The sequence below is a fragment of the Podarcis melisellensis genome, assembly GCF_964234715.1.
Source record: "Podarcis melisellensis genome assembly, chromosome: 8".
In the NCBI taxonomy this organism is placed as follows: domain Eukaryota; kingdom Metazoa; phylum Chordata; class Lepidosauria; order Squamata; family Lacertidae; genus Podarcis; species Podarcis melisellensis.
In genome coordinates, this window is record NC_138540.1 from 61,967,618 (window position 1) to 62,110,265 (window position 142,648).

A 142,648-nucleotide genomic window follows, 5' to 3' on the forward strand; every position below is an offset into this window, starting at 1 on the left:
GCAGGGATTCTTCCAGCTTGTTATTGGGCACCTTGGAAGCTGCTCAAGTGGGCTTGGTCTTTTGGCCAAGCTGCATATATGGCATCAAATGTGGAGCAGGTTTGGGGAAAACAGCCCTGCAGATCAAACGATCCTGTGCCAGGCCAAATTTGGCTTGCAGGCTAAACACTCCCCATGCCTGGTCTAGGAGCAAACTGGTAGGGGCTTGCCAAGATTTTGGACAGTCGTCTTTCCCAGCTGAATCCACGAGACTGAAGATTGAATGTGGGACCCACCACTGAGCCCTTCCCCATAGCTTGGAATACCTGCCAGTTTTTGAGTACCTCCAGGGGCGCCGACTTATAAAAAATATTGGGGGGGGCCCAAGACCTCCAAACCGCTGCTGCTGGGGGAACGAAAGGGGCGAGCCCCGGGCTGCCCCGACCTTAAGTGAACCTGTGAGGGCCCGCCCTTTGCGGCAGCCGTTTGGCTGCCGCCGTGGGCGGTGAATATTAATGATGTATCATTTTTGTGCTTCATGCTGTGGCCACAGACATGTGATCTGATGGTGAATTTGGGGTGACCCAATGCAAAAATCCTGAGAATCCCTGTGGATCCATGCTTTGTAACCACGTTTTTGCACCATTGCAGCCCCAGGCAACAGTGGGTGTGTGATTTTTGGGGGGCAGGCTGTAGCCATGGACATGCTATGTGCTCTGATGGTGAATTTGGAGTGACCCAATGCAAAGATCCTGAGGATCCCTGTGGATCCATGTTTTGTAACCACGTTTTTGCACCATTGCAGCCCCAGGCAACAGTGGGTGGGTGATTTTCGGGGGGCAGGCTGTAGCCATGGACATGCTATGTGATCTGTTGGTGAATTTGGGGTGACCCAATGCAAAGATCCTGAGGATCCATGTGGATCCATGCTTTTAAACCACATTTTAAGTGGGGAGGGAAGGAAAAACACAGAACGGACAAGGAGCACGAGAGGGGTGTGCAGAGAAGCAGCTGGCTAAGAATGCAGGGGAGGGGTATAACGGCAGGGAGGAAAGGAAGGCAAAAGTTTTCCCTCACCTACCCACCCAAGCCAGCCAGCTCGCACGCGCTCTCTCTCTCTCTCCCTCCTGCCTGCTTGCCTGGAGGGGAGGGGCTTTCCCTGCTCTTTGTTCCGTTTGAGCAAACACAGCAAGGAAACAGAGGAGGGGGGGGCAGTAAGACCCTGAGTCAGAATGCAGGAAAGCAGCCGCTTCCTCTTTTTGAGGGAAAAATACGGTAATAATTTTCTTAAATTATTGGGGGGGCAGAGCCCCCCCAAACGAATTTTTGAGGGGGCTCAGGCCCCCTCAAGTCGGCGCCTATGAGTACCTCACACACGAAGGAGGGGGCTGAGTGATATTCCCCACAGGACCAACACAGTACACATGGACAAACCACAGAGTAGATAGGAGGATGCCGTGACCCTCCAGAGGCTGTTGGGACCCAACTCTCAACAGCTCCATCCAGCATGGCAATTAGACAGGAATGCTGGGCATTGAAGTCTAGCACCATCTGCAGGGCTACAGTTGGCTCCCCGTCCCTGTGATAAAGCAAGTAATCATAGAGAAGGGTTTGGGGAGGTGGAGAATAGAAACTCTCCCTGACCCACTCAAGCCACAAAATAAAAATTACAAGGGTGGGCAGCAAAATCCGTAAAAGGAAGCATCTGCCACATTTTTAGCTGGAGGAAGGAATTTAAAAAGGAGAACTCACTTTGTTTCTTCACAGTCTTGAATCTTTCTAATCTTCCAGGTGCGGCAAAATTTAGTAGTCCCCAAGGGGGCGCTGGACACATGCACAAGGCAGCATTAAGTGTACAAGCACCAACCACCCCTTGGAGATGCCAGCATCTACCTCAAGAAAGTAACTCAAAGCAAGCCTAGAAAGGATAAGTTAATTACAAATCAAGAGATAGGACTTTTCAGCGGCCTCTCACTTCAGTGACCTGGATAAGGATGCAAGAACCAAAATGGATTGAGTCAGGATGCCTAATCTGTGGCCTTCCCATTACTCTTGAAAAGAACTGGCCCTACTGGCTGGGATTTATGAGAGGAACCATCTCTGCATTTCACACTAGAACCTTGCTCCAGAATACATTTGCTCCCAAGTAAGTCACACTGGTTTCCAATTCATGTTTAGGATTATTCTTTTAAGGTTGCTGTCTCCAGCTGCTACTCAAAATGCAAACCCTTTTTTACCCACTTGGAAAACAGACAGAAGCTCATTTCATCCAGATGTTGAACCCAAACTTGTAGAAGTGTTACCATTGCAGCTTTTCTCCAAAGCACGGAAACTACTTGGGCATTTCCAGGTATCACTTAGATCTCAAGGTCTAAAACCACCGGGGAGGGAGAGGAGGTGAGAGCTCATTTGAAGAGCTCAGCTGGTGCTCCAAACAAGCAATGCAGAGAAATGGGAACGTCCAGAACCATCAGTGCTGAAACCATCTCCCATTCAGCACTCCATAAGAGTTTCAGCCGGCAGGCAATGCAAACAAGATGTGGCCTGTTGGGGAAATTGCGTCCCTCGCCCTGACTAGGGGTAAAAAAAAGGGGGGGAGGGGAAAAGTATCTTTGAAACCATCCTCTTTGCTTCTCTAACAGTAACAAGAACCTTGCAAACTGAGCTCCAAAGAAAGCCAGCTCACAAGGCCGTTTGTAGGACTAAAATCAGGATTCCAGCTCCCCCCCGCAACATCTCCCGCCTGCAGATGCTCTCTGCTCTGCACTAGCGCAGGAAAGGTCTATTAAGTAGGGTTGACATATGTCTGCAATTTCCTGGACATAGAGGGATTTGGCCATCGAAAACAGTGCCCGGGTGGAAAATCGCTAAAATGTCCAGGAAAATTCGGACGTATGGCAACCCATGTCAGAAGTGTAGATTTTTGGCAAATTTCCTAAAAATAGCTCAAAACCGTAATTTGTTTTTTGATATTTTGGCAGCCCTATATTAAGAAGTTCCCAGGAGGAGATGGCAGGGCCATCAACAGACAGCAGGCTCTGCCAATTGCAACAGGTGTGGGAGGGGGGCTCTCCCCAACACCCACACTGCATGCACACAATTCCCACCCCCCACCCCATTTCAGCCACTTGGGCTTCTCAGGTTTTGATTCCTCCGGAAGGTGTGGAGGAAAAGGTGAAACTTCAGCGGCTTCTTCTCTTTAGGTATTTCTTTGTAGGGATCCCACTGGCTCTCTGCCAGGCTCTCGGGCAAGTGGCAGCTCCCCCCCCCTCCTCTAGCAAGCTTCTGATGGGTTTTTAGTCCGTTGGTGGTTGTCTGGGTTTTCTTGTGCTGCTTATTGTTAGGTTTGTGGTTCGTGTGTCTAATGCAATTTATTTACTGTACGTTGCCTTATGCTTGAGAAAGTAGGCATTGCTCTCTCTCCCCTGCCCCCATGATGCTCCTGGCAGTGGAGGAACCATTGTCCTCCAGTGCACTGCATTATTATACATTGCTCCACAGGAATTAATGTCAGCTGTTCAGTTATAGAAGAGAAAATAAGGTGTGCAGATGGGGTTGCTTGCTGGTCAGCCCAGTCATTGAGAGATTTCTTCTGCATAGCACCACCCCAGACTCAGATTCTTGACCAAAGTTTGGAGGAGACAAGACTAGTATCTTTTTGTATTTTTAGTACTCCCTGCCCCCACAGAAAACTCCAGAGAAGTTCCACTTCCTTCTCCTCTTCATACTGAAGTGGTACTGTTCAGGAAAAGTCACTTGGTTCTGGTAACTGTCTAAACTGACCACCAGAGCATCAAAATTACTAAGGCTGTGCGCCTACTATTCCCCATCTGCTTCTCTCTACCTGTCTCCAGGGTCTGTATTGCTCCATCCCAGTGCCCTGGGAAGGAGAACATGGCTACTGCCCCATAGCTCCAAACCACTGTAAACTGTAGGAGGAAACTGTCCTGGAGGTGGCGTGAGGTTGCTTACTGTCCCAGTCCTTACAGCAGGTAAACCCAGCACAGCCTGTAAACATTCAGCCCAAAGAAGAGATGTCACCTGCCATTTCTCCATTTTATTGTCCACAAAAGGTTGTTCAGATGCATAATACTGTCACAATGACTCTGAGCGAAACACAGCCCCAGCCATCGCACGCACGAAACACATACACACACAGAAACAGCAGCACCCAAGAAAAGCACAGTGTGTAGGACAACGGCAGTTGTTGAGTGGCTAATGGTGCGCACACGCGCACGCGCACGCGCACACACACACACACACACACACACACTCCTGCAGGTATTCTGGCTGGGACCAATAGTGAGAGTTTAAATTAGAAATCTAGACGCTTTCCATTGGCTGTAACAGGCAGACACACACACACATACTCACACTCTTGCACACAGACCCCAACCGTGTACAAGGGATCCAATCTCCCCTGCCATGACTCAGCCCACATTTAAAAAAAGTAACCCACCAAAGGCATCTCCCATGAATACATGTTTTGGGGCAGCGATACCACAGAGGTAACTGCTTGCGTAATCCCATGCTAACACTGAAGTTTATGTACATTATTAACATCCTTTGTACCCAGCCAGTTAAATAACTATGTGATTATATCGTCTGGGATGAGCTATGGGTTGAGGGTCAGTCTGATAAGGTGCATATTAAAAAATAATCATAATCATAAAATGAAAACAGTAAGAGAAAAGAGAAGAGTCCGTGGGGCTGGGCCACCCCCAGCCTGGCTCCTGACACCTCCTCGATCCTTGCAGGTTGGGGAGCCTTGGGCTGATCTTCTGGTTAGAGCTAGCCTGGAGTTGGCACCTTGTTTGCACCCATCCTTTGGGGTGGGGGAGGGTGGTGTCGCTGCTTTACAGAACCTCTGCAGGAGAGAAAGAAGTTAAAAAGGGATCAGAGACACTTGGAAGAGCTACAGAGGATCTTCTAGCCTGCCTCCTGCCTCCAAAAAAGAATCTGCCAAAACCAGCTGCTTAGCTCCTGCCATTTAGAAACTGATTATGGTTTTTCACAAGCACCAAGAAGCCTTGGCTTCTGGAATCAGTGTAACGGGCAATGCTGCGTTAGGTGGACCATGTTTACCACATAACTTCAATGGTTATGTGCTAATTCACAAAGCCCTGAACAACTTGGGCCCATGGGACCGTTTGATCCCAATAAAAGTTCACATCCTCTGCACTGACTTCCAGACCATTTGCCTGCCTGCCACTGCCTCTATTCAGGGCATTTGTTGGGCCAGTTTTTTTGCATATGAAGCATGCCCTTTAACTTGCTTAAAGCTCCTGAACTTTGCAGGACAAAGAAGGGGCAGCCCCTCACCTGTGATCTGTGGGGGCTTTGCTACTGCCTTGCTGAGGAAGGGCTCCTTGTTGGCAAAAGGCAGGATGGGCTCGCCAGCCATGCTCAGCCCGGGGCTCACGGGGTGCTCCCGCCCGCTGGGCTCCTTGGGGGAGGAAAAGCCGTTCTCGTGCTTGCTGGGCTGCAGGCCGTTCACCAGGGACAGGGCAGGAGCCACAGGACAGCTGCAACCAAAAGAGAAGAGAGGGTGTCAGATGGAGATGTGGCCTGTCTCAAAGAGGGAAGAAGAACGCAAGGTGGGCGGGTGGCAGTGTACAACAAAAAAAGAAGAAAATCCTGTACCACAGAGAGTGGAAAACTGCAATCTAAATCAAGCCCTCCTCAAGTTGCATACACTGCACAATGTGCTCTGCTCCTGGTAAGACACACACACACACACTCCATCTGGGTTCTGAGATTACACCAAGCACTGTCCACTTATTTTTTGGCCTATCTGCAACCATAAGGACTAGTAACCTGCTTTTTTTTAAAGGAAAGTATTCAGAATTGTGTATTCTGAATAAAGTATTCAGTAATGGGCAGAATATGCAGGCACTGCACCATGGGAAAAGCACAACAACTCGTACAAATGCTTTTGTCCCCACTGGAATCCCCTAGGCACGACCATGTGAGAGCATCTAGTCTTAAAGCTAGTTACCCCAGATAAAGGTTCTGGTGATCTTAAAGCTAGTTACCCCAGATAAAGGTTCTGGTGATCCAAGAAACATTGGGCTTGGTGTCTGTGTTACAATAAACCACCCTTTCCCAACCTAGTGCCCTCCAGTTGTTTTGGATTGCAATTCCCATCAGCCTGCTGATGAGAATTGTAGCCCAAAACATCTTGGGCATGGCTATAATAAACCATCTCCTGGCAATGTGTTTAAAATCCCTCTCTGTCATTTGGTTTATTCTGCTTCCCACAAACTCCACAGGTCACACAACCATGAGGAAGAAGGACAGGAAGCCCTGGGGAAGAGAAGAGTAGCACTACAGATGCTTCTCCTGCCCCTGGTGGTCCTTCACACACAAGATCCCCTCTCCCCCTGGCCTGCCATGTACACATTCCTTCATTTTGGTGTAGGAAGGATCTCAGGGAAGTAGCAACTATGCTGCTCCTGTAACAGAGGAACTGGCACCAACTTGAGCTAAGAACTGCTGTAGGTGGCACCTGTGCTGGGTCCCCTCAGGGGCTGGCCCCTTGCGACCGGCTGGACTTGACGCCTGCATCTCGGGCAGCTCCTCTTCCTTGGGAAGGCTTCCAGGGCGTTTTTCTCCATCTGGGAATGCAAGGAAAGAGATTGTTAAGGGCCACAAGAGGCCTTTGAATCCAGGGACAGAGACCTCAGCCATGCAACCCACTGAGGCAGCCTCAGGCTTCAACTCGTTTGCTACAAACTTTTTCAATTGCTTGGAAGTGCTACAAAGACTTCCTTGGTCAAGTTATGCCCTCTTCCTGGTCAAGCCCATCTCACTGTCTGTGTCCAGATTCTTGCAAGTCAGGTCTTTGCTACCTGTGATTGCAGCTCCCTCTCCTCCCTGTCCCTGACTGTTTGTTATGGACACAGCCTGGACAAAAGTATAGCTGACTAGAGAGTGGGCAATATCCTGGAGTTAGAACCTGGATTCAGAACTGCAGGGGGCCAGATTCCACAGCCAGCCTGTGATCCTGCCCTTTCATAATTAGCAGAGCATCTAGTACAAGGGGTGGTTCTCACCTGTGTCTGCCTCGCCCTCTTGTTTCCCTTCCTTCCCATTCACAAGTTTCTTGTTGTCTTTCTTCTGCAAAAACAAATGCCAACTGTTAAATTTGCCCGATTCTCCAGGTAGTAAGAGGGAGAAAATCTGTTACTGTATTTGTTCATGGATAAATACACTACATATAAGGTTCCTATGTTGTTTTAGCAGCTCAAAGGATCAGCTGTAATTTCACTGTACAACATGGAGCAGGGGGATCCTGCGTGCTGGAGACCAACAATGCTAAAATGTACTTCTAGTGAAATGTAAAGGTAAAGGGACCCCTGACCATTAGGTCTAGTTATGACCGACTCTGGGGTTGTGGCGCTCATCTTGCTTTATTGGCCGAGGGAGCCGGCGTACAGCTTCCCGGTCATGTGGCCAGCATGACTAAGCCGCTTCTGGCGAACCAGAGCAGTGCACGGAAATGCCGTTTACCTTCCCGCCGGAGTGGTACCTATTTATCTACTTGCACTTTGACATGCTTTTGAACTGTTAGGTTGGCAGGAGCAACGGGAGCTCACCCCGTCGCGGGGATTCGAACCACCGACCTTCTGATCGGCAAGTCCTAGGCTCTGTGGTTTAACCCACAGCGCCACCCACGTCCCCTAGTGAAATGTACTTCTAACAAAATTTAACTCTATGAAATAAATGGACCCTATGAAATAAATGGAACTACGTTAGTCATGTCCAATAGATTACAGCCCACACTGGCTTTGTATTTTTGTGATGAACAAGTAAATCTTACTGACTGACTACTGTACTGCCATCCTGTCTCAGAGGCCACGGAGAGAGCAGGTCTGGAACAAGCACACTGGAAAAGTTAAGCTTGGCCCGTTTTGTTTCCTGGGGTAGAAGTAGGCCCGCCTTGCCTTCCAGGAGGTCCTGCAAAGGTCCCTGGGATGAAGAGCTCAAGGGCCCAGAGAGTGTCTGACCATGAGATGGCATATTATGGGTTGCACTGAGGTCAGATCTGAAAAGCCCTCCTGCAAAAGTATCATAGAAACACACAGAGGTGTTGTGCAAGAGCAGTTGGTGTATCATTAATAATGAGGGCTGCCAACTGCATGTTCTGCTTCAGGTACCAAAGTCCCTTGGCCCAGCAAACAGTGGCTCACCACCTGCTTAAGGGCAAGCCAGCCCTAGGGCTTGGGGTATGAAGGCACCTGAAGCTTTGCTGAAGTTAAGCAGGTCAAGGTCTGGTCAGTGCTTGGATGGGGGACCTTGTGAGAGCCACACGTATGCAGCCTTGGGGGTCCATGATGGAAGAACAGAAAGACAAAAATTAAATAAAAAGATGTCATCCCTGACCCGTTTTCTGGAGAATGACTCACCTTGGCATCAGCTCCATCTGCTTTTCGTGTCCTCTTCATGATCTCCTCCAACCGCTGCAGACAGAAAGAGGAGGAAGAAGGTTGTCAGACATTATCCCTGTTCACAGACAAACTTTTGCCACTTTCTCAATCATGGGTGCCAAGTGGGAGTGGGAGGAAGCAGTGCAAGCCTTTGCTTGTGGTGTACAAGTGATCACTTTGCATTTTGCAATTGTGCAGGACCGGCCCTACCATTGGGCAAAGTGAGACAGCTGCCTTCTCTCTTTCTTCCACCTAGCCAGACAATCTGGGCTTTTCAGTCACCCCCCCACACCCCTGTAGAGAAAGGCACACCCACCTTCTTCCGCTCCAGCCGCTCTTGTTCTTCCCGCTGGAAATGCTTTTCACGCTCCACCCGCTGGCGCTCGGCCTCCTCGCGTGCACGGGCCTCTGCTTCCTCCCTCTGCAGCCAACAGGAGAAGTTCATACATTTGGGTGAAGTCAAAACAAATCATGCAACCTGAATTTGCTGGTTAAATCACAGCAAGTGTGTACACTTTAATCATGCCTATCCTAATTTGCTTGCCAGGGACATGGGGCTCAACACGGTAATCAAAGAGAGAAATTGCAGGGCCCCACTCCCCTAAATTCATAGGGAATCAAAACGTAATTTCCACCCTAGAAAATGTAACCAGTTGCTACCACTAGATGGCAGTGCTTCTCCATCCTGTCTGGTTCCCTAAAATGCCCCCAAGTGCCTGAAAGCACCCTCTCCCTTGAAAAGCACACCAGCCCTGCATTACAGCCCCAGTCCAAGACATTCTGTCATCTGAGGCAAAAATGTCCACACACTCACACAATTTCATGTACCAAGTATCACCAGACTGGCACTTGAGTCTTAGGGTGCCTTTAGCATGGTATTATTTTGCTGGAGGGATTCAAGCAAAGACCATAAAATTTAGGTTTACACAATCAAAGTGCCCCATAGCAGTCTGTGGCCTAGCATAGGAGGTGCAGCACAGGCTGCATGATGCCTTGCTCTCCAACATCTTGCCAACCCCTGCCTGCCCTCCAGCGTTTGCCACCTGAGGCGGCCATCTCAGTTTTCCCAATGATAGGGCCACCCCTACTCTACTGTAGACCGGACCATTGGTCCATTTAGCTTAGTACTGTATACACTGACAGGCAGTGGCTCTCCAGGACTTCAGACAGGGTCTCTCCCATCCCTACCTAGAGGTAATTTTTAAACTGGAAGTTTTTAAAACTGTTTAAAACTTTTATATTGTTTCTTGCAGTCGCTGAGAAGCAGCAAATAAAAACCCCAGCAAACCCACTTGTTTCTGCAGCCGTTCTTGCTCTTCCTGCTCAGCTCGGGCCCGATCCTGGGCCTCGCGCTCCTCCTGCTGGGCCCGCTCTTCCTCCTGCTGCCGCCGCTCCTCCTCCAACCTGGCGAGCTCAGCCTGTTGCTGTAGCCGATCTTTGGCATCCTGCTGAGCCCGCTCCTCTGCTAGGCGCCTAAGGGTACCAAACACCACCATTACAACAGCTGCTTCGGGCCCATCCACCCTCCCACTTCCATGGGGAGAACATAGGAAGTTGCCTTATATGGAGTCTGGCCACTGGTCCACTTAGCTTAGTATATTGTTTACACCAGGGCTGGCCCAAGACATTTTGACACCTGAGGCAGACCACAAAATGTCACCTTCCTCCCTGCCAGGGGAAAAGGGGTGAGTGAAGATCTACATCAGAAACAAAGGGGGTGGGGGAGAAAGATCTACATTGGTATCTGCTGCCTTTCTGGATCCTGCTGCCTAAGGCAGTTGCTTCGCTTTGCCTCATGGGTGGGCTGGCTCTGGTTTACACTGATGGATGGTGGCTCTCCAGGATTTCAAATGAGGTCTCTCCCAGCCTTACCTAGGGATACTGGATATTGAACCCAAGATCTGTATGAAAAGCAGGTGTTTTGCCCTTCAGCCCTTCCTCTATACTGGGGGGAAAGCACAAAAAATGGGATTTGATATTATGTTAAGACTGGGCTGCCTGGAAGCCACATCCCCTGCTCTGGGAAGATTTTGCCCTAATTCCAGAGATCTGGACAATGATGGAATATACACATGGTCAAATGCACTGCGTTATTATCATTCAAGGGCCTGAAAACAGGTTTGCAAGCTAAACACAAGTGAAACATCTCTCAGGATTCTTAGTGTGCCCCCTTCAAGAGATGGAGGGTGGCAATAAGAGAACAAGCCTTTTCTGTCGAAGCCCCACCCCTTGCCCCGATTATGGATGCTCTCCCCAGGGAGGTTTCCCTGGCACTTATTTATTTAATCACAGGCATCTGGAGAACAATAATGATTTTGGCTTTCAGTAGCTATTTTGTGGTGTTGACATTTGTTTTGAAGAGGTGTGGCTATATTTGCTTTTAATTGGATGGACACTTTTAGTAAATTTGCATTATTTTACAGGATAGATTGCCATTGCTTGTACTTGAATGTTTTACTTCTCTTTCTGCAAGCTGTTTCGGAGCTTTCTTTGGTTGTGGGATGCCGATGAACAAATTTAATAAAGCTAAACCAAGCCCCCACTCAACCTGTTGCATGTGCACAACGTGAATCCAAATTTTCTACTGAAAACCCCTAAATGATTTGCCACCAAGCCCACATCTTGCAGCCTAATGGAGATGCTTGCATTTATTTATTCTGCTTCCCTTTCCCCCTCAAAGGAAACTGAAATCTTTAAACCTGAACTTGGTAGAAAATGAAGAGGCAACAACGTGAAGACCAAAAGACTGGTGGGTTGTGGGGACAACATGCCAGCAAAACATTGCCTCCAAGGGAAGTGGGGGGGTCTTATGCCTCTTCATCTGGGATTCTAGGATTTCACCAGCTTTATGCTCCACCTGCACAATGAACATCATAAGGTCTAGAAACCTGAATGTCTAAATGGCTGATCAACCCAGGGACTCACCGCTTCTGCTCCTCCTGCTCCCTGCGCTCTTGCTCCTCTCGTTCCCGCTGCTCCCGTGCCTGGCGCCGTTTCTCAGCCAAGAGCCGGGCAGCTTCCTCTCGGTCTGTGGTGCCTGCCATGGGTTTGCCTGGAGTTGGAGGAGGAGGAGGAGCTGGCACTGGACTCGCAGCCCCAGAGGGAGCGGCAGCATCTGCAGAGCCCCAAACACATTGTCATTTTCACTGAATTTTAATTTATGTACTGTTCAGTGGCAGAGAAGGCTTCTAGGCAGTTTACAAAGCATGAAAACCAGCTACACAATAACTAAAAACAGAAACATTCATAATTAAAATACACAACGAATAAAACATTGCAATTAATTGTTGGTGGTGCTCCCACTGGGAAGCTGCCTGGCTGGCAGTGAAATGCAACACAGGGCCTTCTTGGTGGTGCTTCCCAGGTGGTCTGCCTCCTTTTAGGAGGAATTTAAAAACATTTCTGTTTACTCAGGCATTGGCTGGCTGAAAGACCTGTCCCTGGCAACGCTGATATTATTAGTTTTGAGAGGAGGTGATGGTTTTTAGGAGTTTTCACCTGGTTTTAGAAGGCTCTTTAAACACTTTTTAGAAGTTTTAATTGTATTGTTTTAGTACTGACATATTTGCCACTCTGGGCTCCTTTGGGGGAAGGGCAGGATATAAATTTTACTTGCTATGAAAACATTTGTAATAAACAATAAAAACACCAGTAGTTAAGATATGCCATAAATCAATCTTATTTAAAACAACACAGCAATTGAAACAGGACTTGTTTAAGGGACCAAGGAAATGCCAGTGTCTTTTCAAATGTCAGCAGAATACCAATATGTGGTTAGAACACTTCCCTAAGAAGAGGAGAAAACCGTCACTCAAAATCCCTCCACAATGGAGACCAAGATATTGCTCCGGAGAACTAAGACATTTTATAGCATGCTAGAGGCCATTGTCCTGGAGACACACAAGGTTTGCACTACACTCCAGCCTGTAAGGCCTCACCTTGTGCTGTTTCGCTGCTTCCCGTGACCTTGGGGGTCTCACTTGGAGCCGGGGAGGCTGACCCTCGTTCCTTCTGCTCATCCTTGCGTTCACGGACCTTTGGCTGCCCGTCGTGCTCCCTGCGAGGCCGCACTTTGGGCGAGGACTGAGCGCTGCGATTCAGGCCTGCCCGATGTGGAGAACCAGGGCCTGTGCTAGGTGAGGCTGGGCGTTGCTTGGCAACAGCTGGAGATGCAGGCCTGGGCTTGGGGCCTGGGCTGCTGGAACACAAATACACACAGTCAGATGGGAAAGGAAAAGCTGCTGCACCTTACCAACCAACCAGCACTGTCCTGCTGACCTGATGCCAGGCTAGGCCCAAATTACCAAGAACCAGTGAGGGCAAATGTAAACTTATTCCTAGTTCACTCAGTATGTGGCCACAGCCTAACAGCAGAACTGGGGAAGCTTTTTTTAGCTTGGGGGCTATATTCCTTCATGCGTTGCCTTCCAGGTGCTTCATGCCAGTGGCAGTGGGACAATGGGTGTGATTCTAGCAGGCCACCCAAAATAGTCAAGAGGTGTCTATACTGTCCATCCATCCATCCAAGCAAGAGCCATTGTTACATGTCAAGAATAAAGTCAAGCCCAGCAGAAGAATGGGAGGGGAGTGTGGACCATGGCTCGTCAGCGGTGTGGCCTGAGGAAGAGGCCGAGTTGGAGAATAGTCTCAAGGGCCGGACAGAGAGGTCTGGAAGGCAGCATTTAGCTCCTGAGCCTGAGGTTCCCCATGCCTAAATAAAGGTGACCATGGCTACTGTCCTGATGTTCCTGAGGATAGGTAGGAAACAGCCCCGCTGCAAAGCCTGATGCAGAGAGCCCTGCTTGGCAGTGCTAAACTAAGATCGGCCAAATTTCAAGTGAAGATGGAGTAGCAGAACCACACCCCCACACCCTAGGAGCTCCTCCTACCTGTTCTCAGGTGTGTGCGGCTGGCGAGGCTGGGATGACGGCATAGACTTGCGTTTGCGAAGCGCTAGGGCGTTTTTCTCTTGGGCGTTTTCCCGATCTTTATCCTTCTTCTCCTTCTTTTTCTGAGGGAATGAGGCAGGGTAGAGGGAGTGGGCCATTGGTAGAAGCACCAACAAAGACAACGACAGTCAGGCTCAAATACAAAATGTTCAAAGAGCATCCTATGTCACGGGCATGGGCCTAGGCGGCTCATCAGTGGTGGGGATGTGGGGGGGGGGGAGAGATAGAGGGAAAGAGCACACAGTCACTCACAGGGGAGGCCTCAGCCTTGCGCCGGGGTGTCACATCAGGGCTGCTGGTTGCTGGCCGCCGTCGCTCTGAACAGCGATGATGCAGGCGCTGGTTGTTGCAGGGGCTGAGGGGGCTGGCAGAGGCTGAGCGGGGGCACACGGGTACTGCTGGAACAAGAGAGAGAGGAGTTGTCAATACGCCAGCTAGAGAGCAGCGCACAAGAAGGCCCAAGAGTATTTTATTTATTTAGAATGATTTATGAACTGCTTAATCACAAAGCGCACTAAGAGAAATACATAATACAATTGTAGATAAAGCACAGCTGATACAAACATATACCCGCACACACACAAAACAAACACAGATATGTAAATTGTATGCCTGGGTAGGGCTGCTGAAATAAAAATAAGTTTTCAGCAGGCATCTAAAACAATAGAACGTGGGCACCTGCCTAGTGTCAATATGCAGGGAGTTCAAAAGCACAGGTGCTGTCCCAGTGAAAGATAAAACTATTTGCAAATAGAAGTCTGTAAATAAAATCTGACAATACAGAGATACTACTTTGTTCCTACTCACAACCTTTACAGACAATGGGTGGATCTAGACCCACGGGGCGGGGGGTGGGGGACACACCCTATAAATAAGTCAGAAATTGTTATAACAAAAGAAAAAAACCTCTCTGGAAAATCACATTTCAAAATTTCCTGCTCTCTGGTGCCATCTGGTGCTGCATGTTTATAGTGCATTCAAATCGCTGTTTCTTTACTAATGTAGCTGAGTCCAATGTTCTGAAAACAGGGCAAGCTAAGCATAATCAATGTTCCTTAATTTTCCTTCTAAAATATCTCATTCTGAAATACGAAGTACTAATACAGCTGCTTTAGAAATGCTGATGAAACATGCTAAATTCACCTGGCTGATTCCCTTCATTACGCTACAGTTTTATCCTTGCTACACTGTAGCACTGATTTTATTTTGTTTTAATTAATGATGTTCTGTTCCTGCTTTCAAATTGTAAGCCACCTAGAGGGGGAGGGTTGGGATACAAGTTTTGTAAATGAATAAAGATGAGAGTTGAGTGAAAACAAATGAAATGCTAGTTATCTTTTATACTCATTTGGTACAATGGTTAGTAGTAAAAGGGTGCCTCTTTCCCCCACCAATTAAATGGGGCAAAGGGGAGGGGTTACATGCTTATAAGAAGAGGGTGGAGGATTCAAAGTGTGGGACTTACGGAGGGGTTTAGCAGAACAGCAAAGGTGCTGCATCAAGGCCAGCTCTACCATTAGGCAGAGTGAGGCGGCTGCCTCAGGCAGCGGATTTTAGGTGTCACAAATATCATTAAATTATGTAATTTATCACTGCTGTTGTTGTTTCTGCCAGTGTTTGAGAGAGAGGCTTGGCTGGTCTTTGGTGTTCAAATCACCTTGACTTGGTTGGTGGGTGGGTGAGTGGTGCCATTGGCTCTTCTACCTCAGGCAGCAAAATGTCTTGGGCCAGCCCTGGCAAAAAAGAATTATCCCCACCCAGTAGCAACAGTGTTGAACCATAGATGGGACAAGTCCTCCCCCTCAATATCATATCAGCTCCCACTTACCCTGGTCTTTGCCGTTGCCGGCAAGTGTCACAGCACTCCGGCTGCGTGCCAAGAAAGACAGTGTTGGCGTCATGAGTCGGTCCACGATGCTGCTCTCCCAGGGGCTGAGCTGCAGGCTACGATCTGGTGGGGGAAAGGGAGACAAAATGCTCCTAGTTAGGCCAAGACCTGCTAGTTCCAGTTTCAACAACTCTGCAAGGCCCAGCTTCAGCCTCCAGCTTTCAGTTGCGGGGAGTCTTGCCACCATTTCGTTGTTTGCTTCCCGGTGACTTCCAAGCAAGGTACAAACCTCAAAAGCAGGCCAGGGACCAAGCCTACCTAATACAAGGCATTTTGTCTCCTAAGCAATATGCAGGGCTGGTTGCAGAGGAACAGTTCAGAAGGGGGAAAGGTGTCTGCCAGATGCAGGGCTTGTACTTAGGTCCACTTGGTTGAGAAATTAACCAAAGCCATCCCACCCCCTCCAAGGAGTAAAAGGACTCTGCAGTGACTCTGCAGTGACTTTCTGCAGTGACAAGTTGACTTTCTGGGCAAGGCAGACGATTTAGCAAACAATATTGACACATATTAAGATTTGGACGAGGAGCACCTGATAAAGTCTTCAGTGTACGGATTGAGCCAGTAGGCAGCAAGTCACAATACTGACAAATGTGATGTTTGCAGTATCAAAGAGGGGGAGGAAGCAAAAGGTATGTAGCTTAAGTATGGGCATGACATATCCCACAATGGGACTCAAGCATATTCCAGAAAGAAATCCTTATTTTCAATGGTCACAGTTGGGCAGATTTTTAATTCACTTTAAATAAAACCACATAATTTTTTTTGTAAGGTATTTCATCTTTGTGTTATCAGATATTGTAGGAATTGCTTCCTGTACCAAGCTTACAGCATAACTTGTTTTTAAAAAAATAAATTATATTAAATCAGATAAAATAGAGACACTTCTCAACAATCACTTGGAACAGAGGAATTTTGGGGTTGGGGTAGAGAGGAGTAACAAATAACACAAATATATTTTTCAAAGCCTTGAATGGGATGCTACTCTTCTCTGGGTAAAGCCCCTTCTCCACGGGTGGGGGGGGGTGGGCACCACCCAACCCTACATTCCACATGGACAATCCTTCTGAGGCTAATGGTTCTCTTTGCAGGTCCCTCTTGACTCAGACACAGGCCTCTCCTCACTCTGCTGTTCACTTAGCCTCTTCCGGAATCTTGTTCAGATGGCCAGGGTATTTTTAATCATCACTAAGCAACTAGGAAACAAAACAACTAGGGGAGAAAATACTACCCTTTGCAGCACAGAGAGAAAGAGAGAGACTTGGGGAAGGGCGTAGAAAGAGCAGTAAGTGGAGCAAGTATATCTCAGCACTGTGTCCAAGATCAGTGGCAAGTCATATCTCTCTCTCTCTCTCTCTCTCTGTGTGTGTGTGTGTGTGTTCAAGAGGCTCTTCTGCAGAGGGCACTGGTGGTCACGTATGCTTGTTTTGCACGGACTCATTCCTGACATCTCCAGCTAAAAGTTCATTGGGGTGGAAAGGCTCAGGTAACTGCCCAACCTCTAGCTGAGACCTTGGGGAGCCAGTGGCACTCACACTTGGAATTACTGAGATAAAATAGACAAGCCTTCTCCAACCCGTTGCCCTCCAGATGTTTTGGACTACAAATTCCATCAGCCCCAGACAGCACTTCTGTGCCACAAGCTAATCAGGCAGGCTATCGAAAAGTCCTAGTTTCTTGACCTCAGGCCAACCCACCTGATCTGAAACATGGGGACAACAATGTCACCCTGCCTCTCAAGTGTCTTGTAAGGACAACTGTGATAGTATGCATGAACCATTTTGAATACTCAGAAAGCACTATATGAAAACCAGCTTTCTTAACTGTTCCCCTTGTCAGCAAGCAAGAATCCGGATGGCTCAATGCCACAGATGTCCCAACACCTGGTTAGCATCTCCACCTCCATCCATATCACCCATCCTCAATTCTGGCTTCTTCCATCTCAACCACTTTCCCCCCAATCTGACCTAGATTGTGTGGCCACCAACCATGATAGCTGGACATCCTACACCTGGAGGGCCACAGGGTCTCCATCCCTGATGCAGAAACACCTAGATTATAGAACACTCTCCCCATGAACACCTGCCTGGCTCTATCCTTGCTTGCCTTTCAAAGGGCAGGATTTAAACTGATTTACTATTATCTAACCAATTGGTTGATTTTGAATACTGCTATGCTTAATTCATTTCTTTTAAGTGCTACCTTTATAGTACTTATTTGTTTTCAATGATTTTGGTATATTTGGTGGTATCTATATCTATTTTTTTATTTAAAAAAAATGGAAGGCAGACAGACAGGCAGGAAGTAAGAATCATTTGGACCAGGGCTGGTTATTTTATCTGCCATCAAACCTAGGATTAGCTAAAGGAAATAGGAAAGGAGCGACTACAGTGGTACCTCGGGTTACATACGCTTCAGGTTACAGACTCCGCTAACCCAGAAATAGTGTTTCAGGTTAAGAACTTTGCTTCAGGATGAGAACAGAAATCATGCTCCGGCGGCGCGGCAGCAGGAGGCCCCATTAGCTAAAGTGGTGCTTCAGGTTAAGAACAGTTTCAGGTTAAGTACGAACCTCCAGAACAAATTAAGTACTTAACCCGAGGTACCACTGTAATATGGCAAGAATATAGCTGAAAAGCAAGTGTTCAAATAGCCTTTACATTGTAGTCCAGTGTTAATATTGCAGTTTGAAGTTAGGCTGAGGTGAAGAGTAAGAACAATTTAGAACCAACCTTGGAGAATAGACCAGTGTTAGTAATGCAGCATAGGGGCTGGGCTATGAAAGTAGCACATTGATATTGCAGGTTAAAAGGTGCAACCTAATGTTGCATAAGAGGTAGAGCTGAGCACGTTGCCTACTCAGACCCTCTCCCAGCCCAAATCCAGCACATGGCTGCCTTGTGCCCCATCGTCTTGCATGGAGCCTGGCAACAAGGCACTTACTCTGGGTTCTCTGGGGAAAGCGAGTTTGTTAAACCACTCTGGGAACTGTAACTCATTGAGAAGAATAGGGATATCCTAACAACTCTCAGCACGCTTAACGAACTACAGTTCCCATGATTATTTGGGGCAGTGGTTTGTTTCCACAGAATCAGAGTTAGTTGCAGGAAGTCCAGAACGAGAGCCTTCCCGGCACATGACTTGGTCCAACCTCTGCTTGAAGACCGCCAGCGAGGGAGAGCCCACCAACTCTATTTTATCTAGACCATTGGTTCCATTGTCAAATGGCTCTTATTACTGTCATCATCTTTCTCCTAATGTTCAGCTACAATCTCTCCTTCTCCTCCTTCTCCACATACATACTGCAGATATGTGGGCACAACAGGGTCTCTGATATCACTGTGCCTTTCACCCAGATCTACCCGTTTACTTTCCCTATAGCATATCCTGCCGTTCAGGATCCATGTTCACAAAAGAGGACTATAAACTTGCATTTAAAAAAGGATTAAAGCTGAGGTCCTTACAATGCTGAATTCTTTGCTGAATACCAAATTCTGTACTTCTGTGCTTGGGCGGAATTGCTACCCAAACTCTTATGGTGTTATAGGTATCTTTAAAAATAATAATAATTGCTTTAAACGTGTTTGCCAGCCCTTGGCCAATGGGATAGGAATGGATACAGGTTTTAAATCAGTATCGCCCCTTGCCCTCCCTCACCCTGGCACTGCTGGGTGCCCCAAGGGGTCTCTTACTTCTACTGGGCGAGTTCCAGAGAGTGGCGGAAGATTTGGAGAGGCGCTTGTTGATTATAGAGTCCACATGTTTGGGGAGATTTACGGCAGAGAGGGAGCACCTGCCCGCACCTACGAGAGGGAAAAGACACACGGGTGTTAAGGGCGGTGGGGGTGGGAAGTGGAGGACATGCTAGCATGCAGCAGCAGAGGGCAAAAGGTCATGCAGTGGAAGGAGCAGGAAAGGAACGGAGACATTTGGTGGAGGGGTTTCGGAGTGTGGTGCTTGGTTCGCCAGCCTGCACCATCTTGTGTCATGTCTGCAAGGGTACAAGACCAGCACCACCTGTTCACGTGTTCAATGACATGTCAAGGCACAGCTCAGCCTAACACAAGGAGGGTTGGCACATTCACTGTCTGATAGTATACAGCTCCAGGAAAGCAGTACATCCTGGGTTTTGTGACACAAAAACGCCCTGTTTGGTAAGATATAAAGAGCCTAGTATCCTTTCCTTCTACACCCAAAGCAGAAAGTGTAGGCACCGATTCATAGCCTACTCCTGCTGCACTTTTATCAAAATCAGGTCCCATCAAGCTGCCATGATTAGTACATATAGGCTGGGACCTTAGTAGCAGATTTTAAATACCAGGTTCCTGGCATCCCTGAACGCTGTTATGAAACATTTCCATTATCACAGTGAATACAAGATGGAGGCCAGACTGTGGTACAGAAAATAGCTGTGCCCAACCACAGGTGTGTCCCTTTTCAGGCTCAGACACCAAACAACAAACTGGGCTGAAAACAATCAAGACGCTTCAAATCAAAATGGCATGATTTGTGGTTTTCCAAGGAAGGAATCTCCATTCTGAAGCAACAATGCTGAGATTTGGGCCTGAATAGGTAACCAAACGCCTCAAAAGATAGCTGGATCTTCTTTCTCAATATTTAGCAGTTGTTGGTACCCCCAACTATTAAGATGTTATAATAGTTCAGTAGATACTGGTAGTTAGTTTTTGACTGGCCTTCCACTCCTGCCATCACCGTCAGAAGCCCACCAGCCCATCTTCGCTGCCATGGCAACCAAGTCACCTGCCACTCAATAGGCCTTTCATTGATTCTGGAGAAGGACAGAACTGATGAAAGCCTGATGCCAAAACATATAGGTTCAGATGCAATGTTAGTCATAGCTGAAATTAATGGATAAGATTTAACTGTGGTCCAACAACTTTTGTTAAAATCTAGTACTTTTTAAAGAGTTCACAGAGAGAGATGGCAAAGCCCTAGAGATGCAGGTGCCCCAGTTGGTTGCATTTTCTGAGGTAAACTGTGGAGGAAATTTTCCCTGAGGCAAATTTCTGACAGACAAAGAGAAATTTCTATAGCATTTGGACAGGCCCTCAGCAATTTGATAGGAGATAGAGGGAAATAAAAGAGTTTTTATCTGGGTATGTGAGATGGTTGTAGCTCATGATAGTAAAATATTAAGTTTGTTGCATAGTTTGCTTGAAGGGACTATGATGCAGCCCCATGAGAGAAAGTTCCACAACGACTTGTTTCCCCCTCTCACTCCTCTGGTAGCAGGGATGGAGAACCTGTGGCCCTCCAGATTTTGCTGAACTACAACTCCCCTCAGCTCCAGCACACATGGCTAGGGATTATGGAAATTATAGTTTAGCAAAATTTAGGGTTCCCCACACCTACCTTAACAGCTAATAATGAGTATCCTGGAGCTGTAAAATGCCTAAGATGCTGACTTCTAGCTCTAGCGGGGGGAAACAGAGGAAGGAAAATATGTGATTTGTCCTCTTTTTGCAAAAGGCAGTCCTCCCCGGTGAGAACAAAGCTCGTATTTCAGACTGGCTGGAGCTCTAGATAGAAGCATTCCTCTAAGATCAGGTTCCCCAACCTTGGATTCTCAAGTCCTCTTGGAAAATATACCAGCCCCAGCCAATGGCAAGGAAGGATGGGAGTTGCAAACTAGCAGCCTGTGGGACCCTAAAGTGGGAAGGTTGTCTCAGAAGGAGGGGATATGCCGCAACATTTTGTTGCAGGTCTCACTTGTCATAACAAACTGCAATTTGGAGAAGGTATGGCCCCTGCCCTGGAGGAAGAGCTGTCCTGTACAGAGTCACAGCACTAGGTGTAGATTACAACTAGGGCACCGTGAGAAGTCATTACAATCCACTGGAAAAGACATGCAGATGATCAAGCTCTTAGCCAGTCACCATGAACTGTAACGGTTGTGGTCTTGGAGTAGGGGAGCTCAGCCACAAAAGTCACAAACAAGCAAATAAATAATGTTAAAAGAGGTACTTTAAACACATATAGAGTGTCCTTCTGCCACCATTGTAACAACCCATCAACCAACCTCAGTCCATCTAGGACTAAGGGTAAGAACATCCAGGTTGAAGGGCAAGTTTCTCTGCAGGCATGAACCATAGTACCTATCATTTCAGAAAGGTATTTAGCTATTTATTTAGACTAGTGACCTTTCCTACCTCAAAACTGAACACAGCTAATAAAATTTGAAATACTCTGTGATATCAAAACTATAAAAAGCAAAGGAAGCCAATTAAATAAATACACTACATTAATCCACATATACATAAAACCTCAAGAGAGACTCATATCCAACCCAATGCCTGCGAAAATATTAGATGGTTTGGGTCTTTCTGAAAAGCCGAAGCGTTTGGGAACTTGAGTTTTCTTACCCGTCACAGAGTGGGTTACAGCAATAAAATATACTATAACATACACACACACACACACACACACACACACACACAATTAACAACTGTAAAACAAGAAATGTATCACATCAGTTAAAAACAGTTCTATATATAAAAAACAAAGCAAACATTTAAGAACAACTCCATGCACATGGTTGCATATGGAATTGTTTTTAAAAGTTTGCATTGTTTGAGGTTCCATTCATGAAAGAAAGATTCTTAGGGGTGCAACCAAACAGAGGAGGCCACAACTGTTGCCCTATAACCAAGTAAAAATATAGGACTTGGGAGGAGGGTCCCCAGTTCCTGATCAGAGGGCTTCTATAGGAAGAGGATCTCTCTTGAGAGGAGAGGAGACTGAGTTGTTTGTCAGGAAGTTCCCAGATTGAATTTTGCCCTTGCAAAAAACTCACTGAGCTGACTTTAGGCAAGCCACTTCCTCTCTCCCAGCTAGGACAGTAACACTGAGCTACATAAGAAAGTAAAGCAAGCCCCACTGGATCAGGCCAAAGGTAATTCAAGTCCAGCATCCTGTTTCCCACAGCGACAAATCAGGTGCCTCCAAGAAGCCCACAAGCAGGCATGAATGTAACAGCCCTCTCCCCTAAGGTTGGTTTCCAGACTCTGGTACTCAGAGGTATACTGCCCCTGATCATGGGGGTTCCATTTAACAGCTGTCATGGCCAACAGACCTACCTTACAAGGCTGCTATGCGGATTCCAAAACCGTAATACATGTAAAGTGCTTCTAACACTCTAAAGTGCTTTTAGTGCTAATTAGGAGGAGGAGGTTTAGTCCCAGCCCACTCAGGACTTCAGAGTTCAAAACCAAACTGAGCACTGCAATAATCCAGAAGTATTACTAGTCCACAAACATTTTCACTTGCTTGCCTGTCCAGATATAGCTATGCTAATCACTCATGGCCCGGAAGAAAAAAACTGATTTTAGCAAAGTTTCACTGTCTGATTGCCTGGAGGGAATCGTTACTCACCACAGGTGACCGGGCAAGCTTTGATTATTGTCTTGTCCGCTGTCTGCAGGGATCCCTGCTAAGCCTGCATAACAAACTGCATACTCTCTCGCAAGCCCTTCTCCACAACCATAAGGGTTCAAAACGCTCTTCGATCACAAATCTCAGCTTCTTGGGATGGAAAATTCCCCTGCAGATACTGAGCCCTTATATGTTTGTGCCCTGAATTACAAAAAAAGCCTTGCACCTAAGCTTGTGTAGCCAGTGCCTGTGGACTAAATCAATTGAGCCAACAGCATCACATGCCTCACTGCCCAGCCCCAAGAAGACCTGCGTTGTGTCACTCTCTTGCAAAACCTGATGTCCAGAAAATGCAAATAAGTGAGGAAACAGATGTGGGAGGTTCGGAATAGCAAGGAAGGGGTGTCACCACACCAGCGCATCCAACACCATAGTTACCATGCCAGAGCATCCACTGGCTAGTGGCCCTACTGAACAGCAAGCTGCAAATACAAGGCCAGCTGCCCCCATGCAAAAAGGGCTGGTTTGCAATCAATCTAATTACAAATCAGCATGCAAAGTGCCCTTCTTGGTCAAGCGCATGCACGTGCAAAAGCACTGAGCCCCACTCCCCCCATGCTACCATTAGTGATCCTACTGAGCTCACTCTCTTCAGCCTACATGCGCTTATTTATTGGCTCCCCCCGCCCCTGTGGATGCATGTCTGTGCCCACACAAAGATGCACATATGCCAGGTGTCTCCACTCACCATCCTTGTGAGCAGGGGAGCCCTGGTGCAGGGCACCAGCCCATGACCATCGGTGCTGCCGGATTTCAGCCCAGGTTTTCTTTGTTGAGCGCTGGATGGCAGCTTCATAACGCTCCTGATGAAGAAAGGGGAAAGGGGAGGAGTCAGAAAGGACAGAGCCTCTGTCTGAATCCCTAGAGAACTGCTGCCAGCCAGCATAGACAGTACTAAGCTAGGTGGACCATTGCTTTGACTGTATAAGGCATCTGCCTATCCTGTAAAAACACGCCTTGTATCATCTATGGGGCAGGGGGTGCTGTTGTGTGCAGAAGGCCCCTCGTTCAATCCCTGGCATCTCCATAGCATCTGACTGGCATCTGAATCCTGGGAAAGCCTCTGCCAGTCAGTGTAGGCCTGTGGGCAATACTGAGTGAGATGGACCAATGGTCTAACTGAAGATAAGGCAGCTTTCTACGTTCTGTGAGAGACACTAAATCTTCAATTGCCATTTCAGAGCCTTGGAGGTAAGGGTTTGGATGGAGTGAATAACAAAGGAGGAGACAAAAAGCCCTTCCCCACGATCTCTAGGTAGATATGAAGTTGCTTGGTTTACCTTTTTGGAAAAGGTATTTCATAAGCAATGTGCCCATCCACTGAAAAGTCCCTCTCCAAACCACAAACCACTAAAAGGCTCTGAAGGTGTCAAAATAATTCAGATCTCTGGAGAATAGAATTATAACAGAGATATTTTGCTGCTTAATGCTGCTGGATTTTATTACATAGAAAACACTGTTTTTCTGTATTATTATCATACTACAGTGGACCCTCCGGATACGAACTTAATTCGTTCCAGGGGTCCATTCGCACCCTTAAAATAACGTAAATAGAGGCGCACTTCTGTGCACGCACGCAGCACGACTGAGCGTTTCTGCACATGCGCAATGCACGATCGAGCACTTCTGCGCATGTGCGCACCAAGAAATCCGGAAGTATACACTTCCAGGTTTGCCGTGGCTGTAACTTGAAGATTCCATATCCAGAGGGATACGTAGGTAGAGGTACGACTGTATTGGTTTTGTATTATTATTATTTTGAAGGGAGCTGTAGTCCAACATGCATTTGCAGAGCACCACAGGTTAATAGCTACCCTTGTCCTATGCAATTCCATTTCCTGCTGCCTGGCAGTTGCACTGCAATCCGCAGCTTGCCTCTTCATGTGCCTTGCTGCCGGCTCTCGTCCCCTCTGCCTGCCTCCCTTCCTGCTCCCAAGCTACCCCAAGCCCACCTTGTTCTTCTCCAGCTTTTGACGCTGGCGTTCCTCCAGCACAGCTCGCCGCTTCTCGGCACGAACCCGCTGCTCCTCCAGCCGCCGCCGCCGCTCCTCCAGTTGCTTTTCACGCAGCACCCGAGCCTTCTCCTCCTTCTCCAGCCACAGGACCCGCTTGGCGGCTACTGGGGCAAAGACCAAGGAATCAAGAGGGAGGAAAGCAGACAGAAGAGATAAAGCAATGAATGTAGTGCATAGCCAGCCCTGTCTGCGCACACACGCACACGCACACACACACACACACACACCCTCACTCCTGGGACATATTACATTACAAGGAAACGGTGTGGTTTTCATTTCATCCAACAAGTCCCTTAGGCAGAGAGAAGGTGAGTTTTTTCTGGAAGTCTTGCAATCTGAATATATATCTGAAACAAACACTCTGCCACCTTCCTGCTTATAGCCAGATCCTTCCAGGAATCTTGCAAACCCAGCATGAAGGCAACAGCCTCCCCCCCATTTGCCCCATAGCACCTGGTATTCAGAGGTAGGCTGCCTCTGCAGCTGGAGGCCCCACTTAGCCATCATGCCTAATAGCCACTAACAGACCTTCTACTCCATATATTTGTCTAAAACGATATGGCCTCTTGTTCAGCTTTTAAAAACTGTTTTAAAGAATGTATATTATTATTGCTTTTAGCTCACCACCTAGGGAACGTATAGCATGCTGGATGTGGAGGGATGGAGATTCTGACACAGAATACAACAAAACAGTTCTTGCCAACCTCCCTCTAGGTTTTTTTGCACTGCAACTCCCATCAACCCCAAGGCAGAAGTGGCCTTGGGGCCAAATGTCACACCCTCGAGGCCTCCTTTTGCCTGATGTTTGGGGCTTTCCCCAGGCCACACCTCTTCCCCAGCCACGTCCTCTCCCCACAGGACATGTGCCCCCCCATTAGCCTGACTGGAAAGAGTCACTAAACTCTGATAATGGCAGAGTATTGTGGGAAATTTAGATGGCGTGTTGCAGATCCAGCCAGCAGGCATGGAGGGCAGATGTTAGCTCTGATGGGCTCTGATGAGCACTAGGATGTCAGATATTGATGCTGGGCCTTCATGCTTACACACGACGGGGATCAAACTTGGGACTTTCTGCACACAATGCATATGCTCTCCAAGAGCTATGGTCCTTCACCAAACAATTAAGCTGCCTTATACTGAGTCAGGCTATTGGTCCATTTAGTTCAATGTGACTGGCAGAGGCTCTCCAGGGTTTCAGACAGGGCTTTCCTGCCCTACCTGGAGATGCCAGAGCTTGCGCCTAGGGCCTTCTCCATTCAAAGCAGATGTTCTGCCACTGGGCTGTGGCCCTTCCCCTTTAACTACAGCCATTACTGCCACCATCATCTTCCTCATCCCCACTGCCTCTGGGTCGTACCCTCGACCTGCACCTCAGGGGCAAGGCCCTGAGTCACTGGGGCTAAGAAGCAGACCAGTGGTTACAACTTTCCCCAGTGCATCACTACACAGCGCTGGACCATTAAAAAATAATAATAAACATTAAAAAGCGGGAGCTGGCACTAGCTACAATAGCCCCTGGCATTTGCTTCTGTGCTGATGCCAGGCCTGGGAACAGTCCAGAAAGAGGCCGACTACCTCATCTGATGCCTTTTCATTAGGGATTTTATTTTATTTTATTGGGGGGGGGGGGAGAAGGTGGGAGGAGATTTGAAGAGGTTGTAGTGTAAAGGAGGAGAATGTCTGCACTTTTAAAGTTAGGTGAGGGGATAGATAGCTGCTTCCACCTGCCTTGTTCCATCCTCCAGCACTGGGAGCCTTCATAAAGCAGCTGCTTCCAGAAGAACTATTGAGAGGGGTTTCTGGTATTTGGGGTTGAGGCATAAACGATGAATGAGAGGAGTTGCTCATTGCTAATGCTTTGGGGCTACTTCTGGATGTGAAGTTATGGGATACTTTTACTTTATCGACTGGTGAACTTTATGCTCACTTTAATTTTGATGGATGTTAAATATACAGTTAATTGTTGATTTGTTTAGTGTTATGTTGTTACCTTATTGCAGTGATAATTCTACTTTTTATTATGCAATTATTACTCTGCTGCATTTAGACTGCTTTAAAAATGCAAACCGCTTTAGAGAACAGTTGTATTTTGTGGGTCGTGGTGTATAAATAAACTGACTGACTTACTCGTTTAATTGTTTTTATCCATTTTGCACGCATAATGCTTTCAAATGCTTGCAAGCTGCCTTGAAGCAAACTTTGAAAGGCAAGGCACAAATATTTTAACTAAATAAAAATAGGACCTATCTGCAATGGAAAGCTGGGTTGGCAGGAGAGTTGGAAGGAATGAAGGAAAATCCTGCAGGAATTCACTCAAACAAGGAGTGGGTTGCAGTAACTGAACCCCTAGCTTCAGGAATGAAGCCCGCAGCTGGTGACAGCAAGCTGGGGGGGGGGAGAGGGGGGGGGAAGACCCTAAACAACAAAGTGGATCAGGATACTAGCAGAGAGGGAGGGAGGGGCAATGCAGTCAACAAAGGGAATGGGAAGCTGGCCTGAAAAACACATTCAGGCCAAACAATGGGGGAATGAGGGTGGAAAGTGATTTAGACTGGAGCGGCAAAAGTATTAGGAGAGGGAGTGATGGTGTGGGCAGTGCGGTGCAGAGGGAAAGCAGGAGAGAGGCCGCAGAACAGAGAGCGGCACCCAGCAAAATTAATGACTAGAGGTCTACTGCATGGGAAAGGAATCTTCTTTGCCAAGACATTACCTACAACACATCTCACAGATGCACATGACGGGGGCAGAAGGGGGATGCATAACTGGCTGAAGTTTGTTTGTTTGTCTAGACTTGCTGGCCCAACAGAACAAATGAAGGAAGGAGTGTGATGATTTCTCTCCCCTCACAATTCAGTACACATGAGAGATGAATTTTCTCAAAATACAAGAGCCGTGCAAAGTCGTGTTCTCCCAGACTCCACACACGCAGAATTACTGTTGCGGGAGGGTGAAAGGATAAAGATCAACAGCCTCACCCCACTACTGCACGTTCCTGTTGCCACTCCTGCAGCCATCCACGTGTTGGGGGCTGAATGTCTGCCACAGGGAGCCTGCCCTGTTCATTCGGAGATGCTCTCTGGGTGATTTAGAGTCCTGGAGGATCAGGGCTCTAAATCACACAAGGAGCCTACATACTGTGCTGCAAAAGGTCAGCTACAAACATGGGGGAATGGGTATAGGATAGGGCTGGGCAGGTGTAAGAGGTTACTGGCCAGGGTTAAGAAGTTTCTGCTTGCTCTGCTGCTTACATGATGGTAATCCTGTGGGAGGTGGGGAACACAACTGATTAGGCAAATTGCATGCAAATAAATGCATGTTAAGGTTTTAACTCACCTAACTAAATCCACAGTAAAGACGGGTGGAGAGAAAGCTATATATTCTGTAAAAATTTAGTTATCTGGCAATTCTTTTTCCGCATTCTCATATGTTTGTACCAGCCTGCTGAGAAGTTAGCAGCCTGCACTTCTGTACTGGCAGAAGAGGAAGGAAAATCCCCTCTTCCAAGGACAGCAAGGAAATCCAGGCTACTAGTCTCTTAGCAGTTAAAAAAAACAACCCCCACTCTGCAGTCTATCAGATGGACTGACTGGCAGAGGAATCACAAAGCAATCTATTGCCCTTTTGGCAGTCTACTTTGTGTGCCAGCTGTGGAAGAAGCGGCTTTCCTTCATGGCCATCACAGAAACTAAGTTGACTGGTAGAGGAGGGACAGAGAGATTGATCCCTTCTTCATCTGCCTTCTCACTCACCTGTATGAGACCTTGGAGACCACTGTCAGTCAGTGTGCAATAGATAGATGGACCAAAGGATCCTGGGCAAGGATCCCAGAAGATCTGCAAGCTTCGTTGCCTGGAGAGGGCCTGAAGCTTCCTCTGCCCCACAAACACAAGCTTGCTTCTTACCTAGATGTTTGGCTCGTTCTTCCCGTCGCTCTCGAGCAAGTTTGTGCCTGGCTTGCGCCTTCTGGGTATCTGGGGAAGAGAAGGAAGAGGTTAAGCCAGTTAGAAAAGTCATGTGCAAGTCCACCCCACCCCCTGCAACCCTGACGTTCATCAAATCCTCTTCATGTCTGCACCAGTCTTTCTAGACTACTGTGTCCCACTTGGATCTGAAGGGGGGTCACACCAGTGGCATCATTGGCAGCAGTATTATTATTATTAATAAAGGAGAGACAAAAACAAACTATCAATGTTTATATTTTTAGAGAAGTAAAACAGCAGGGTGGGGAGGAGGAGGAAGACAAGTAAGGAAGAGTATAATCACACAACAAATTAATATGAACAGGGTGGACTGAGGCTCCAAGTAGGACCAAAAATCTGAAAAGAAGCAAGAGAACTGCTGCAGATGATACTGTGACTCTGCCAGCCCATCATGCGGCCTTCTCTAGCACCAATTCAGGAAGCCAACTCTAGATGCCTTGTGGCGCTATACCCCACGGTGGTGGTGGAGGAGGAGGAGCAGCAGCAGCAGCAGCAGCAGCAGAAGAAGAAGAAGAAGGCTATCAAGCCAGGCACATAAATAACAAAAAAAAACTACTAGCTTGCAAATGTTTGTGCTAGCTATTTCCATGATGGACCCAGGGGAGTGAAGGCCCTCTTCTCCCTGGGCAGCATGGAAACGCAAGCTACTCATCTCTCAGCAGGCCAGAATGAAATGTTGCCTTCTACCAAGTCAAATGGAGGAGAAGAAGAAGAGACAGAGGAATCCATCTCCTGCTCTTCTAGCCTGCAAGCTAGCTACATTTCCAGGCTGGTTGCACAAGAAGCGATTTACGGAAGATTTTCTTTCCTCCATAGCTAGGGCAGAAATGGAGCAACCTGCCTCTCCTCTCCCAGCCAGCTCACACACCTGCACAGAACTTGTGGTGGCCTGCTGCTAAATATGACACTTTCCTCTTTCTCCAGTTTACTAAGAACATATGAGAATAAGAGCTTGCTGGATCAGGCCAGGGGCCCATCTAGCCCAGCATCCTGTTCCCACAGCAGCCAACCAGATGCCCAAGGGAAGCCTGCAAGCAGGACTAGAGCACAAGAGCCCTCTCCCATCCGGTGGTTTACAGCAACTAGCATTCAGAAGCATTATTGCCACTGACCATGAAGGCAGAGCATAACCATCCTGGGTAGTAGCTATTGAATTTATTCATTCCTCTTTTAAAGCCACCCACTTTGGTGGCCATCACTTCCCCCTTGCAGCAGTGACTTCCATAATTTAACTAGGTGCTGCTTGAAAAAGTAATTTCTTGTACTTTCTTTTTTCTGACTTGAATCTTCCAACAATCCTCAGACGTCCACAAGTTTTAGCATTATGAGAGGGAATCCTTTCTCCTGTTGCCTTATTGCATTTTTTACCACAGGTTTTTAAAATTGTTTTATTATATTGCTGTAATTTTTAGTGCAAGCTGTGCAGAAAATTTTGTACTGAAAGGTTAAATGAAAGCATTTTAAATAAAGAATAAAAACACTCACATGGGACAGAGATGGGGAGACTCCAAATGGGGGAGGCCTAGGGTTCCAAATGAAGCCCACAGGACAGAGGTTCTCTATTTCTGCAGACCCCATAATGACAAACCCCTGGCTGCCGTGTGTGTGTGTATGTGTTTCAAACAGAGAAGCTGCACACTTATCTGCTGTCTTTCCACAAAAAACAAACAGTTCAGGAAAATTATGTGGTGACAAAGATTCTCACCCTGCAAATTTCTGATCAGCTTCGAGTTCTGCCCCAAACATACCTTGTTTGGTCCGGGGTCTGGAAGGCCCCTGGGCAAGGGAAGGCTGTTCGCTCTTGGGTGCTGGTTGTTGGGTGATTTCCTGGCGATGTTCTTCTTCTGTGGGAGGCGATGCCTGGGCACCTATCGGCGGGGGGCGGCCATTTTTAGGGGGCAGGGCCTCCACAGCCAGGAGCGTCGTGGCAGGCAGTGGGCCGGCCTGGTTAGTCTGAAGGGAAGGTTTCGTTTCCACAGGGGGCACCTTGGCAGTCTTGACACCCGGGGGACCATTTTGAGCAGGCGGCGTTGCCCCTGTGGGAGCAGCAGCAGGCGGCAGAGGGGCAGCTTCTGGTGGGAGGGGAGGGAGAGGCTGCTCACTTGGGTGTGTTTCTGTCTCCCTCATGAGGGGCGCCGTGGCAGGCGAATGGCTAGTCCGTTCACTGAGGGGGAGTGGGGTTGCTTCCGGGAGGGTACCTTCCGGGGCTGTAAGACAGAAGGAGGGAAAAAGGCTTATGAGGAGATCCCCTCCAAATACTTCTCAGGCAAGCTCTCCAGAGTTAGGCAAGCGATCCCTCCCTCCCCTCACAGCTTGAGGCAGGGGTGCCAGGCACAGCTCATTTAAAGTAAACAGCAATCGCAGCTGGGCACAGTGCCAGCAGGGCACAAAGACCCCTTCTCCCTCAGGCCCGGAAACTGGCATACTCAGATGAAGCAGCAAAGTATCGTTTTATGGGCCCTACATAAAGTTGCCACCTTTAGGGTGGTTGTCCCCCCCCCGCCCCATGGGGTGGTTGTCCCCCCCCTGTACCGCTAATATCTGCACAGCAGGCCAAACACAAAACCCTCTCCTGACACCAAGTGCAGTTCACTTTTTGCTTCTGTAAGATTTCCTGAGGCGGCGGTTTCCAAGCTTCCCTCCTCTGATTGTTAAATGGAGATGAAGGACTTCAAAGGAGCTGTGGGCCCCTATTCTTCTACCCACCCACCCTGCCTGGAGCACAGGCACCCGCAGGAATTTTTCCAGGGTGTCTGTGTGTGCATGCATGTGCAAAAGAAAGAAGCACTGAAAAGTGGGGGCGCAGGATAGTTTCTTGCCAAAAAGAGAGAGAGAGAGAGAGGGAATAATAGTGCCTCCTATCTCAGGTTCTACAAATATTTTACACTTTCTATTAGCTGGTTCATGTAGGGGGAGAAACTCACAGCCACCTTCCGCCCCCAAGTGCCCTCGATCTGGACCAGCCCATGATCTGGACCAGGAAGAGTCAACAATTCACTCCTGCTTCCAGTTACATAATTCACTGCCATCCCCAACATACACACACACACACACCTCCCTCGTAGCAACAGAGTCCTTCGCAGACAACAATTAAGTAATGGAACAAGAATGTCCAGCGTGAGACCTGGCGGAAGCTATAAATGCTTGCCCCGCCTTGTGCTGAAGAAGGCTCCTTGCAGACTCCTGCAGGATGGAAGGCATGAAGAAGAGGCAGGGGAGAGGGTGGGGTGAGGCCAGCCAGCTAGCGGTCAAGATTGAAGGGAGAGAAAAGTCCTGGGGAAGGGAGGGGACACAGTGACAACAAAAAGACCTGGGGTGAGCAACAAGTGGAAACCAAATATCCTGCATCAAGCCATTATTTTTGAATGAGAAAAGTGGGGGTTTGGAAGTGTTCCGACTCAGAGAAGCTCCTCCATCAGATCAAACCCCCTCAAAGCTACGTCATGTAAAAAGCTTAAGGGAAATTGCAAAATAAAGCAGCCTTCTCCAACCTAGGATCCTCCAGCTGTGCTGGCTGGGGCAAATAGCCCAAAACATCTGGAAGGCCCAGCTGGACCGTTAAAAAAAGAGAAAAGAACAGCAGTTAACACAAACTCCTAGCCTTGGATAGTTATTTTCATATTTAGAAGTTATTTGCCATGCTGAGCTCTTGGAATGAGCATTCCCCCAGCCTGGACTCACCGGTGACTAAGTTGTTATGCTGCTGTTTTCTGCCTTCTTCTTGCAGAGCTTCATAGCAAGGATAATTTGCTAAACATGCTTCTCAGCTTGCAGGAATTCCTGATCTGAGTCACCTTTGTCCCATGCACCTCTGTGTCACAACCCTCCATCATCACTCTGGCTGTAAACAGCCTGGAGTGGCTGCCTGCAGAGAATCCTCCTTTAAGGCAAGAGGTTGTCCCATCCTCACATATATTCTCTCTGCTCTTCAATCTGGATGCATCCCTTCTCCCTGAGCAAGTGGAAAGACCTGCTGTTGCACTCGGGTCCTGCTTGCGGGCTTCCCATGGGAGCAGTGTTTCTCAAACTTGGGTCCCCAGCTGTTGTTGGGACTACAGTTCACATCATCCCTGACCACCGGCCCTGCCAACTAGGGATTGTGGGAGTTGTAGTCCAATAACAGCTGGGGACCCAAGTTTGAGAAACACTGCAGATAGGGACATCTGATTGGCCACTGTGAGGACAGGATGCTGAGCTAGACGGGCCTCTGGTCTGATTCAGCAGCCAGGCCCTTCTGAGGTTCACCCCTGCAACTCAACTAACCTCACTTCCTGCAAGCAACTCTGCCCATTCTCCTGTACTTCCCCTTATGCCTGGAACTCTGGGCATTGTTGGCCAATTGGTGTTAAAGAAGGACAGAACTTTTTTTTATGTATGCCACAACAGCAGCAAGAATACTTATTGCAAAGTATTGGAAGACACAAGATCTACCCACTTTGGAAGAATGGCAGACGAAGGTGATGGACTATATGGGACTGGCAGAAATGACTGGCAGAATCCGAGACCAGGGAGAAGAGTCGGTGGAAGAAGATTGGAAGAAATTTAAAGACTACCTACAGAAATATTGTAAAATTAATGAATGTTAGAATGATGTTGGATAGAAATTAAGTGGTTTCCAGCTGTAATGCTTTAAGAGAATACGGGAAAAAAAGGTTATAAACAGGTAAAAATCTAAGGGTAAGGATTTGCTGAACCAACAATTTGAAGTGGAATACAAAAAAGGGAGGTATGAGGAGGTCTGGGAAATAAGTTAAAGGAAAAGTAGTAAATGGAACATCTGTGTGTTTTTAAGTATTTTTATTTTTGTATTTTTGTTATTTTCTTTTTTTTCTTTTTTTCATTTTTATTGTAATATTTTAAAAAATCTTAATAAATATTCTAAAAAAAAAAAAAGGAACTCTGTCCCAGAACACCTTCTGTGGAACATCACTTCCCTTTGTTCCTTTGGACCCCAACACAAAATGCATGTTTCAGTGAAGCCTGTAACGTCAATCTTCAGTCTCTATTCCAAAGTGACATACATCCCAAGTGCATGTAACAGAATTCACACACTTTTTATCCCTGCAGTACAGGCAACTAGGGTGGGAGAAAACGAATGAAAGCAACCCAGCAAGGTGGGGGGGGGAATGTGTTGAAGCCCCCCCCAAATTATTACATGTGTAAAACTGAAACACACGACCACACCCAGCTTTATATCTCAACAGGCCAGATACAGTGGTACCTCGGGTTACAAACTCCGCTAACCCGGCAGTAGTACCTCGGGTTAAGAACTTTACCTCAGGATGAGAACTGAAATTGTGTGCCAGCGGCGCAGCAGGCCCCATTAGCTAAAGTGGTACCTCAGGTTAAGAACGGTTTCAAGTTAAGAACGGACCTCCGGAACGAATTACCGTAAGTTCGTAACCAGAGGCACCTCTTTACTTTCGTATCAGTCCTGTCATTTGGCGCTTAGTTGGTGTTAGAAATTCCCTGGGTGCCAGGTGCATTTTACTACTGACACGAGTCCAATTGCAACTACATGGAGATTTCTGGGTGCCAGGCTGGTGACAGTCATCTCCATCAAGCCAGTTTAAAAACCTCTGCCTTAGTCCATAGTTAATACCATTTCCATTTCCACTATGTGCGTTTCTCCTTCGTGCATACTGGGACAAGTGCAAGCTATAGGCAAGCAATGTAGTTGAGATCATAGAATCACAGAATTGTAGCGTTGGAAGGGACCCCGAGGGCCATCTAGCACAACCCCCTGGAGAATAGACATTCTGCTGTGGCAACCATAACCCAGGTTTAAAGTGCCATTTGATGCCTAGCTTATATAGCTGAGTTTCTAACACTGCCTTTGTAGGCTCTTTGGGTGCTGTCTTTACATTTCCAGAATCCTGTAGAATTCTCATGTATGTTGCTGACTGGGAGCGGCCGCCGAGACCACATAACACCGGTCTTGAAAAACATACACTGGCTCCCAGTACATTTCCAAGCACAATTCAGTGTTGGTGCTAACCTTTAAAGCCCTAAATGGCATCGGTCCAGTATACCCGAAGGAGTGTCTCCACCCCCATCCCTCAGCCCGGATGAGGTCCAGCGCCGAGTGCCTTCTGGTGGTTCCCTCACTATGAGAAGCAAAGTTACAGGGAACCAGGCAGAGGGCCTTATCGGTCGGTAGTGGCACCCACCCTGTGGAACGCCCTCCCACCAGAGGAAAGAGAAGAACAACTACCAGACTTTTAGAAGACATCTGAAGGCAGCCTCTGTTTAGGGAAGCTTTTAATGTTTGACAGACTATTGTATTTTAATATTTTGTTGGAAGCCACCCACAGTGGCTGGGGAAACCCAGCCAGATGGGTGGGGTATAAATAATAAATTATCATTATTATTATTAGGAGCAGTAGCAAAGCGTCACACGGAAACACCCTAGGGAGCCTCATTCTATCAGTCCCCTGAAGCCCACTATAGTGCAGCCTTCACTAGAAGGGGCTTTCTCAGGCCTTGGGTCGCAGAGAGGTATCATCACCAAACTTTATTATGGTCACAGACCAGCATAAGATAAAAACATGCTAATAAAATAAAGCACATAAGACTTAAAAAGAGGAAAGGGCTAAAAGTGATTATAACTCACGAAACTTAAGATAGAAACAAAAGACAAGCAGTTAAAAGCAACTATACAAGGGGGTGGTGAGAAAGGTAAGAGCTTCAGAGCACAGGAAGGGATCTACTGAATCAGGCTAAAGGCTCATCTAGCCCAAAAATCTGATCTCAAACCACAGACCCCCTTGAGATACCCAGCAACTGATATTCAGAGACATCAACAATTTTTATAATGATTTTTTTTTATTTGCACCCTGCCCATCTGACAGAGTTGCCCCAGCCACGTAACACCTCCGACACTCCATGCATTTTGTCTGATCCTCTTTTAGAGCCATATAGGTTGGTTGCCATCACTGTCTCCTGTGGGGACCAACTCCACAACAGCTTCATGCCCTGCGTGAAGAAGACGTAACAGTGTCTTAGGAGCAGAGCTGAGTGGACTCCCTGATGGCGCCCTCCTGGTCTTGCTCATCACCTGCCCACTGTTCCTTTCTTAAGATTTGAGGTGCCCAGGATTGAACCAGGGACCGTATGCTCATGAAGCTTGTGCTCTGCCTCTGAACTCAGGACCCACCACCTTCCTCTCTGGCAAGAGACATGCAGCCAACAGAAAATGCTGTATATTTTCTGCTATCCCCAACCCCCCCCCCCGCCATTCCTTTAAACCTTTAACCATCTCTGCATTGTGTAATTAGCAGCTACAAGTTGCACAGTCAACAGAATTGCTCTGTTGGGTAATGATGGATGGTGCATTTCCATGCACGAGACAAAGGGACCTCAGCAGACAGAAAGTAAAGAGAGAGGGAGGTGGAAATGGAGGGGGGGGAGCGGCGGAGGAGAACAACCGAGTGGCAAGTATGGAAGGGATGGCGGTTGGCAAGGAGATCTGGAGACAACTAGACCCCAGAGCGTTTGAGAAATCGATTCCAAAGAGCGCTGCAAGTTTATTTCAAATGGCATTAACAAATTTCCTTTTCATTCTGCTGCTCTTCCACAGCCAACTCAGTTTAATCATGCCACCCAGGAATGCCAAGCAGGGGTGGTGGTGTGGGCTTTCCTGCGCTATCGTAATTAATGTTTTGACTAACAAAGCCGTTCTTCCAATCCATGTTAATTAAGGCCCGAGTGCCACAGCTGCTGCAGAGTATCCAGGTGATTTGGGGGGCAGGTCTTGGGGAAACGTCACTGCTGCCTGAAGAAGTGGGGGATAGAAGCAGGACTGCAAAAAGAATGCCCACCATGACTCTTCCCAGAAACTTCCAAATGACATTTGGCAGGGTCTGCTGAAGACAGCTGTTTCTGCAGCCACGTCTCTGTCGAGAGAGAGGACGGACTTGGCCCTTCTCTGATGGCCTTCTGCCACTGTGCAACAGCCTTTCTTTTCCAAGCTGCTAATTTTAGGAAGGCAATTACACTAAGTCCAGCCATTGGTATTGTCTCTACATCATGGGTAGTGGACTTTTTTTTTGGCCCGAGGGCCACATATCCCGTCAGCTAACGCTCTGCGGGCCACATGCCAGCGGGGAAGTGAGGGATGGTTGGATCTGTCCATGTTTATTTCTGTCTGTTTTCTCATTTTCAAGTCTTAAGAGTTCTCCACACTTCCACTTGAGTTTGGGATTATTATTTTTAAGTCCCAAAGAAAATTCACCAGCATTCTAATGTGAATTTCTCCAAATATTTGCAATTTCCCCCATTATACAATTTCCGCAAAGCAATTTCCCCATTACTGTATCCTATTTCCAAGAATATACGCATTTTGTGCATACTTTACCTCAGTATAAGCATTAACTGCGCAGAAAAATCAGAGAATTCTGAAGGACAGCGGTGTTTCAGTTTGCATATTGTTTCAGAAGTGCAAATTAGCTAAATATAAATTCCTTCAAATGTAAACTGAATTGGATTTCTCCCTCATCCCTCGCAGTGGGTGTAACTATTCCACATGCTCTCCTCTCTCATACGCACACACAGCCCTGCTCCTCATCTGATCCTTGCCTCCTCCCCTCCCATTAGCAATTTGCATCCCTACTACTGAGCTTTCCAGTCCCCACCCCCACTTTATGCTGTCCTCACCACTCCAACTGGTGAGTTCCTGGCCGGGGGGGGGGGGGGGGGAGTGAGCAGGCACTGACAGATGCTCTGTCAGCTAACCACAACTCTCCCTTAATTTTATTCTGATGTGTTTCTTTGGCTATGTCCCCACCCTAGCCCCAATATTTGGCATTCAGAGGATTGGCAAATAGTGCCCTGGGAGATGACATCATTGTTCTTGCTGTGAAATAAGTGGCTGTGCTTTATCCCATCTCTGCCCTACTCTGGGGAAGGGCCATAGCTCAGTGTCAGAGCACATGCTCTCCATACAGAAAGTCCCAGGTTCAATCCCCAGCCAAGGCTGGGAGGGATTCCTTCCCAAAATTCTGGAGACTCGCCGCCAGTCAGCACAGATGAACAAACGTCTAACTCAGTACAAGACGGTTTAGTAGGTCCGTACCTACACCACTGTCTGTAACTGTAGGCTCTTGTAAGAACTTCTAGCTCCAGATTCACCAATATCCTGTTCTTTGTCCATATAGCTAGAACACTGGCAAAGACTGAACATGTACACAGACAGACACAGAGATGTACGGATCTCCTTCCTCCTTTGGCACCTGCTGCATAAGGACACATTGATGGCAAGACCATAGTAGAGTCAGTCTGCAAGCTCAAACAGGAATATTCTTTGTAAGTAACTACCGTTTTCAGAAACACAGCGTGTGACTTTGGTACAAGGTTCCAAAAACTGATCACAGCAGACACTGTTGGTGCACCTGGCCAATAAAGCACTTGCCTTAAATTCTGCATCTCGCCCCAATTATGCAGCTGGAGGGGGAAACGTCATCACTCAGCTACCTTAGCACAACCTATTCAGATTGCAAAAATAGTGGGTTTGGGAGAAGAGGGAGGAAGGCAGATTGCTTCTGAGCTAATCCTTCCTCCTAGAATTGCCACCCTTTGTTTACTCACTTTTTACGGAGTTCCCAGGTAATGTCACTGTCAGCCAGTTTTGTGGTGTTCTGTTGTGGTCTCCCCTCAGGCCAGATTTGTGGCAATTTTGAGGTAGTAAAATACAGCTGCTGCACAATTTTGTTTTGTGCAGACAAGTGTTGATGACTCTTAATGGCTACTATAGCTTTAATTAAACACTTCCTGTTTGCAGTCTCAGGTAATTTATTGCTTTGCATTCAGTGAGGCAGTAAAACTAGTGAGGAATGTCCTATTAATTACCAGCCATGAATAGCCTTTTTAATACAGCCTCCCAGAGTCCATTTCTCTTCCCAAGGAAGGGGGACTATTTAACTCTAAAAATTAGAATTAAAGCTTTTTCCCCTTGCAGAAAAAGAAACTGACATGAGCTGGGCAATTTTAAGACAACTTTTAAGGGGAAATAAATCTGCCACTAATCTTATTGCCATGCTCAGCATGAAACAATAAAAACATCAAATAAAAACTGAATACAGGAAACTTTTAATTAACATTAGAAAGGATGTTTGCTAAATGGAACTAGCTTATGAGTAATATTATAGAAGGGATCTTGGCCATGGGGAACACCATTGCAGTATAATCTAGCACTATATGCTTATGTCGTACTTCTAATTTCACTTCCACAAAATTGTGGGAAAGCACTGCATAAATAGGGCTAAAGGCTCTAATCTAGAATTAAGCAGCAACAGTACAGTAGTACCTCGGTTTAAGAACAGCCCTGTTTACGAACTATTTGGTTTACAAACACTGCAAAACCAGAAGTTGTGTCCTGGTTTGCGAACTTTACCTCAGTCTAAGAACGGAATCCGAAGGGCACCAGTGGCAATAGGCCTCATTAGGGAACGTGTGCATCGGTTTAAGAATGGTTTCAGTTTAAGAACGGACTTCCGGAGCAGATTAAGTTCATAAACTGAGGTACCATTGTATTTGCTGTTTATACCAGAAGAAGGGTCCATGGGGCTTGCAGAATGCAGGCAGGGATGGGCTTGGTATCATTAGAAGCTTCACAGTGCGGAAGGGATGAGTAGAGAAATCCAGCAGACAAAACTGGTTTGCATGAAGTAGCGGATTAATTACTAATTTTTAAAAGGGGGAGGGGTAACAATATGGGGAGGGGCACAGTAAATGCCTGGGACCCATGTTGAACTACTAACTTATTATATCCTCTGGCCAATGGAAGTCTGATGTAAGCCAACTATTTTCTCTGACTCTTTTGCTGTAGACTATCCATGCTGTTTTTTGTGTGAACATGAGGACTAGAAGAATGCACTCAAAAGGATTAAATAACTACTACATTTAAAAAGGAAGTAGTTTGCACATTTTGTAATATCTGGTGTGTTCACAGATGATTCTAATCCCTATCTCAGGGTGTGTTCACATTACTGCCTTAGAGACGCCAGTGAATGCATTTCCCAGCTCTTTCCCCCCTAGCTGTTCACATCAGCAGGGCTTCATAGTGTCATATTCATTGCTGTTTGTGTTCACACACAGGGAGTATGGGAGGGGATATCTCTACCCTATGCAAAGGTGTTTACACCTTGGCTAGAGAGGATAGGAACTGGCTTAAGGATCTCAAGGCTTAAGGACTCCAATCAGAGTGAAGCTTGTTTGAGAAGCATCACATCAAACAATAGTTTTTTGTAACAAACTACAGGGTGGCGCTGTGGGTTAAACCACTGAGCCTAGGGCTTGATGATCATAAGGTCGGCGGTTCGAATCCCCACAACGGGCTGAGCTCCTGTTGCTCAGTCCCTGCTCCTGCCAACCTAGCAGTTCAAAAGCATGTCAAAGTGCAAGTAGACAAATAGGTACCGCTCTGGTGGGAAAGTAAACGGTGTTTCCGTGCGCTGCTCTAGTTCGCCAGAAGCGGCTTAGTCATGCTGGCCACATGACCCGGAAGCTGTACACAGGGCTCCCTTGGCCAGTAAAGCGAGATGAGCGCCGCAACCCCAGAGTCATCCACAACTGGACCTAACGGTCAGGGGTCCCTTTACCTTTACCTTACAGCATACATATGTCCTGTGATCATGCATTAAAAACCCACCTAGCACTGGAAACGCAGTCAGTGTGCAGAAAATGGGAGTATGATGGACACAGTCTCAGTGCAAATGCCAATTTAGCATCCAAGTTCCAGCAAGACTCCGGGCAAAGCAACGTAGAGTTACCTTACTTTCTATTGACTTTAAAAGGCCAGAGGCAGAGAGCCGAGTTCTTCCAGTCTGACCACACACACACACTTAGAAAAAGAGATGCAAAAGTTGGGCAATCTCCTCCAGCTATTTTTCCACCAAAACTGCATTCAGTTAAAAAGTGTATTTCCACAAGTGTGGACACGTTCTGGGTGCAAGGTTCCCTTCCATCACTGGCAGCTTGGTTTTAAAGGGGTGGGGGTTGCACTTTCTGTCCATACATGATGGCATCCACTAATGGAAAGATGTAACTCTGGGTAGCCTGCAGGACTCTGAAGCTGGGAGTGCTTTCAAATTGGTCACAAGATCTCCCTTCTTTCAGTTTTTGTTCCACACCCGTGATTCTTTCCAGTTTACAACGGGCGGGGGGGGGGGGGGAGGAAAGATGCTCACAGTTATTTTGTATGCGCATGCACACACACACACACACACACACACAAACGTCAAACCGAGGCCAAATGAGCAAGATGGGAAAGGCCCGAAGCGGGGGGGGGGCGAGGGGGGTGAGAGAATGAGGCAGGAGGGAGAAGGATGGAATTGCTTGATGTACTTAAGTCATGGGAACCGTGAGTGACTGGGGGGGGGGGAGCAGGAGGTGGAGGATAACATAAAAAATGTTGCAGCAGGGCAGAGAAACATTTGGCATCAGGGAGGGTTTTGCTTTGAAAATTGCTGTTATGACAAAAATTACATAAGGCTGTCAAGTAACTCAAGAACGCGTGGCTAATTGAATCAACTGCTTTCCGCACCCCCCACCTTTTTTCTTTTTACTAAGCCTGAGCCCCAAAGCAATCTAAACACAGACACTGTTATCAATAGAAACACACAGTCACATCCACATTTAAAGCACAAGGCTCCCCCAAAAAATCCTGGGAACATACAGAGCTGCAATTCCCTTAAACTACAACTCCCAGCTTTCTTTGCAGGAAGGCATGTGCTTGAAATGCACGGTGTGGGTGGGTGTGAACCAAGTCACCACATGAGATTCCAGCAGTGGGGTCCACATAACACACCTTCCAACATTTCATAGACTCTTGGTCCTGCCTGCACGCAAGGATAGCTGCTGCTCAAAGCCCCCCTGCCACCCTATCAAATGGTTATGCATTACTGCTGGCTCTGCATCAGATAGAGCTTTGGCCTGACCCAGCAGCCAGGCTCCTCCTTCTTGTGTTCTTATGAGCATCTCAGGTTCTCCCGATGACATGTTCCAGGCTAGATAATCAGATCAACACTTGTGTGGCGAAGGCAGGGAACATTCAAGACTCCAAATTTAGTGGCACTCATTTAAACCACTGCAGTCGGGAGGCTGCTGGTTCTCCATTAGACTGCTTCTGAAATAAAGATTAGACGTTTAAAATAGGCAATTTCACCCCACGCAACCTTTGTGGCCATAACTCGGCAATAACTCGAGGCAATTTCCTGAGTGGTGGTATGTTGGCATCCCACTACCTCTCATGCTAGAGATCTGCCTTGTATACAAGAGGTCAGGTTTAATAAATGCCTACAGGATCTGATCAGCATCTATCTAAAGGGGTCTGTTTCCAGGCTGCAGAAGTCAGGTAAGCCTTCGGAAGCTCACAAACAGGATGTGACCACAGCACTCCCCCCAAGATATTTGCACCCAGCGTCTGGCAACCCTAGCTCCAACTATGTAAACGTTCAGCAGCTTCTGCCACCAACGGCAGAACAGACTGCAAAACAGACGGCAGCAAATTGAATTTTGATACTTTAATGGAATGCAACTGAGCATAATTCTGCATATTCCTTGAAACGCAACAGCAGGTGCCCTGCAACAGGTGGCGGACGCAGTATGCCTGAATTGGGAAACCCTCTTCCTCTGAATGTTTACCCACAAAAGGCTGAGCATGCTTCAATCAAGCCCCCCCCCCCACACTTTTGAGCGGGGTGGAGGGAGAGATACAGAATGAGCAACACCAAAGCACCTTAGCTCCACAGGGCAGAGTAAAAGCATCTGGGAACCTACTGGAGGAAGCGAAGAGTTTTCAAAGCAGAAAACTACTCACTCTTTAGGATTCTTCAAAAGGCAACGCTGACAGCCGGGGCTGGTGAGAATCAAAGGAGACAAATCGGGCTGTTTGGAGATGTGGATCTTGAAAGCGTATGGATGACATCAACGCTTGCTAAATTTCCTAAGCCGCCAAATGCATTTTATTTATTTTATGTACAGTATGTACATATTTCCCAATAACAAAAAATGTTATCTTGGTGATTTGCATTAAAGAAGGCTTGCCATTCAGGCAAAATATGACATCAGGTGTGGGCAAGTAAAGCCGCAGTTGCAAAGGAACAACAGGAATTTCTGAGTGTGGTCCTGATTGTTCTTTTGCAAGTGTGGCTTTCCAATCCAGCGGCTTAAAAACCTGGCATGCAATGGAAGCCCCGCTGTTATGAGTGCCGCTTGGGAGCTCCCAATTGGAGTTAATCACTGATGAAAGTGGGAGTTTGCAATTGGCACCAAATTTAAACAGTGCCAAATATAAGCCCTGCTGCGTTTAGATAAATCTAAGTTAATAAACCTTGCTTTAGCATTATATGCAAACCCAGCCTGGTGCCTTAACTATAGCCTGTAAATGAAAATATGCCATGGTTGTTGTTGGATTACTCTGGTCTAGTTTGCACAATGTGGTGAGCTAAACTATGTGGCTTACTAGGACCACACAAACCAGAATTTAGCTGGTATAAAAAGTCAGAGGGTTTTAGCAAGAAGTTACAGAACATGCCATGACTGGAAACAAAGCCGCATGCCCTACCTGAAAATTATGCAGGCGCAAACAGTATTGAAAGTGAGATTGCATATAACCACCCCAATACCATAATGAGCGCAAATAATCATAAATACACAATAAAAAAGACTGTTGGGAGGGGCCCTTAGAACCACACCTTTTTTTAAAAAAAAAAGGTTGACGCAGAGGTGTGTATCCAATATTCATCGCAACCACAGCATTCAGGGAAAAGGGATTTGAATCCTTTCTTTCCCAAGGGTAGCTCCAACACAAAAACACTGCCAAGAAGATGTTGTAATGTCATCTTGGCATGGTCTACCAAGGGGCATTGCTGCTTTTCCCAGGCATGCTTATGCTTGAGGGGGGTCAGATCCTAATCCATATCAGTCACTGGAGGCGCTGGAGTTGGTCCCGACTCTGCATTAGTTAACTTGGAGGATGCCCCAACACATGATCTTGTCTACGTGGCACCAGGAAAGCCCTGGCAGGCATCAGATAGGATTTTGGTGCAGGATATCAGGAGCAGGGCAGACAACTGGACTCAGCAATGACCCACCCAATTGCATCCTTCTGTAATTAGGGGATGAGAATGTGGGGAGGAAGGGATATCAGGAGATTTTTTTTAAAATGTTACCACCATCAGTGATGACAGCCAGTGAAGCCTGTCTCAAGGACTCCACAACACACAAGTAGAGAAGGCAGCTAAGCTTCTTTACACAGAAGAATTGCAAGCTGCATTTTTCTCTCCGCCTGGTCACCAATTACAGGGCGGAAGAGCCAGCGGACCCCATCACTGAAGGGAGCCTCAGAGAGCTTAAGTATGGGGTTTGCAAAGCCACAGCTGCAAGAGCAGGCAGTCCCTGCCCTGCCCCCTTGGCTCCAACCCACAGAGGCACATGGGGGGCAAATGGATGGGTGCTTTCAAGAAGGCTTAGCAGGGCTGGATTCTGCTGTGCGTCCAGGGAGATCCTTTCCATCGCTGCACCTCACCCTGCTGCACCAATGGGGCCAGGATGGGTGCTTCCAGAAAAGAGATGCAAGAGGTGTGCCCGGATGCAAGCCACAAGAAAGCGTCTCCCATGCTAGCTGCTTTGAAGGGAAGAGGCACAGTGCCAGAGGATGCCTGCATTCTGATGCAACTCCCGTTCGCTGGAAGCTGGGCTTGCACAAGGGAAGTGCATTGTGCCACTCAGCAAGACAGAAGCTTGACTAGAAGCTGACTTTCTTAGCTTACTGTCTTCTTTATTCATAAAAGTATTTGCACACCGCTAATTCATACAGAGAAGATCAAAGCAGTTCACAACAACTGCACATAAAACCATATAAAGAAAGGTTTTTGTGGGTGTTTTTTTTAAAAAAAGGAAGGAGCTAACTATTGTGGGAAAATATATTCTGAACTGCCTGCATAATCCTGACGGAATAGAAAAGTTTTCAGCAGGCACAGGAGTTGAAACAGGAGGTGCCTGCTGACTCTCTGTTGGCAGAATATTCCACAGGATTGGGCGGTGACACTTAAAGGCACAGTTCCATGTTATCAAATGAGCCTCCCCAACTCCGGGAACATTCCAACGACATTCCATCAGATGATTATCAGGGACAAAGCTTAAGCACCCAGCACTTAAGTTGCTCATCGCTTTGTAAATTAATACAAGAACACCACTGAACCAGTGTTAGAAATTAGGCAGGCACCAGGCGCGTTTTGCGACTGGTGCATGTCCAACTGCAACCACATGGAGATCTCTGGATGCCAGGTTGACAACTAACATCTCCAACTGGCTGGCCCCTCCAGCTTTCTTAAGCAGGTAAGCAGAAAAGGTTAATTTATTGCATTTCTTTCCACATATTTCTCCAAGGCGTACATGGTTTACCCCCACCCTCAGTTAATCCCCACAATCAACCTGTGTGGTAGGTTGAGAGGCTGTAACTGGCTCAAGGTCACTCAGTGAGCTTCATGACTGAGTGGGGATTTGAACCATGATCTCCCAGGTCACAGTCCGACACTCTAACCACTACACCAGGCATCCCCAAACTCAGCCCTCCAGATTTTTGGGACTACAGTACAGCTTCCATCATCCCTAGCTAACAGGACCAGTGGTCAGGGATGATGGAAACTAGTCCCAAAACATCTGGAGGGCCGAGTTTGGGGATTCCTGCACTACACCATACTGGCTTCCTAAATACTGCTATGGGGCAGCTATATCAATTAAGTAGGTAAATAGATATGTGGAAAGCAAAATGTCACTTAAAGAAGGATCTGAAATATTTTCCTCAAAGCTTGAATTCATTTTATTCTGGATTGCTTTATTTTGATGTTTTAATGTGCTGTAAACCGCTTTGAGATTTTTTTCCCCTTTAAAATATAAAGCGGTATAGAAATGAGATGAATAATAATAATAATAACAATTATAACAAATTCCACCGCAAAAAAGGCACCTAGACATTCTGTTGTGGTGACCGTAACCTAGGTTTAAGGTGTCATTTGACAATTAGCTAATACATATATCTGAGTTTCCAACACTGCCTTGAACCTGGATGGTAGTAGATGCAGTGCAGATGCTTTAACAATTGTGTCACATGTTGTCGACCACTAGCAATCTGGCTGCTGCATTCTGCACCAGCTGGAGCTTCCAAACCAGGCTCAGGCGCAGCCCTGCATAAAGCGAATGACAGTAATCCAGCCTTGAAGTTATCAATGCATGGACTACAACGATCAGACTATCCCTGTCCAGGAATGGAGAAGCAATCTTGATGGTGCATTCAACTGCATATTTGTTAAAAAGAGGGGGAGAGACAGACAAAATCAAAAGAAGAAAAGCTCAGGAAAGGCGGAAGAGGGTCTTTAAATGCATATTTCAAGCTGAGCTTGCTAACATTACCATGCCCTTGACATCAGCTTGCCAACTTCGCCATATGCGTCTACAGACAGGGCCCTGAAGGTGCTAGACTGGAAGAAATGTCAAGCAGTGCAAACCCCACCTTTGGCACACAGACCAGATTAGCTGTTTTTAAATCTTCCCAAGATAGGCTCTGATAGACTACTATTGTGATTTTCCACCCCAGACGTCACCCAAGTTCAATCCCTGGCATCCCTAGATAGGGCTGGGAAAGGCCCGATGCTCCAAACCCTGGAGAGCTGCCACTCAATGTAAATAATGTAAATAACCCTTATCTGGTAGGCTTTCTGTGTTCTTCGTCTTATGCTCTGTTCTTATGGCCTGTTCACAAGTCCCTGCTCAGCAACAGGCTCACATGTGTGAATGAGACATCGCAGATCAAACACTGCTGGGCAAGACTTTCATATCACTTAAAATGCAGCACTTTTCCAGTGGGCTGAATTCAAAACATTCAAAGGCCCCAGCAACCGCCATTACTCTGGAAAAGCCTCAAGAATATCAAGTTTGCACTTCCCATGAGAGAGTTTGTGTTCAGTCCAATTTTAGTTTGCAACTAGAAAACAGAGCGAGACGGTTCCCAGGTTGTTGGAAAACAAATGCGACTGTACTTGGACTGTTCTGAAGGAGTCATTCCTTTCCTGCAGGACAGAAATAGCCTGATAAAACATCCTTCAGTCTCTGTTACACCCTGAAAGGGAGAATTAGGTTAGCTGTCCACAGCATGAAGTGGAGACAACTGCGGAACAACTGACTTAGACTAGTGGTGGGGAGTTTCAGGCCCCGGGGCAGAAATGTGGTGCTTCTGACCTTCCTATCTGGCCCTTGGGACTCTCCCCAGCCACACCCCTCACTTCCTTGAGTGTTTTTGCCTGGCTAAAATATGTCTTTGAACCCTGATAAGCCTGTTGCTTACCCGGTTGGAGGATCGAGAGGGATTTGTGAGTGTGAAAAGGCTAGCCTACTGTGCAAATGATCCCTGACCAGCTAGCCATGGATGATGGGAGTTGTAGTCCAAAAACAGCTGGAGACCCAAGTTTGGGAAACATTGTTCTAAAATGACTTTGCGAATCTGTGGTTCTCTCCCCTGCCTCTTAGGTGGCCCCGGAGACTCAATTCTCCTCAAGGATCTTGATAACAAGTTTCCCAACATTCAAGCAATACACACTATCAGGCCCTGCCTTCATGTCTCCAGACAAAACAAACCCTGTCCTTTTAAGCCTCCCCCACCCCGCAAGGTTCTGCCTTCTCTGCCAAGTAGACCAATTTAGCAACTCTGCCTTGTCCAAAGGCTTTCCTGCGCTCCCATCCTTTCTGCCACAAGGTAGGGCCCTGAACCAAATGCCCTTGCCTAGGTGTGCAGCTGGCTGAGGGACAAGGTGGTAAACAAGAGTGAAAATGCTCTGCCTAGCTACGAATGGCAGAGCTGAAGAAGGGGCTTGTGTGAAGAGAACAAGTCACCAACCCTGCAAGGGAGGCCAGCTTTATTCTTTCAACATTTCAAACTCATCAGCAGAGGAAAAAATGACAGGTTACTCTCCTCTCTGTGTTTGCTGAATATTGTGACTTTGCAAAGGGTCATTTTTAGGGGGAAATGCAGTTGGCCAGAGAGTGCTTAACCCTTCCTCTCCCTGCTGCTTTTCCTACTGCAAACTTCCTGGTAGTTTCCCCTGCCTCCTGCAATGCATACGAGACATAAATCCAGCTGTGAGAAAGATGGTTGGGGAAAAGAAGTTGCAGTGGATGGAGAAAACCTTTAAGCAAGCCTAGCCCACCAGAAAAAAGGTGTATACAGGGTTCAACTTTGATTGAAAAGACCCACTGAAATGAATGGCCATGACTAACTTAGGTCCATTAATTTCAATGGGTGTGAGCTGACTAAAAGTGAGTTGACCACAACCTGCAGATACCGCTCTAAACATTCACATTAATTAGTAAGGAACCTATGTCTGCCAAAGTCACACACTCTCTAAACATAGGCTGAATTTGTTAAGGCAAGATTCGAACTGGAGACTTTCCAAAGGGGGAGCGCTGATGCTGCATCCAACAGTGCAAATCAGGAACTATAAGGCTGGCTGGTTACCTTTAGTGAAGCTTAGTGCCCTCCCTTAAGGCATGGCTGCCTGATCACAATGACAGGTGTTCTCAGCCAGGTGTGAAAAGGTACACTTGCAAGTTAATCTGCAGGAAGTATTTGTGTGTCTGTGTGTTTAATGAGGCGCGCAGTCTCTCTGGGCATACAAGCTGTGGCAGGGCTGTTCCCTGGGATGCATGGCCTTGTGCAAAGACAGGAGGGCAAGGGGAAAGAACCCCTGTACCTTGGGGGCTGGGGGCAGGGATGTCATATCAGTGTCAATCTAGGATCAGCTAGCTAGAAGGTAATCAGGAAATGGGTTTCCTGGGGCTTTCTTCCAGTTTGGGAGAGGCCAAAGCAAGAAAAATCAAAGCAATTGTTTCCAAGATTCAGGAAGCAACTCCCCGGCTCTGCTGTCACTGACCACACCCTGAATCAGCATTTCACTATGTAGATCTCATTATCAGGAGGGATATTCGGTTGTTGGAAAATGACTGATGTCACTTTTGTGGATGTATTTGCAAAGCTACCCTGACCAAACTGGATTCTAGAGAGCAGGTTGGCCTTCAATGCATTTAAAGCTCACAACAATGTGCTCTCCTAATGCCCCACAACCTTGAGGACTAGTAGGTTAATGTGTGAGCTGACCCTATTTGAGAAACATATTGGTGTTTGTTGTGACGCAAGGCTGCAAGAGAGGTTTGCTCATTGTGTTTGATCCACTATAGAGCATTCACAAAAGCCAATGATCTCTTGAGGCTGCAATCATCAAGAAATGAACATGCATGTATGAACCAGGCTTTGCCTTGTATGTGACAGGAGTCACATTTTTAAACTGGATTAAGAAACCCGGAATAATAACCACCCTTTGGTACAACATCCACAGAAAGAGTGGACACAGGTGTCCCTTACACATACATATTCACACCTTTGAATTCCTCTGCACAATGCATAGTTCTTATGAGAAGCAAACCTAACCATAGTGTGGGTGAAAAAACACATCCTCACTCTGCCATCAGCAAGGATATTACCTACACATGAGTAATGTGTCAAGAGGGCTAATGTCAGCCCCACACTAGCAACCAAACCTGATGTGGTCAAATAACAGCTAGTGGTAGGAATGTTGGGACTAGGAGCTGGGAGACCCAGGTTCAAATCCCTGCTCAGCAGTGAAATTCACTGGTTGCCCTTGGGGAGCCATTGCCTCTTAGCCAAACCTACCACATAAGGGTTGTGGTGAGGCTAAGACGAGGAGGAAGAGAACCATGTATGCCACCTTGAGCTCTTTGGAGGGAAGGTGGGATATAAATGTGATAAATGAAGCCAATCTGAAGTGCAAGGATATGATCCTGCGTATATAACACAGGAGGGAAAGGAAGAAAACCCAGGTGGTAGGGGTGTCAACAAACCAGATGCTCAGACAGGACAGGTTAAAAGGGACCACTGGGGAGCGAGGTCAGCCATTTCCCCCACATTGCCCAGTATGCCACAAAGACCCAGTGTGGTATAGTGGTTAAGAGCGGTAGACTCATAATCTGGTGAACCGGGTTCACATCTCCGCTCCTCCACATGCTGGGTGACCTTGGGCTGGTCACACTTCTCTGAAGTCTCTCAGCCCCACTCACCTCACAGAGTGTTTGTTGTGGGGGAGGAAGGGAAAGGAGAATGTTAGCTGCTTTGAGACTCCTTCAGGTAGTGATAAAGCGGGATATCAAATCCAAACTCTTCTTCTTTTTCTTCTTCTTAATGCCCACCCTGCCTTGGGCTGCATACACACCACATATTTAAAGCACATGCCAGCCCAGCAAAAAGAAAAAGAAAGAATCCTGACTACTGAAGTTTGTTAAAGGTGCTGGGAACTGTAGGTCTGTACAGTGTGTACTCAGTTCTGGTTCTCATTTTTACTGAAGGGATAGGAAGGAGTCGTAAGCAGAAGTAAGCAAGCAGGAGCCACGTGGAGAACCAGGGGCTAGAACACAGGTATCCATCACAGTGCCCTCCAGATATCGTTCAGCTACAGCTGCTGTCAGCCACAGCTAGCATGGCTAGTGGTGGAATTTCTAATTAGACTGTCAACATCTGGAGGGTCCCCATATTGACTACCCCTGGGGGAGAAAATAAAAAGTGATTCCCCCCAGTCATCTATTTGCCTGTAAGTGTGGTGAGGTGAGAGTTAGTGTGGGGTTGTGGTTAGAGTGCTGGGAGACCACAGTTCAAATCCCAATTCAGCCCCCAAGCTCAGCCTAACCTACCTTGCAGGGCTGGGGTGGGGAGAACAATGTATGTCGGCATGAGCTCCTGATCCCCTAGTTTCCATTTCCTGTTATCCATCTGCAGATCGGCCATATTCAGAAACAGGATAGAATAGTCTTGGAAATAAGCTGACAAAATTTATCAGCAGGCAAAAATAAATGAATGAATGAATGAATTACTAGTCTGCTGCAAGCTGGCAGAGATGGGGCAGAGAGGTCTGTCCCTCCCACAAGGCTGCGTACAGGGAATTGTCAATGTTCTCTAGCCTTCCCCCGCCAGCTCACTCCCTCACATGTAGTGGAATCCCATGTCATGTGTGGCTTACCAGGATAGAGCTTAATTACAAGGGTGGGATATAGGTTACTATAAAAGTCTGTATGGTGATATTCTTTTCTTTAAAAAAACAACAACACATAAGCTAATGCATCATTTTACCTATTCGGGATAGTTCTTAGCTGAAAACAGCAATGTAAAGTTTAACCATTAAAGAATTTTCTTTTTCCTTACGCCATAAAGCTTCAGTGTTTGACAGAACCAGAGTGAAAATTGAAATGGCAGCCCTAGTCAAAAAGGATCAACATTTTCTTTCCAGGCTTTGCAAAGCAGGGTAAAAAAGGTTGGGTGTCCCAAAGGCTGAAAAGAGTCAAGTGCACCAAAGAGAGAGAATAGATGTTAAAAAGTAACATCTGCTTTTCTCATTGTTGAATGACCACAAGGCAAAACGCAATACAAAAATAGCAAGAAGCATTGAAGAGAGTTCAAATTTTCTTAACACCAATTGCTATTTTCTCCTGTCACATATGGGGAAAGGATTCGTTGTTTTAAACCCCTCAAGGACCCCAATGAATTTGAGCACAAGGAATTATTACTCTTAATCTCAGCAAAACTTTATCTAGCAAGCCTGAAGAAGTCTTCTGTCCGAGGAATTAAGTTTGCCAGTCCTACCTGGCATGAAGGGGCAAATGGAGGATCTCAAGGAACATAAGAACTGCTGGATCAGACCAAAGTCTGTCTAAGTCCAACATCTTGCTTCCAACATCAACCAGCCAGGTGCCTCTGGAAACTCACTAACAAACTATAAAGATGATGGCCTTCCCAGCTTCTTTTAATCAGAGGTATACTGCCTCTGACCACAAAGATTTGGAAGCTGCATTATAGCATTCAGAGCATCAGCCCTAACTGGCAGCAGCCCTCCAGAGTTTCAGACAGGAGTCTTTCCCTGACCTAAGTGGAGATGCCAGGGATTGAACCAGGGACCTTCTGGATGCAAGGCATGTGCTCTGCCACTGAGCTATAGCCCTTCCACAAGTCAGACTGTTAGTTCATCTAACTTAGTACTATCTATACCAGGGATGGGGGAACTGTAGCCTTCCAGTTTTGCAGGACTCCAACTCCCATCAGCCCCAGGCAGCATGACCAACAGTCAGGTTTGGTGGGAGTTGTAGTCCAACAACATCTAGAGGTGACCCATTTCCTGGTCAACACTGACTGGCAGAAGCTCTCTGGGGTTTCAGGAAGTGGTCTCGTTTCCCAGCCTTCCTGGAAATGCTGGGATTAAACATGGGTCCTTTTGCAGGAAACACAAAAGTTAAGCCTTTGACTCAGCTGCTGTGTTGATTTACTTTTCCTCCAGCCATGGCAGCGAGTGGCCATTGCCTCACCTGAAGAGTAGTAAGGAGTTTCACACATTAATTCACTGTGTGAGAGAAAATACTTTTTGTTTGTTTGTCCCAAACCAACTTCTGCAAATCGCCTTTAGATCGGCTGGCTCAGAGATGTACTGTTATTTGCTGGGAGGGGGGGAGAGGGAGGATGTCTCCCTCCCCCAAGATTTCCGGCCCATGGCAAAAGCATAAGGAAAAGCATGTTTCCAGATGACAGCACCTCTCTGAGCGTAAGCAGTCAAAATAACTCTTTTTGCAGAGTGAAAGAGAATGTAGATTGCTTCAAAGAAAATAAACTTAGAAGAGAGTGGTTTTAAGAAAGGGAGAAATCCCTGAGGGGACCCTGTACAAAACTCAGGCTGAGTCTGAAATTGCCGGGCCGCTGAAGCATCCTTTGTGGATGGATGGCCTATGTGCGCACATGGAGTGTGCTTTTCTATACGTGCGCACACACATACCCTGGAGAGACATCAAGAAAAGATAGTGGAGGGCTGGAGTCATTCCGTACCTGTGGCTTGGCAGGGACTAAGGGGTTGTGTTTGGCTCTGGGGTGGGAGCCAGGCGTTGGCTTACACTTGGGTTAAAATATACATGAAGGAAAGCCAGCCAGGGAACCTGAGATGCCCTGCAAGGCCCGTCACTCCCAATCACAAGTGCTCCGTCACGGTGCAGCTTTATCCAAACTGAAAGACATAGGGAGCCCAGGGAACGCAGTGCCAGGGCACCTGCTACTTCTTGGCTATAGGAAAGGGTTGGGCAGATTTAGAAGAACACCTTGGAAAACGACAGCAGGGGCTGTCGTGTGTGCAGGGGCTGGACACACTGCTCAGAAAAATCTGGGGTATAGGCAATTGTCACAGGACCACCTGGCATCTGTGCCCTGTCTTGCAGAAATCCAGCCACGGTCCCCAAAGTGGAAATGGTGGTTGAGGGAAGGGGAAAGCACTTTGTGCACAGAATCATGTTGGAACAGGGGCTCCACAAACATGCACACCAAGTTGCCAGTGGCAACCCCGTCCTTTGAACTGGAGGGTAGAGCTGGGGAGAAGGCTCGTCCCCATGGCTGCATTGAGCTTTAGAACTATTTAGAAAGCAATGAGAATCTCACTGCTTTCTGAGCACCTCCGAAATACAGTGGGGCTTTGTGGATGAGTCCCTTACTCCCAGCCTCCACCATATCCAACGTGTCCCCAACTGGGCTTCAGAGGTGCTCGAAAGAGGCCTGCAAACCAAATAGTTAGATGTATTAGGCAATGTCAAGCAAGTTAAGTCATACACTGGCTGCATTCACTCATAAGGCAATGGTTTGTTTTAACCATGGGTTTGTTCAACAAACGCCAAGCCAGCTCACAGATGACCAAAGAATCCATGGCTTATTCCTACACTTAGCTTGTTTTCCATCAGATCTTGTCACATGCCTCTGCAGCCTGAAGCACCTCTGGAGAGGGGTCGCCAAAGACACCATAGTTAAGGTGCCACTTGGGTTCAGTCGTACACTAAACGATAGTTAAAACAAGCTGCAGTTTGCAAGCTGGTTTCACAGCATGATTTGTTGGCAGGAAACAAGCCATAGGTAGTCTACTGAGCTGGGTTTGCACGTTTAAACAAACCATGGTCAAGTGAAACAAACCATAGTTCAGTGTTGTGTGAACCAGGCCACTAAATAGCTCCTTTCTCCCAAAGCACTTCTACCAGAATCTTTCACAGCCCAACCTGGAGATGCCCGAGATTGAATCTGAGACCTCTTGCGTGCACAGAAAGCACTTTGCCACTGAGCTGTGGCCCTTCCCCGGCTTTGGTGCTTCCTTGCAACGGCTTCCCCCGGAACACTGCTTGGTTGCCTAGGCATACCCTGCGCACAGATTCCACAACTGCCTGAGCCTCCCCCATCTGGAGATCATCGAAACAGGAAAGGAAAGGAATGTCCTGCTTCATTCTAAACAATGGAAGGCTCTGAATTTTTCATCTGCCTGAGAAACAGGCAGCTAGGAGAGCTAACACAGAGCTTTGGTTGCTTGACAAAAGAAAGTTTGATCAATTAATTCATTAATTCAACCATCTGACGCAGCAATCTCGGGTTGGGGTGACTCAGCCATCTTTGCAAGAGGGACTGCCAGGTGGGAGGGGCTTGTTCATCTCCTTTTCAATCCTCCATCCCACAAAAGGGACCACCAAGCCAAGCTTAGCCATGTCTTTTCTAACCAAAGCTGCTGGGTGGAGCTCATGAAGCGGACGCAAAGCCAGCATCAGGGCAAACTCTTGATTATTCAGCGATCACGCTGAGTGTACTTTTGGGGCCTGGTCACTTGTTCCCTACCAGAACGATTGCAGAACAGCAGCAAAAAAGGGTTGGGGTTGGTGGGACTGCAGTGACCAGGACTGCTCAGCAATACTGCAAGCCGTTTCCTGTTTGTGGCTTAGGAAGCTGCCACATATCTGGTCAGGCTATTGATCCATCTACCCCAGTATTGCAGGGGGGCAAATGCAGCTTGGGTGGATTCAGAAGAGGACCAGAGAAATGCACAGATGGTAAGGATATCAATGGCCATGTTCTACCTCCACTGCCTTAGACTTCCAATTGCTAGGTATCACAGGTGGGGAGAGAGCTTTTGCTTCCGGGTTCTCTTTGTGAGTTGCCCATTGGAATCAGTTTGGTCACTGCAGGAGCAGGATGCTAGGCTAGGATTTGGCCTGACCCAGCAGAAAAGCTCTTCTGATGTTCAGGCTTGTGAAGATTGTTCTGTGTATTTCTTACTAGAATCCTGAGATCCACATACTGAAGCCAGCTGCAAAAAACAAACATTCAGCGTTCAAGAATTCTGAGCCTGGGAAGCTATTTTGAGCACCAGAAATGGCCTGAACTCAAAGTCCTTCCACACAGACATCAGTTACTGGCGGAGTAAGGTGGACCAATGGTATGACTCTACCTAACACAGCTTCCTAACTCCCTAATCTAATGGAAGGTCTGGATGGATGGTTTGTAGTGCACAAGGCTACAGGTGGGAACATATTACTAGGCTGGAGGAAGGGCTTTAGGTCAGTAATGGAGCATCTTCAGCAGTTCTAATCCTTGCACACACACACTACCATATGACTCCAGCCCTGGGCTGGAAATCAAGGAGCAATAAATGAGTTGCTTCAGCTGGGGTAGGGTGGAAATGGAGCACCTATTTGGCTGGGGTGCTGCTGAATACAAGACCCAACCAAGAGGCCCACAAGGCTCATCCTCAGGCCTGTGGAATAGTGGCCCTCCAGATGGGGGTGGACTCCAGCTCCCATCAGTCTCAGTCAGAATGGGTGACCGCAGATACAGTCCAAGAACACCTGGAGGGCCACAGGTTCTCCACCCCTGCTTTATGCAGGAAAGTCTATCGTGGGAAATGTCTTATCCCACACTTCAGTCTCCCCATCCCCCACCAGCAATCTCTGTTCACCTTGTATTTACTTTTTCTAATCTTCTAATATGGCGAGGGGGATAAATAAGGTTTTGGCCAGGCTGAGACTAGAGCAAAGGCTAAAAGGCATTGAGCACTGAGCTAAAAATGTAAAGCATGAAAAAAATCACCCAGGCCGACTTGTCAAGGGAGGTGAGATCAATTCAAAACACCATACAACATTCCTGATAAACAATTCAGTTTTGAAAGTATTAACACATTAAAACAGGCAATGTCAACCATGATTTGCAGCTGCATAAGGGACTGGAGCCACAGCTCACACAAAATAGGGGGAACTGATAAGCAGCAACACAGATGAGATGCTATGCCAACAAGCAATTTCACAAATGGCCTTTTAGAGAGCACATTGCAGGTGTGGGGTCCCGATCCTGATTGAAGCTCAGTTGTGGGATGGGGTGGGGGCCTTAACCCTTTGGCCCCTGCTGCAATCCAAATTAGATTTCACCCCCAGCTCAATGTTTGCTGCTTACTTTTTAAAAGTCATTCGTGCAATTGATAGTTCTGTTAATGGCATCTCATCTAGTTTGGCAGAAAGAGAGAGAGAGAGAGAGACAGAGATAGAGAGAGACCTACGAACCTAATACAGACTCTCCCAGGCCACAGTTTCACCTAGGTCAGTATTGTCTGCACCAGGGATGGGGAACCTCAGATCTAGGGCAGTGTTTCCCAAACTTTTTTGGGCAACGGCACACCTGTTTACTGAAAAAAAATCTCACGGCACACCACCATTAAAGCCCCGCCCCGTGACGTCAGCGCGCAGCGTCACGCCGGGAGGGACGCACGAAAGTGAAAGTTTTTTCCCTCCCCCTTGCCGGGGAACCTCCAAGCTTTGGGGGTGGGAGGAGGCAGCAGAGCGAGGGACTGAGGGACGGCGGCAACTGAGGCGGCGGCGGCTGTTGTGGTGGTGGCGGCGATAGCGGGCGGAGGAGGGGGCGGCGGCGGGGCTTGAGGAGCCGTCGCCAGGAGTTGCTGCTGCTGTTGTTGCTGCTGCTGCCCGGACATGCCGGCCTCCTCCTCCTCCGCTGTCTCGCGCTCCTCCCTTTTGCACGCGCTGCCCCGCCGCTCGGCACCACCACCGCGGAGCCGCCCCCGGCTCGACGCGGATCCTCGCCGCCGCCGCCTCTCACCGCCCGACTCGCCCGCCTCCCTCCCACGGCACACCAGCCAATGTCTGACGGCACAGTAGTGTGCCGCGGAACACCGGTTGGGAAACACTGATCTAGGGGGCAAATGTGGCCCTTCAGGTCTCTCCACGTTGCCCTCAAAATTCTCCCAAAGGTCACGTGCCTCATCAGCCCTGCTGGAGCGTTTCTGCCTAGCTGGAATGTCTTTGAATGCATAGATGGAGAATTGAGAGGGGTTTGTGACATTTACATCAGTATTTCTCCAGCTGTTTTGAACTACAACTCCCATCACCCCTAGCTAGCAGCACCGGTGGTCAGGGATGATGGGAATTGTAGTTCTAAAATAGCTGGAGAGGCCTAAGTTTGGGAAACACATTATTTGTTCCATCCATTTTTTGCCTCTGGGCTCACATGTGGCACCCAGAAGGTAGCCCAGGACAGAATGTGGTCCTTAGGCTGAAAATACCGGTAGTTCATCACCCCTGATCTAGTGGCAGCTTTCCATGGTTTCAGACAGAGTTTCAGATGCTGGGGCCTGAACTTGGGACCTTTGGTATATAACGCATATGCTCTATGGTTGAACCACAGCAGTATTGTCTGCAATGACTTGGCAACAGTTCTACTGGAGTTTTTCCCAATAGTACCGGAAGATGCCAGGGATTGAACCTGGGGACCGTCTCCATGCAAAGCAGAAGCTCTACCACTGAGCTATCTCATCCCTAGTGCACATGCACAGAGAATCCTGCGCACAAACATTAAAATGCATCATGCGGACGTGGTACAAAATCCTCCATTTCACACACTATAGATGCTGAGATGCACTCTGAACTGTTGAAAACCTACTGTAGGGCAATTACGGTTTTCTATCCTATCTTTAATCACCACCTTGGCTTTCAGATCCATGGAGGATAAGCTGCTGCATAGGAAACAACGTAAGGAGCAGGCAGAGGAAAGTGTTATCCTCAGCATGTCAACAAGCATGACCCCATGATCACGCTGCAGGATATTGGAGGCTATGAGCTTCTCTTCATATATAAAATACCATCCATCACCAACACACAGCCCACATGGCTTAAGACAACTACAAGTCATACTATAGGGGCAAGATCCTGCATGACCCACACACATGCACACAACTCAAGTCCAGAATACAGCAACACAGAGCTCGCCTGCCCCATAGCTTGGAATGGTGCAAACGACTGAGAGGTCTCTCCAAGGGCATGGAAATGATCTCCAGGCACTTGAGAGAGAATCAAATTAGCACCAAGGGGGCCTCCTGTCAAGCAGCCTCTTAGGCGAGGGGAAAGGGAGGGGGGAAGCACCACCAGGCCACATTTCCTTGCGGCCTTTATGCTGTTCATATTCCAGCCTTTGCCTGCATGTTTCCAGACATTTTAAATCCCACAGTGTGCAGTTAAGTCTGGCTCCAGATCCCCTGTGAGGTTTCTATGGGAAGTAGCAACTTGGGGGGTGGGAGTGGCTTCTTCCACCTCCATACCTCAGAAATAGGGAGCTACTTCCCATTGCTTCTCCCTAAGTACACACTTTAGAAGCCTGGAAATTTGGCCCAGGCCTTTCCAAACCTAAAAAAGTAAATAAAAATGAATCCAACCTCATCCAGTCAAGCCTGTTGGCCTGGATCCAAAAACTGGGATTTTGTTCAAATTGATTGCCACACATCTGCATTCTCAGAGCATCTGCTTTGCATGCAGAATGTCCCAGTTCAATCCCTGGCATCTCCAGGGAGGACCAAGAGAGAACCCAGCCTGAAACCTTGGGAAGCCACTGCCAGCCAATGTAGACAATAATACTGAGCTAGATAAACCAATGGTCTGACTCAGTATCAAGTAATTCCCTGTGCCTTTGTCTCTTTCTGCATCACCTCTGGGCTACCCCATCCCAAAAACCTAAACACCCTCTCTTACCCAGCCCTTCCTACTTCCCCATGTAAAACCTCTGGTGCTTTCCAGTAAATGCACCACTTGCTGCCTACAACACACTCAATGCCATCACTGGCAGTGAGTGATGATAGGAAGTCCCCCATATCCCTATGGTTTTGCCACTCCTCTTTCTTTTCGGTTGTTTCTTCCTTGCACTCAAGTCACCAGTTACTTGGCAGGAGTCAGCAAAACCCAAAATAAGACAACTCACAGACACTGCTTCATCTGGCCAGGTCCCAGGCATGCTATAGAGGCCTCAGAAGGCAGCCACACCCCTCCCTACTTAACCCAGCATTTGCCAGTTACATGGCCTTCGGAACAACCCCCTTGCTACTTCCAGCCTACATTTCATTTGGCAAGATTATCCACTGCGTAACTACACCAAAGTAACAATCTCACTTTCCCAACATTCAGAGAACAAAACCAAAGTTCACCAGTCGAGAAGAGATGGTTCCACTTTAGCTCACTCCTTCATCCTGGGGGGGGGGGGGATATTAGTAGCCCCACAAGATTCTGACAAAAGGCGTAACCAAGAACTTCAAACCTTAGGAGTTCAAAGTAAGTTGCAAGGCGAACATATTGATTCGTGAGATCCTTAACACTGGACCTTGTTTATTTGCTGTCATCTTCTAAAGCCTGTCTCCGAAACTGAGGACAAAGGAAATGGCCAAGCCCTGAAGTTTTCAAAGGAACTTTAAGCCCCAAGCCGCAGATGATTTCATAAAGCAGGCCTCTAAAGAGTTCTGGATAAAAAAACAAAGCAGAACTCCAAAAAGAAACCCAGAATGCAAATTCTCTACAAATGAAGCAAACACATACTCACACAAGCACACAAAACGTCCTGTCCAAATTCTAGCCAACACAGCCCACCCACATGTGTGCCGGCAAAAATTTCCAGGCTGTACAACAGAGACAGGATGTTGCCCTTGCAGACAAGCAGATATCTGGTGTCTAGCGGGAAAATGGCAAAGATTATCTCTCTCTGTTTGACTGCACACACACACACAACTGGCAAGATGCTAAGATTCCGACAAACTTCACTGGCAAAGGACCAAGAGCTCCATCTCAAAACGTTCCCCAGGGACAAAAAATGACCCTTTAATTGGAGAGCCAGCCCCCAACTTTTCCCTCCAAGCGGCAGGGAAGTTTAATCCATTGTGGGGCTGGGCCCTGCCCCCCTTCCCTCCCGAGTCCACCCTCTCACAAAAACCCCAGTCGCACAAGCAAGAGCAGAACTAGGCCCACGACAGAGCCCTTTCCGTGGCCACCCCGGGGTCCTGGCCCTGGACACCTTCAAATTCGGCTAGGCTGAACTTGGATCGGCTTTTTTCCCCTCTCAACAGCGACCAGGGGTTGACCTCCCCCACTCACCAAGTCAGAAGAAAGGGGCAGGTGGTCTCCTCGAGGGCTTGGTCGCCTCCCAAAGGCAGCTGTCGGGAGGAATGCCAATCCGGGGTTGGGTAGGGCTTCGGACAGAGGGTTATTTATAAACCCCACATCAGTGACCTGTGGAAGGCCGGGCACCCCCTGCCTCAATATCACAGCAACGTGGCCTCCAACCGGCCCCCCTCCCAAAATGCCCCCTTCCCTGCATGGGGGATAAGGAATCCTAGTTAAAAAAATCAATACTGTATCCTTCTTCACATCCATCCAGCACCCCCGACTCCCCCCTCCCCAAAAGGCCCCTGTAGCAAATGTCCATCAAGCACAGCCAGCCGAACAGACAAAATAGCCAGGCGATGAGTTCATGTTTTTGGAAAGGGGGGAGAACAATTAAGAGAACGAATGTTCTACAACTTGCTGCAGCAAAAAGACCCCCCCGGACCCCCTTATCTGTGCCCACTCGCAGATCTGGGTGGAAATCCGGACACAGATTCAAAGTCTGTTGTCTCTTTCCTCCTCTGCCCCCGCCCCGCTCCGCCGCCCTTTCAACAATTTGCAACATCATCCTCTAAAAATGACTTCTTAGCAGAGCAAATATTTACCTCGGATATCATCCGGCTGTTGCTTCACCGAAAAGGCCTTTGCTGCCTCTTCCTTCTTCTCCATGGTGGCTTCTGTGTTTTTTTTGAGGAGGTGATGGATAGGATGGGTGTGATTTCCCTCCCCCACCTTGTCTTTCTCTCCGGGTTCTTATTAATCCCTCCCTCCCGATCCTCTAATTTCTAAAGTAAAGCAGAAATAAAACATATAATCCTATTAGAAACAAAAATAAATCAAGCCCTTCCTCTTTTTTTCATTCCTCCTCCGCCTCCTCCTTCTTCAAGATGATTCCAGCTTCCACCACAGTTTCCGGGCGTGTGGAGGGTGGAGAGAGAATATCCAACAAACTTGCTTCCCGCAAAGAGACTCATAAAATTATCTTCTCCGAATGCAACAATATTGGGGAGGAAGCCCCCCCTCCTTCAAATAAAAAATCCTTCTAATTTCCCCACTCAGTGCTGCTGGAATTTGAAAGCGGGGGGGGGGGATATTTTGCAGCCAGGGAGATTGAAAGCAAATCAAGGGATATATATATTAAAATATATATTTAAAAACACCACCAGCATAAATCAACCCCGTCCCCCCCTTGTCCAGTTGCAGCAACAGCAGCAGCTGATATTGCAAAGAGAGTTCCAACTATTGTACAGTCCCTGCCTAGTCTGGCCTCTGAAGCTGGGAGCTACCATGACCAGGGAGACAGAAGGGAGGGGTGGAAGCCTTGTTTTACACTCACGTCATGCTCACTTCAGCCCGACTAGAGTATAAAGACACATACAGTTGGGGAGCCGAAATTATTTGAACAACGTTTCAAAGCCCTTGGACACTGAAACTAACAGAGGAGCTTTGGAAAACCCAGATTGCCAAACGCAAGCACCCCTCTTTACTTTCGCCTCTTGGTCGCGGCCGTGAACATGTTGAGACTCTGAAAGGGTGACTCATTTAGCAAAAGGGGGAAAAGTTGGTGGGGGGGAGAGAAGAGAGAGGATGTAAGATGAAGCCTGTTTGGGGGAATTTCCAGGGCAGATGTGGGGGGCGGCACTCACCACTTCACTTCCTTTACCCGTCATAACAGAAAAGTATGAACAGGCATTAGACGGGGGAGGGGGTGTCTTTAACTGTTCTTGTGAGGACTCCCAGCCGTGGGTCTTCAGTGCCACAGCTGGGCCTGACCGCGTGTGCACCACCACCACCCCATCAATTTGTCATGCTCTCCTCATCCTGATCTGGTGAGTAGAGCTGTCAGCTGTTGTGTTAAAAAATTACGGGGACGACGACAAAAAGCCCGACCACTTCGAGCCAGGTGCTTCAAAGCATATTCAGAGTTGTCTTCATTTTCCTTTTAAACATTACCCAAAGGAAAGTGTCTGTGATCGACATGATCCATCCAAACACTGTTCAAAGGCCTAGTGTCATTTGTCTGAGAAAATAATTGTTTGTTTTGTTTCTTTGCTTTTAACAAGGGAATTAGTCAACACAGGATCTCTCCAGATTTGTTGGGACACCAATTTTTACCAGCCACATAACCTCCCCCTCCACACATATTTTTATTAGCTTTCAGTATAGCAAAATACAGATTCAGCCAGCATAACTTGTATAACCAGTGGGTAAGGAAAGTATGCACGTTCTACAGTATCAAGAATATGTCGTTTCACATTTTTATTACTTTTCTTATACATGTTGTTATTTTTCACTGATGGCAGTCACATAAAGAAAACGAATGAACAGAAGCCATGAGCATGTGCAGAGCGTGCTTTCAGTTCAGAATTGAACCAGCTTTCCAAATATGTAAATTGCTGTTCCCCCTTAGTTTGCACTGACCCTTCTTGAAAAGTAGCACCCTTCGCCTTTAAATCTACCTTAGATTAGATAAAATAAAAATAAATAACAAACTTGTAAAGTGCAGTTAGTAATTGTAACAAAACTATACTCCTTAACACTCCCACCACTTGTTTTTAGTACATTTTATAGATGCTGTAGGGATTCCCATGCATATAGAACTGGGGTGTGGCAGTTCTTCAGGATTAGTGAGCATAAGAATAAGCAGTGAAATCATCGCAGGATGTGGTCAAGAAATTCAGGGTCCCACTCAGCAGAATGTGCAGGAAGACCTCCAGATGCACCAGGGTTGGCTTTCCTACATTTTGAAGTGACAGTAATGCACATTGCCATTTAAAAAGCCCCACCCGCACCCCCTAAGACCATTAAGTCCAGAATCTAACATTAGCTAAATGCACCATCACTGGGTATAATTTTGTGTTGGTAGCATTAGTCAAACGGGGAGACGGAGATCACATCTGCACCACCCATTTAAAGCTCTCTTGTGCCACTTTAAGAGTAAGGGTGCTGAGCATTGTAGGTCTGTGACAAAGAAACACTATGCTTTAAATGCATGGTGCGGATGTGACCAGCACTTCCACTGCCGCATATGAGCTACAGGGAGGACAGTAGGTCAATGGCAGAGCACTTCCTTTGTATGCAGAAGGTCCCAGTTTCAGTCCTGAGATCTGCAGATAGATACTGCAAATGTCTCCTGTCTGAGGCAGTTGGGTTCATATCCATACCATTGAAACATGACAGTAGTCATGGATAGATGCATCCCTGGCTGCCACAGCAATTCTCTCCCTTACCCAGTCTGAGGCTGTTTTGAGAAAAGCAGGACAGGGGAACTTGTGGCCCTCCAGGATGCTCATCCGCTCAGGAAGTGTGAGCAGTCCTCATAGAATTGTAGAGTTGGAAGGGACCCAAAGGGGCTGATGGGAGTTGTAGTCCATAAATATCTGGAGAGTCCTAGTTTCCACAGACCTGAAGTATAGGAACAGGAGAACACCCTTACATTCCAACCCCGGTGCAGACTGTGCCCAGAAATTTGAGTAAGTCTTTAATATTCCTCCTTCCCCGCCTTCAGACCAGGCATAGGCAAACTCGGACCTCCAGATGTTTTGGGACTACAACTCCCATCAACCCTGACCACTGGTCCTGTCAGCTAAGGATGATGGGAGTTGTAGTCCCAAAACATCTGAAGGGCCGAGTTTGCCTACACCTGCTTCAGACTATAAAAATAATAGATTCGTGTCCAGTTACAGAGGAGTACAGTAGCTAAATAAGCTGGCAAGAGGAGGCTGTGGTTAAGGCAGAGGCGGGGGGGGCAGCGACGAATGGAAAGACATCTGCTGAAGAGGTCTTACGTTGGGGCCAGGAGGAGGATTGGAAAACTGTGGGGATTCCTTCCCATTCCATGATTGTATGCAGGGGCCTGCCTGTAGGACATGGCAATGGAAGAGCATTAGCAACAGAGAGGCAGAAACACACAAGGGAGAAATTGATCTTCCTGGAGTGCGATTCAAAATCCAATCTGGGCAGTTTAGTACCAGGCCCTGTGTAACTGAGGAGGAGGAGGAAGCTATCTGGGGACAACGCCTCTGGGATGGGATTAAAGGGGTTGGATAATATGTGTGGGGCAGAGGAGACTGGAGGGATGCCCTTCAGGAAGCACACTCTCCCCAGCATGAGAATAAGGTCTGGCACCTTTGTGCTGATGTGCTGAAGCTCTGCTGGAAGAAAGTGGTGTGTCTTCTGCCCTCGAGAGCTCAGGGCAAAATAAGACTTAGTGCCTAATTCCCACTGTAGAAGCTTGCCGCTGAGCAACAAGCACATCCAGCTGACTGGAATCTTTCCCAAACACACTAGCCAGGCAGGTTTCCTGATCCCTGTTCTCTGGAAGCGTAGGTGCTTGAGCATGATTCAGATAAAAGGAATGGCTGGGCACCGATGAGTTGGCACACTCAAAGGGTTTCCTATTATCTGAAGCAGAGAGAGAGAGGAAGGGACACCACGTCATTTGCATGACACACACCAACTTCAGGTGCGGCTCAATAGGTGAGGGTGTTAAATGGGGCCTTTAGGTGGGGCAGCCAGTATGGTGCCTCCCAGTTGTTGGACTCCAGCTCCCATCAGCCCCAGCTGGTATGCTCAAGGGTCAGGAATGATGGGAGGCTGTAGTCCAATAACATCGGTTCCCCCTATGAGCTGTTCCCAGCAGTAAGGCCAAACTCCAATGTTCCTAGAATTGCCTGGGTTTTTAACTGGCCCTGTGTCTTTCAACAGCAGCTGAACACCTGTAAACGTTTAGCTGTTGACGTTTTCCCTGCTAGGGAGGTGCAGTGATGCAGAAAGGCTTGCCTGCTTCCATGTTGGGCGAAAGATTCCTGCATTGCAGGGGGTGGGCTAGATGATCCTCGTGGTCCCTTCCAACTCCACAGTTCTATTATTCTATGTCAGTGTGTCGGGCCACAGTTAAAGCAGGGGTGAGGAGAGTAAGGCCCAAAGGCCAAATGGGGTCCTCCAGGCGCTCTGCCTAGCCTTCAGGACTCCTTCCAGGCCACACACCCTCCCCAGCAACTCACTCACTTTGCATCCTCCTTAAGGGATTATGCCTGGCTGGAATGTTTTCTTCAATTCTGACAATGGTTCTTGCTTGTTTGGATGGTGGGCAGAGAGGGATGTGGGAGCACGGAGAGAAACTAGCCTACTGTACAAAAGTAAAATTCATGTTTGCTGCTCTGCCCACATTTGCCTCTGGCCCTGCCCACCCTGGGAACACGGCCCCCAGGAATTTGCCCAGAAGGGAAGGTGACTCTTTAGTGGGTTTGAAAGCAACTCTTCCACATCGCAGATCTCTAAACCAGACCTTCTTTCTGAAATCATCTCCCGATTCACACTTCATTCCTGCTTCTTCCTTAGAGAGCTTTAGTCCCTGGCAAGTCAACCTCTCTTAGCACCACCTGTGCCATTGCATCTGCCACCAGGAATAGCAGCTGCTGCCTTCTGTGCAGGTGTGCAGGTGACCTTTTCCTAACTGGCAGTGGTTCACTCCTCCCGCTTGAGTCTCCATGGCTTTCAGGATGGAGAACTACAACTTCAAGGAGCTCTCTGGCAATGCACAAGGGGCAGGAATTGTCACATTTTTTTGTACTGGCTGTACTCCTGAGCCTTCAACAGCAAGCTGACACACAGAAATTTAAGCAACTGAAGCTTGGTGTGTGTGTGTGTGCGCATCAAGCTCCTGTTAAAGGCCCAGAGGCAAGGCCAATAAAATGTGGCAACCTAATCCACGTGAGATCCTCCACCCATCCATGTTTTGCAGGTAGGATGGAAAGTGCCCGGCTTGTTTATCTGAGCACAGGAACTCCTGAAACAGAAAGTTCTGAGCAGAGGGCTGTTCAGATGCTACATTTTTCTGTATTACCTCGCCCTTTGTTTTTGCTGGGCTTCTGTGCTTTAAATAGAGGGGGGGGGGAACCTACACAAGAGGCAAAAGTCCCAGACCTGGAACTCGTGCCATTAACAGCATCTTTCTGTCGGCACCTATTGAATTTCTGTCTACCACGTAATTGTGGCTGCACTCTGAATTGTGGCCAGCTTACCCTGATCCTACTTCTCCTCCAGCAGTGCATCCCTGCATAAGAGGCAAAGGTTTCCTGCGAAACTCTATCCAACCCCGGCTGCCTGCCTGACTCAGCGCCAGGAGAATGTTGTAGGCAGGGAAGCAGGTCAGGGTGAAACCTGACTCGCCCGACAGAGAGACAGGCCTATTCCAGAAGCACATGGCAGAGATGAATGAGACAGACCTGCACAAACTTGGGGGAGACTGAAAATTTCAGCCACTGAAATCAAAAGGCATTTTCCAGTGGTCTGTTTGTGCTGGCAGGTTCAGCGATTTGTCACCATGTTGCACTGCAAGGATTGTGATTGCTCCATTGTGAGCCCAGAGGAGAAGCTCAACATCACAAAATGTACTCATTTTAGAAGCCCACAGCCAATAGTGGGCAGAGTCTTTCCCAGCCCCTACCTGGAGGAAATGCCAGGGATTGAACTTGGGACCTTCTGCATGCAAAGCTTGTGCTCTACCACTAAGCCACCATGTCTCTTCCTTTTACCTGACCATTTGCTTCCTGGAAATAGTTCATGAGCCCAGGCTTGCTTTCTAGCTTTGCTCCAGTCTATCTTCCTCCTTGACTCTTCATGTCCATCACCCATTGTTTCCTCAACTCCTTGCCTTTTAGGCTACTACATACTGTTTAGGTTGACCCACATGTAGCCATCCTGTCTCTCCACCAGCCCTTCCGGCACCACCATTTTCCTGTCTGCATAGCATCCAATTTCTCCTCATCTTACTTTTGAGACCTCAGCTCAGTTCCCCGCCTCTTCCATCATTTCCCCATCCTCCTTTCCTTTCTCAACCTGCTTACCTCCTGTGTATATTATATTCCCTCCCTAGACCTCTTCCCAGTCATCAGCCATTTGTTAGGCGAGTTTTTAATGCCAGCAGGATTCCCTTCCCTCACAGAAGTTGAACCGCAGACAGCTTTGTTCCCTGAGCAAATAAACATTTCAAGCTTTCACCACAGCTCAACCAACCCATCCGCCTTAGGTACAAGCACAATGCAGTAAAGATTTTTCACACAACTCTCTTTATGTGCTTGAAGCACATGCCTATTATACCAAAACTAATGATAGCCATCTTCAGATATCTGAAGGGGTGTCACATGGAAGATGGAACGAGCTTGTTTTTTCCTGCTTCAGAGAGCAATCGGTTCAAATTACAAAAAAAGCAGATTCCAACTAAACATCAGGAAGAACTTTCTGGTGGTCAGAGCTGTTCAACAGTGAAACGGTTTCCCTTGGGAAGTTGTAGACTCTCTTTCCTTAGAGGCTTTTATTAAGCAGAGGTTGAATGGCCATGGACTAGATTACCCTTGGGGGGGTAATCCCCCTAGCTTGCCTTCTCCTTCTTGTGTGCAGCTTTTGGCAACATGGCCAACATTATTTCTCATTCCACATTGGAGATAGTGTGAGTTTGGGGTGTTGTTTGCATTTTAATCTGGTGTTAAATGAAGTTCAACTGCTGCTCAAACAATGTATTGAGGCACTACATTTGACTTTTCATGTCAGACCCCAAAGTTAGAATTTCATCAGGAGAATATTCTCCACCACACTCCTGCAGTGACAAGAGATTCCCCTTTCGGTGTAATTTTCCTCTGTGGCATCCTTAAAGGCACAGTGGTCCTCTCTGGGCAAGGCACCCAGCTGCCCACATAATTCTGCCCAGTGGTTCCCATAAGCTCAGCATGTTCATTGCCCACATCTCAGGGCTGACCTTGCCTGGTCCCTATACTTCAGAGGTGAGAGAAGAACAGCTTGCATCTCACGTGACGTCCTGGGGCTCTATCATAATTAACTCATAGATTTTTCCATAAGTCCCAGAAGGGCAACCGCTTCTGAGAGGAGGCAGGGCAGGAACTCAATCTACAGAAAAGCTATATTGATTGATTTTCCGGTCATTATATAAACCCTGCCGACTGGCTACACTTCCAGTCACCATCCCAACACACCACAGGCAGTGGCTGATGATAGCCGTGGCAGCCAGGAATATATGAGGGCAAGCTTTTCCCATCTCTTTCTTGCTACTGTGCCAGGAAAAGCTGGATGCTACATTTCTGCCTGGAAGGATGCTGTTAATTACATTGGAACTGGTCCAGTAAAAAAAACCCAACAACTATCATTGGCAACCTTAATTAATCTCCCCTCCGTCTGTAGCACTTTCATGTTTGTTTGTTTTAAACCGCCTGAAAATTCACATTTATTTTTGTACACATTAGCAGTGGAGAAGCCAGTGTGGTTTAGTGGTGAGAAAGTTGGACTAGGACATGGGAGACAAGAGTTCAAATCCCCGCTCAGGCATAAAGCTCACTGGATGACCTGCAAAAATAGTAGCAGATCTCTGACCCCCTGTGACCCTGGACCTCTGTGAACTTCTTTCAAATAGGTTGCTTCTTGAATCTTGTAGGTCCCCTCGAGCAGATGGTCTTAGCAGCTTCCGGCTCCTGCAAGACTCCTGAAGAGGACTGGCAGCAATACAAGAGAGACAAAGTCATCTCTCTCTTGTAGTCTTTGTTTCCAAGGAACATAATCCAGAATGTGTAACTATGCAGGCGGTAGGCAGACTGGATCCTGAAATTTGTCAACAGCAGCATCCACCCCAATGGTCAAAACAAAAAAAAATCCTTCCAGTAGCACCTTAAAGACCAACTAAGTTAGTTCTTGGTATGAGCTTTCGTGTGCATGTACAGTGGTGCCTCGCAAGACGAAATTAATTCGTTCCGCAAGTCTCTTCGTCTTGCGAGTTTTTCGTCTTGCGATGCACGGTTTTCCATAGGAATGCATTGAAAATCAATTAATGCGTTCCTATGGAAAACGCCTTCCCCCGACCTCTTCTGGCGGGCGGCATTTTAAAATCGCCCGGGACAGCGGAGGACTTCTCCGCTGTCCGGGGCGATTTAAAAGCCCCTGGGAAGGCAGGCAGGGGGGACAAAGGCTTTCTCGCCCCGCCGCTCGGCTTCGGGACATCGTTCCGATGCCGGGCGGCGGGGGGAGGCTTTCCCGCCCGGCCGCCCGGCTTCGGGACATCGTTCCGATGCCGGGCGGCTGGGGGAGGCGTTCCTGCCCCACCGCCCGGCATCGGGACGATGCCCCGAAGCCGGGCGGCTGGGGGAGGCGTTCCTGCCCCACCGCCCGGCATCGGGACGATGCCCCGAAGCCGGGCGGCTGGGGGAGGCGTTCCTGCCCCACCGCCCGGCATCGGGACGATGCCCCGAAGCCGGGCGGCTGGGGGAGGCGTTCCTGCCCCACCGCCTGGCATCGGGACGATGCCCCGAAGCCGGGCGGCTGGGGGAGGCGTTCCTGCCCCACCGCCCGGCATCGGGACGATGCCCCTAAGCCGGGCGGCGGGGGGAGGCTTTCCCGCCCGGCCGCCCGGCTTCGGGACATCGTTCCGATGCCGGGCGGCTGGGGGAGGCGTTCCTGCCCCACCGCCCGGCATCGGGACGATGCCCCGATGCCGGGCGGCGGGGGGAGGCGTTCCTGCCCCACCGCCCGGCATCGGGACGATGCCCCGAAGCCGGGCGGCTGGGGGAGGCTTTCCCGCCCGGCCGCCCGGCTTCGGGACATCGTTCCGATGCCGGGCGGCTGGGGGAGGCGTTCCTGCCCCACCGCCCGGCATCGGGACGATGCCCCGAAGCCGGGCGGCTGGGGGAGGCGTTCCTGCCCCACCGCCCGGCATCGGGACGATGCCCCGATGCCGGGCGGCGGGGGGAGGCGTTCCTGCCCCACCGCCCGGCATCGGGACGATGCCCCGAAGCCGGGCGGCTGGGGGAGGCGTTCCTGCCCCACCGCCCGGCATCGGGACGATGCCCCTAAGCCGGGCGGCGGGGGGAGGCTTTCCCGCCCGGCCGCCCGGCTTCGGGACATCGTTCCGATGCCGGGCGGCTGGGGGAGGCGTTCCTGCCCCACCGCCCGGCATCGGGACGATGCCCCGATGCCGGGCGGCGGGGGGAGGCGTTCCTGCCCCACCGCCCGGCATCGGGACGATGCCCCGAAGCCGGGCGGCTGGGGGAGGCGTTCCTGCCCCACCGCCCGGCATCGGGACGATGCCCCGATGCCGGGCGGCGGGGGGAGGCGTTCCTGCCCCACCGCCCGGCATCGGGACGATGCCCCGAAGCCGGGCGGCTGGGGGAGGCGTTCCTGCCCCACTTCCCGGCATCGGGACGATGCCCCGAAGCCGGGCGGCGGGGGGAGGCTTTCCCGCCCGGCCGCCTGGCTTCGGGACATCGTTCCGATGCCGGGCGGCTGGGGGAGGCGTTCCTGCCCCACCGCCCGGCATCGGGACGATGCCCCGAAGCCGGGCGGCTGGGGGAGGCGTTCCTGCCCCACTTCCCGGCATCGGGACGATGCCCCGAAGCCGGGCGGCGGGGGGAGGCTTTCCCGCCCGGCCGCCCGGCTTCGGGACATCGTTCCGATGCCGGGCGGCTGGGGGAGGCGTTCCTGCCCCACCGCCCGGCATCGGGACGATGCCCCTAAGCCGGGCGGCGGGGGGAGGCTTTCCCGCCCGGCCGCCCGGCTTCGGGACATCGTTCCGATGCCGGGCGGCTGGGGGAGGCGTTCCTGCCCCACCGCCCGGCATCGGGACGATGCCCCGAAGCCGGGCGGCGGGTGGAGGCTTCAAAAGCCGTCCGGGGGCTTTTAAATCGCCCCGGACAGTCCCGGGGCGATTTAAAAGCCCCCGGTTAGGCAGGCAGGGGGGGCAAAAGTCTTTGCCCCCCCTGCCTGCCTTCAAAAGCCGTCCGGGATAGCGGGAAGTGCTTCCCTGCTATCCCGGACCGCTTTTAAAATGCTGGCGGTGGGGAGCAAAGCCTTTCGCCCCCGCCGGCCTTCCTGGACCTCTTCTGAAGTCCGGAGGGGGGGGGAAGGCTTTGCTCCCCACCGCCAGCATTTAAAAAAAGGTCCCCGAGATTTCCCTATGGGCTTTCGTCTTGCGATGCAAGCCCATAGGGAAAATCGTCTAGCGAAGCGTCGCAAAAACCGAAAAACCCTTTCGTCTTGCGGGTTTTTCGTCTTGCGAGGCATTCGTCTAGCGGGGCACCACTGTACACTTCTTCAGATACACTGGAAGACCAACACGGCTACCTATCTGTAACTGGAACTGTGGAAGGCACCACATTGAGCCGCATGAAATGGAAGTCCATCAACCTCACCAGTGTATCTGAAGAAGTGTGCATGCACACGAAAGCTCATACCAAGAACTAACTTAGTTGGTCTTTAAGGTGCTACTGGAAGGAATTTTTTTTGTTTTGACTATGGCAGACCAACACGGCTACCTATCTGTAACTGGAACTATGGAAGGCACCACATTGAGCCGCATGAAATGGAAGTCCATCAACCTCACCAAGAAACTTGCACAGGTACAGACCAGTGTATCTGAAGAAGTGTGCATGCACACGAAAGCTCATACCAAGAACTAACTTAGTTGGTCTTTAAGGTGCTACTGGAAGGAATTTTTTTTGTTTTGACTATGGCAGACCAACACGGCTACCTATCTGTAACACCCCAATGGTGACCCTGTGAAAGCACATCCCATTCCACTTCCTTGCATACAAGCACATGGCTCCCATTAATTCCACTGTTGGTTGTGGAGAGAGAGAGTGAAGCCTGCCCTCTAGCCCTGATGTTGGTGACCTGATGTGTGGGCAATGTGGCATGTTGCATCATCCACCTCACCTCCCAGGAATCTTTACAAAAACATGCCAACACACACACACACACACACACCAGTCATTTTTCAAGTAGCTTGCTACACCTTCATGTGACATCACTCTTCCCGTAGCAGTTTCTCTCCAGGAAGGCATCTGGCGTGATCCTACTTCCAAGCTACCTTACACTTGCATACCTTAGATAAGGGGAACCAGCTCTTAGAAGTAAACCCATCCTTTTGGAGCAATGCATCAGTCATCCCTGGCTCACTAAGAGAGTCTGGGGGTACCCCCTACTGAATTCCACACTGCTTCCTGGACACCCTTAAAAATACCATTGCTTTTCCGCACTCCATTTCACTAGCTTGTGCAGTTTGGCGGGTTCAGTGTCCAAAGAACAAAATATTGTATTATTTATTGGATGTGTAAATCCACCACTACTATTGCATCCATGATACCTGCAAAGAAAGAAAGAAAGGAAGGAAGGAAGGAAGGAAGGAAGGAAGGAAGGAAGGAAGGAAGGAAGGAAGGAAGGAAGGAAGCCCACCAGTCTGGGGGAGCCCTTAGCCTCCCACCTCTCCCAACTGTGAACTCCAGAGGCAAAATGAATTTGTAGATGAAGATGGAAACTGACCATAGATGTTGTAGGGATGACAAACATACGCCACGTGGTCCTCCAGAAAGCAGAGCAGCTATCTAGCCTCATAACCTCATGATAAGTGGGAAGGTGGTGGAAACATGTGCAAAGCCTCCACCTGGTGGACTCACGGTCACATTGCAATGATATTTCACAGTAGAAGAGAAAGGGGACAAGTGGGGGCTGCTATGAGCCCCAACCCTATCAAAAGGTCTTGATTACCTTGGACAAAATTAGCAAAGCACTGATGGTTGAGAGGAGAACTAAGAAAACACAAGAAGTGGCATGGTACAGGTCAACTGTGCACTGATGCACACCATTTTTAAACAGATGCCTGGCAGAAGGAAAGAGCCACTATAGCTCATTGGCAGAGCATCTGCTTTCTATGCTGACGATTCCAGGTTCAATCTCCCCTGCCTCCAGTTTAAAGGATCTCAGGTAACAGAGACTGAGAATTGATGCTCCCCAGTGAGACCTGTGGCCTGACATCATATACGACAGACTCATTATGTGCAACAGTCAATTTATGGGGGAATAACTTTTTTACACTGTTTTAACTGCCATGGCTTCAACAAAAGAATCCTGGGGGTTGTGGCTGGATGAGGATGCTGAGCATCCTTATGCTGAGTGATAAGGAGAGAGGGAGGGGGACAGTTCCCTGGGGAGACTAAAAGCAGAGACATGGCCCACCTCTCAATGGAGGCTGCTCAGTTAGGGTGAAAGGGGCATTGCCCTACAGTCTGCCCACAGCCAGCCCCCACTTGCCTCTCTTCTTACCTGCATCCAGCTCAAGGGTTGGCACTGCCTGTCAGCTTCTCCTCCTTAGTCTGTTGCCCTTGCAGAACTCAGCAGGGAGGAGGATGGGGACAAAACTAGAATTACCTGGCTCTGCTCAGGAAGACACTCAAATTCAAGACAAAAGGGAGAAACGAGCTAAGAGAAAGGCACATTTGGCAAACCCTCACCATGATCAACTCCTGCTCAGAAATCTATGTCCCCACTGTGGAAGGACGTGTGGATCCAGAATTGGCCTCCACAGTCACTTACGGACACACCGCTAAGACCGTGTTCATGGAAGACAATCTTACTCGGCTATGAGTGATCGCCAAAGAAGAAAAGAAAAGCTGTTGGCTTTCCTGCTTTCTGCCCTACCAGTTCCAATGATGTAAGTGCCCCAAACCCCACCTCCAGGTGCCTATGACACATGAGATCAGACCAAAACAAGGATCTTTCAAGCATCCTCCGCTTGCTGCTATTTGAGCCCTTTATTGCCTATTCACTTTTAGCAAAGCTAGCTGAAGACATGATCAATGACTTTAAAAAGCAAACTGTAACCATCCTTTCAGAGAACAACCTTCTGTTATCCCAGAACCTTCTTCTCCAGATCAGCCCCAGCCTCACCAGTGCTCCACTGAAAACAGTTCTTGCCGCCCAGGCCACAAAAAGAAGGCTGGCGTATATCCAGAGGGATATTACCCTCTCCCACAGTTCATAGGGCCTCACAGTTCATAGGGCCTCACTCTCCCTCCTCCTGCACATTTTTCTTAATGCAGAAACTCATCTCATATATACATGGCCTGACCGAGTAAGATGCCCTTTTGCCTTTCAGGGGGCTCCTCCCTCATCAGTTCCGACGATTAGCATTGGACGGTGCGGCAGGCCTTCCCGGAGACTGTAAAATCAGCTTGCAGGATGTTAGAAGGGGCCCGGGTTTCTTGGAAGGGCTGCTGCCCCCCAACAAAAAGGGTGAAAGTGCCAGGCTCCAGGCGCCATTCCCCAGCCCAGATGGCTCTCTGGCTGAAGTCTAACTGGAAGGGTACTTTCACGGCACCTCCCACAGGCACTGGAACACGGTGGAAGCCAACCAGCTGCCAGCGTGGCACTGGCACGGATGCCCCTCCCCAGCGGAGGTAGAGCTGCACCACCTGCAGAAGGAAGGAACTGTTAGGAGGAGAAAACCCCAAGGCTCTTCTAGGAGTTTTCACCCCTCCATGTGTTGGTGGTGGAGGCAGCAGCATTGTTTGGAAGTAGCCTGAACTGCAAACTACAAAAGGCAGGTGCATGGGGATAATGTCCCATCTACCCAGAGACAAGGACACCAAAACACCCTCTCCCAAAACCTCACCCACTAGTTCCAGATCTGAAATACATGGCCTATATAAAATGATGCATTTTGACATAGAGTCTCTTGCATGGTTTATTCTACTTCTGCTTATTGTAAGGAAGAGCAACACTGAGCTCAGAAGATCCATCCCAATCTCATCAAACCAAAGTGGCTGAAGGGACTTCCTGGCTCCTGCTATTCAGTAAGGAGCTGCAAGCGCACTTGAGGCAGGGAACAGGAACCAATTTCAGGCTCATGCTCAGAAATCTCCCTGGCTTCCAAGATCACACCAGGAATTTCACACACTTCAAGCATATCTTCACAGCCCTAAGGGCTAGAAACTTGCTTTTTTAAATGGATGTAGATTCCAGTGTCTTTTTCTATGCTTAGCCCTAGGTATCATTGGTTCAAGCTCCCCATTAAAATATTGGGCAGGATAGATGGCAATGAGGAATGGGGGCATACCGCATTAATATATTTCCTGTTACTGTCTGCTCACCGAGAAATTGCAAAAACCTGGAAGCTGGCAGTCAGCTAAACGTTTAAGCAATGGCTTCAGAGACTTTTGCATATTCCACTTGCAGAAAATTGACTTTCAGCATTTGACTTTTCTGCTACTTGGAGCTCACTTCTGGAATATGTTAAAGGGCATTTACAAGGTCTCCATCATTTGTCTGCCTTCCTGAGACTGTGGAACACTGGCTGAAGTGGCCTCTATCCTCTGTCATTTGGACTCTAAAGTCTTCTGCTTTAGGTATCCTCAAAAGCTTTTCAATTGCTTGCTCTTCTGTTAACTTCTATATTGTTGTTGTATTGCTTTCTCATGAAAATCAATATGGCTTTCCTCCCCCACCCGAAAACTGGCTTTGGGCACATCAGGAGAACCCCCAGAACAGAAGGAGGAGAGGGTGGATTGTTCCAAATGGAGGGGAGGGGGGATTTTTCCATCTGAAAAAGCTTGCACTGATGGAATGATTGCCATAGCGCTACGGCAATGGTTGAATTCCTCCCTCTTCTCCCTGCTATCCCAGTTTGTGGGCAAATACACACATGCTGCCTCACCTCTTCACCATCCCTGGAGCCCACGTTCTTCACTACTGCAGAGATGCTGAGGTTACCACAAATGGGCACGACATTGGCACCTAGCACCAGGTCACTGTATTGGAAGGTGGTAAACGAGAGCCCATAGCCAAAGGGGTACAGCGGAGCCTCGTCTCCATAGTAGCGATATGTCCGTCCAACCATCGTGTAATTCTCCATTGGTGGAACCTGTGGTAACGGCCACAAATGAGTGAACGGGATGGGAAGAAGCCCATGAGCCAAGCCAATCTGAATGAGGAGGCACATGGTGGGAAATGCACAAGGTACAACCAATAGCAAGGAGTATATCTTAGCTCAGGGGTCGCCAGTGTGGCACCTGTGGACACCAGTGTGCTTGCCAGTAATTCCCATGGTGCCTGTAAAGGGTCTTAGCTAACATCTCCTCAAAAATCCACAATGCTATTTGCTTTTCCTGCTCAGTTCCTGCTTGTAAGGCTCAGGTTCACGTACACCCTTAAGACATGCCCATATTTCATTGGATGCCAGAAAGAATACACACCTGCAGCCAACGCAGCAGAATGTAAACCCCACTTGTAGTCTGACAGGTGAGGGTTAAATTTTGCTCAGGGAACAGGTGCATGGCAAATAAAGGCTATAAAATGCAGGCTTCTTTCCTTTCTCCAGAGGACGGGACAAAAAAGTGCTTTGCCATCCCAGTGCACTGTGCTTCCCAAAATGTTGAGCATAAGGCTAGCAAGGCCCCTTGTGCTGTGGTTCCCAAGCACCCACAAACCAGCTAGTGGGTGTGTGGGAACCCCACAAGGGATTTTGACAGGTGAGTGGGACAACCCACCTGTCTATCATGTGATGTCATAATACATGGCTAATATTGATATGGATCTAGCCCATGGAGCCAAACCCCCATTCCTGCTTTAAGAACTGGTGCCTGACCTTGCTTTCCTCCTCCTCCCTCCCCACCCCTTTTTTCTTGTATGTCATGTCTGTTAAACTGAAAGTCTGTGGGGGCAGGGATTGTCTTACCTGCAAATTTCTGGGCATCCTAGTCTTACCTGGTGCATGCCTGCAGGCCACGTAGCAGGGAGTCGGCCAGCAGGATTTGCCCCTTTAGCTCCCACCAACACCTTGGCAAGAGCCAGGCCGGTAGCCTGAGCTGGGTAGAAACAGGCTAAGATCGCTCCCACACTGTCCTGTGCCTTGGCCCAGCTCACGTCAAGCGGGCCTGCGTTGAACAGCAGCAGAATCACTGGACGTCCAGCAGCTGAAATCAAAGCTCTAAGCAATTAATAAATAGGCTAAATCAATGCCATGCATGCAAACACTCATTAATGAGCCATAACCCAACACTCTGGAGAGTGTGGAACTTCAAGTCCAAGGTTCAAATCCTTATTCAGCCAGGAAGCTCTCTGGGAGCAGCCAGCAGGGAGCATCAATAGCCCTCGGGGAACATACGGCCTACTTTCAAAAGACTTATGCAAGTTATCAGTTGAGACCTCTGGTGAGACCAATTCCTCCCTACCCCAGAGCCTGCTGGTTGGGAAGGAGGCAGCAGGTAGAGAGATGCAAATGGGGCATGCCCTGTCCTCATTTGGCTCTGGGCCTCACCCACTGATGCCTTTGACCCTGTCCACTGCCAGCATGTGGCCCCCAACTGATTATCCCAGAAGGAATGCAGCCCTTGATGTGGACAACCCTGAGCTAGATGGACCAATGCCTGACTCAACATTGGCAGCTTCCTAAGGGTAAATCTAAACAGTTGCCAAGGGAGCCCCACCACCATCACCAAACACCTCAATTTCACAACTGCCCATGAGCCACAGAAGAGTTTAGATTGGCTGCTTGCTGTGGGTTACCTGCAGGCCCCACCTTCTATAGTGTTTGGTGCAACCAAGTGCCTTTGGCATCCCCCTTCCTCATGTAGTCTCCCCCGGGGCAAAAACATCACGCTTACCCCAGGCCACAGCATTCTGAAGGAGTTCCAGCTGGTGGCCAGGCAAGGCTAAGTCCTTCCGGTCTTTGGTTTCTGCCTCCAGATCCATTCCTGGGCAGAGGGAGATAGAAGGCATGTTAAAAGAGCCCACCCACTCCCTTCCCTCTTGTCCTCATCCTAAACAAACCAAGGAGGCTCCTCTCTGAAAATCTCCTTTCCAAAAGTTTGAGAAATGGCAAAGTACCACTCTCCAAAAGCAAAAGAAGATGTCCATCAGTCTTACTGAGAAGCCAGGCTCCACTGATGGAGTGGCTTGAGCTCTGCATGCTGGTGGACCACAGCTCCCATCACCACTGACCATAACATCTGTGCTCCCTGCTGTCATGATTAATGCCTCAAGGAGGCTCCATGAGAACCAATGATTGTGAACCCACAAGGCTGGCCCTGTTGCTGGCTGAAGTTTCCCCAGAATCCCACCCACCCACCCAAGTCTGTGCACTGTGCACACACAGATATGGAAGCCTGCACAGACCTCTATGCACATGGCTTTCCCTGCCATTCAACTCCAATTGCACAGGTTGTCATCTTGCAAAAAGGTCCATTGCAAAAAGCTTTCCCTTTGCAGATGCCCACAGAGGTTGGGCCAAGGAAGTTGTGTGAGGTCAGGAGCAGGGCGATCCATGCAGTCCTTGAACTTGGGGAGGCCTCTTTACATGACCAAGGCATGGAAGGGGCTTTACATGTACTTGACTGCACAGAAGAAAATAACCACAAGGTATGTGGGCATGGATGCATTTGTATGTATATAAAAATGCACATGGATTTCCCACCCTGTGATAGGCAGAGAATTAAAATTAAAGAATCAGTGCCTGCAGTGCTGCAGCAAGCAGATGGTCTCCTGGATCTCACTACTTAATATGTGAAGTGAACGTTGCACCGTAGGGAAAAGCATGGTGCTGTTCTCACCCTTTTTCTTCAACAGATGTGGGACTTACCTGTACCCAAGCACACAACCACGATGTCTGCTGCTTCTACCGCAGCCTTCACTTGGGCTGGCATATAGGTGCTGCACGTGGGTAAGGTACATCCGGCGGCAAAGGTGACATTCGCCGCAATTGTTGCCAGGCCCCTCCTGCACCAGGTGGAGATGAGAACAGCTCTCAGTTTCTTAAGGGCAAACACTGGAAACGTATTTGTTCCCTGGCAAAAAATATCTGGATTTGGCCTGCATAACCCATGGACTGCAAAGCCAAACCAGCCACATAGTGGGATCTGCCTGGAACTTAGCCCCATCCAACCTTACACACACACACACACCTCACCATGTATTTACTGCCCTGAGTAGGCAACAGAAGCCAGCTGGGTTATGGAGACCCAGCAGGGCCATACAGGGTGGTGGGCTGTGTCTGGCATCCTGGGGTGGCAGTGGCTTCTTGAACTTTTGGACCATGCACATCCAAAGCCTGTGGCTACAATTCACTGCATTGATGAGAGTGTATTTGCTTCTTTTTAACAGAGTGTTTGGCTTCCAAGAGCTGGCCTTGACACTAAGGGTTGGGTTTTTTGTTTTGAAGCAAAGGCAGAAGAGGGAAGTAAATGAAAATGGAAAATAAGTGCCCGATGTGGGAGGGGGAAAGCAGAGTGCTGGGTGTAGGAATGCTCAAAGCTTCATTTCCAGAGAGAGGTTCTGACTCTGAAATGCACATGATGTGGTTCTACTGGTAAAACTAAGCAAGTCGGACCCTAAAGGATGGGATGGGAAATGCAATGAGCCATTCTGAGCTCTGGAACAGCAACTATTCTATCCTTGGTAAAGGTAAAGGGACCCCTGACCGTTAGGCCCAGTCGCGGACGGTTCTGGGGTTGCGGTGCTCATCTTGCTTTATTGGCCGAGGGAGCCAACCTTGCATCAAACAAGGATGTGTGTATGAGACAGCCCTACTTAAAGGGCAGTTATGGGTCTGGCACCCAGCATGTCCTCAGCCTGAAGGACTTCAGTCCCTTCTGAAAACTCTAGTAATTTCTTGTCTGTTGCAGAATCTGTCTGGCAAAGATGGCCCTACTCTGCATGCAAAAAGTAAGGCCAACTCTAGGGTGTAGATTCAATTTAAATGAAGATACAGCTGGTCCAGCATCCTACCAGGAATGCCTTCCAAGGATGGATCAGGAGGGAGGAGAGGTTTCTTCAGGACTTACCTGGGTGTATAGATGTACTGAGGCTCTGGGACTGGAGCGTAGTTCCCAAAGAGAACCCTAGGGTTGTCGGCAAAGGGCCCAACCACCTGCCAAGGAGAAATTAGGGGCCACAATGGGATTCAGATGATTCAGAGAGTGGGAGGACCAGGGGCCATGCAACATTATTAAGTTATTCATCACATTCCAAGCAACAGTTTCAAGGTGATGTACATTGAAGATAATTAAACACACAGACACACACACACACACACACAGAGAGAGAGAGAGAGAGAGAGAGAGAGAGAGAGAGAGAGAGAGCGCAAATGGATTTAAAACCGAACTAAAACCACACAAGGTAGACACTCATGGAAAACACCCCTTTATCCAGCTGGGAAAGTCTGCTGGAACAAAAAATTGCTTCCAGAATGTGCAAATAGTGGGCACTTGTTGCGTCTCAACATGTAGGGGTTGAGACCTAATGTGAAAAACAGAAAATGGTCACTGCCATTCCAGCCAATTGCTGGAAATCACAAGTGGGGACAGTGCAGTTTCACTCAGGTCCACAGAGCACAGGACTGGCAGCAATTCCTCAAGGACTTGGGATAAGGGTCTCTCTCCACCCTTCAGCTAGAGATGGCAGGGTTTGAACCAGAAACTTTAATGCACGCAAAGCAAAGAATGCAGTAAATCAATAGTTTAATCTTTCAATACTGAGTTCTGCATTTAGTTTCTCTTTTGCAGTCTGCCCTGTTCCAGTGTTGCCAGAGGCGATGCAACTCTGGAGAACGAGAAAGGGACGAGATGCCCTCCCCATCACACCACTCTATGGTGGAACACTTACTGCAATGTTCTTCCTCAACACGTCAGGGGCCTTAAGAGGTAGCATCCCGCGCTGGTTTTTTAGCAGGACAAAGGACTGAATGGCAGCTTCAAGAGCTAGTTGGCGGTGGTCCTCCGTCTGCACGTCCCCCAGTCCCAGGGCATTGTAGGGGTTCATGGATGGCGGGTCAAACTCACCCAGGCGCAAGCGGGTGCGGAAAAGTGGGCGGACACTGCCCCTGATCGTCTGCAGGAGATAGTAGGAGAAAGGGGAGGCACAGAGCTGGCTAGTGAAGCAGCAGTGTAATGGAAGGATGGAGATGGGTGAAAGATCTTCACTCCCACTCCCCACCTTTCCCGTGAAACCATGTCAGCCAAGCCTCACTCACCTCCCCTTCCGCAATGTCATATATAACTGAAGAGCTTGTAGAATATTACAGAAACATACACAGCTCTTAAGATCCCAAAAGGTTTTAAGCCTACTGCAATTACACATGGAGAGAAGCAAAATACTGAGGAAAATCAAGCCATTAGAAAACATCAAATATAGTAAGTAAACGGACCAGATGGATTTATTTCAGATTACTGCAAAGGAACATTTGATTGAGGCTATTAATAAAATACACAAATAAATCCTGCTGCGAAGACAGTTGCTAGGATTGTATTTTACAAGTTAATTAAAGAAACTGATTGGTGAATTAGTATGTTAGAGCTCTCTTTTTGATGTGGCTATATTCTCTGCTTCAAATACTACTGAGATCGGGGACAGAGGAAATATTAGTAGCTATATCATGTATTGTATTAACATTATTATTTACTATCATTTCCTCTTTGTTATGTATTGGTCTCAGAGTTAGGAGTGGGGCAAAAGCAGAATGTGTATAAGGGGAGGAAAAGCCTCAAACCACAGACTACTAAAAATGTTGTAGGGATCTCAAAGGGCATCTAGAGCAACACCCTTGTTACAGCACCCCTAAAAGATAGTCATACAGCTTCTGCTTTAAAAAAAAACCTATTAATAACAGAGAGACCACTCCCTTCTAACACACTGTCCCACTATTGAACACCTTGTACTGTCAGGAAACCTGTTTCTCAAAATTTGAACCTGCTGGTGTCAATACTACTCTCTGGAACAGCCAAGCTTGTGCCCTCCTGGTGTTTTGGGATATAACTCCCATCATCCCTAACCATTGGCCATGCTGGCTGGGGCCATAGCTGTCAACTTACAGATTTGAAAATAAGGGGCCAGCAGCCTCAAAAATAAGGGATCAGCAGCCAAAATAAGGGATTTTCCAAACACAGGTACGTTCAGCTTCTGAGCCCCTCCGAGCCAAAGGCAGAAAGCCCAGCCAGCAGCCAAACGAAGCCTCAAGCGGTGGTTTCCACAGCGCAGCAACCCGGCAAAGGGGATGCAGCAAGGAAAACCACCGTCACCTCTCCGCTGGGAAGCGCTGAGCAAAGGCGAATCCCCAGGCAATGCTGCCGATTTGATCGGCACAAGGCATGCAAGCTCCACCCCCCAGTCGTTCTTAGACTCCTTATTGGGTGAGCAACGCAGCCAAGAAACACAGTTAGAGCTTCTTTTCTCCCTGGCCGGCAGGCAGGGAGGGAGAGGAGCTGCTTCCTTTGAAACCCGGGAAATTTAAGGGACATCATCAATAAGGGACAGCAGCGGGACACAGCGCTGGGATAAGGGACTTTCCTGCCAAATAAGGGACGGTTGAATGGGGCTGATGGGAGCTTAGTCTAAAACATCCAGCAAGCACCAGATCTCTCTGGAGCAAGAGATAAGAGTCTTTTGGGGAGGCACTATGGATGCTGTTCTAATTTTTCTATTTTCCGATGTTTTAATCTGTTTTCCATTTTGTATTACTTTTATGGAAATTACTTGGAGACACAATATTTAAATATCTTAACTAAATAACTAAAATGTTCACACAGGGAATATGCTCCTCAGGCGCCATTGTCTATCTGTAGGATATTCTTTAGGAAATAGGATGATTTCACATTTTGGCATGCGTGAGCTGCAATTGGATGGTCACTAATAACTGCATCCAATGACCCACCTTTTCCCACTCCTTGTTCCCCTTGGGTGGAACCACTTACTTCCAAGGAGATGTTGCCTTTGGCAACAGCCTGGCCTATAAACGTGAAAGAATTGTTCACCATCCCGTATGAAACTTCCAGGTTGCATCCGGCATTCACGGAAGCTGCAGCAGGAGAGGTAGAGAATTGGGGTCATTATAGTCCAAGAGTTCAGAGACACAACTTTTCCTCAGCTGAACTTAACTGCATTGTATCTTTTTTAAACATAAGCACCTCTGGATGCGTTACAAGCAGAAGAATGGGACAAAAATATTAATCACGGTAATACATAATAGATTGCTTTGTGCTCTACATTCAGACTAAAGTTTCTAATTACTAATAAGATATACCCATTCTGGTATGCAGCTTTGAGTAGTGTACACCATTTTGCAAGCCACGTCCTGATATAATGCATTTCTGTGTATGCTATTTTCACTAATATATAGACTTTTATCCACACATTCCCCATATATAATCCTTTTTGTACACAATACTCCTTCATTGGCTCCCAAGACAGACAGATGCCAACTGTTTGACTGGAGAACTGCGTTGCAAAATTAAGACAACTGTGGGTTCTGAAAGATAATTGTGTTTTGATTCATGTTATTGGTCCAAGACCTACAAAATGGGTTATGTTCTCATTAAAGTGCAAACTGGATCTAATTTCTCACCCCGTCCTCATTATGGGGAGCTGCCCACTCTGGGCTGAGAGCTGGACGTCAATGCTGAGTAGTGCTCACCTATGGCAGACTCCAGCAAGCTGTGGGTATAGTTGTGACCAAGCCATAACAGCTCCACAGCTCCCTCATCGCTCACCACATAGCCCTGGAAGCCCCATTCTCCACGCAGGATGTCTGTTAGCAGTTTCTTGTTGGCACAGGCGGGGATTCCATTAATCCTGGCAGAGGCGAGAAAGAAAGCTATCAGGCTCAAAAGTGTTGCAAGCATAGCTGGAATGCCCCCTGCTCTAATGACAATCAACGTAATTTTAGCGCAGGGGTGGGAAACTTTTCCAGCCACATTCACTTGGGAGAAACCTTGGGGGCCACAAGCCTAACAATGTCTACTCAGAAGTACATCCTACTGAATTCAATGGGGGCCCACTCTCAGGCTAATTGGGATCAGGATTGAAGCCTAATGTCCCACTGCCACCCAAAAGTTAGGGAGAGAACCCAGACATACCTGTTATAGCTGCACATGAAGCTGAAGGTTCCAGCCCGTACGCAGGCCTCAAACTGAGGTAGGAAGGTCATGCGCCAGTCACGCTCCTCCACCTGGTACAGAGCACAGATATCATTCCCTCCTGGCATACCACCACCACCACCCCAAGCATTGTTGGTAAAATTCCAGAACACCTAGAAATACGGTCAGCCCGAGACATTTTGCCGCCTGAAGCAAAGAACAAGATGGCGTCTTTCTCCCCATTCTGTGTAGAGAAGTCAACAAGACTGGCTGCTGAATCTTAGTTGAACACTGGCAACACAACAACACCCTTTACTGTATCAGAAGGCAGCAGGATAATTTAGGGAGTGCAGAGCAATCTGCATGTAACACATAGCCTTGCCCGCCAGCAGAGGGGGATAGCTATGGGGCTCAGGAGCAGCAGTGGGGGAACAGACCCCACTGCTGTTTGTTGTGCAAGAGACCAAATCAACTTCTATTGCACAACCCAAATTTGCTGGTAGAAGAAGAGGAGGAGTTTGGATTTGATATCCCGCTTTATCACTACCCTAATTAATCTCAAAGCGGCTAACAATCTCCTTTCCCTTCCTCCCCCACAACAAACACTCTGTGAGGTGAGTGAGGCTGAGAGACTTCAAAGAAATGTGACTAGCCCAAGGTCACACAGCAGCTGCATGTGGAGGAGCAGGGAAGCGAACCCGGTTCACCAGATTATGGGTCTACCGCTCTAACCACTACACCACAATGGCTTGCCCAGTGTATGTGGTATGTGATTGAATCCCACTCACAAAGCAGAAACAGTTGGGAAGGGAGGTTTAGGGGATTCAAGATTTTGGAGCCAATATTTAATTTCAGTGGTGCATTATTTTTGCTGCTTTTGTGATTCAAGTTTTTGCATAAGAGTATGAAGCTCTTAATCTCAGGGTCGTGGGTTTGAGTTCCATGTTGGGCAAAATATTTCTGCATTGCAGGGTGTTGGACTAGATGACCCTTGTGGTCCCTTCCAATTCTATGATTCTTATTATGAATTAAAAGGCGGTTGCTTAATTGAATTGAATATTTCTTAATGAGATGCTTTCATTAACCAATTGATTATCTCAATTTTGTTATAACTTGTAACTTAATGAGTTACAGTGAGCCTACCACTTATGTGAGGGTTCTGTTCCGGGGTCCATGTGCAAAGGCAGGAAACCCCCCAGAACCACCCACCCACCAAATTAACCAACCCTTATCTGTCCAGAGTGGGCCTTGCCCTTTGCCTCACTCACCGGCCTTTGGGAAGGTTGTACAAGGGTCCTGGGAGAGTCCCAGAGCCTCACACATCCTTCCCAGAGGCTGAAAAACAAGGTGCAGAGCTCTACAAACTCTTTCTGTAGCAGGTTTCCCCCTCACTCCATTTATTTATTTTTTCAGCCATGAGCCTAAGGCCACAATCGCAAAAACAAATTGTGCATCAGTGGCAGGCCCACTGTATGTAACTTTCTTCGTGTTGTGAGCTGCCTTGAGCATAGTTTACTATGGAAAGGCGGCATACAAATAAATGATCATGATGATGGCGGAAGCAGGGAGAGGGAGGGAATGAGCCAGCACACAGGACAAGGAAACCTCCTCCATTCAGCCCTTGCCACCTCCCAGCTCCCAACCTGCCAGTCATACTGACCTTGGCATCGAAGGAATAACGGGGCTCAGGGATGTTCTCGGGGCCCCCATGGACGGAAAAGTGCTTGCAGCCAGCGCTGGCCTTGACATAGCGGGGGTGGTCACCCTGCAGCCCTGTCACATAAGCCACACCCAGCTCCCTGGTCAAGAATGGATCCTCTCCGTAAGTCTCCTGAAGAATAGACAGACAGACAGAGACTTAGGTCATGCCCGTTCTCTGTGACACGTCCCTCCTCATGGTACTCTTCATTTTTTGTGGGATATCCAAATCTGTGATCCCCAGGAGGTAAGCTTCTGGTTTTCTCTTAAAGGAAGTCTTTATTATTTTTTGTATTTCTAAGTGGATACCCTCCCAAAATACCTGGATTTTTTTGCATAGCCACCACATATGGTAGAAAGTGCCTGATTTATCTCCACACTTCCAGCAATTACTGGGGACATTTTTGTACATCTTTGACAATTCCCAAGGTGTTAGATATCATCGGTGTTGCATTTTTAGGAAGTTTTCTTTTAGAGTATAACAGTTTGTGAATTTCCAATTATTCTTCCACAAATTTCCCCACTGTGGCATGGTTATTGAATACCCAAAGTCCTGTGACCACCTAACCATGGCTGCAGTGACCTCCTCCTCCTTGACTTCCCAGTCAAGGAGGAGTCAGTATGCTTTGGAGAGGGTTTTGCTTTTAGAGTTTACTATCTCGGATTCGAATTGAGAGATTTCTGTTACAAAACCCTTTTGTTTGTCAGATTTACATTTTTCATATACAGTGGTACCTCGGGTTACATACGCTTCAGGTTACAGACTCTGCTAACCCAGAAATAGTGCTTCAGGTTAAGAACTTTGCTTCAGGATGAGAACAGAAATCGTGCTCCGGCGGCGCAGCGGCAGCGGGAGGCCCCATTAGTTAAAGTGGTGCTTCAGGTTAAGAACAGTTTCAGGTTAAATATGGACCTACGAAACGAATTAAGTACTTAACCTGAGGTACCACTGTACCTGATGGTATTGGAATATTTTGGTAAAATATTTTAAAACAAGCAGCATTATTCTCATATTTTCTCATGTTTTTTTCATATTCCTGCATTTTTATTCTTACAAAATTAAGTAAATAATAAATAGAATATGAAAATATCTAAGAAAAAATAGCCATCCCAATACTCCAAGCTTGGTAATAGGAGTAACACCTTTGACCAGAAACAGGTCATGTGTTACCCAATAATCCATATTTGGCTCTTATTGCCCACTTTAGGCACCACTATGGATGGGGAATAAATGAGATTCAGTTTTCATTTAAAGACAGTCCTACTTAATTTGCACTTTCTGAAACAAGAAAAGAACTGAAACACAACCATCCTTTGAAATTCGTTCTTTCCTGAATTTTGAAGTGCAGTTTTTCCAGCTAAGAAATGTGTTCAAACATGCACATACTAGTGTAAAGTGTGCATAGAAATGCTTGTATTGGTGAAAACAGCATACAAAAAAGGCATTGTACTGGGGAAAGTTGCTTTGCAAAAATGCTTGTATTAGGATAAATCCACACTAAAATGTTGATGAATTACCGTGAGGACTTTTTAGAAGGGAAATCACAAACTGATGTGGAAATGTGGAGAATTGAACTTAAGAGCAGAAAATGAGAAACTGAAATGAACAGGTCTGCCCATCCCTCTGTATCCTCCCCCACCTGTGGAGTCCCCATTTCCTAAACCATTCATACCTGGTTTCTGCCCCACAGTGGGTGCCTCATAATGTTTAACACGGGGCTGAAGCAGCTCAGGCCAGTGTGGTCGTCATAGTTACCAACGGAGATGAAGTAGTTGTGTTTGGCACGGACCTCAGTGGCTGTGGCATTGGCCACGCGGTAGATGAGCTCAGGGCTGTCAGCAAAGAGAAGCAGCAGTGGAGAGGAAGTCAAAAAGGACATTTTGATCTAGCAAGTTGCTATTGAAGCTGAAGGCAGAGACTGGGATGGGGGTGGAGCAAAACTATGTCTGGGCAGAGGCACTTCAGGAGACATTTTAGGTCCTGTTTGACTGAATGCTTGAGGCAAAAATGTCCTCACAACTGAGTTTCAGAACTATGTGAAGATTTGATCCCTTTTCCTAGTCCAATTACACCACACTGGCTATGTGGAGGGGCATTTAAATCACATCAGCTTCCCTGGCCTTGGAATAGACTGACTACTTCAGTGAGGCTAGAAAATATTTTTTTCAGAGGGTTGAATCTGGTTTTCAAGAGGCACCCGTATTTCTTTATTCCTTCTTCAGTCTCTGATCCACATGACTTTTTAAATTATACAAAACCTGTTTACTAGAGGTGACGAGGGAATGTGTGTGCACATCTCAAGAAGTGATTCCTCTTTCAAATAAACTTCAATTCTCTGGAAAAAATGACACTGCCTCTTGCAACTGACAGAAATGGAGGCCAGGTTGCCATCTGACAGGGCTTTGTGTCATTCAGGAACCTTACTTCAAGACGGGGGTGGGGGAGAGACAGTTGGCAACCAAGCAGAATTGCTTCTCTTATATCAGCAACCATTTCTAATAATTAGAAGTGTAAATTTCAGGCAGCAGTTTTAGGAGGAGCTGAGATGGTGTGAATAGAGAATGAGGCCAGGACTGGCTCCAGCAGTGGCGTAGCGTGGGGGGTGCAGGGGGGGCCGGCCACACCGGGCGCAACATCGGGGGGGTGGGCGCTCACACTCGCAGCTCTCTGCCCCTACCTGGCTCACTCACTCTCTCTCACTGCAGTGCTGACTGTGCGAATCTGATCCGAGCCGCCAGGGAGCCGTCCACTGGGGGGGGGGGTGCCAGGCGTGCGGGTTAGGGGGTGCAAATTACTTGCCTTGCCCCGGGTGCTGACAACCCACGCTACGCCACTGGGCTCCAGGGCTGAAGGAACCCTTGGTACGTTGCTTTTTTTAGGGTCCCTTCCTGCACTCAAGGGACCCCTCCACATGCTAGGCAACAAATTTCAAAAAAATCCCTCAGAAAGTGATTTTTATTTTTAAAAATAACATTTCTCTACCGCTCAGATGTCAAAACCTCTAAGCAGTTTACAGAAAACATTTAAAAATACATTAAAATGATCTAGGAAAGTCAAAAGTTAAAAAACAAGCTGATCTAAAAGTAATTCCAAATATCAATAAGATCAATAGTTAAAAATATAAATGATCGCAAAAGAAAATCACAGGTTAAAATGCACGTTAGCTTTGGAAATCTGAGTAGGCTTGGAAAAACAAAAACAAAAATTATAAGGGGATAGAAACAATGCCAGAAAGGTTTCATCAGTATAATGGGGTAAGTTCCTACAAAGCACACTGGGAAATGTAAAATGGCGGCTCATGGTTGTCTGCCACTCAACAGGGCAGGATCATGGCAAAGCCCTAGTGGGCCCTCCCAGGGGACAGAGTCCCAGCAACTCTGTTGGGGCCAAAATGGGACACTAGTACAGTAGGTTGAAAGGGAATCAAGGGGAACCTAGGAGAAGCTACAGCCAAGACCCACCCTTTCAACAGCAGCCATACCTGAAGGAGGCAGCCAAGCCCAGGGCCTGGGGGAAAGCAGTTGCCCATCCTGGGGCCCCAACGTCTCCACGCAGGCACTCCGTATTCCAGCTGTAGGGCCCAATGCCCAGTCGTTTAATGGCCGGCGCTGGGTTGTTGCCCTTTGCCCCTCCTCTTGCCATCTGTGGGTGAACAAGCCACAGCACCAGTCAGCAGATGAGGCAGCCCCTCAGAACTCTTCCATACCTGGTCTTTGTTTTGCAATGAGGTGGCATTAAGCTTACAGCTCAGGGAATCCCAAAGGGCTGATTCCTTTGTGCACTGGGATGGCAACTCCCACTAGACCACTGAGTGCATATTAAATACTTCTAAACACCTAGTAACCAGTGATAGATTTTCCTCCCTCCTTTCAAACCATACTTGTGAGAGAAGCAGGGAATCTATTCTGTCTATGCTAAGGCAATCATAAGGTGGTTGTTATTCCTAATTAATTAACGAGGCTTGCAACATTTACAGCCCACTCCCATGCATGTTTACTCAGAAGTAAGTCCAACTGAATCCAATTAGGCTTACTCTCAAGTAAAGATGCATTGCAAGGGTAGGAAACCTCAGGTCCTGGGGCCAAATGTGGCCCTCCTGGCCTCTCTCTACACCCCCTGGGACATTCCATAAAAATGTGGAGTCCAGAGGAGCTGAAGGGCCCATTCCATTGGGTTAAGGATTACATGCCTTACTACATCCCACCAGTTACATAATGGGTCTGCCTGCCAGGGGATGTGGCCAATAAGATAAGAAGAGCCTCTGGGAAACCCACAAGCAGGACCTGAGTGCAACAGCATTCAGAACTGCCTCCAACATGTTTAAGGAGTCACTGATAGCCCTATTCTCTGTGAATTTGTGTAACCCTTTTAAAAAGCCATCCAAGTCACTGGCCATTAATCACTACACCTTGTGGGAGCGAGTTTCATAGTTATGTGTTGTGTGAAGAAGTACTTCCTTTTGTCTGTGTTAAGAGAGAAGGAGGAAAACTTTTTTATCTACCCATTTGCTCCACACTATGCATAGTTTTATAGATTTCTATCACGTTGGATTGTAGAGTTGGAAGGTACCATGAGGATCATCTAGTCCAACCCTTTGCAATGCAGGTATATGCAACTGTCTCATACAGGGATTGAACCTGCAACCTTAGCATTATCAGCAGCACACTCTAGCCAGCTGAGCTATCCAGGCTTTCTATTTCATTGCAATTGGCCATGAGATCTAAGAAGAACCTCCATGTTCTAAGAGAGTACACAACTAAATCCTAGTTATTGTGTGTGCTGCAGGTAAAAAGGTAAAGGTACCCCTGACCTTAAGGTCCGGTCGCGGACGACTCTGGGATCTCTGGGCCTCTGGGATCTCGCTTTACTGGCCGAGGGAGCTGACGTTTGTCTGCAGACAGTTTTTCCGGGTCATGTGGCCAGCATGACTAAGCCGCTTCTGGAGAACCAGAGCAGCGCACGGAAACGCCGTTTACCTTCCCGCCGGAGCGGTGCCTATTTATCTACTTGCACTTGATGTGCTTTCAAACTGCTAGGTTGGCAGAAGCAGGGACCAAACAACGGGAGCTCACCCCGTTGCGGGATTCGAACTGCCGACCTTCTGATTGCCAAGCCCTAGGCTCAGTGGTTTAGATCACAGCGTCACCCGTGTCCCATTGTGTGCTGCAGGAGGGTAGAGCTATTACCTTAAATTCCCAGAAGCATCTGTTGGCCATTATGAGAAAAAGGATGCAGGACTCAATGGTCCCTTGGTCCATCCAGCAGGAGTCTGATGTTCCTTACAATTCCAAACCAGCCCTCCTCCCTCCCTGCAGCTTTGATGCCTTTTGCCGGGCCTCTCCACACCTGTTCTGCCCTGCGACCTCTGTCAAATGGTCAAAAAGTGTTTCTTGTACCTGCAGTATCATCTCATCCAATGTCAGCCTGTTAACCAGGTCGTCCAGCCGCTCCTCCCAAGGCAATGTGGGGTCCCTGAAAGGGAAGTCCTGGCCCATGCACAGCCCAGCCACCAGCAGTAGGACGATGATGTGGAGAAAGGCCATCACTTTCGGTACAGGAGAGAGGAAACAAATATGAGCACCACCAAGGACAACAATCACACCCTCCAAAGAAGGACCCCTTTTCCTTGAATGGCATCGTGGATGAGAACACAAAATGGTGGTGAGTGCCCACTGGGACTGGTAGGGTGGAATGCTGGGAACCCAACAGTAGGTGGCACCAGAGCCAATGGCAGGTGCAGCCAACTAAGTCTTGTTTTGTCTCCATCCTTCTCCCTGCTGAATTCTACAAGGGCAAAACTGAAACTAAGGACGAGGAAACTGACAGCTAAGGGAAGACTTGAGTTTGGTGGGGCAAATCTAGAGGGTATCACGTTCCCCATCCCTGCTGTGCTCCCTTGCCTCTGTCTCAGACTGGCAGAATCCAGGTACAAGGTACTCACCTTGGACACATCCCCCCAATCTGCAACAGGGGAGAGCACTTTCCTTGTGCTCTGGGTGTGGCTCTGAAAGCATCCATGGAGCACCCCTCCATGTTGGAGCACCCCTGATGTGTGCCAATAAATGTATTAACTCATTAATTTAAAAACTTCTCAGATGAGTGTGCCCACACACCATCTTGATTTTAGATGTCATCAGCATTGAAGTCATTCCAGTTATACAATGTGATTTGCTCTGTGCTCATATTTTACAGATTACATTCTCTGAAACCAAGACATTTCTAAAAATGGCACATTTCCCCCAGAAAAAGCAGTAACAAAAGTTCTCAGGAGAACAGTAACCCTACTCTGCCCAAACTCAAGAGATGAAGGCTGCAATCTTATATGCCAGTGGTTCCCAATCTTTTTTTGGTATAGAAACCTATTGGTTTATTGTCACATGACCAAAGGTCTTCAGCAGCCATCAGTTTTATGCATTTCAACTGCAAATTTGCCTATATTATAATTGTTACTTGAGACATCCATGCAAAAATTTACTTAAATTCATGTGTAATTTGTTGAGATATTTATAGTAGTTAACAAATTTACACAATTTTGTTCATGGGACTGTAAGAACACCAACCATCTGATTGTATTTCTAAAAACATACGGTTACACTAATCAGTGTTAGATGTGGTCTTGCTTGAGTGCAAGCAATAGTTTCATTCACAATGAAGTTCATTTATGCAAGAACCAGTGGGACGGTGGAGTTTGCATTTTGCCAACAGGTACATCAACGCAGAGTTTGATGGTTGTCTCAGATCATTTCATTTTCATACGAGTCAGTGCTGAAAAACCTGTCTTGCAAAAATATATACTACCAAGTGGCAGCAGCACAGAAATTTCTTCATTGGCAAGCAAAGATTACTCAGTGGTAATGCAGCAACTGAGAAATTTGGGTAGCATAAAGCCAAAATTTGAGAAACCTCATTTCCATTTTTTTTTAATCTTTGATGGTCCTATCACGTGACAGTTCAAGGAGTTGTTCTTTTTGCACAAAGGCAACTTCCAGTGGAATCATTCAAACTCTACAGTGGAAAAGAGTAGACAAATCTTGACTAAGGAAACTTCAAACCACCCTGTATCCCTGGCCCTAGATCAAGGTTGCTCTGTTGCTCTAATGCACAGGCTGTTTTAGCTCAAAACAACTCCCTGTACAACAAGTCCCATGTGGCGAACTATCACCGTATATGTCAAAAAGAAAAGGCTGTAAGATATACCGGTATTTCATTACACTCGTTAAGGATTAAAGCAATAATTATTCGGTTGGGAGGTATCTTAAAAACCCTTGGCCCACTCGCTTACCTGTAAACCCCGCTTAATCCGAGGAGGACCCTCTTCCAAGTAAAGGCGGACAAGATCGCGCTGGTAAAAGCACCCGCTGCGCCGCCTAGCCCTCTCCGCCCCCTTTCTCCCTGGAAGCCGAAATTTCGGCGTGCAGACGTATCTGGGGACAGATCCTCCGCCCGCGCCGTTTTTCTCAGCAGGCAGATTGCAAAACGCTTATCAGGCTCAGGCGGCTTCCTTCAGCCTACGCAACCCGAGGGTGGGGTGCAGGCTGCTCCTATCCTGCCCTGGCTGTGCCCCCCTCCGGTCTTTTGGAAGGGCGCCACTGGATCCGGGCCTCCCTTTCCCACGTCTCTGAAAGACCAAGCGGAACTGCGGGAAGCGTCTTTCTAGGCCCGGGTGGGTACAGGAGGCTGCAGGACTTGTTCCCAAGCGGTGCAAGCAAGCTGCAACGGGAAAACTTCTCCGTTCCCTCCTTTTGCAGCCTTCCTCCGTGCCGCGGGCTGCTGCTCCAGCCTGTCGCCGTCGGCTGTCCATCGGAGGGCGCGCGTTTCTCATGCACTGGCTCTTGGGAAAGCGCGAGCAACTGGCCAGCTTTCGCCGGGAATCGCCCGGACTGCTTCCAAGCGGATCGGTGCTCTTCTTGCCTGCAAGGTTGTGGGGTGTGTATGTATGTGGGATGGTCCCACGACATCGTTGGCATTAAAATGCCGCCCGTGTACTTCCCCCCGCAATTTTAAAAAATCTGCTTTGCCGAAATCCAATGAGGGCCCCTCCAGACGTCGTTTTCATTGCACGTGTGACGGTTTCGGCTTGTGATGCTATCAGGTTGTGTCACATGTGATCCCATTTTCAATACTATTTGGGCAGGCAAAGGGGAGGCCCCGCTGCTTCCTTTCGAATCAGTGCATGTCCAATAACTTCCTGATGAAGTCTTGTAAGTTTTTATAGGACAAATGTTTAGGTTAATTTTCTGCTCCGCTGTAACATCTCCAGGCAGCAACAATGGCTGTTTGGGGAAAGCATCACCAAACTGGAGCAAAATAAAGGCACCACTAATGCGCTGTTAATGTGCAGGACATGTTCCACAATAAACCACAAGTCTGGAGGGGCCCTGAGTTTAAAAAACAAAACAAGAAACCTGATCTCAATGATCCATTTGCAAATCAACGTCTGAGAGGGGAAATTCACAGGGGTGAGGAAATCATTCATTTCATAGGATCAACTGATGGTCATATCCAGGCTCTTATTAGTATTTTTTCCACAAAAAATATATATTTTACATATATAACAGAAATGAGGCCACAGAATGCAAGTTTCTGTGTTACACAAGATTCTTTTTCAGGTGAAATGGTCACATAGAACATTTTTTTCAAAGGAAGAGTTGAGACTTGTATGCATATTATTTTCAGTCATGGAGATCAAGAGGCATGGCTAGCTCCAGCATTACACACATTAGTGAGGCAGCCACCTCAAGCAGCAGATTTTGGGTGTTGTAAAGGGCAGCTAATAGTTTTTAAATATATTATTGTTTTATTTTTACTCCAATGAAGAGGTGCTTGTGGGTTTTCCTGCTTCAAGTGCCAAAATAATATGGCCATTTGAGGGACCACTAGGGGCACATCAGAAGATGGCTGACAATAACATCTCTCCGACCCACACGAGGTAAATTGGAGGCTGTGATGGGAGTAAATAGCCTCCCTACCCCCCCCCAGGATTGTAGTGGGGGGGACTGCCCTTGCTTGCTGTGCCCTATACCACCCCCGAATTTGTGGGGATGGGGGCACTAGGCACAATGCCCTCCTGTGGGATTTCGGCGCTCCTGAACGGCTCTGACGGCTGCAAGAACTTCAAAAGAAACAATTTGGATGAAGCGAATGCACATATCTCAAGGAAGAAGGGGGAGTAAAGACTGCTAACAGAAGAGATCTCTGATAAAACAAGACTCGGTATGGCAAAGGGACTGATGGGGGAGGGGAAAAAAGCTTTCCTTTCTTTCCTTTATGTGATTAAACAAGAATCCCCCCCCCTCACAAGTCAGAAATGCCGTTTTAAGGACTTAAGCTTTGGATTTAAGGCTGTGTGGAGATAAACGTTCGAACCAAAGCATGTTTTAAGAAGTGCGTGGAATGTATAAGGGCTTTGGAATGACACAGTTAAAAATTCCGTCGCCATATTGGGAAGTTCTGTCGGAGGACTTAAGTCTGAGAGGAGAAATAGAGAAATAGAGCTGTTTTTATATTGTGGGTGAAACTCCTCAGTGGGACTTAAGAACGACAATTCTGTAATTAATGATGGAAAGAGTGCTGTTATCTATGAAGGCAATGATATATGGAAACCATCTCGATTGGAGGAACAGAAAAATTCACACAGGATTATTATTGGTGTTTATCGGCTTAAGGAGACTATCAGAAGAGATCATAAAAAAAAAGAGAAAATATATGAACAAGATGTGATGTGGAAACAGCAAGATAAGACTGGATAGAATTATGAACTTTGTTTGGACTGATTTGGACATTAAGGCAGTGGCAAGAAGATGATCAGAATCCCCCTTCGGATCTTGAAATATGGGTTCTCTCAACAAAATTTAAAATTCGGCTTTGTAATTCGGAATTGATGTGATGTGATTTGATTTGATTGGCCGGTTAATAAAAAATATTTTTTTAAAAAATAAATAACATGGCCAGTTGTGGTGCTAGGCACCTTAGCTTGGGCGAGCTTGGGGTTCCAGCTTCTGTTCTGTATTAGGCAGTAAAATGTCTTGGGCCCGCTATTCTCTCAGGCATACCACAAAATCTTAATATTTTGCCTTTTCCAATTTATTTCCATGATCAGATAAACTAGAAACTGGCGATGGACTATTGTTTTTTTAAAGCTAGATTCTGTAACAGCTACTATAACGTTCCTATTAATAATAATACAATAACAGTGTTTTTCAATCAAAACCAGATGTGGAATGGAATCATGGTGATTTTATGCTAGACACTAGGGAAGTTTTCAGATGACCCATTCCAAAGCACTTACAGTATCCTGATTTGTTTCCATGGAGGTTAGATTCCACACTTTCCAGTGCATTTTTCTATGACTTTCCTTGCTGCAGAAATCCTTATATTTAAGAGGAGTGGGCTTGTTTTGCAAGGCCTCCCAATCACCTATAATTGCACAACCGGACTGAATCCCATCCCAAAATAGTGACAGTCTAGAACAGCCTTTCTCAATCATGGGGTCCCCAGATGTTGTTGGGCTGCAAGTTCCATCATCTCTAGCTAGCAGGGCAAGGGGTCAGGGATGATGGATGTTGCAGTCCAACAACATCTGGGGATTCAAGGTTTAGGAAGGCTGGTCCAGAAGCACACTAGGTGCTTCTGGACCACTAACTGAAGACAACTAACTACATGGTGCATAGTTACTCTATGGAGGGTGGGGAACCTATTCCAGATGTGGCTGGACAACAACTCCCACCCTCCTTGACCCAATTGACCTTGCTGGCTGGGGCTGATGGGAGTTGGAGTCCGACAGCATTGAGAGGGCCGCAGGTACCCCCCCCCACCTTGTTATTTGCAATTAATTGCCACAATTAATTGCAGTGCCTATTAAGTGGCTTTTTAAGAAGGAATGGACAACTTAGCCAAGATAGCGAGGGATATTGGGAGGCAGTGTACATATGAGTACCAGATGTTGGGAACAAACAATAGGAGAGTCCATCACAATCACGCTGTGCTTGTAATCTTCCCAGGGACCTCTGGCTGGCTCCTCTCAAAGATGGACTATACCCCTAGATGGAACTTTGCTCTGGTTCAGCATCACGATTCTTACACTTCCCTGCACGTAGAGCCTCAGAAAAGACACCTTCACATAGACCTTCAAAGAAAAGACAACCACCTTGATTTTATTCTACTTTATTTATTTATTTATTTATTTATTTATTTATTTAAATCTACCCTCGACTATTTGACATTAAGGCAGCGTACCAAATGAATCATGACAACAGTCATAAAGAAGCCACAGAACCAAACGAAAGGGTGTATCCAACTAAGTTCTACTCAGAATAGACCCATTGAAAATAATGGGCATGACTAACTTATGCCCACTAATTTCAACATGTCTACTCAGAGGAGTAGAAGCTAGGCAAATGCAACCCAAAATATATCTACCTGCAGATAAAAACAGGTTAGTGATCAAATACTGATTAGCTAGGAGATATAAGCTAGAGTATACAGTCTAAGACCAGTCGAACACCATATCGTCATAATGCAAACTCAATTTCCCCCACCACAAAAAAACAAACCCCTCGAACACCATATCGTCATAATGCAAACTCAATTTCCCCCACCACAAAAAAACAAACCCCATCACTGTATACTGTATATACTTTCTCCAAGCCTGCTAGTCGCCAGATGAAGATTAAAGGAATCTCCAAATCTCTAACCTGATAGCATTTTTATTGGCCTCCATTATATTCCTCCACCCTCTTTACTGGCTCTAATAAATCTCTTTTTTAAAAGCATTGAAATTAAGATAGGAACAAACTTCTACAATACACTGAAGTTTGAATCGAGCTGAAACTTGATTCCAGACATGTGGTTGCTTCCCAAACAATTGGCCTTTGTACAGCAAGGTGATAATGAGTCTTTGGACAAAGGGAAATCTTTGGGGATGGAATCACTGTACAGTAGAAGTATAGTGATTTTTCTCACTGGTCTGCTCTTATCCTTAGCACCATTCTGGATGGACTAGATAGGCCTTTGGCAGTGGCAGCTGGTGGGACTGCTAGGCTGTCAAAGTGACATGTCCAACGAGGTGACGGCAGTATGTTCAGGTTCTGGTTTTCTCCCCATCTTACTACTTTGACTCAAAAGAAGGGGATTTGCATCCCTATCAGGACCCTGGGCTCTCCCCACCCCAGTGCTACTGTGTCTACTTCAAACCATTATTTGTTTTGCATCAGTGAGCTACATTGGTTGGGTCTGGAGGACAAGGCAGCAAAATTTGCTTGGGTTCTAATCAGGTCCTCAAAACTAGGGATTATCCACCCCTGATTTAGTGTGACATACCAGCTTCTGCCTTTAACAATGACTTGTTCTTTTAATTCATACCAGACCTGGGAGCAAAGGTGGTAGCTGTGCGAATGTGGAAGGTGCAGAGATTTCTAAGCAATACTGTATTTCCTCTGCTACAGAAGTGCCAAGAGAATTTTTGATGGGTAGAAGTTATATTTTTCCCCCTATTTCATTTAACAAAATTTATATACCACTTACTCAACAGAAAACTCATAAGCAGTTTACAAAAGAATATGTATTATCCTTCAACCAGAGGCCATTCTGTATACCCAGAAGTTCTCTCCAGCTTCTAATGTCTCTGAGCTGGATGGCTTTCTTTTTATAAACATTTACAAGTCTGAACGGGTGCAGATATCTCAATCAAGAGTTATTGCCGCAGGCTATTCAGCATTTGATGGTGAAACCTTAGCACCAATATCTTATTTCATCTGAATTGCAGATGATGGTTCTCAGGCACATATTTACATTTTAATTCTATTTTTGCAGCTGAAGGAAAACTCAAATGCTGAGTATCACAATGGTTTGATGTATGGTAGTTTGGCCACAATTCTGATCACCCCTTTGTAGAGGAGAACTGGTGCAGAAAAGGACAGCTATTGTGATCTAAACTGGGGCTCTTTCCCAAAAAGGAAAGTCTGCAGAATTTGGGGCTTATAGTTGTTGTTGGTGGGGGAGTTCTAAAAGAGGACATAATATTTATAAGATTAGGCATGCTTTAAAGAAAGTGAACAGAGAATATATCTCCATATAACTCAGGACTCTCAAGTGATCCTCCCCATCTGGGCGCTGTCTGGGCCTGCTTAGCTTCTGAGATGAGACAGAATGTGGCAAGAATAGATTGTGGGGAGGCAACCCCCCCCCAAAAAAACTTCTTCACATAACACAGAATTAAATTCATGGCAAAGGAGACAAGACAGATTCATAAGGGAGAAGGCTATCAATGACTAAAGAGCATAGCTATATGACTCCAGAGGCAGTATAGCCAAGAGGATCATATGCTGGATGGAATACAGCAAAAGGAGGGTGCTTCTGCCTTCATGCCCTACCTGCCAGGTTCCCGAGGTGGCCACTGTATGAAACAGGCTGGCGCATTTGATGGACCTTCAGTCTCAGGCAGCAAAGCTCTTCTTTTGTTCTTAGCTTCTTAGGCTGCAGAATCCACTTGAATCTAGCACTGTTTAGTTGTTTGTTAGATTACATACGTGTGCATACTCACACATCAGCACACAATTCACAACAGAGTTAAGTGTGGAGTAAGAAAAAATTAAATGCTTCAACTTCTGCCTTCATCTGCCAGCGAGAGTCAATAACATTTTGCACAGAACACTAAGGGATGGTTGAGAAATCTACCAGCCATACATGGGGCAAGTATGTAAGAAAGGTTCAAACTTACCGTTAAAGGCACACAAAACAGTGAGTGCATTGTCCTCCAAAGTGAATTATTAAGTACACATGGACATATTATCCGAATTTACCCTGCTCACGGAGGTGTAAACCAGGAGCCACAGAGAGCGCAGAAGAGGTTTCTGCCTGACTCCAGAAAGTCTAGCTCAGCTCTTCCTGCAGCACCTGAATGTTTTCAAGCCATAAATGCTTTCTCTTACACACACCCTCCCCAGGCCTCCTGTTAAAAGTCAAGCCATTTTCAGCCTCAGGATTCTGGACTTTAAAGGAGTTCCTTATATACACAGGACAGGCAAGGATGCATCTGGGATATATACCTTGTGCTTCTTCTGTGGTTAGTGCCCCCTGTGGCCACCAATATCAAGTACAGTGATGTTCTTTGGCTCCCAGAAAGTACACCCACCCATAGTTCCCCCTTTGAGATTGCATAAGTTTGGAGAGAGACACAATGCTGCATTTGAGATTCAGTTGATCTTGCTGGAGCCTGTCCATCTCAGCCACATGGCGAGCTCCTCTTATTCTTCTCTGAAATCCACAGGGCGGATCATCATGGTGGTCACCTTCAGACTGTGACTGGGGCCTTTCCAGTAGTGCCACTTCATGCCATTGTACCTGTTCATGCCAGGGCTGGGCGGGTAATAAATGCCATTTAAGTTGGAGGGTCCACAAGCATCAAACCACCAGCCTGGAGACAGAGGGAGGAGGAAAAAGAGAAAGAACAGGGAACCTTGGGGTACTCTGCCCATAAACCCTGAAGCAACCCCCCTCAAGTCACCCTTCCCAAGCAGATTGGTCACCCGTGCTCTGAGGCATATGGATTTGCAACACAATATAGGAGTTGTGTGGCACACACTTCCCCTCCCCTTCCGCTCATTACCTCCACCTGCCATCTGTGCACACCTGCATGCACAGTGGTCGTTGTCGACGTCCTTGGTGCTGAAGTCTGTCCCTGAGGGACTAAGGCTGCTCGTGCGACCAGCTGTGCCACTGTATCTCCCGACATAAAGCCTGCAGGGGCAAAAGGGGGAACATACCATTGTCAGCTACAATGCTCTGTTGGTTGCCTCTCCTCTGAAATATGAAACAAGGTATACTTGCTTGGCCTTAGGTGAAATGTTTATTTCAAAAAGTCTGAATGTGGTAGGGCTGTGCCATCAGTGTCATAAGCAAGTGGTTTGCTAGTTTTGTTTATCTCTGTACTATGTGTATCCCTGTTTTCCTGCAATCCAGGAAGATCTCTTTCCTACCTGAGGTCACACACTTGCATGGCTACCAGCAGCTCTTAGTAGTTCTAAATCAGTGTTAACAGAGCTGAATTCTTTCGGTCCAGAGCAGACCATTTAGTAAGGTGTGCTCAAACCCTTATCCCAACCTCTTTCTTAGTCCTACATTGTGGTTTTGGGGCCAAATTAGATGTGACTAGGGATGGACGAATCAGGACAGTTTCAGTTTCTCATTTCCCCCAATCTTAATTCAGTTCTCTACAGTTCCTTAACAGTTTGCGATTATTAGTATTTTAGTCCACATGAAAATTCACCAGCATCTTAAGTGCAAATTTCACCTAATATAAACTTTTTTTAAAATACAGTTTTGAATAAAATACACTTGCCCCTAATATGCACATTTGTGTATACATTATTTGGTTGGAGGGCTGAAACACAAAATCTGGTGTTCTAGTGCCAAGAAATAACACCAAGAGGTTTTTAAAATTGTGTTTTATTTTTAAATTGGAGTCCAGCAAGTTTGGTAGGATTCAGGGCTGGACCTTTCCAGAGCACTTCCTGAGTAGGACTAGTGGTGGTGCTAGGCCTGAAATTTCAACTGACCTTCATGGACTAGGGCCAGTCAGCAGCCATGGAGCCTGTTCCCTGCCTGAATAAGGTGCTTATTTTAGCACCACAAGGAAATAAGCTCCTCACCGGTAGTTATGCTCCTCAGGCCCTACATGGAAGTGGTCATACAAGGCATAGGCCTCATTGTTTTCCCAGTCCTGGAGTTTGACATGAAGGTAGTAGGAAGTTTGTGTAGTGAGTAAGTGGATGAAATCATTGCCCAGCCAATGCTCTCCAGGTGGGGACCCAAAGCCCTGCAAGAAAAACACAGAAATGTCAGAGGAAGCACAGATTAATAGAGTCCTGATACAGCACATCACAGAAGTTACAGAAGACTGTCTCACCTCTTAGACAATGTTTCTAACTGTTTTTATTCATGCTTTTACTTTGAAATTGCTTAGAGATATTTTAGGGAAAGCAGTTCACAAATGAACCACATAAAGGCTCAACTGAGGCTACAGAGCCCACCTGGTCTGGTATGGCAGAGATTGCGGGGAGGGGGGGGAATCCCAGCTGGTAATCAACCTGGTTGGCTTCTACTAAGGTGGTGAACCTGTGTCAGGACTGTACCACTTCAAATTGCAGGTAGGGATTCAGAGGACCAAATGTTCCTCCAAAACAAACAAGAAGTTTCCATTTGGTAGTTACTAATGATAGAAGCCACCACTTGCAATCTGCCTCTGCTTCTTTTTAAATACCGGTAGTTTCTAGCATTTGTAGAACCTGAGATATGAAGCAAAACGTACAGGTTCTATTCTTCTCATTTTCTGTGAGAAACTAGCCTACTCCTTACTGGGGTTTGAACTTGCAGGAAAGTTTTATTTCACTCACTTTCAGAATTTCCTAGTGCAAAATCGGCTCCTTTCTCATTCTACTCGCAAATGACCCTTGCTATTAAATGAGAAATGTGACATTTCTGCAAATCACTTCAATTCCCCCCCCCCCGAACTAATTGTAAAACTTAAGGTAAGTACCCCACCAGGGTCTTGCTGCACCAGTATTCTCAACAAACAAAGGTTTTTCTTCGGTTCACCTTATGCAATTACACCTTGCTGTAATTTATTTTCTCATTCACAACTTGCCTCAACTTGAAAGGCCCACTCATTCTTTTGGTATTTTAATAGTTTAGACTTTAATAGTTTAGACCTGGAGTTGGTGGGTGGGTGGGTTGTTTGTTCCATTTTGAATTTTTTTTCCTTTTTACTAATTTTGAGGATGGCAATGTGGTTTTCTATCCGTTAAAGGGTTTTTCTTACCCTTTTGTCCTGTCTATTACCTTCATTTGTCATTTTGTGTTGGCTAGCCTATTTTTAATATTACTTTCATTTTACTCATCATCATCCAAATAACTCTGCTTTCAGCCCCCTCTACCAATCCCTGCCTGCTGGCCCCAACATTTTCATATGAGAGATCCTTTACATGTATACGGTTGTCTGAACTACCCATCCAGGGGCGGAGGAAGGGGGGTGCAGTGGGGGGCGGGCTGCCCCGGGTGTCACCATTGAGGGGGGTGACAAAATGCCGGGCGGCACCCACTGCGGGGCCTGCAGTGCACCCGAACCATGTGTCTTTCCTGGGAGAGACGCAGTGGCTTATGCACGCTGGCTGTAGGGCAGCTGAGTGGGAGGAGGCAGGCAGACTCCTCGGAGACCCCGCGGAACATCCTGCCTCGGCTCACCCCACCCCTGGATGTACACTGCCCCAGGCACTTGAGCGGCTTGTCCTGCTGCTGCCCACTCTCTGGGAGTAGTAGAGTCACACTTCAAACGGTTTCAAAGAGAAATGGAAGAAGGCCCATTTGAACACCAATTTATTTACAAAGCTGTCCTAGGCAAGACCCACTGAGATTTATGACCACTTGCCCCACTATGCTGGAACACACCCACACAGACACACCCACACACCCCTGGCTGGCTAGCAGTGGACAGGACTTGAAAGACAATGAGAAATGTTGATGGCTGCCATAAGCATAGTAAATTGGAGGAGACACTTCAAAGGGGAAAAGACAGATCTGGTATACAAATTAGTTGCACAATTGGAGCTGACATAAAAAAGTAGTTGCAGAAGTTGTGCAGGTGGTTTTGCTGCTTCGGAGTCTGACTTGTTCTCTGTGCAATAGGTGCTGGAATAGGTTTCGTCATGGACATAAGGAAGAGCACAGGATCGTATCAGCAGCTGCCACAGGCATAAGCAATTAAGTGAACCTGCCTCTGCTATATTTAAAACTCTTTTTAAAAAAAATTCAAGTATATCTCTGGTCCTTAAAAGAGATAAACTACTCTGCCCACCTGCTTCCTTACCTGTTTATACTCCTTCCAGGTGCGCTGAAAGTCGACAGAACCATCCGTCCTATGCTGGATTACAGTCCAGCCGCCTCCACTGGTCTCCATGTCGCAGAGGACCTGCAAGGAGTGCAGTACATTAATGGAAGGGAAACTTCACAAATGTCCAGAAGCTGCAGCTGGGCCTGAGGTTCCTCAGCTGTGCCCTAAGGGACAACAACTCTTCCAATTCTGCACCATCCATTAACACCTCATATTCAGAGCTGGACAAAGAACCCACAGATTGTGAGTTTCTCAGGTGCAGGTTCACTTCCAGTTTCAGAGCCCTGGGGGTTGGTTGTTGTTGTGTTGTTGTTTTTTAAGAGGGAGGATATGTGGAGAAAAGTGCTGTGGGAAAGTGAGCTTCAGGAGGGAGGGAGGATTTCTACATTCTAGGGAATTCAGAGGGGTGTGCACACAATTCTTCCTAAGAGGGACTCTGCATCTTTGCCTGGAACTGTCCATCTATAGGTGCAAAGGAGTAACAGAGCATCCCTTAACACAATCCACCACCCACTTCCTAGATGTTCCTCTAGATGTTGCTGGACTACAACTTCCATCATCCCTGACTGTTGGTGATGCTGATGCGAGCTGAGAGTCCGGCAACATCTGATGGGCCACAGGGCCCCCATTCTTAGTGTGTCTAGGCCCTGATGCCTGCACTCACTTTTGCAGTGGCCGTAGTGTTGGGGAACTGCAGTGTGTAGATGCCACTGGCGGTGAACCCTGATTTGTATGCAGCTGCACAGTCCTTGAATGTCTTCTGCTCTTCTGGGCGGACGTGAGAAATGTCTGCAAGAGTCAGACAAAGAGGTGCTTTCAGTATAGCCGTCTTCAATCTGTGCAATGTCCATGCATGCATTTTTGTAGACATAGACTCAGAAAGTTAAAAACATAAGAAAAACCCTGCTGGATCAGACCAAAGGCCCATTTCATTCAGTATCCTGCTCTCACAGTGGCCAACTAGATAGGAAGCCATCTCCTTGTAGATGTTTGTCTGCAGTGGATGATTCCCAGGGATCTTAGGAGTGCAGACAGAAGCATTCAGCTGTGCCCTTGGGCAACACACACACACACACACCCTCAGGTAGTCTCCTCCTCATTGCAGCAGGTCTCAGTAGAACAGGATTGCCCTGGGGGAAAAATTACTTCAGGGAAAACAGTTACTTACGGTTGCACTGGGACACCAAGCCTATCAAGAGCTTTACAGTCTCTGCCAGGGAGGCTTGCTGTCTCTGGAGGACTGTGTTGTTGACCAGGGCAGCGCCCAGACGCTGTTCCAGATGCCCAACGAGGTCCACCTGCTTGGACAGCAACCTCTGCATTTCCTGTTTCTCAGACCTGAGGCCTTGAAGCTCTTCCTCACGTTTCCCCTCCATAGCCAGGACCTTCTTCTCTAGGAAGCTAGGGAAGGGAAAGGATAATGGGAATCCTCCACATACAGGCCAGCAATATTAATTGTATTATTTCCTTTAAATCACTCATACCCCACCTTTCTGTCTTAGAAAGTGTACCCAAGGTAGTTAGCAATCTACGAAAGATACAAAATACATGATCAGGGGTTTGGTACCAAGATAGCTGAAGAACCACCTGTTCCTATATTACCTTGCCTGCTCTTTCTCACCTGAGACGACCTAGGACCCTCCTGCTACCCCACCTCACAGTGTCATCAGCTGATACTTACTGCAGACACTGCTAATAAGTCTTGCAAGGTTTCAACAGTATCTTGCCAAGCAGCTGCTGATCATGGGAGCTTGAGTGGCAAGCAGTAAGTGGCAAAGGGGCATGCTCATTCTGCCAGTCCAGCAGAGGCTGCTGCCCACCCCAGTCTGCCACCTGAGGCAAGTTGCTCAGTGTGTCTCATGACATGGCCAGGCCTGACAGCTAGACATCAAAAATTCTGCAACCAGAGTAAAATTACACAAACATGCATGGATTCTGTTACTTTGCCTTGATTTGTTCTGCACGAAGCAAGCACAGCTCTGACCTGTTCCTCTCTTGAAGTTTGCTGATCTCCTGAGTCTGCAGCAGCAGCTGTTTCTCAAGCTTGTTGGTAGAAAGGGAGTTTTCCAGCACTTGGATTTCCAGCCGTGATGTCTGGGTGAGAACCTGGTTGGTGAGAGTAGAGGGAAAAACAAGCAACTCAACAGTGAGGGAGGGAAGTAGAGAGGCAAAAAGTAGGCGGAGCCAGAGCAAATTATAGGTGGAGCCAACTAATTCAGGTTTTGTCCACATCATCCACCTTGCTGAATTTCACAAAGGCAGCACTGAGGAGGAAGAAGCCAGCCAGTGTCACCTCTCGTACTGGTTGCGAGTAAGGGGGCATTGAAGTGTGGGGCTGGCTGGAGGCAGACTGAGCTTGGTGGGGCAGTGCCCCGTTTTCCCTAATGGACCAACCTCCATGGCCCATTTAATTGTCTGTAATAACTGCTTGCCTGTAGAATCCACGTTGGCAAGAAATACAAGGGCTCCTGAAAAAATAATCACAAGTGATCTGAAGTGGAGAAAAGAGGGGTGCAGAGTTCTCTGCTCTGTCTTCCCTAAATAGCCGCCCAGCTTACCTGCATCTCTACATCAGTGAGCTTGCGAGTCTGCTCAGCCGTTTGGTTCAGAAGGCTGGTGCCAATTTCCAACATAGCCGCTGTGTGGTTCTGCACAGCACTGATGTGGTTGTCAGATGTTTCCATTCTCACACTATCCTGGATATAGTTCTCCAGCTGTTTATGGGGGGGGGGAAGAGATCATAAAAGTTTGTTCTTAGGAGGAAGACTTAATACTCCATCACACATGCACCATGACTAACAAAAAATGGAAGCAGACCAACCTCTAGGTTGCTTTCTTCTTCCCTAAAGCCAATGGTAGATCTATGCCAACCTTAGTTTATAGCTGAAAATGTGGGGCTTAATTTTCTAAGCTTATATTTATCCTTGATTTTCACCCCTGTTCTTTCATATACCTGAAGCTTCGTCTAGCCTGACTGCTGTTCGCTCCAATTCAGCGGTAAAATGTGGGTTTTCACTGAGACAAAAAAGCAACCGCTTGGACCTGGACCTGGAAAGCCCGGACCTGTGCTTATAAATGTGGCACTAAAGGAAGTGTGGAGTCAAACTCCCCCTTCTTATTTGCCCCACATTCCTGGGACCAACTCAGACTTACTGCTATTTGCATAAGAAAAGTGTGCAGAATTAATGTCACATCTTCATTCTTCAAATCATTGTGTAAAATATTAACCAATATTTACAAGTACATTTTGGCACCTGGAAACTATGTTCCTGATAATCGGCAACATGACCACCCTATAAACCTCTCTGCCAAAACAAAAGCAGCACATGTGTATGATTGCACAGCAGTTTCAGATCATCAGCATGAAAACAGTTTCCCATGGCTTGTTTTCAACAATGGTTGTCTGATTTTTTTTTAACTAAAAGATGTTTCCTTGCAAACAATGAGATATATATTTGGCTTTCAGTTCTAAGAAGCTCTTTGCATAATATTTTTTTCTTTCTGTTTATGCAGATGATTTGGCCAACATATGTACAAACATGATCATCCCACCACATTCGCCCCCCCCCCCACTGGACTTCCTATTATTGCAAACTTCTTCTTCCCTTTCTTCACACAACCTATTCCATAATTCAGTCAACCTCCATTGTGTTGCCTCTCAGTTGTCTTCCCCCGCAATTAAAAAATCCCAAATACATTAGCCTTCTCTCATACAAAATATGTTCTTAATTCCCTGATCTTTTAGCTTATATTTTCTAGTTCCTTACCTCCTTTTGAGATGAGGCAACTAGAATTGTATGCCGTATATTCTAAAAGGGTGAGATATGAGCATCATTTTACACCTACGCTGAGCATAATTTGCCATTTTGCTGCTCATTTGGGCTCATCCACACTTTAGTTTGTCATGTGATTTCTAGGCACAAGACCAGAAATCTTAGTGAGTTTTTTTGCCCCACTGCTTTCCCCAGGAAAACCTGCTGTCTACTGCTGAATTGTAACAGATGTCAATGGGTTTTCCATGGAATGGTATTTGTTCTGGTCCAGCAGTAAACAGGGGCTTTCCCCAGGGAAAACAGAGGGACAAAACTAAAATCTCTTGGACCCATGACCAGAAATCACGGGACAAACAGAATAACTTACAGGATGAATAGATGTGTGGATAAACCCTTAGTTTGGAGAGCCTTTTGGGTGGACTGCAGCCTTCCTATTTTGGCTCATCTGCACTTTTTCCTATTAGCTTCCAGACCCAGTTCAGTGCTGGTGGAATGAAAGTCAGGAGCCTTCCATAGATACGGTTTTAGATTGGCTGAGGAATTGCTGATCCAGATCCCACCTCTTAACAGAAGAGAAGCTGTGGCCCAACAGATGCTGTTAGACTACAGCTCCCATCATCCCTGACTGTTCTGGCTGAGGCTGATGGGAGCTGGAGTCAAAGCACTGCTATGTTAGGTGTAAAGTAATATTGCCAGAACTGAGAAGAGGTGAGCAGTATACAGAAAGGCAACCTATCATTCAAACCTGTCAAAATGAATGTTAAAATGACAACATGCTCCTTTTTTCAGGTAGCAAAATTAATCTCCAGTGAAAGCAGTTCCTCCTACACAACTTAGAAACATGCATGGCCAAGGTACGTGATTCGCTCCAGAACATCGCCCCCAAATACATTTGTTTTATCTCTAGCCTCCTACTGATTCTAGAAGATTTCCTGAAGAAGAGGAAGACTTTTCCAATAAACCCCAGAGAACGGGAACCTTCAAAGGTTTTTAAGAGCATTGTCTAATAAGGCCCCCAAAGCTCTCTCATTTCTATAGTTAAAGGCTACATCCCGGGTTACTGCAGTGCTGGCTAATGGGCAGGAATTATAGGGCGGACAGATTGTTCTGAGTGTCACAAAATAAAACAGGGCAGGAAGCAGAGTCCTTTGGAAAAAAGACTGCCCGACCAAAAACTTGTAATTAGAGAGCAGGCTTGGCGCCAGAGGTTGCGGAGGGGGCGCAGTTAGGGAGCTGTCTGGACCCAGATTTGCTAATGGTCCCACAGACTATCTTAGCTTTCGCTTGCCAGTGGGGTATTGCCAGAGCAAAATCCAGGGCTGGCTAAAGACATTTTGGCACCCAAGGCAAACCACAAAATGCTCCCCCCACCAGGGAATATGGAGTGAATGAACATGGCGGGGGGATAAAGATCTATTTTGGGAACAAGGGGGGAATCAAATCAACCTCACGCTAAGTGCATGCAATCCCTAGGATATCCCAAGAGGCTGCTGTAGAGGTGGCATTGGGGTGCAGGCTGCTGATGACACAACATATCTAGCCTCCAAGGAGTACACTGTAGCTGTTGGTTATACCATTGCAGCAGCAGGCAATGCGTTCCTTGGAGGCTGGATCTGTTGCCCCTGTGAATCCTGCTGCCCAAAGCAGTCGCCTCACCTTGCCTCATGAGTGGGCCAGCCCTGATAGAACATACAACAATCATTTCACCCTTCCCTGCCCTCTTCTTAAAGAAATATGATGGTTGTAGACCTCAGGGTCAACCCAATGCATGCAATCGGGTCTCCATAGCTGATAGATACCTCCATGTGGAATGCTCATGTGTAACCACTCTTCCATCCTAAACCTTTTTCTCATCCTGAAGAAAGCATCTTCTGTCTGCTGCCCTTAAACAGCTGAAGCAAAGGAGAATAGTTTTCTGGCAGGGAGAGCAACTGCCACATGGGTATCTAAGGATATTAATGCCACCGGACGGTCACTTTCTAGTTACCGGGCCTGTACTGAGAACTTTCAAGAGAGTGTATTTAAAATTATATAATTACAGAGTCATGAAAATATCCACATGCATATCAAAATGCTAGGCTGGAAAAAGAGCAGTATCTGCAATGCATTTCTAAAGTACATTGCCCCCTCTCCCCCCTTTTTGCATCTGTCATTCTTCTTCCCTACCACTGTTCTGCATGTGCATAGCTGAAAAGCCAGTTGCACTGTTATTTTAAGAACAAGAGCAGCAATAAAGCAATTTGAAAATGACAGAGGCACATGCACACTCACTGTGGGGAAACTGCCTGCTCTTGATTAATCGTTAAAATGTTGGATGAGGTTACAAGCAGAGGAGTCACTGTGGTCATCTTACTGCGTATTCCTGAGTCACATCCGCCACTGTTTTAGATTAGGGTTGCCAACTGACTGGGGGGGGGATACCTAGTATGCTCCGGTACCTTGATCAGCAGGTTGCTTTGTAGGTGAAGCATTCACATTTATACTTTTGATTTAGATTTAATTGTGCTAATAATGAATGCTGTTTAACCCTAAAATGGAAAATCAGAGCAATATACATATTGTTACCTTAGCCTTACTACTAAATGAAAACTAGCCCCACAGTGTGGCAGTAGAAAGGCATGAGAATGTAGGTGGCCAGAAAGATAGCGATAGATAGATGGATGATAGATATTCTGCCTTTCTCTTGCCACATTGCAGCACTTGTTGAAATTGACAAAAAGCATCTGATCAGAAGAATGTGTTCTGGCCCAGACATGCACATTGTGCTTCTTTGGTCAGCCTAAGCTAGAATCCAACATGGCATCAACAGCTTTGCTGTGACCCACCTGGTGTGGCTTTGTGACCTGCCTGTGGGTCCTGATCCATGGCTGAAGAGTAAAGTGTGCATAAAAATGCATTATATTAGGGGAAGTTGCTTCGTAAAAAACATATATATTTAGCAAAATTGCACACAAAGATGTGCATATTAGGAGAAATACTAAAATGCTGGTGGATATTCATGCAGCCTTTTTAAAAAAATCATAAACTGTAGAGAACTGAACTTAAGAGTGAAAAAATGATAAACCGAGGTAAACTAAAATTGACAGATTCACCCATTCCTAGTTCAAGGCAAAAGCAAGATTCAAAGAGATTTTCCAATTCACAACTCAGTCTTTTAGTCACATTGTGACACTCTAGGTGCATGTTCACACCACACTCAGCTATGCCAGTCTCTTATGCAGCATTCATTAATGCTAATGGAGCTTGTACAGGAGATCTCACCACCTGACTGTGTTCTTTGTGGATCTCTGCAGATGACTTATATAGATCTCCCCTGATTCTGCTGCACAAGGGGACTGGAGGTATGATGCTGCAACCTTCCTGAAACAAAGTAGATCTAGGTCCAGTCAGTGCCTGGCTGGGAGGCTATACGGAAACCCCATAATGAGTTATTAACAGTTAATGGCCTTTTAGGCTTCCTCCACATGAACAGGAGTTCACTTTTTGAATAATAAGAATTATATGTCATGGGGTGTGTAGAGGGAATCAGGATTTTTGAGATACTTAGGTGAGGCATGGCCCAAAAAAGGTTGGGAACTACTGATCTAAGGCCATATATACACAATATATTTAAAGCACACAGAAAGGATCCTGGAAAATGTAGTTTACCCCCTTGCAGGGCTATAATTCCCAGCACCCTCAACAAACTACAGTTCTCAGGATTCTTAGGGTAGTGGGATGTGCTTTGAATGTATGGTGTATGCACAGCCTAGGAGGACATGACAGTCTCTTGCAGATCCAAGCCCCTGGTCTTACCTTCTGTAGCCACTGGGTGTTGTTTTCCATGATGTTTTCCAGCTGCTGAAGCCTCTTTATTGGCCACTTGGCCTCGGCTAGGGAGGGAGCATCCCTCTGGAGTGAGTTGGAAACCTGGTATTCGGCAGCAGGCGAGTCACAGCCCCCAAGCTCTGGCAGCAGGAAAGTGTAGGTGCAGGAGCCATGCTGCAGCTGGTGCTGGAGGTGCCTTGCAGGAGCATCCTTCCCCTTCACATGGGGGCCAAGTCCTAGAACCACTGGATTCACCCCTGCCCAAACAGGGAAGAAGAAGAGATATGCCAGTGCTCCCCAGTTCCTCATATTCCAGTCCTGCCTCAGAAAGCTTTCCTGTGTATCTGAGCTCCTTCAGTCCCACGCTGTGACCTATTGCACCTTCCTCTGAAGAAGTGTGACGGGAGACAGCCTTCAAGCACTCCGTGTCTGCGTGCAGGGAAGCCCCGTCAATTGCTTCTCCAATCCCTGGCTCACGTCCTCCTGACCACTGCAGGAAGTTTTATTATTATGATTTTTTAAACCCTCCCACCACCTCCCTCCTCTCTTGCCCCCCTACAGGTTTTTGGAACACAGCCTGGCTTCATTTAAAGATGCTTTGTCTCTCTGCTCACTGAGTCAAGCTCCACTTCTGATGAGATAATTACACCGCAAGAATGTACACTCTAAAGTCAATTGCGCTTGGATCTCTCTGCTTTTCTCCAGCGCACTCCTCTCCACAACCACCCCTTCTGCCAGCCAGCTGGATAAGAGAAAGAAACAAGAATTTCTGTTTCCAAAATTGGCACCTGGGATATGACTGCACAATAAATCCTGCTTCAGTGATAAAGCAGGAGCTCAGGAAGAAAATTTCCCCAAAGCAGGGACAATTGGCATGGGAGAACTTAGCATTAATGTTTAGCCTTCATAATTGGTGCATGCACCATGACTAAAAGCATTAACCCTAAACATCAGGGAATCAGACTGAAGCTAAACATTAGGGAAATGTTCTTGATAGTAAGGGGCTGTTAACAAATGGCTAAAGGGGGTTCTCTTTCCCTGGAGGTATTTAAGCAGAGGCTGGATAGCTATCTCCCAGGGATGCTGTACTTACATCACACATGGAGCAAGGATATCTTGTTTCAGGCCAGGTCCCAGCTAGAGGGGTCCACAATAAACCCAAGTTTAAACCCCATTTAAGGCTAGCTCACCTAACATACGTACATTCCTTTAATCCTTAAAACAGCCCTGGCAGGTCACCTGAGACCTCCTAGAGACCTCACAGTTGATTTCACCCAGAAGCTGCATGGTCCACAACTCACATTCAAGAGCCACTGCAAAACACATCTGTCACATCTGCTTTGTCTAGAGGTAGAACTTCCCTTTAACAGCCCAACCCCTTTCCCTTACTCGAAACTTGTTCTCCAAAACTTTTTTTTCTTTTTTAAAAAATGTATTTTTATTAAAGATTTTATTGGTTTACAAAAGTATGTGCAATCTCTCTTTTTTTTCAAGTAACATTTTTTTACAAATCAGTTTCATTTGTTGAGACATTCTGAGTAGAATCCCAAACTGTGTTTCGGGAAAATCTACTGCTCTATCCTACAAGGGTAATTAGGAGCGTATTTGTTCCAATAAATGTTTATGGCTCCATTCCATGGAATCCCACACAGACTGTGATTTACGGTATCTCCCTTTTCTCTTTTTTAAAAAAGAGAAAACACAACAACTTTTTTTTTTAACACAACAACTTCTCTATATCCCTGCACGTTCCCAGTTGCATAAATGCTGGTTGGTCCCTTCTACATGTCACTAAAGAAACTTTGAATGAACAGTTTGAGCGTCACTTATCTGCATAGGTCTGGTATGAGGAATCCCAGCCTCCTGCATCCAAAATGAGATGGGGAAAAGCTAGACCGAATGGAAGAGGTTCCTTTGTTTGTGTCAGTGCACATGAAACCTGTAAAACGTGCCAATTTCCGAGCAAGAGGATGCACATTTCAGACTGTAGTTGGTTTCTCTGTGGGTGGGGCTTAAGGACTGAAAGGGTCTTGGGTGAAGGGACCTATGATGGGTCCCCTCCTGTCAGTGGATCCTGGTAGACTTACTTGCCATGGGATTCCTGGTTAGAGCTCCAGAAGTACCTAACAGAAGTACCTATTTATTGCCCTCCCCCATAAAATAATACAAATAATAAATAAATAAAATAATAATAATAATAATAATAATAATAATAATAATAATAATAATAATAATAATAATAATAATTGTCAGCACTTAATGTGAGGGAAGGCCTGGTGAAGGGTGATCTATTGGGTAGTGCCCATGATAGTAATTACAGTGGTACCTCTGGTTAAATACTTATTTCATTCCAGAGGTCCGTTCTTAACCTGAAACTGTTCTTAACCTGAAGCACCACTTTAGCTAATGGGGCCTCCTGCTGCTGCCGCGCCGCCGGAGCATGATTTCTGTTCTCATCCTGAAGCAAAGTTCTTAACCTGAAGCACTATTTCTGGGTTAGCGGAGTCTGTAACCTGAAGCGTATGTAACCTGAAGCGTGTGTAACCTGAGGTACCACTGTACATCTATGTCCTTAGCCTCCACAAAACACAGTGGATACCAGTGTTTGTTGGGGGGGGCGGTGTGTGCAACCACTCTGTGTTGGGACTGGACAACAAGGCAAACCACAGTTATTTTTCCCCTTTCTGAATCAAACCACAATGTCAACAATGCCCACACAAAGCCTCATGTGGCTGTTGTTCTGTACTCCTCACTTTTCTCTGTTCCGCCTCTCTGTGCCTCTTCTATGCCTATGTTCCTTTACTCTGGTTCAGGAGTTTTTAACCCTGGGGATCCATGTTTAGGCACCCATAAACTGGGTGCAACCCATGTAATAAAATAAAATAAAATCTATGCAATATTTTGTATCTGTATTTTTCTAAGGAGGGGGTCCATAGCTTTAATCAGATTCTTGGAGGGGCTTGTGAACCCCTCCCAAAGGTGAAAAACCAGTGCTTTAGGTCAATAGGCTTTGATGCACTAAAGAGCTCTGGTGATTTTATTTATTTATTTTCATTTGTTAAAGCAGAGCAGCAGAGGAGTTTGTGGCTTTTTTTAAGTTAAAAGTTTAATTTAACTTAAAAAAATAATAATTTGCAGCTCTGCATGGGAGGAAAAGAAACACACTCCAGAACTCCTAATCACTGTTAGCAGACAATCAAACCCCAGGCAGTACTAAGTATATTTTCACCTGTAATGCCTACTGAAGGGCATCCTCTCCCACCACTAAAAAAAAGTACGTAGAAAGTCAAGACAGCCAGCAGGAAGCTGCATATATATATATATATATATATATATATATTTGCTTTCGTAGATTTTCACGGGTACAGGAATGCAGGTTTTGGTGTCCTCGGGTGTCTTCCCGTGTAAAAGTTGGGGTGTCTAGGCGACGTTTCGACGAGGTCTCACTCGTCATCTTCAGGCTGGTGCTTTCGGCTTCTTGTTACTGGAACAGAGCAGGATCTCAGTGTTTGAGTTCCTATAAATACTGTTGAGGGGGTGTGGTGTATAGCCTCCAATGTTCTGGGCAGAGAGGAAGTTCCCAGGCTAGTGTGCCTTTTCTTCTTTTGTTCCTTAATTACTTGAGGGATATCTTGAGTGATTTCTTGAGTGATATCCTGAGTACCACTTAGGTGGGTCATTAGGTGTGGATTAGTTGCTAAAGTCTTTGTGTCTTGACCTCTTGAACTTTGTGAAGAGTTTTTCTGAGAAGATGGCTGTACTGCACTTAGTTGTGCTCTGGCTTGGCTTCGTGTATAGGGGCGAGCTGTGGTTTTGTGGCCTGTGTCAGCCAGATCTGTGTAGGGATTGCAGGGGGGTGCAGCATCCGGAGGTGCCACCATGGTTTGGCTACTGGATGGTGTCTGTAATTTATCTGTGGAGAGGGTCTGGGTTTGGTATGAAATACCCTGCAAAGTCTGCCCAGCCACGTACATTGGACAAACAAACAGACGAATAAATGCACGTATCGCAGAACACAAGAATGCCGTCAAAAAAGAAGAAAAAACTTCCTCTCTTTTCCAACACATGAAAGAAACAGGACACGAAATTAATTTTGCAGATTCCAAATTGCTCTTTAACATGGAACATCACCACAAGAGAATAATCATGGAAGCCATCGAGATAGAGAAACACCCTCACAACATGAACAAGCGTGACGACACATCCCGCTTGCCAGACATCTGGAAATTAGCCCTCCCCACAAAAACTGACACCAGATCCAGAGGCACACAGAACGCCATCACCAATCAACCACACCAGACCCAAACCCAGACCCTCTCCACAGATAAATTACAGACACCATCCAGTAGCCAAACCATGGTGGCACCTCCGGATGCTGCACCCCCCTGCAATCCCTACACAGATCTGGCTGACACAGGCCACAAAACCACAGCTCGCCCCTATACACGAAGCCAAGCCAGAGCACAACTAAGTGCAGTACAGCCATCTTCTCAGAAAAACTCTTCACAAAGTTCAAGAGGTCAAGACACAAAGACTTTAGCAACTAATCCACACCTAATGACCCACCTAAGTGGTACTCAGGATATCACTCAAGAAATCACTCAAGATATCCCTCAAGTAATTAAGGAACAAAAGAAGAAAAGGCACACTAGCCTGGGAACTTCCTCTCTGCCCAGAACATTGGAGGCTATACACCACACCCCCTCAACAGTATTTATAGGAACTCAAACACTGAGATCCTGCTCTGTTCCAGTAACAAGAAGCCGAAAGCACCAGCCTGAAGATGACGAGTGAGACCTCGTCGAAACGTCGCCTAGACACCCCAACTTTTACACGGGAAGACACCCGAGGACACCAAAACCTGCATATATATATATATATATATATATATATATATATATATATATATAATAATATACAAGCTTCTCAGCCACCCTTCATTATTTTAGGAAAAGAAAGTGAAAGAAACAAACCCTGCTCCCCTCAAAAATGTGAAACTAACATTGATTTTGGTGTTTTACTTGGCCTAATAAAAGCATTGACCTAATATGGATCATGGAGTAAAGTAAATCATTTTAATTCCCCTCACAAAAGTCTCTGAGCTTATTTGTCTGCAATTTGGCAGGCTTAATCCACTCTGGAGGAGTTATTGTGTTGGCAAATTTCATCTATTTCTGCCAAATGGGGGAAAACGTTATAAGAGTTTTTAGAACCTCATAAAGAGTGAAGAGGGAACATGGGGTTTCATTTTGACACAATGGCTCAGAACCCAAACTACAGAACAAATAACAAACATAGGGATTTTTTGAAGGTGAAGCCTGGGGCCTGTGCACACCCCTAGTGTTTTTTGGTATGAGAATTGCTAACATGGTGCAGTTTCACATAGAATTGATGACAGGAGAAATGTGGAGTTGGGTGGGGAAAAATAAGTCATTAACTGTGGCTGTATGAGCCTCTTAGAGGAGTTCAGCGTTTTATCTATTCATCTTCCATCTAATAACAAAGTCCCAGCACTTCCTGCTTCAGAGTTCCAGCTATGTTGGGGGCCTCCTGGCATAAGAAGAAGGAATTTGGCATGATGTGATTTCGAAGTGGGGGAAGGCAGTTTTGATTCCCACTTCTACGTTGTTGTGAGTTTGGGGGTGGGGGGGTTAGGCTGCATGCCTGAGTCCCTTCTAATTCCTGGATCCAAAAAGGATTCAATTGTTGGGATAGCCAGGCAATCTTCTTGGTAATGGCCCTTAGGTTGTTGTTGTTGTTTAGTCGTTTAGTTGTGTCCGACTCTTCGTGACCCCATGGACCAGAGCACGCCTGGCTCTCCTGTCTTCCACTGCCTCCCGCAGTTTGGTCAGATTCATGTTTGTAGCTTCGAGAACACTGTCCAACCATCTCGCCCTGTCGTCCCCTTCTTCTTGTGCCCTCAATCTTTTCCAACATCAGGGTCTTTTCCAGGGAGTCTTCTCCTCTCATGAGGTGGCCAAAGTATTGGAGCCTCAGCTTAGGTGCAGGTCATTAAGGTAATAAAGGAAGTAGCTCTGGGCCATAGGGAAAATGGGTGGGCTCCCCTCCCTCAGCTGGCAAGTAGTTAGAAGGACAAAAGCCAGAGTTGAGGGGTGTGAGAGGACTAGAAGTTAGAAGCAGGCTGCAGGCAGAAGCCTGAGAGGGAGAGATATGTCTGATTTCTGTTTGAATCCAAAGCTGTGGCTATGAGAGAATCAAGACCCTCTTAGGGTGTTAATGCTGTGAGCCCCTCCAGCGTAGGCTCAGGTTGTATAAACAGTCATACCTCGGGTTACAGATGCTTCAGGTTGCATTTTTTCAGGTTATGGACCGCCGAAACCTGGAAGTACCGGAATGGGTTACTTCTGGGTTTTGGTGGTCACGCATGCACAGAAGTGCTACATCACACTTTGTGCATGTGCAGAAGCACCGAATTGCAACCCGCGCATGCACACACACGCCACTGCAGGTTGTGAATGCTGCAGGTTGCGAACGTGCAACCCGCACGGATCACGTTCACAACCCGAGTGTCCACTGTATGCGTAAATAAACCATATAGCATAAAGACACCACAGTCTCTGGTATCCCTCATTCACAGAAACTGAACCTTGGGTAAGTGCTTGGAACCCCTGGAATCTTGCACCACTCAGAGACTGGGGTGGTGTGCAACAATATTTTCTGACTTGGATCTCTGCCCAGGTGAATTTGTTTCTTACAAAGTGCTGTACATATTCAATTTGCCTCTTTCTGTCTCTCCCCCCCCCCCCCACTTTGGACATCCTGTCTTTATGTCACTTCATCTTGGGCCAAAGTCTGGGAAATGTTGTAGGCCCCCAAAAGTTTGGGATATTAAATGAAGCTGAAGATCATCTTTGAAAACAGACTTTAAAATGGCATTGTCTTCTGTTTAATATAAAGAACCTCAGAGACCCATCTAGTCCAGCCTCCCTGTTCACACAGTTGCCAGCCAGATGCCTTTGGGAAACCCATAAGCTTGACACAAGTACAAAAGCACTGTCCCTTCTTGTGATTTCCAGCAACTGACAGTCTGAGGAATTCTGCCTCCAACAGTGGAGGCACAACATAGCAATCATGGCCAGCAGCCATTGATAGCTTTATCCTCTGTGAATTTTTCTAATCTTTCAAAGTCATCCAAGGTGGTGGCTACCACTACATATTGTGGGAGCAAATTCCATAGTTAAACTACATGCTGTGAGAAGTCCTGAAGATGCTGTTATCTGTCCTGAATCTTCCAACGTTTAGCCTTATTAGTTATCTTGGAGTTCTAGTATTATGAGAGAGAAATACATTTCTGTATCTACTTTCTTCATACTATTTTATATACCTCTGTAATGTCCCCTCCTTGCCTTTTCCCCTTTCTAGTTACTGTTTGAAAATGTTGTACGCTCGCACATTTCCTTCAATATATTAAAAAAAATGTATTTTTGCTGAGCCTTTGGGAGTATGAAATTTATGTAAAATGGAGATAATAATAATAATATTTATTGTCATTGCCCCCTCTCAGGGACAATGAAATTACTTTATTATTAAATTAAATTAAATTATTAAATAGTCAATTCAAGGGTATACAGTTAATAAGCTAGTACTCCTTTAAGTGCTCAAGAGTCCTTCTTTTAAACAGCCCATTCTGCCCTTTATTCCCCCTCCTCCTAAGAAATATCTTGCAAAATAGTTCACCCGGATCACTGCCCCTTGCATATTTTAAATTTTGCAAGATGTTTGTGTGTGTGGCTATGCTCATTAATATCCCTGAAACACAAATATTTTGGCTAGCATAATCACTCTGATTTAGAGGTCATCGGGAGTAATATTTCTGTCCAGCTATAGAGCATTTTAAATTGCAAGGCTGCTTATCTGGGCTGAATGTACAGCCTGTGAACATTTGGAGAAGAATCCACCACAGAACAGATGCTTGCTCTAGAAGCCACCTCCTCCAGGCCCAAGAATTACCCTGCAGCGCAACAAAAGCAGGTTCAGAAATAAGCCAGAACATTTATTGTGTAAAAAGGTACAGGATTTCAGCAGGAATTTGCAGGTGATGCGTTGATTGGAAACAAAGCAGTATGTCCACCACACTTTTGCAGGCACAAAGGACTCAGCTATACAGCTGCAAATAAAACATTTGACACAATGTGACACTAGATGGCGATGGTGAGCCTTATGGAAAATTCAATGTATTTTTTAAAATGCTCTTTAAAAAAGCATTTTCAGAATGGTTTTTATACGTGTATATTCCACCAAAGTGTCCTGAATGTGGACTCATGTGTAGCTGCTCCAATACCAACATGCATGTAAATCATGATGGATGCATGATTAAAAGGACTATTGGAGCCCCCCCCCCCATCTCTCTGCCTCCAAGGGGTAAACAAAGTCTTTTTTCTCACCAGGTCAGACTCTCCTGCTGGAATACTTTGTACTATCATCTCTAACAAACTCCAGCACACCACAGATGCCAATCCACGGTCCAGAAGAACACTGACTTGAGGATAATCTTTCATGCTCAAGCAGGATAATATCCAAGTCTTTTCTGGAAACTGAAACTGATTGCCAACTTGGGGGATTATGTCATGTACATTAAACATATAATTTCTATACATTCAGGCTTCCACTCTCAGTTTGGAAAGTGACCCTGGTTATGATGAATAGATTTTGGCTGAAATACAGGATTGAATTTGGATACATCTCTGGAATGACTGCTTGGTTTTTACAACAGTCACTGCGATCACAATCTCAAGCAATTGTTGTTCTGGCTTCATGTCTACATGGGTGTGGAGCTGGAGGAAGCTGCTGCCAGCCAAACATTGGAGTACGAGTATAATGGTAAGAGCCGGGATGGGGAACTTCCAGCCCATGGGCTAGATGTGGTCCAGGGGGGGATCTGCCCCTGGTCCATGGACCAACCTCCTCACCCTACCCCCAATGAAGCCAATGGGAGGCTATTTTTGTCCTGACCCTTGCATCTAGCAGTGATCCAGACAGGTTCAAGGCTCAGAGCTGGCTAATATGGAAGATATGGAAATAGTATGTTAGACTGTTCAGCAGGGGTCACCAGCTTTCCTAGGCCAGTGGGCACATTCGGAATTTTGAGAAAGTGCCATGGCACCAGTCTCAAAATGGCTGCCATGGAGTGGCATAACACAAAATGGATGCAGAAAAAGAGACAGGCATTGTCTACATTGTCTACTGGCAGTTGTTCTCTTGGGTTTCAGGCACTGCTCCCTTCACAGCCCTACCTGGAGATGTCAGGGTTTGAACTTGACACCTTCTGCACGCAACAAAGATATGGTCATTGCAGGTTGGGATGTAATCCAGATCACATCCACTCCCCCCCCCAAAAAAAAACAACTCTGGCTAAAAACACCAGCTGGGTCTGATCGGATCTGACAGTGCCACAGTTCCTTGCCATCTGCTTTTTCTCTGTGCCAGACAGCAGGAATGGCTATGAAGTAATGGATGGCCAACACGTAGCACATGGAGAACTCCAGAAGTCTGCTGGGGGGATCTAGCTGCCTCCCCCCTTGCCCCCCGCAGCTGCTTAGATGAGAAGCCAGGACTTCTGGCATATCCATAACTTGACGAGACCCTTGGAGCCTGAGCTTGGCCAAAAGGAACCAGAGTCAACGTGCTTTGGCCTGTTCCTCACCCACAATGGAAACTGCAGTTTTACTGTCAGCATTTTCTGTAGGTGAGAAAGAAAAGCTTCCACCTGCGTAAAAAGGAAAACAAAAGCCCCGAGAGCCATCCGTCAGGCTGATAGTTTCCAGCTAAAGTTCCAAATGGCTGCATGGGGGAGAACAAGAAAAGGAATGGAGGCAGCTGGAGCAAAAGAGAGAGAGGTCAGGGCACACCATTCAGCTGTGAGGTGAGCCCAGTTGCAGTGCAGAAATGGCAGGTGTGGAAACCAGTTACTAACTCAGCCATCACTCTTCTCCCTCTACACTTCAAGGTGGGCTGCCTGCCATATGTATATGAATTAGCACTGCATTATCATTTGTGCGTGGTATGTTCATCAGCTTATTCATTTTTCTTTTTTCAAGAAAAATGTAAGGAGAGCCCTGCTGCCAGTTCTGCATCTTGTTCTCACAGTGGCCAAACAGGCCCCCCTCTTCTGATTCCCAGCAATGGATGTAAAAGTTACATTTGTACACCAGGCTACTTTTTATATACACCCCTCTCTGCCCTCCATCCACCAAGCAAGTCTTTATCAGAGCTCAAGGACACCTTCCAGCCAGGTAAAAGCAATAAAGGACGGTGTGCAGCAGGGCTGGCAATAGGTATGTCCAGAGGAGAATCAAAAGGGCCACGAAAAGAAGCTGAAAGGGACACATTCTGTAATGTTTACAATAAGTCACTTCTCTTTATTACTTCTCTCCGTTGCTGCCACTCATCCACATCTAAAAGCCTCTCCTGCTCCCATATACAGTATGTAACCTCAGGTTACATACGCTTCAGGTTACAGACTGCGCTAACCCAGAAATAGTGCTTCAGGTTAAGAACTTTGCTTCAGGATGAGAACAAAAATTGTGCTCCGGCGGCGTGGCAGCAGCAGGAGGCCCCATTAGCTAAAGTGGTGCTTCAGGTTAAGAACAGTTTCAGGTTAAGTACGTACCTCCGGAACGAATTAAGTACTTAACCTGAGGTACCACTGTATGTTTTGAGGGGGGAGGCAGTTGAATTTTTCTTCCATCGTTGGTGCTCAGATCAATAATTCACAGGGAACAACGCAACAAGGTTTGTGTGGACCACCATCAGCACTCGTGCACTTTCATTACAAGCTGGGAGAGAACCAAGCCAAGACCATCTTTGCTTGAGCAAAGGACAGTTCACCCATCACCTGTGGTGATGGTCATTTAAAAATGTATCATTTTGTAGTTTTGTGAGAATAGCAGTTTATATTTTAAACTCCTAAACCTCACAGCTTCTGAGCATAGCAGCAAAGGGCCAGCGTGGGAAAGAAAGTACAGTGGTACCTTGGTTTATGAACTTAATCCGTTCCAGAAATCTGTTCTTAAACCAAAGCGTTCTTAAACCAAGGCGTACTTTTTCATAGCAGTGGGGGACTCAATTTACAAATGGAACACACTCAACAGGAAGCGAAACATGTTCTTATTCCAAGGCAAAGTTCACAAACCAAAACACCTACTTCAGGGTTTGCAGCGTTATTGTTCATAAACTAAGCTGTTCTTAAACCAAGGTACCACTGTACTTCTTTACCTGTTTGACAGTTTTCTGTATTGGACTGACGATTAAAAATACCACAGAAATGAGACCAGAGTGGCTCAAAGTCTTGCTTGCTGCTGTGATGTGTGGATAATGTAACTACACTAACAAAACCAGTCCAAAATCCATTCCCAACCAAACTAATCTGATATACATAGATATATTTAAATGCTATTTGCAGCATCAGCAAAAACCAAGTTGCATCTGTGTTTTCTCTATAGTGTTCACCCCCATTTATGCCATTATCCCCTTCAGCTCTCCCTTCCCCAGAGGAAACTGACAGAGGAGGAACTCACCCATCACCCCCATCTCTGGAAATTCTCATTATGTTTTCAATCCCACTCATTTATTTAGGAGGGGAAGGGAAGGGTATGCATTGATTTGGCATTCGTTCTTCCTTATGCTGTTTTCATCGAGCACAAAAAGGACCCCACCTATTTTAAAAGCCCCATAAATTACAGAGAAACATTTCCCCCCACATAACAGCAAGGCCCCTTGGCTATATTAATGGTGGTATTGGGGCCTTCTGCCACTCTTCAAAGACCAGGGAACATTCCTTGGCTGCACAAGAGAAAAAGGTGAGCCATTGTTGATTTGCAAAGCCCTAAAGTATCCTGGGTTAAGTCCAGTGATAAACAGAAATCCCCCAAGTGAAACATTTGGGAGTCAAGAGTATCCGTTCAGTATAAGCACCAATTGCAGCTTAAAGCGCAGCTATGAAGTGCCACTTGGGGTGGACCCCTCATCCAGCAGACTGGCAAGATAGTTTTTCTGTTCAGCTTTTCTGTCACCCAGAAAGGCAGTAGGATAGTTGGGTAATTACCCAACTTTGGACTTATGAACAACTCCTCTAATCACTATCCTCATCATCTACAATTTTAAAAGATAAGATGGTTCCTGTCTGCAGGCTCACAATCTAGTAGGCATGATACAAAAGGAAAAAGCAAAGCAAAGCAGGAAAACAGGCATAAGAGCAACTGAGCTAACACCAGGAGAGGGAAGGAGCCAAACCAGTCTCCCTCTTGCCATGAAGCTGCCTTAGAAGAATGGCAGCTCTGTATTGATCCATCTAGCTCCGCAGATCTACCAATCTGGTGGCAGCAGCTCTCCAGGACTGCAGTCATTGTTCTCTCCTAGCCACATTTGGAGATGAGTGTGATTGAATCATTTAGATGGCTGAGTTGGGATTTGAACCCTGGTCTCCCTAGGCCCTAGTCCAACTCACTAACCACCACACCACACCGGCTCACCAAATTAAACTTGTTTTGGATGCAGATTTTGGATGGCTGTGGTATGAAGTAAAGACACAGCCTTCTGCCCCTCTGGCACCCATCTCCTGTCTCTGCTCTGAAACATGCGTCCTTGGGTGCGAGGCCTTGCTCTGAGGTTATCAGAGCCATGGGATGAATTTGCAACCTCACACCACCACAATTTATTAATAGAGGCAGCTCTGCCTTTCCTATCTATAGGGGACAGTTGTGCCCCTGTCATGCCAAACAGCTGTCACAGAAGTCTATGGCAAATGTCACCCATCAAATGCTTTTGATAGCTTTCCTTGAAAGCAGCAAGGAGGTGTCATAAATTTGCTCGTGATTATGCAAAGCAGGCCCCTCTCTAGGGTTGCCTTCAGACTGTCCATCTTTTGCAGGAAGGATTCAGGTTAGTGCAATTAAAGTGGATTACAGCGCTCTAGTGCAATGAATCCCACCCTGCCCCTTTTTAAAGGAATGTTGCAATTAGAAAAGTGATGAGGAAGAACTGAAAGTGTGAGATGAACAATTAACTGGGATGATTAACCACCACACAATCAAATCAGAATGAATTTTGAATGAACGTTGTATAACTTAACAAATCAGAAAAAATGCTCAGTAAAGACTGGACTTAATCTAACGTCCATTGTGATGGAGAATGGTTCGGGATAGGGAAAATCATGAGATTTATTTTTTTGACTCAGCACTACATATTAAGAAATAAGGTTTTTCTTAAGAAAAGCACCAAGCTGAATATTGCCCAGGAATATCAACCACTTGGGAAAGTATGGGAGTGTAAAAAAGAGGTATCTGTTATGTACTGAAGTTCTCACCCTGGGCCAGGGGGGGGGGGATACTGTAGATAGTTATGCAAATGAAGGATCGAAAGTGACGTTCAGTGATTGGATAGTTTGTATGCAAATGAAGGATCGAAAGTGACGTTCAATGATTGGATAATTTTAGAATGTTGTTACAGTAACAAGGTACTGGAGCTCTATATAAGCAGGCTGACTGAGCCCTTCAGCTCAGTTCAGTTCTGGCCTCAGAATAAAGAAGAGCTGTTTGAAGAATCGCTGTGTCGTCTGATATGTTCGCCCACAACTTAACAGTATCTCTTGGGTTTAAGGAATTCTGTTCTTTTCTCTGTCACTGCAAAATCATGTGCTCCTCCCAAATAAGCCCCACTGGCACAGATACACCTTTCACAGGAAAGGAGACACTGCTCCGGTTTAATAGGCAGGAGTACAGGAAGCTGCCTTACACTAATTTGGCCCACAAATTCATCTAGTCAGGACAGACCCAAGACATTTTGCTACCTGAGGCAGAGTGGCAAATGGTTCTCCACGCCTCCCCCTCCAGCTCATGGTGCATAACATCTGAGGCCAGTCAAGTAATTTTGGCACCTGAGGCAGAGCTCCCCACAAGTGCCTATCACCCTCCTTGGGAGTACAACTACAATAACAAGAAATTAAACAACTGACAATTTGCTGCCCCTATTATGACACTCAAAAGAAGCTGTCTGAGGCGGCTAACTCAGTTTGTCTAATGGTATGGCCGGCCCTGCATCTAGCTCAGTACTATACTGACTGGCAGTGGTTTCCAGAGTTTCAGACAGGAGATGTCAATGATTGAACCTAGGATCATTTGCATGCAAACCATGACCATAACATCCTATTTCTTACAGTAGCCAGTCATATGGCCCAGGAAAGCCCAGAAGCAGAGCATGAAGGCAATAGCTTACTCCTGCTCCCCAGCAACTGGTATTTGACAGAGACCTTATGACTAGTAACCATTGGTAGATCTATTCTCTATTTATCCATCTAATTCACTTTTAAAACCACCTAAGCCCATCACGACATTCAGAGGCAGCAAAATAGTATGTTTCCATGATATCAGTTTCACTTAGGGTTAAATTAAACAAACAACGGTCAATGTGATTTGCCTCTCCTCCTCCTCAACTTCCATTATTAGTTGGCAGAGCTGCACCGATGTCACACCACATATTGTATCATACACTACAAACATTCTGCTGCTTCTTGGCCCTTAAACCCCCCCCCCCCAGTATTTTTCTTAACTATTTTTAAAAGAATTAAATTTAAAGGGGGGGATAACAAACAAATGTGCCATTTAGAAAAGAAATGCATTATGGCTCTTAGTGGTCCAAGATTACCCAGAAAAAAGAAGATCCTATAATAAAAAATGTTGTTACAATGTCCTTAGTATATTTACTATAGCCATGCTTTCTTTAGGACTATGTTCCCTCCAAGGCAGATTTTGCAGAAAACAGCTCCCACCTCTGGACTGAAGTTAAATCAGACTGAGACTTAACTTTGTGAGCGATGTTGGGAATTGAAGCCATATGATCTACTAATACAGATAGGAAAAGGAAGCAAGGGCAATAGGACCCACATTTCTTGTTTCCACTGGAGTAAGGACCTAACAGAAGCAGAAGACACCAAGAAGAGGTGGCAAGAATACACAGAGGAATTATACCAGAAAGACATTAATGACTTGTACACCCCAGGTAGTGTGGTTGCTGACCTTGAGCCAGACATCTTGAAGAGTGAAGTCAAATGGGTCTTAGAAAGCACTGCTAATAACAAGGCCAGTGGAAGTGATGATATTCCAGCTGAACTATTAAAATTTTTCAAAGATGATGCTGTTAAGGTGCTACACTCAATATGCCAGCAAGTTTGGAAAATCAGCAGTGGCCAGAGGATTGGAGAAGATTAGTCTACATCCCTGTAGTAAGCAGGGCTATCCACTCCCCCCCCCCCTTTCCTCCTAGGCACTGGCAGGACTTGGCCAGGAAAGGGGAAAGATCACTAGGTGTTGCAAATCACAAGCCAAACGGTAAAAGCTGCCACCACCTCCTTTCCTGGACCACCCTCAAATGGGGTTCAAGAAGGAGAACCCCCCCTTCGATATTTACTGGGTTTGCCCAGCCCTGAGTAACTTTACTATGACGCAGACAGAAATTAAACAGGTAGGTGTCCAAAAGGTAAGCACCAGTTTAGCTTCCCCGAGCAAAGGCACAAAGACAAAAAGTCCTTTCCAAGTTTATTGAAAAAGCCACTCAAAAAGTTGCACATTTCTTAGAAGGTTACAGACAAAACAATAAAAACATTGTAAAATATAATTAAGTAAAACCATACTCACACAGCAACAATAGTTCAAAACACAGAGAGTAGTCAAGAGTCCTTTCACTGGTCAAACGCCCCCAGGCAAAGTACCAGGGTGTACAAATCAGATAACATCTCATCCTGCCTAGAATCAAGATGTAATTGACTCACACCTCTAGAGACAGGGAGCTTTACATTTAAAGAGACCAAACACCCATTCCCCAGAAAGCCACAGTTTTATCTTTCCCAGGATGCCTCACTCCCACGTGAACCAGCACCCGACACACCAAGATTTCCCAACTTCACTACAATCTCAATCCCAAAGAAGGGCAGTGCTAACTACTCCAACTACTGCACAATTGCACTCATTTCACACGCTAGCAAGGTTATGCTTAAAATTCTACAAGGCAGGCTTAAGCAGTATGTGAACCGAGAACTCCCAGAAGTGCAAGCTGGATTCCGAAGGGGCAGAGGAACCAGAGACCAAATTGAAAACATGCGCTGGATTATGGAGAAAGCTAGAGAGTTCCTGAAAAACATCTACTTCTGCTTCATTGGCTATGCAAAAGCCTTTGACTGTGTCGACCACAGCAAACTATGGCAAGTTCTTAAATAAATGGAAGTACCTGATCACCTCATCTGTCTCCTGAGAAATCTCTATGTGGGACAAGAAGCTACAGTTAGAACTGGATATGGAAAAACTGGTTGGTTTAAAAATGGGGAAAGGAGTATGACAAGGCTGTATATTGTCTCCCTGCTTATTTAACTTATATGCAGAATTCATCATGTGAAATGCTGGACTTGATGAATCCCAAGACCGAATTAAGATTGCCGGAAGAAATATCAACAACCTCAGATATGCAGATGACACAACCATGATGGCAGAAAGTGAGGAGGATTTAAAGAACCTTTTAATGAGGGTGAAAGAAGAGAGCGCAAAATATGGTCTGAAGCTCAACATCAAAAAAACTAAGATCATGGCCACTGGTCCCATCACCTTCTGGCAAATAGAAGGGGAAGAAATGGAGGCAGTGAGAGATTTTACTTACTTGGGCTCCATGATCACTGCAGATGGTGACAGCAGTCACGAAATTAAAAGACGCCTGCTTCTTGGGAGAAAAGCGATGACAAACCTAGACAGCATTTTAAAAAGCAGAGACATCACCTTGCTGACAAAGGTTCACATAGTTAAAGCTATGGTTTTCCCAGTAGTGATGTATGGAAGTGAGAGCTGGACTATAAAGAAGGCTGATTGCCAATGAATTGGTGCTTTTGAATTATGGTGCTGGAGTAAAGGGAAGTTTTCCTTCTGCACATATGCTTTCCCTCTACACATAACTGTGGCCTTATGGGAAGTCTTGCTATGGGAAGCATTGCTTCTTTTCTCTTGCATTCTGGGAACTCTCGCTCATGATCTTTTCTCTGTTTCTGCACACACTGTACGAACCTGTTCCAAACACCAAGACATTCTTTCCTTTGCTCAATTCATCTTAAGTTCATGTTGACCTGTTCTCCATGCATAGCCGAGCACATCTATAGAACTTGATTGTTGTATTCTTTCATGTTATGATCAATCATTAGTAATTGTTTTATGCCATATAATTAATTAGGAGGTTTCATGCTTGCCTAGTCCCAACCTCGTTTCCCAGCCTTTAATCTACCAGTGATTAATGTTCACATGTAATTCCCACCCCTCACATGTAATTCCCACCTTGCATTTGCATTAACCAATAGGCAATGAGTTTCTTTGTGTTTGTATCAACCAATCAGCCACAACCACACCTGTGGCAATGCTTGTAATATTCAATAAAAGAGAGTTCCCGGGACTTCCCCGGCAGACGCCTCTCACATGACACCTACTACTCGTCTCCCGTGATTTTCATTCCTACATCTGGTGACCCCGACGTGCCAGATCCCTTACGCAGCCTAGCCCCTGTACTTCACTCGACTGGAAAAGTCTCAGCGCGCTACTTCGTGAGTATGGGGGGCGATTTGACTCGAATGCAGAAAGAGCATGCCAGGGAATTGTTTTCTCTAGTTAGACAGCGAGTTGTGGGTGTTAATGTTTCCTTAAAAGAAATTGAACAGCTCCTTGGTGAGATCAATTGCCAATATCCCTCCTACCCCGAAAGGGGGTCCCTTGAGGTGGGGACTTGGCAAAAGATCGGGAAGACCCTCTTTGCAGAACCGAGGGCTTCAATTCATTGTCTGCTCACCTGGCAGAAATGTGCAGCTGCCGTTGCTAAATTAGGACCCCAGGCGTCTCCTTCGGCCCCTGCCCTTCTGGCTGTTGCAGACAATCCCCCCCTCCTTATCCTAAGCTTTTGCCTCCATTGCAGCCTTGCCAACCCCTCCCTACACCTCAGCCCACAAACCCATCCACCCCTCCCCTTCCTCCTTTGCCTGCTTTGCCTGCCACAACCCCTGCGTGCTCTCCTACAGGAGCTGTGCGCACCTCACTTTCTCTGGCTAGGCAGAAAGGAATTCTGTCCTTAGAGGAGGAATCTGTGTGGGCTGGGGAATTGCCTTCTGCTTTCCCTATTAGCTCTTTTGTTAATATTAAACAACAACATTCAGAGCCCTACCATCAATTTATAGATAGATTGAAAGAAGCAGTCACCAGGCAGGTTGATAATACTACAGCCCAGAATGAACTGATGGAAAAATTGCCTTTTGAAAATGCAAACACCTACCGTAAGAAGGCTTTGCAGTCAATCATTAACCGTCCTAAATACGATCCGGCTCAGAGGATTCAATCCTGTGCGGAATTTGGCAGCCAGAGCCATGCCATGTCCTTGCTTGCCAGAGCCAATCCAAATTTGGCAGCCAACCAAATGCTTTTAAATGCTGCTCAATATGTAGTTTTTGAAAGTGAATTTAAGCATAGCGCAGTACCCCTGTCCTGTTGGATGCCCTTACTGTGTTTACTAATGGAGCCCCCTCCAGGGGGGTCGTTGCATGGCTACAAAATGATAAATGGCACAGCCTCTACATTCTTCTACAGAAGTTTGCCCAGCATTCTGAGCTGGCAGCTGCTGTTAAAGTTTTGCATCATTTCTCCACGCAGCCAATTCCATGACCCCATACGTGGCTTCCTTTAATGTTACTTGTGCCCGTATGGTGAACTGCACAAAAACCAACAGTGTAAAAATGGGCAAGGATAACTTCAATTGTTCTGATTATGTAAATATTTCATATATATATGCCTGACGGCTGGTTTTGGTCGTGTCCAGGCTTCACGTTTAATTACATTCCTGCAAACATCAGCCATGGCACGCCCTGCTGCTTAAGCCGTATGTCTATTATTTTACCCAAGAAGCATCATTTATCCCGCTCTCGATATTGACGCGCTATAGAATTGAATAATGATTATAACGATTCTGTCTCTCTCCCTAGCAGATCTTAATATATTTTTTTAGCTGTCTCTCTTTTAGGAGTCCCTGGATTGGCTGTACGAAATAGCAGGAATATTAACTCTTTAGCTTGCTCCGCAGCAAAAGCCTTGAATTCTACTTCACAAGCTCTTCACCTTTTGAATAAAGAACAGAGTGAATTGCGTCACGGACTCATAGAAATGCGCTGCTATTCATTTTTTTTTTTATAAAAAATTTTATTAAGATTTTTTACAGATACATATTTAACAAACAGAATAGGTTTCATAACATCCTTTCATTCTATTGTGGACTCCCTCACGTCTCCCGCTTCCACTTTCATCATTAAAAACGAATTTTTCCAAGCAAATTATCATCTTGTTTATGCTCTTAAGTGCAGTATTTAGGTTAAACTCAAATAAAAAATTATAATTTAATGGTAGACAGTTATTTCTGCTCTGGCTTCCTTGTTAGGATTCAACCAAATTACAGTACTTTTGTACTGTACAGTACTCTCCTCTCCCAGGTCGCGGATTCTGCCAGTCATCTCAGCTAGTTGCATATAGTCCATCAGCTGCATCTGCCATTCTTCCAGTGTGGGTAGATCTTGGGTTTTCCAGCTCTTAGCAATAAGTATCCTTGCCGCCGTTGTAGCATACATAAAAAATGTTCTGTCCTTCTTTAACACGTTCTGGCCGACCATGCCCAGAAGGAAGGCCTCTGGTTTCTTGGTGAAGGTATACTTAAATACCTTTTTTAACTCATTGTATATCATTTCCCAAAAGGCCTTCACTTTAGGGCAGGTCCACCAGAGGTGAAAGAATGTTCCTTCATTTTCCTTACATTTCCAACATTTGTTATCAGACGAATGGTATATTTTAGCCAATTTCACTGGGGTCATGTACCATCTATATATCATTTTCATTACATTTTCCTTCAGAGCATTACATGCTGTGAAGTTCAGCCCGGTGGTCCATAACCTTTCCCAGTCCTCAAACATAATGTTGTGCCCAATATCCTGGGCCCACTTTATCATAGCCGATTTAACCAATTCGTCTTGTGTATTCCATTTCAGCAGCAAGTTATACATTTTTGAAAGTACCTTGGTCTTAGGTTCTAACAGTTCTGTTTCCAGTTTCGATTTCTCCACCTGGAATCCTAACTTTTTATCAATCTTAAACACTTCCTTAATCTGAGCATAGTGTAACCAGTCTCGCACTTTATCTTTCATTTTCTCTAAACTCTGCAGTTTCCAATTGTCTCCATCCCTTTCTAGTATTTCCCAATATTTTGGCCAATTGGCCTCCATATTGGGTCTTTTTCGGGCCTTAGCCTCCAAAGGTGACAGCCACCTCGGTGTTTTGTTTTCTAATAAGTCTTTGTATCTTGTCCAGACATTAAATATTGCTTTTCTGACAATATGGTTCTTAAAGACCTTATTAATCTTAACCTTGTCGTACCATAAATATGCATGCCATCCAAATGCATTGTTAAAACCTTCCAAATCCAGCACATCCGTGTCCTCCAGAAGTAGCCAGTCTTTTAGCCAGCAGAAAGCTGCGGCTTCATAGTACAACTTTAAGTCTGGCAGGGCAAAGCCCCCTCTTTCTTTTGCGTCCGTTAATATCTTAAACTTAATTCTGGGCTTTTTGCCCTGCCAGACAAATTTGGAGATATCTTTCTGCCACTTCCGGAAGCACTCCGTTTTATCTACAATCTGCAATGTCTGAAACAAAAACAACATTTTTGGCAATACATTCATCTTAATAGCAGCTATTCGACCTAACAATGAAAGTTTCAATTTTGACCAGCTATCCAAGTCTCTCTTAATTTCAGACCAACATTTTTCATAATTATCTTTAAACAGACTCAAATTCTTTGCTGTTATGTTTACCCCTAGGTATTTAACTTTCTTAACCACAGTTAACTCTGTCTCTCTCTGAAACCGTTCCGACTCAATATCTGTCAAGTTTTTTCCCAACACCTTGGTTTTTTGCTTATTTAGTTTAAATCCCGCCACCCGACCAAAATCTTGGATTAGTTGTAGTACTCTTTTCGTACTAGATTCTGGCTCCTGTAATGTCAGAACTAAGTCATCTGCAAACGCTTTAAGTTTGTATTGTTTCGCTCCGACCTGTATCCCTTCCACCAACCTGTCCCCTCTAATCGTGTTCAAGAGCACCTCCAGGACCGAAATAAATAATAACGGGGAAATCGGACAGCCTTGTCGTGTTCCTTTTTCAATTTTAAACTCTTCTGTAACCACATTGTTAACTATCAGTTTAGCCTTTTGTTCTGAATATATTGCATCAATCCCATTCTCAAACCCCCGGCCCACTCCCATTTCTTTTAAATTCCCTTTCATAAACTTCCAGGATATGTTGTCAAAGGCCTTCTCCGCATCTATAAAAATTAAAACAGCTTTAGTATTTATGTCTGTTTGTAAAAGCTCCAATATATCTATAATATTCCTTGTATTAGCAGACATATGTCTACCTGGGAGAAAGCCTGCCTGGTCTTTATGAATTACTTTGTTTAAAACCCTCTTGAATCTACTTGCCAAAACGTCTGCAAATATTTTGTAATCCACATTTAAAAGGGAGATGGGACGGTAGTTCTTAAGCTGTGTCTTTTCAGTTTCCGATTTTGGTATCAATGTGATGAAAGCTTCTTTCCACGATTCTGGCGCCTTCTTCCCCTCTAAAATTTCATTGCTGACCTCCATCAGTGGTTGTATCAAATAGTCTTTCAATGTCTTATAGTACTTGGAGGTCAGCCCGTCTGGTCCTGGTGATTTGCCCTGTTTCATGTTTTGGATGGCCTGCTCAATCTCTTGTCGTGTTATTTTGCCATTCAGAATTGATCTATTTTCTTCTGACAACTTTGCCAGTCCATTTGTCTTTAAAAATTGTTTAATCGCTGCTTCATCTTGTGGCCCTTGAGTGTATAATTTTTTGAAATATCTCTGGAAACACTTTCTAATCTCTCCGGGGTTCTGGATACATCTTCCTTCAATCTCTAAATTTGTCACTGTATTTAACTTTTGTCTCCTCTTCAACTGCCAAGCTAGCAGTTTTCCACATTTATTAGCCGACTCAAAAGTTTTTTGTTTCATTAGTTTGATTTTCCATTCTATTTCCTGATTTATCAGTTTGCAGTATTGTGCTTGGTAAAGTTTGATTTCTCTCAGAATCAGCTGAGACTTCGGATTAAGTCTTAACTTCTTCTCCAACTCCTTGATTTTTTCCAAAATTTTATCTTTCCTTTCGTTTTGTTTCCTTTTCTTTACCGTGTTCTGTTGTATCAGGAACCCCCTCATCACGGCCTTACTTGCGTCCCAGATAGTTCTTTTTTCCACTGTGGTGTTCATATTGATCTCAAAATAATCCTTTAGAGCTTTTTGGGCCTTCTTAGTAATCTCCTGATCTCTAAACAGGCCTGTTTAGAAATGCGCTGCTATTCAATATCTATTGATGCTCCATCATTACGGATGCGAACAAGTGGAAAACATGTGCTGCTTTAATATCACTGACAATTCTAAGGCTATTCAAAAACAAATCTCTCATTTGCAAAATCTCACACATCACATCAAACAGGATGTTGGTTTTCCTGCTTTCTGGGATTCTTTCACCCAGTAGCTTACCGCTTGGCTGCCAAACTTTACTTGGCTTCGTAATCTCTTTCAATATGCTGTCATAATTTGCATGTTGATCTTACTATGCTGCTTCCTCCAATGCATTCCTGGCCTCATAAGTCTTTTCTCTCGATTTCTCTCTCCCCCTCAGCCACCCAATAAAATCCTTGCTGCTTATTTTGCGAAATGGCAACACCAACAGTAAACCAAAGGGGAGATATGGGCAGATTTATTTCGAGCATGCGTTGGCAAACCACGTATCTCGTAGTATTTTTTGTCCCATCCTCCCTGGCGAATTTATTTTGGGCATTCGCTGGCACACCACTAATCCCGAAATATTTTTGCCTTATTTACCCAGAATGCCTCACATATAAGAAAAGAAAGGGGGAGATAAAGGGAAGTTTTCCTTCTGCACATATGCTTTCCCTCTACACATAACTGTGGCCTTATGGGAAGTCTTGCTATGGGAAGCATTGCTTCTTTTCTCTTGCATTCTGGGAACTCTCGCTCATGATCTTTTCTCTGTTTCTGCACACACTGTACGAACCTGTTCCAAACACCAAGACATTCTTTCCTTTGCTCAATTCATCTTAAGTTCATGTTGACCTGTTCTCCATGCATAGCCGAGCACATCTATAGAACTTGATTGTTGTATTCTTTCATGTTATGATCAATCATTAGTAATTGTTTTATGCCATATAATTAATTAGGAGGTTTCATGCTTGCCTAGTCCCAACCTCGTTTCCCAGCCTTTAATCTACCAGTGATTAATGTTCACATGTAATTCCCACCCCTCACATGTAATTCCCACCTTGCATTTGCATTAACCAATAGGCAATGAGTTTCTTTGTGTTTGTATCAACCAATCAGCCACAACCACACCTGTGGCAATGCTGGTAATATTCAATAAAAGAGAGTTCCCGGGACTTCCCCGGCAGACGCCTCTCACATGACACCTACTACTCGTCTCCCGTGATTTTCATTCCTACACTGGAGGAGACTCTTGAGAGTCCCATGGACTGCAAGAAGATCAAACCTCTCCATACTGAAGGAAATCAGCCCTGAGTGCTCACTGGAAGGACAGATCCTGAAGCTGAGGCTTCAATACTTTGGCCACCTCATCAGAAGAGAAGACTCCCTGGAAAAGACCCTGATGTTGGTAAAGATGGAGGGCACAAGGAGAAGGGGACGACAGAGGACGAGATGGTTGGATACTGTTCTCGAAGCTACCAGCATGAGTTTGACCAAACTGCGGGAGGCAATGGAAGACAGAAGTGCCTGGAGTGCTCTGGTCCATGGGGTCACGAAGAGTCGGACACGACTAAACAAACAAGACAAGGGGTAATGGGAGTTGTGATCCAGCCATATCTGGAGGGCCACAGGTTTCCCATCTCCACATTAGACAGAATGAGGTCATCACCTGGTGTTGTGTGTTATGAAAAGGGCAGCAAACTGTCCTTGTTTCATGGTTGTTGTTGGTCTTGAATGCATTAAGTATTTTATTTGGCATGGGAATCAACATAAGCAGGACACTTCCTTCTCAATGCTTTAAGTCCCCACCCACTCATATTTATTTAATATTTAAGTCACAGGTTAGTAACAACATTGTATCAGTGAAGTTATTTCTAAGAGTGGCGAAATCATCACCAAGTTGTGATGGTGTTATCAATAATAGTAGTATTTTAGGATGTAAAATTAAAAATATATATATTCCTAAAAAAACCCCAACAACTATTCCAAAATCACGTTTTTGCTCGACCTAGAAAATTATTTCCTCCTCCTTTTATTTCTAGGTGGATACTCTGCTGTCCGATCACAGGGATGCTAAAATCTTGTCTTTCTCTATTGATGTCTATGACTGTGACCTTTGTTCTGCCCCCAGGAACAAAAACACCGATTCTCCCATTTAACCCGCAAATGACCCGTCGAGAAAATAACATGGTTTACTCTACATCTTTTCTAACGTCTGCGAAATGTGGAGCCGCTCTACGCGTCCCGTTGTTCTACTGCTCCGCTTCACATTGGTAACCGAACACGGCTCTATGGCATTTTGCAAAGCGGCTACAGGAGCATGCTGGGAGCTGTAGTACAGCGTCGCCTCCCGGGCCTTCTCCAAAGCATGCTGGGTAGGGAATCAAACCGCCGTTTGCCACACGCAACCGTCTAATACAGAATACAGTAGTTTTGCGCGAAGCCTCTAGCTTTCCGGCATGCCGCGCGAGAGAAACAGGAACAGGGCGTCCGCGCGGTGCACCTTGGGGGTAGTAGTTCTGTTCCCAGGGTGGGAGGAGCGGCGTCGGCTTAAAAGTCAAGGCCGGGCGGTTTCCTTCCCTCTCTGAGGATTGTCGTACCGATCGCCGCGACCCCTTTTTTCGCAAACCGCCGGGCTGAGGAGACCGACGACAGCGGAGGAGACAGAATGGCGCGGCAGGGCAGCCGCGGGGGCGCGGAGAGCAAGAAAATGGTAATGGCGGTGGGGGGAATCGAGGGGGCGGCGGCAGGTCTCATGAGGAGGAAGGGAGCCCTGAGGGGCGGGAGGGAGACGCCTCCGCCATGGACAGCTAGGAGGCTTAGCGGAGAGGCTTAACTTCTACTTTGTGCATTTTCCTTCCACCCTGAATAGGGCCATGTTTGTTCCTTCATTCCTCCTTTTATTAGCTTACCTCTGTCGAAGGCACGAAGGAGGATAAAGTCCGAATAAAACTATCCCGAAAGAGAGGGTTTGCTCACTTCAGTTACCCCAAGACAGCCAGCTGCTATTGTTGTTGTTCCCTTACAATAACACCTGCAGTTTGAACTGTAGGAATAGATTGAATTGTAAGGGAGGAGGCCCTGCTTGTAGGCTCACGATTTAAACACCACCATGCAAAAAGGACACCCCTGTATGAACAGGGAAGAGGAAAGTCAGGGTTGGAGTAGCTGAGGCTTTGCCCTCCCGTGGATGGAGCCAGGCTGGTCTCCCCCGTTTCCCACAATGTTCCTCTGTCTGGGAGACCAGAGAATACACAGTCTCTTGGTGGCCCTCAGCCTCCTGGCAGTGGCAGCAACCTGATTGTGCCTCCCATCATCCGCAAAATTTGGTCATTTAGATGTCATTCAGACACCAGGTTAAAAAAAGAAAGTCTCATTTTTATCAGGCTTTTCAGAGCTAATGGATCAAATCACTTTAAAATTTAAGTTGATAATTATGTAATTTTCATTATGAATGTTTTAAATATTATTTCATACTATGTTTTATATCGCCTTATTTTGTTGTAAATGCCTCTTTGACATTTTTTAGGTCAAGGGCAGTGTAGTGGTTTCTTAATAAATGCTTACAAGCATCTGGGGATATGCACTAATTGGAGATTGCTTTTTTTTGTTAAACACCCTCATTTTGAAAGTACATTATCACGCTATACAAATAGCATACAAAAGTGGCTAGTAGCTATTGATAGCCTTATCCTCCATAATTGTCTTCTGAAGCCATCCAAACTGGTGGCCGTCACTGCCTCTTGTGGGAGTGAATTCTATAGTTTAACTGTGGGCTGTGTTCTTTTTGTCTGTCCTTAATCTTCCAGGGCAGTAAAGTATTAGGTCTATGGGGCTGTGCCAAACCCTGTGAACTGAGAAGCCCCCTGTTCAAATTTCACCTCAATCATGGATTACTCAGCTGGTCACAGACAAATAGTGCTTTTTAATCTTCCCATCTTCCCATATAGGGTAAATTATGCTACTGACCTACCTGATAGGGTTGGTGTAAGGATTTCCATGATAATGGAGTGAAGAGTTTACTAATCTCGGCTGTCTATGCCTTAATCCTGTAAAGTCAGTATCTTGATTATAAACCCATTGGCAAGCCACTATTTCTTGACTTCCCCAACTGTATTCTTCTTCTTCATTAAATTCATATACTAACCTTCACCTGGAGATTACAGAGCAGTTCACAACATAAAAATATGAAGAGTGTGTGTATAATACTGACCTACCTACATTATAGGATTGTTGAAAGAATTATTGAGATAATGGTTATGAAGACACAGAGAAAGCATAAACTATCCTTCATTTAACCATAGACAAGAATCCCTGCGTTACTGATCTGTATTAATGAGACGTGCATACATGAGCTTGGTGGAGCAGAACTTTCTTAGCTTTGTCCACCTGGATTTTTAATGTAGCAGCCACTTAGGGTTAATGGAGGAGGGTTGCAGTGATTTATAAGAATTCCATCTCCCTCTACTAGACTTTTTGTGAAGATGGGTAAGTCATGGGCACTTTTTCAATCTGAAGGCCGCATCATTTCATAGGCAATCTTCTGGCAGTGGATTTGAATGTTTGAGCAATTGAGACAGATCAGAGATTCTGTTGGTGCTTGCCATCCATCCCACTGACTAACCATCTCCCTATCTAAGCTGACAGAAGTGGGCTGAGACTAGATGTCCAGTGACTCTGGACTTCATGAATGCCATGACAGTTCTTGAGCTGTCCCAGCATATAATCCACCTGATTCTCATGCTGGAGATCTTTGTATCTTGTGCTTTCATCTGGGCAGGAAGATAGTGGGGGGCTTTCCTTTAAATGTCTTGTCTTACACCGTTTCAGCCAGAGCTTTAGGCTTACTATGGTGGTGTTTTTCTCTCTATAGATGGGAGGGGCTGTTTAAATGGTCCATCCCTAGAGGTTGATGGGTCGTGATACATTCTTAAATCCCCTTGGGCAGGTTCCACCAAGCATGGCTAGTGCTCCTGCCAACATCTTGGTTGCTCTTTGGAATTTCAAGATTACTTGGGCAAGTGACACAACTGCTCTTAAGTGCCCTCTGCTGCAGACCATGGTTCTCTAGGTAGAGGGGAGCAAAGAAATGGGAGTTGAATAGGCCTCTAGAACATGGTGTAGGAAGGCTTGAACTGGAACTGGTTAAGTATAAAGTAGAGCTCATTTTGGATTCTACTCTGTAGCAGTGATCATCTTCATAGTGCTGTGCAGTGGAGCTTTTCCATGTGGCATGAGTTATTCTCCATTTTGGCCAACAATATGTAATGGATTCCTTGGAGAAAGAGTAGATCTCCAAGTAACCCATCCCATCATCTTGTTGGTTTGTCAGGCACTTGGGATATTAAATTGTTTGTGTTTCTATTGTTCTTTGCTTTACGTGCAGGTCCATTAAATTAATTTTAGGGCGTTGTACTAGATAAGGAGTCAGTAGAATCTGAAATAGGTAGCATTACCTAGTTGCTGGAGGGTACGTAATCTCCAAAAGTGAAGTCTCCTAGTCTTCAGTTTTAGGATCCCTCTGTTGAAGAGCTAAATTTCGTCTTCTTCAAAACATACTTTTAAACAGAACACTTAGGGCACACCCACACTTCCATTTGCTTCAATGCTTCCCCCCAGCACAACCTACTGTTTACCACTGATTCAGAGCAAACATCAATAGAGTTTTCTCTGGATTGATGTTTGCTTCGATTTATCGCTGAATGGTTTTTCCATGTGACTGTGGCAGGGCAAAGGCACTCATACCCATGGCTATAAAGTATGGGACAAGCATAAAAAATGCTCGGATCTCTGCTTTTTAAGGCACGGGGAAGCAGTAAGGGATGAGCCCTTACTGTCAGCCCTGATGGAAATAAAGGATGCTTTATCTACATTGTGTGAAGCGGCCCTTACGTTTATGCAGGATCTCTGAAAATTATGTGAATGGGCAATCATGCTGATTTGTTACCTGATTTTTAAGCTGTAGTGAGCTAGTGCTGCAAACTCATGTTCTTCATGTTAATAAGCAGGCCATGCTGACTGGGGCTGATGAGAGTTGCATTCTAAAACATTTGGAGCATGCCATGTTGGTGAATGCTGCTTTAGATTATATAGAAGTATGTTGTGTTATGTGCTAAATGTTTTAATTCAGGCTATTTTGTGTGTGTGTGTGTGTGTGTTGGTCTTGGTGCCTTTCTCACGTTTCATTCTTATGTCTGTTTCTAATCTGGTTCTGTGATAGCAGTTCAACAAAAATGGGGATATTGCTACAAAACCTTAAATTATGATATTGTGACAAATCTCCAAAGAATGTTCGGGGGGGGATCACTGCTGGATTTTTTGGGTCTTTTTTTCTTTTCATTGGGCTCTAACCCTGCGAATATCCAATATTCTAAAACTGTAGCAAGATTGTGGCCCTTTAAAATTATCCAGTAGAGTTGTGAATAGTTGGCAAACACATACAGAAGCTATTTTAATTTGCTTAATGCTAATATAGCTTAATGCTAATACATTTCATTTGTGGCCATTGCTGTCCTTTGGTGCTTAAGATGCAATGCTTATTTTATTAACTCCTCTCTTGACCTTAGGTCAGTGGTGTCCATACTTGGCCCTCCAGCTGTTTTGGGACTACAGTTTCCATCATCCCTAGCTTAGAGGACCAGTGGTCAGGGATGATGGGAATTGTAGTCCCAAAACATCTGGCCGGCCAAGTTTGGCCATCACTGCCTTAGGTGTACTTAAGGGCCTAAGTGCTGCTTTTCTTCCACAACAGTAATGGGATTATGACACTTGACAGGATTAACGCATGTGCCATTGAAGCATGTGTAAACTGCAACTTTTTACTGTTTTCCAGTTAATTGCAGTGGCCAACCAGCTTCACAACTTAGGCAGTCTGTTTTTATCAGGTAGTCTTTTAATAATGCTGTTGGAAGAGGTTTTTGCACATTTGGAACAGGAGTGGATTTGATTTATATCAAATCGATTTAAATCACTAGTCAGTAAGACTTGATTTAAATCATTTTTTTTTACAGAGTGATTCAATCTTGCTGGTATAAGCTTAATGTGAAAGTGTCATTTTTTGACTAATAAATTTTCAGAGTAGTTTTTACAGTTATGTCAAAAATTACTGATTTGGTTATACTATTAGAAATACATAGACAGATAATTATGAAATTATTGTGAGGTTTAATAATTTAACTGTTTATATTTGGACTACTTTTCTGCTGTACTTTATTGGAAGGAGAAAAATAATCATTTCCTTAATAACAATTTAAACAATTTATTTAAGTAGAACAATAACATTATAGCATATGTATCCATGTTTGTTAACTGATGTGGTTTAACCTTTTTAAAAAATATATAATAAACTTAGACTGAGTTTTAGCACACATGAAAAACTTAAAACAAATCCTTATTTCCTGATTAATAGCCTTTGGACTATAATGTAAGTTAAATAGAAAAATATATTTAGATATATTTTTTCTCCAAAAGAATTTTATTTTAAAAATCCGATTTAAATCTTAAAAAATCAAATTTTAATTTATTTAATTTTAAACCATTGATTTTTATCCACCCGGCTTGGACCATAAACTTCCAAGTTGTTTTTCGTGAATGTCCTTGGTTTTTTTTGTAAGATTATTATTGAACAATTGATCCAAAATGGTGAATTTATATGTGCACCAACTTAAATTTCTTCTTTTTACTACCTAGTGATAGGTGCCTTGAAGGAGATTAGACTAGATGACCCTTGGAGTTCCTCCCAACTCCACAACTGTAGGAAATGCTCAAAATTTAAATAATTTAATGACTATACCTTGGATTGGTAGCAGCCAGGCATTCTTCATAAACTGTTCTTTTCAGCTGCCTTGCCAACCTGTTAATTCTCTTTTTTGCTTGTTAAGTTCCTTCCCCATACATGAACTGGCTGAGTCTTCTGATTTTCACTTTTTAAGTCCTGTTACTTTCTAAAACAGACCCTTCTTATTTCAAAGACGAATCTGGGGTTGTAAGACGGTTGGCCTTTTCTGCCTTTTTAAAACCAAGCAAAACCAGCATCTCTTAGCCTTCTGAGAGATGTCTTGACGGCTGGCTTCATCAGTTGCTGTTAGGTAGAAATAGCATGTTTGAATCCTAAATAACATCTAACGTACCTTAATTCCAAATTTGACTTGACTCTTTTTTCTGCACTTTGACTTTGTGTTGAGCTTGTGAGAACGTGGTGTGATCTGTGTTGTCTCACTGAACTCTGACATTGTCTCTTTTTTTCTCCCTTTCTGCTTGCCTGCTGCTTTCATTCTGTAGTATTGGTATTTGCCATTCATTTCACCTTCCGCATCTATGCATCTCATGGTAGGTGATAGGTTTCTTAATCTGAGATTAGACATTTTGCTGTATAAAATGAAACCTTAATAAAACCTAAAGCAGACCATACTTTATAAAGCTGACACTTACTTCACAGACTTTTAAATAATCCTGACAGGTTTTAGTTTTTAACAGGAAGGTATTTGTGTAACTACAATTCTGATAATCAAAGGATTTAATTTGGTTGTATATTTTACTTACTTCAAGCTTGGGGAAATGTGAGGGAGACATTATAGTTTGTTCTTTCCTTTGTTTTGTTGATGCTATGCACATCTCTACTGCACATCCATCCTAACACCAAGGAGGCTTTGTTGTTCCTTTGAGCTCTTAAGCAGAATGTTACGTTACAAATGCAGAAGATGGAATAACTGTTTTTGATGAGCAGTTGAAGATTGTCAAACTTCTGATCACATTAGTAGCCCCCACCCCCAAGACAAATGTGTTTTAAATTTGAAGGTGGAGACACTAGCAGAATTCAGTGTTTAGTGTGTTCCTATGATGCTGAAGCTTCCTTGCCCATTTCATTTCTCCATGCCAATCCCAACTGTTCTTTGTGGCAAGTCCCTAAACATGTGTAGATTGTTCTATCTTGGTCTAAATTAAATGCATTTTGAATTTGTCTAGAGTTCGGAGCTCTTCACTCTGACTTATGGCGCTTTGGTCACTCAGCTGTGCAAGGACTATGAGAATGATGAAGATGTCAACAAGCAGCTTGACAAAATGTAAGTAAACTAGTGGAGGCAGGGTGGAGTCTTTACAAAATATTAGTAGCTAGGGGTACTGGATGATCTCTTTCTGTGGGACATCCACTTGGCAGAATCAGAGATGCGAAGACCCAGAAAAAAGCTGGGAAAATTCAGAGGCGGGGAGAGACATTCTTTCCTGTTTCACCCTGGATGATTGTTTCCCCAAAAAAGCCCGGGGAGGAGGGCAGGGTTTTTTCCACGGTTTCCAAATTTCCAGAATTTTTACATCTCTAGGCAGAATGAATCTTATTTTTCTGAATTCACTGGAGTTTTTGAAGAAAAGGGAGGGAACAGACTTTCTCCCTTCTACTTTCTATCCCTATAATGTTAGACTCAAGTTGGACTC

General features: G+C 46.3%; 4 protein-coding genes and 1 long non-coding RNA gene across 18 annotated transcripts in view; 2 read left to right on the top strand and 3 right to left on the bottom strand.

Moving 5' to 3' along the window:
• Nucleotides 1-4,021: 4,021 nt before the first annotated feature.
• Nucleotides 4,022-61,245, bottom strand: MAP7D1 (MAP7 domain containing 1). Of its 13 annotated transcripts, XR_014171179.1 has the most exons (19): nucleotides 60,612-61,244; nucleotides 30,438-30,896; nucleotides 28,612-28,680; nucleotides 24,647-24,813; nucleotides 23,383-23,497; nucleotides 18,935-19,045; nucleotides 15,186-15,308; nucleotides 13,610-13,755; nucleotides 13,298-13,419; nucleotides 12,347-12,606; nucleotides 11,334-11,523; nucleotides 9,701-9,881; nucleotides 8,725-8,829; nucleotides 8,388-8,441; nucleotides 7,035-7,098; nucleotides 6,488-6,596; nucleotides 5,302-5,504; nucleotides 4,231-4,846; nucleotides 4,022-4,194 (listed from the first exon to the last, which is right to left on the bottom strand). XR_014171179.1 is itself a non-coding variant. In XM_081922670.1 (18 exons), exons 1-18 carry the CDS (start codon nucleotides 60,673-60,675, stop codon nucleotides 4,836-4,838), a joined length of 2,550 nt encoding a protein of 849 aa, XP_081778796.1. In that variant the 5' UTR covers nucleotides 60,676-61,245; the 3' UTR covers nucleotides 4,022-4,835. The 13 variants fall into 13 exon arrangements, 12 of the variants coding, with proteins under 12 accessions (XP_081778796.1, XP_081778793.1, XP_081778798.1 ...); XM_081922670.1 differs by having other exon boundaries at nucleotides 4,022-4,846; nucleotides 12,347-12,603; nucleotides 60,612-61,245; XM_081922667.1 differs by having other exon boundaries at nucleotides 4,022-4,846; nucleotides 12,347-12,603; nucleotides 13,610-13,752; nucleotides 24,647-24,810.
• Nucleotides 30,852-40,282, top strand: LOC309376377. The gene is made up of 3 exons (XR_014171181.1): nucleotides 30,852-30,955; nucleotides 37,845-37,992; nucleotides 39,515-40,282. It is a non-coding gene; the product is annotated as an uncharacterized lncRNA (long non-coding RNA).
• Nucleotides 61,246-73,571: 12,326 nt separating the features above from the next.
• On the bottom strand, nucleotides 73,572-93,157 carry LOC309376531 (uncharacterized protein). The gene is made up of 15 exons (XM_081922936.1): nucleotides 92,666-93,157; nucleotides 90,780-90,928; nucleotides 88,865-89,025; nucleotides 87,056-87,215; nucleotides 85,345-85,515; nucleotides 83,685-83,776; nucleotides 83,243-83,400; nucleotides 82,524-82,627; nucleotides 80,440-80,664; nucleotides 79,620-79,705; nucleotides 78,419-78,555; nucleotides 77,445-77,534; nucleotides 76,546-76,754; nucleotides 75,497-75,703; nucleotides 73,572-74,255 (listed from the first exon to the last, which is right to left on the bottom strand). The coding sequence occupies exons 2-15, from the start codon at nucleotides 90,924-90,926 to the stop codon at nucleotides 73,968-73,970; spliced, it is 2,235 nt and encodes a 744-aa protein (XP_081779062.1). The 5' UTR covers nucleotides 90,927-90,928; nucleotides 92,666-93,157; the 3' UTR covers nucleotides 73,572-73,967.
• Nucleotides 93,158-98,864: 5,707 nt separating this feature from the next.
• On the bottom strand, nucleotides 98,865-135,575 carry LOC309375614 (angiopoietin-2-like). Of its 2 annotated transcripts, XM_081921475.1 has the most exons (11): nucleotides 119,253-119,920; nucleotides 118,738-118,819; nucleotides 110,836-111,104; nucleotides 105,826-105,981; nucleotides 105,252-105,373; nucleotides 104,436-104,668; nucleotides 103,932-104,056; nucleotides 103,244-103,345; nucleotides 101,031-101,197; nucleotides 99,989-100,119; nucleotides 98,865-99,796 (listed from the first exon to the last, which is right to left on the bottom strand). In XM_081921475.1, exons 1-11 carry the CDS (start codon nucleotides 119,463-119,465, stop codon nucleotides 99,627-99,629), a joined length of 1,770 nt encoding a protein of 589 aa, XP_081777601.1. In that variant the 5' UTR covers nucleotides 119,466-119,920; the 3' UTR covers nucleotides 98,865-99,626. The 2 variants fall into 2 exon arrangements, with proteins under 2 accessions (XP_081777601.1, XP_081777602.1); XM_081921476.1 differs by lacking the exons at nucleotides 118,738-118,819; nucleotides 119,253-119,920 and adding an exon at nucleotides 135,430-135,575.
• A 105-nt stretch (nucleotides 135,576-135,680) lies between these two features.
• Nucleotides 135,681-142,648, top strand: part of TRAPPC3 (trafficking protein particle complex subunit 3) — an 11,640-nt gene continuing 4,672 nt past the window's right edge. Inside the window, exons 1-2 of the mRNA XM_081921558.1 lie at nucleotides 135,681-135,929; nucleotides 142,181-142,278. Of these exons, the coding sequence (XP_081777684.1) occupies nucleotides 135,885-135,929; nucleotides 142,181-142,278 (143 nt within the window). The 5' untranslated portion in view covers nucleotides 135,681-135,884. The remainder of the gene's footprint in view (nucleotides 135,930-142,180; nucleotides 142,279-142,648) is intronic.

Coding starts and splice junctions, on each gene's coding strand:
- LOC309375614 (XM_081921475.1), bottom strand. CDS start 119,465: ATGTATAGAAATTATATGTTTAATGTACATGACATAATCCCCCAAGTT. Junction 111,105..118,737: donor TCTCCAAATGTTCACAGGCT/GTACATTCAGCC, acceptor CTGTTTGGGCAG/GGGTGAATCCAGTGGTTCTA. Junction 101,198..103,243: donor CCTGGAAGGAGTATAAACAG/GTAAGGAAGCAG, acceptor TTTTTCTTGCAG/GGCTTTGGGTCCCCACCTGG.
- MAP7D1 (XM_081922663.1), bottom strand. CDS start 60,675: ATGGAGAAGAAGGAAGAGGCAGCAAAGGCCTTTTCGGTGAAGCAACAG. Junction 30,897..60,611: donor ACAGCCGGATGATATCCGAG/GTAAATATTTGC, acceptor TCTGTCTTACAG/CCCCGGAAGGTACCCTCCCG. Junction 5,505..6,487: donor CCTGAGGGGACCCAGCACAG/GTGCCACCTACA, acceptor TTTTGGTTGCAG/CTGTCCTGTGGCTCCTGCCC.
- LOC309376531 (XM_081922936.1), bottom strand. CDS start 90,926: ATGGCCTTTCTCCACATCATCGTCCTACTGCTGGTGGCTGGGCTGTGC. Junction 87,216..88,864: donor GGCTTGGCTGCCTCCTTCAG/GTATGGCTGCTG, acceptor CTTTGCTGACAG/CCCTGAGCTCATCTACCGCG. Junction 80,665..82,523: donor AAGGCAACATCTCCTTGGAA/GTAAGTGGTTCC, acceptor TATCTCCTGCAG/ACGATCAGGGGCAGTGTCCG.